The sequence below is a fragment of the Myotis myotis genome, unplaced genomic scaffold (assembly GCF_014108235.1).
Source record: "Myotis myotis isolate mMyoMyo1 unplaced genomic scaffold, mMyoMyo1.p scaffold_m19_p_8, whole genome shotgun sequence".
Taxonomy (NCBI): Eukaryota; Metazoa; Chordata; class Mammalia; order Chiroptera; family Vespertilionidae; genus Myotis; species Myotis myotis.
This window is the reverse complement of record NW_023416390.1, coordinates 34,864,025-35,007,689: the sequence shown is the minus strand read 5'-3', so window position 1 is coordinate 35,007,689 and position 143,665 is coordinate 34,864,025. Positions and strand designations below refer to the sequence as shown.

Genomic DNA, 143,665 nt, shown 5'->3' with positions numbered 1-143,665 from the left:
TTCTAGAGGCCCAGTGCATGGATTCATGCACTGGTGGGGGGTCACTCGCCCTGGCCTGCAGGGATTGGGCCAAAACTGGCTCTCCGACATCCCCTGAGGGGTCCCGGATTGTGAGAGGGTGCTTCTCGGGTATTGATGACGCACCCCGGAATTGGGCTCTCTCCTCTCTGGTTCCAGGTGCGTTACCTGAGAACCACAGGTGCCAAGTCACCCCAGCTCGGCAGCTCCTGCATTGAGCGCCTGCTCCCTGGTGGTCAGTGCACATCATAGCTACTGGTCGGCCGGTCACTTAGGCTTTTATATATATAAATTATCATAACACTTATTATAAAGTCATAACTAGCAAATATCAGCACTAGACTGAAGACCAAGAGCCTGGAGAAAAGTTTTAACATTTCTGGGCATTAATCATATCATCTTAAAAATAAAGTGATTGGATTCATTGATATTAAAGTCTCTTGTAGCTCAAAAATGGATCAGTAAGTTAAGAGTAATTAATTACACCCTAATGAAGACAGTGTCTTCACTTGTCTATGCTCAGAGAAGTGCTAAGACATGGAATGCACACAGGATCCTAGCCCACCCTAATGCTGGCCCGGGCTTTCCTGACTCACATGACTCTGCTGGGGAAAACCACACCAAGAAAACCTTTAAGTCACACAATATCAATAGCTGGTATATAGCTGTGTAATAGTAATGGCACACAGAATGGGGGGAGGTCAAAGAACTTGCTTTAGATAGCACTATTTTAGAAATCACAAATACTAGGATTATAGATTATTCAAAAGTCCTGGACTGCATTTTCAGTCTGTACTTTTTTTAAATTTTCTTTTTATTTTATTGATTTTTTACAGAGAGGAAGGGAGAGGGATAGTTAGAAACATCGATGACAGAGAAACATCGATTCAACTGCCTCCTGCATACTCCCCACTGGGGATGTGCCCGCAACCAAGGTACATGCCCTTGACCAGAATCAAACCTGGGACTCTTGAGTCCGCAGGCCGATGCTCTATCCACTGAGCCAAACCGGTCAGGGCTCAGTCTGTACTTTTAAGAGAACCTGGTCTGAAATAAAAAAGGATTCACTGAATTGAGATTTTTTTCAAGCTACTACCAAATCCTATACCTGGCACATAGAGAGGTACACAATAAATATTTGTTGAATGAATTCTTAAAGTAGTTTTTATTTATATGTTTTATAATTTTTATAATGGGATAATTACAATTTTTATTTTCAATATATAATAAGAATCTAACCCTTACTGAGTGCCTCCCATATCCAGGCACTATGCCAAGCATTTTCTATGTGTCATCTCATGTAATGCTCCAACCACCCTGTGAGGTACAACTGTTATCATTTCCATTTTCTAGATGAGGTTAATGAAGTCTTGAGTTTAGGTCACAAATCTAGTCAGTGGTGGTGCTAGAATTCAGGTAGAATTCTTCCTCTCTAGGCAATAATACCTACTCTTCTTCATTAACTCAACTTGATAATTTCTTTGGTTTATAATGTGCTGTATAGAGAAAATAGTGAAACTATTTGCCTTTATAATTTATATTTTTACATTAGGGTGAGAAGGGAGCACAATAGAAAAGGTAAGTGAATAGGAATCAAGAGACGTACATCATACCCATCACCTCCCCTTGTACTAGTGTAATATAATATATCTACTAAATACCCCAGGGGCACTCAGGATAGGCAGTGAACAAAGCATAAACAATTCTTGGCCTCACGTGTGAGTGTGGGAAGGCAGTTAATATATTAAGTAAGAAAAATACACAGTATGTGGTTAGTTATATGGAGAAAAATGCAAGGAAAAAAGTAATTGCAATAAAACTAGATTATATGTCATTTATTTAAAACTATATATGTGTATTAAATATATACATAAAATACATAAAAGAATAGTAAAGAATATTAATAGTGATTATTGTAGGTTGGAGACACTTCAGGTAATTTAAATTTTCTCATACTTAAAAAATGTTTTTTACTTATTGATTTTTTGAAAGAAAGATTGATTTGTTGTTCCACTTATTGATACATTCCTTGGTTGATTTTTTTAAAAAATCCTCACCAGGCCGAAACCGGTTTGGCTCGGTGGATAGAGCGTCGGCCTGCGGACTGAAAGGTCCCAGGTTCGATTCCGGTCAAGGGCATGTACCTGGGTTGCGGGCACATCCCCAGTAGGAGATGTGCAGGAGGCAGCTGATCGATGTTTCTCTCCCATCGATGTTTCTGACTCTCTATCTCTCTCCCTTCCTCTCTGTAAAAAATCAATAAAATATATATATATAAAAAAAAATCCTCACCAGAAGGTATTTTTTCCATTGCCTTTTTTTTTTTTTTTTTTTTTTTAGAGAGAGTGGAAGGGATGGAAGAGGAAGGGAAGAGGGAGAAGGGTGGGAGTGGGGGAGGGAGGGAGAGAGAAACATTGATGTGAGAGACAAATTGACTGGTTGCCTCCCACACACGTCCCAACAGGGGCTGGGAATTGAACCTGCAACCGAGGTATATGCCCTTGACCAGAAATCAAACCCTTGACCCATCAGTTCATGAGCTGACGCTCCAACCACTGAGCAACACTGGCCAGGGCAGATTTAAGCTTTTAGCAGTTTTCTGAAAGAGAAATGACCTCCAAATGGCTAATTTTCTCATTTTTTATATTTATAAAGAAAATCCACGAACTGAAATAAAATTTTAAAACAGCTTAGTCCCCCCCAATAACAGAAGACAGTAAATACTATTTAAAAAATAAGCCAGGTTAACTTGTATGGATATATGCATGGCCCATGGACACAGACAATGGGTTGGTGAAGGCCTGGGGAGGTACGGGTGGGCTGGAGGGGGCCAATGGGGGAAAAAGGGGGACATATATAATACTTTCAACAATAAAGATTAAATAAATAAATAAATAGAGCTAGGGTAGGATTTCTTAGTAAACTGTTAAGAACCAACCAGAAGTAAAGTTTGGATCCCATTTGTCTTGTTCTATTTGATTTTCTTGTATTCCTGAGCAGTCACCTCCTGTCAGGCTCTCTTTAGCATCAAACCAGTCTTCACTTGTTTCTTGATAATGTTTGGGATCTAAGAGATTGAACACAAGTAGCTATGAATAATGTCAGCTTGCCCTCTGAGCATGATGACAATTACTAGTTTTAAGTATAAAAATAAATTATTAGCAAAATAGGAGAACCAAGAATAAAGATTCTCTGAGAAGGGCCCTGGCTGGGTGGCTCAGGTGGTTGGAGCATTGTCCTATACGCCAAAAGGTCATGAGTTCGATTCCCAGTCAGCGCACATACCCAGGTTTCCGGTTCAATCCCTGGTTGAGGTGTATACGGGGGCCACAGATTGATGTTTCTCTCTCTCTCTCTCCCTCTAGAATCAATGGAAGCATGTCCTCAGGTGAGGATGGGGGTGGAGCTGATTCTCTGAGAAGGGATTTTCAGCAGTCCCTAAATAAAAAGTACTTTTCAGTCTGAGTGATTTGCTTCCCAGTTTTCCTTTAATTAACACCAATCTCTAGTCTTGTTTTTCAGATTTTTAAATTATTCTTTATTAAAGAGATTTGTATCATCTCTCTACACAGACTAACAATAAATGTCTTTAAAAAGATATTAAACAGAAAGCCGGGGAGGGTTGGGGGGCAGGAGGTAGGGGGGTAAGAGATCAACTAAAGGACTTGTATGCATGCATATAAGCATAACCAATGGACATAAGACACTGGGGGATAGGGGAGGCTAGGGGACTGTCTAGGGCGGGGGGATAAAATGGACACATATGTAATACCCTTTGTAATACTTTAAGCAATAAATAAAAAAAAAGATATTAAACAGTACTGCAGCTCTTTATTTCTTTAAAAATTGAATTAGTGATCTTTTTGGAATGATCATCTTTTTTCATAGAAAACAAAATAAAAAATATTACACAATTTGCAGAAATACAAATTGGACAGAAGAATTTTTAGATTGTAAGACATGAAGCAGAAGAATAAAAGTCTGTATTATTATTTGGCATTATCAGATACTAGAGGCCCGATATACAAAATCTGTGCAAGGGGCTCGGCCCCCGCCACGGCATACGCCTCTGCCTTGGCCCCTGCCACCGTGGCCTCATCCAGAAGGTTGTCTGGAAGGACGTCTGGTATAATTAGCATATTACACTTTTATTATTAAAGATAGTATTAAGTAACCTTAAAGATGCCAAGTACATGCAAAAAGAACATACCATTCATAATCAGAATGATGCCATTCAGTCAATTAAGAATATTTATTTTGATTTAATGAATGGGCACTAGGGACATTTTAAACCTTATTTTTTTCTGGCAATGACACAAGATAATACATTTTTATACTGACCTTTATCATCAAGTTTCAGTTGACTAAAGTATCCATCTATATCACCATTTTTTAACCCATCTTCCTTGGGTGAGGTACCTTGTTTAGGATGACTATTGTCAGATAATAAAGACACCTGAGGATTAAAATAATAAAAGCAATGAAAATAAGTAAGGACTAATAGTTATGGTGCTCTTACTATGTGGTGGCACTATTCACTGGCCTTAGCCCTCACAACAATAAAGGCTCTGAGAGCAAAATCATTCTCCACTCACATTTGCAGGTGAGCAAACTGAACATCATACAGTTCATGAGAATTAGGATCTGAATGACCCTAGTCTGTGTATAGTGACTATATGCTAACACTACCATTATTTAGCAAAGTGTGGCATACACACTCTTGAAGTAATTCAGATGATTTTTGAAGGTATACATACAAGTACTTACCATATTAACATTTAAATTATGTATTTAATATGGCTTATATCTATGGGAAGTAGTGTTTCTTTCCCAAATATAACAGTAAATAAGTTACTCTTTACGTAAGTTTATTTAAAAAGGAGAACTGTTTAAAGAAGAACACAAAGCAAATAATATTACAGGCAATATATGGCTATGGAAAATTGTGAAGATGGTACATAAGTAACTAAAATTTAGACACACTACACTACACTGGCTTTCAGGCATAACCTGTTAATTTAATGAGACTGGTATTAAAATATGATCACAACTTAAAATATTGTTTTATTGCCCGGTTGGTGTGGCTCAGTGGCTAAGCACCGACCCATGACCAAGATTTCACAGATTGGAGTTCAGGAGCTCAATTACAAGTCAGGGCACATGCCCTGTTTTCTGGCTCAACCCCCAGTAGGGGGCGTCCAGGAGGCAGCTGATCAATGTTTCTATCTCTCTATCCTCTATAAAATCAAAAAACATTTTTTAAAGATACTGTTTTACAGCCAAAGCTTAGATCATAAAAATTATGTCTATCTACATCTTGTAGTTTTAAAAATAATTTATTGTTCTTCCCCAAATGAGGTGTACCACTGCTACCATTTCAATGATGAAACACAACCTCTCTAGAACATTTTATATCATGAACTAAACAAGTTAAGTAAACTACGTAAGAAATGTAAGAATATCCAAGTCTGTTTTTAGATCTGTTAATTCTTTGTGTATAATAGGGTCGAGTGCAACAGTGGAATAAATTGCTAAAGTAATTTACTTTTTATCACTTATGTTAATAGAAAGAAATGTAAACCAATTAAGTACCCACTTTTGGCTTGAGAATGCATCTTATTATATAAGACTACCCATATAATATAACCTCAGGGTTAAAAACAAAGTCAGAAAGTAAAAATAAACATTAGCTATCCTACCCCACTGCCTCACTTGATAATGGAATCTAATTTATGATTCTATAGCACTTCACAACTTGTGGAGTGAAGAGCATTTCCTTGGGACCAAGAGAGGTCAAGAAAACCTACGAAAAGCATATTAAAATTATATCCATCATGTTAATAAAGGAAGAATTAAAACTTTGCCCTGTCTAAAATGAATGACATTATTTTGCTCTACCTCAAGAAACAAATTCTCTAAGATATTAGTTTTTATCACACTGGGTCAACATGATGGTGGGCATAAGTCATGGTTTGCCTGAGACAGTCCAGGTTTGTATCTCGCCATATGAACATCATTATGTTTCATCCTCAAATCTACTGGTATAAGGATACATTATATGGTCATCATCTCAACATATACTGTTGACATCTGTTTGATTGGGACATATGTTCCTTCTAATCAATTATATCCTTCAAATAGCAGTACACAAAGTAAGCCAGTTAAATGAAAAGAAGGATGTAAGAACTTCTTCTAATTATAGTTTACTTCACTTAAGCCATAAAATCACAGATTTACACTGATGAACTAAAAAACACACCAAAAAACCTCACTTGAGAGCGTGTCTTTTTCAGGCTTGAAGACACATCAACATCACATGTACTCTGATTATCTAGTTCAGAATCTGCTCCTGAAAAGCTAAACAGATAAACATTTCATTAAAGATTTGTCAATGTCTTAAATAAGGACCAAAACAGAAAACTTAAAATTAACTAAATTAAACAATTTTTAAGATCAAATTAAACCTTAACTTACACATGTGATTCTTTTTTCATTAGCTGGAAAGACATAAAAGGGAAGAAAAATCTTTTAGTTTAAAATCTTTTGTCTAAAGAATGTAAAAATTGTATTCCTAAGACATACATACATACCCTGGAAGCAAAAGTAGAGAAGGTAGACAATAGTTTTGATTCTACTGACAGAGGGGGCAGCTCTTCCAGTGGAATGCCCTTGTTTACTTTTTCCTTCAAGCTTACATATTTAACTTTTAAGTCTCCTAAAACAGACAGTAGTGCTGATCCCAGCTCCTTTTTAGTAGAATTAGTTGACAAATTCCTGTTCAAAAGTTAAGTTCACAAAACTGATTTAGGCTGAAGTCATCCATTTAACACTAATATTACATTATATACTTAGTTCTAATTCTATCAGATCTTTAAAATATTTTCTTTTAAATGTTTAATAAAACAAAATGAACCACAGAAGATAAAATAGAAGCAGTACCAGCAATCCCCATTATATAAGCCAGAGAGAATGTGATGGGATGTCATGCGAAACCCTGCAACTTACTTTGTCCATACTTGGACTTCATAAGAAACATCAAATCTATCTTTTTACTGGATTCATCATCCCAACATGCACTGTTGTCTCTTCATGAAATTCAAGTGTACTATATTTTAAAATCTAGTTATAATCTACTCCTGCTTTTGCCTTTCAAAAATGAAACTAAAGAAATTTTCTAGAATTTAAAGCTAGTGATAAATTTCTAAGGTGACACAGATTTAAATTTAACAATCACCTATTTAATCCTTCCCTATTTTCCATTACAAGTTTGTAGATATCACTACAATGGCGATGACACAGCTGATAGTGAATATTTAAAAGGTGCAACTCTGCTTTGATGGCTCTCTGCATTGTTTTCTGACAGCACTTTGATGGCAAATTCTTCTCCAACTCTTTCCAAAGTTGAGGTTCCCTTTAAAATAAAAGACTAGGTTAGGTAAGATCTCCAATATTTTTCTGTTAATGACGTGCCTCTAGAAACAGTTTTTAAGTTCTTACATTTCCCTGTCAAGTTTAAATCAATTTCTACCAGACATGGAAAGGCTATAGGAATACATTACAAACACGAAAAGCAGAAATGTCGAGTCAAAGCTAAATATATTCTTTCTAGAACTCAAGGAAATAAATAATTCTCACATTCAAAATTTCTTTTATGAAAAAGAATTCCAAAGTAAAGTACTGACTTTATCCAGAATCAATAGGTTTTTCAACCTAAATCAAGCCTTGGCCAACACTTTAAAGTTATAAGCATTCTAGATGGAAACTGTTCTTAAATGTGTTACCTTTTTAATAGAAAACAGACATAGCAGACTTTTTTAATAATTGTCATTATCATAAGCAAATATTTTGTGTTATCAAAAAGCCCCAAAGCACTACATTTTCTGAATGATAACAGTTCTTGCTACTAGTTGCCATTCTTAACTTTTCTCAATACTGCTGTGTCAGAAAACCAACTCTGTTATTTAATTTTATAGGATTGAATACCGAATTAAACTCAGAAGAATGAAGTAAAAAGTAAATGACTTCAGAGCATGAAAACTAATTTGGCTTCTCAGAGACAACCCTTTTCCCTACCCCCACCTCCTAGTTCACCATAGTGTTCTGAATTCTAAGGGTATCTAATAAGTGCAAAGTAAATTATACAATGAATTAAAATCAAGATTAAAGCATCCAAGTGAACGTAGCTATTTCCTTCTTCATATATATGTAACATTTTCCAAAGGTGCTATTTTATTTTGATCTACAGGGGATCAAATGAAAGAAAATTGAGTAACTAAATCAGTATGGATTTGGGTTGAATAAAGATGCCATGAGTTTCTAAAGGAATTATTGAGACTGAAATCTCAGTGAGAAAACTTTCACATTCTATATTATCCTAGTATTTTTTTGTATGCAGGCAAAAGGCTGAAGCAGATGATCTCTTAAGTTCCTTTAAGCTATTATTCTATACTAGAGGCCCGGTGCACAGATTTGTGCACTGGTGGGTGTCCCTCGGCCTGGCCTATGGGGATTGGGCGAAACCAGCTCTCGAACATCCCCTGAGGGGTCCCAGATTTTGAGACTGGAGAGGGCAGTTCTTGGGTGACGCACCTGGAATCGGGTTCCCTCCTCTCTGGTTCCGGGTGCATCATTCAAGAACCCCAGCTTGGCAGCTCCTGTGCTGAGCATCTGCCCCCTGGTGGTCAGTGCATGTCATAGCTACCGGTCAGCCAAACAGTCGCTTAAGCTTTTATACATATATATCTATATATATATATGTATATATAGATAGATTGATAGATGGTTGAGTACCCTATAAAAAGCAAATTACTATTTTGATTTTTCCCCCATGTGTATCTGCAAGCTTATATATCTAACTTACCTCTCAGGATGTTCCTTTAAGTCTATAATAGCAGGTGTTTTTCTTGATTCCAGGGAATCCTGCAAACATGATTTAAAATCATATTAGAACTATATGCCAAACAACACATGTTCTATCTGAGGTTCCAAACTGGTAAAATGTAAAACCCAATTACTAATGGACTTAGTGGCAACAGCAGCCACCAGAAAAGGATAGGATTGGCAGCAATCTATCCACTTGTTCCCTTATCGAGCATTTTCTCACAAAAGCCTTAGTATTCCCTGCTAAACTTCAATTTACATTAGCACACACTGCCTCTTTATAAAGTCAAATAAAATTCTATTATTAATTATATTGGTTTTACCTTATTTAAGAAATTTCCATTAGGTTTGAAACTGTCGACTGAGAGGGATTTTCCCAGCGATCCTTTTGTCACAGCCATTGATGTATCTTCATTGTCTTGACTGTATGACAAATCTGTATTACAACCCACACTTCTTTGTTTCCCCCTTTGCCATTCACCAGGGCGTTTTTTATTCATCATTGTTATCTCTGTGTTGCTGGATGTAGATACTACAGAAGGTCTTGTACTTGTCGCTCTGCTGTTTGTGAAACAAGCCCTGAAATCAGTGCTAACATCCACTGTCTGATTAACTGTGACTGTGCACTGAGCTGCCTCTGTTGCAAATTTGGGATGTGTTCCTTCTATACTATGAAAGCACATTTTATTTGTGGCACTGCCATTAGTAACTTTTAGGGAGCGATCTTCTTTCATTGCCTGATTATCTTTGGCTCCAATCCTTGGTGGAGTAACAGAAAAATCTAGGACTGAGTTAGGAATGCTCGGCAGGCTTTTATAATGTGAATGTCCACAGGCAGAAATGACTGAATCATCACAAATAGAGGTACAGGAAGTTTGACAGTCTTTAAAGGGTTGTAGTAATGTCTCTAAAGCTTTTTCCTGTGCTAATGTGCTAGGATTTTCAAGGTGTTGTAACATTTTGTTTTCAACAGTTGCATTTCCACAAAAATCTTTACTTTCAGTTACTTGAGCTTTAATTTTGCCAGTATAAATGTTGGTTTTTAATGCTTGTTGAAGGTTAAAGAAACCACTCTTAGACTGAGATTCCTGGCTTTCAGGACTATTCCTTAGTATAATTTCATCAAATACTGTGTGATACATTAAACTAGTCTCTTGATCCTTACACTTTTCATGCTTTGGTTTATGATACTCTCCTAACATAACAGAATTCTGGTATTTGGAGACATGAGGTGAATCTTCTTGTCCATAATCATCAATCGAATCTAAAGAGATGCTAGAACTTTCCAACTTAATATGATTACCTTCTAGATTGTCACCATGTTTAACTTCATAACCTGAACTTCTTAATCCAACAACTGCCAAATTAGATATGTTTAATGTTTTTGTTTGATCAAGAGATAAGTGGTTACTCAGATATTCTTGTTCTTCTGCACTATGATATTCCTGCTGTGAGTCTTCATCTGTATCATACTTCTGGACATCTTCAGCAGTTTCTTTACAATCATCATCTGAAATCTTGATTTTTTCTAAGTCAATAATCTTAAGTTTATGTTCTAAAATATCAAAAAACATCTCCTCTCTTTTTTGTATTTCAGAACCTAATTCTGAATTTGAACGAGTAAGACTTTCATTCTTTAATTTTGACTCGGAATAAAGTATAGAGTATGTTTCATTCAAGAAAACATAGTCAATACTGTCTTCAAACTCCCTTGACTGACAGCGAGTACTCTCTATGTAAGCATCTGAACTCGCAGTAAAAGATGGCTCCAGTAAATCTACTTTGTCAATATTGCTGATTTCTTTGTCATTAGCTCTTTGTTCTAATGCCAAGGAATCCCAGTCATCATCACTAAAAGTCACTTTGGCTTCATTACAACCACTGGAAGATGACAAAATTCCTTTCTTAGGATTAGAAGGCTCATCTGATTAAAAAAAAAAAGAATAAAATGTTAACAGCAGGGACATTACAGAATCTCAACAGTAAAATATAACAGATGTGATCTGGTCCAAGCTCTTCACAACGTAGGAATACTTTTACATTATCCATGACAAATATCCTCCATGATTGTCACTATGGACTAAATTGTATCTCCCTCAAAATTTGTACAATAAAATCTGAATTTCCATTGTGAAAGTAACTGGAGATGGGGTCTTTGGGAGGTAATCAGGGCTAGATGAGGCCATGAGGATGGGTTCCTGAAGACTGGATGAGTGCCAGAGAGCTTTCTCTTTCTCCCCACCATGTGTGGAGGACACTGCAAGAAGGCAGCCATTGACAAACCAGGAAGAGAGCCCTTACCAAAACCTGAGCATACTGGTAACCTGATTCAAACTTTCAGCCTCCAGAACTGTGAAAAATAAGTATCTCTGTATGGTTAAGCTACCCAGTCTATGGTATTTTGTTATGGTAGCCCCAGTTAAGATAGTGGTCAAGATTCTAGTGGTAAAACAACAACAAAGACATGGGTGGTGTATCCAAATACTTACGGCTTTCATAAGGGTCACAAATAAGGAAAGCACACATAAATATAATACAGGTATAATGAGTGCTGACAGAGCTGTGATGATGAGCAGGTAAATTTTTGAGAAGAAAAGAGAAGCCAATTTCAGAGAAAACTTTACATTTAAAAAGTGTTTTTGAAACACAATAGTTATCTTAGGCAAATTGAACAGCACCTATAAAGTGAGCTATGTGAAATAATATGGCATTTTCAGGAAAAGATTAAGCCACTTTGTCTGGAGTGAAATAGCTCTACTGGAATGATCGGAGCTGTGAACAGAAAAAAGGCCTTTTATGATGTTCTTAGGAGATCGGCTCTTATTCTAAGCTACAGAGGACTACTGAAAGCTTCTGAAAAGGGCAGTCATGTGAATGAAATTGAGTTTAGACACCTCAAGCAACAATAAGAATGAAGACTTGAAGGGGCAGACTGGAGGCAGACAGACCAAGAGTGCAGATGTGGGGCTGGAATAAATGTTCCACAACTGACAAGATTTGGTGTTTGATTAGGAATGGTAGATGAGGTAGAGAGAGATCAGTGGCTTTCAAATATATATATATTTTGCCCAAGAACACAATCAGAAACACATTTTATATCAAGATCCAGTAGACAATACATATGTGTGTGAATAAGTGAAACAAACATTTTACAAAACAGTAACTAGTCTGACTATGTCCAATGTATTTTCTGGTCTATTTTGTTTTATTTTTTAAAAGCTGGTTTCAATCAACTAAACTAATTTCATGACTCACCCATTGGCCACCACCTGCTTAAACACTGCTCTAAAACAGGTGTCTTCAAACTGCGGCCCACGGGCCACATGCGGCCCACCGAAAACATTTATCTGGCCCGCCGGGTGTTTTTGCCTCCGCTGCCTGTCCTGCTTAGCAGCCGACTCGTCCCGGGCCCGCAGTGCGCATGTGTGGAATGTCTGAGGGACAGTGAACTGGCCCCGTTTAAAAAGTTTGAGGACCTCTGCTCTAAAATAATGATAAGGTTTAAAACTTGGTATTACAGTTGAATGGGAATACTTGGAGCTAGAATAGTTGATTTAGAAGATGAAGGAAAAAAGCTAAGGTGTGGAGAAGATATTGAGTTCATTTCCAGGCGTGTGGAGTTTGAGGTCAGCAATAAAACATTCAGATTCAAATGTCTAAGACAGCAATTTTCAACCGGTGTGCTGCAAGAATTTTTAAAACATACAATACCTGAATAGTCAGGGGTACTGATCTCTTTACCCTTAGATTGGCAAATAAAAAATAACAACAGCCAACATAACAATAGCCATCCAGTGTGAATGCTCTGTCTTGAACCATAAATATATAGGTTATTTAATAGAGTTGCACCTTACTGGTCACGTTGCATAAGGTGGTGACGGATTGGTTAATTCTCAGTTCCAGAAATCCTTATATGCAAGTATAGGCACTTGATTTTTTTAAAAAGTCACTTTGGAGCAAAAAGGGTAGGTAATTACTATTATTATTTTTTTTTGTAAATCAATCAAAATTATATCTATTTTTTTTTGTCAGATCGGCAAAGGATATTAACTTATGTGAAAAAGGTTGAAAATCGCTGGTTTAATAGGCTGTTACAAATATGGGGTTGGAGCTAAGAAAAGTGGCATTAGCTTCAGTTATAAACTCATAGATTGATTGCATTTTTCTTAAGAGATTTGTATATATGTTCATTATATATTCTGGATAATTCTTTTTTTTCTTATTTATAATGGGACTTTTCCCTAGTTTATTGCTTATCTTTTACTTTTTATAATATCATACTATGGCTATTAAGGTTATTTAGTTAAATGGATCAGTCCTTTCTTCTCTGACTTCTGAGTTTTGTCTCTGTGGCCTTTCCTACCACATGATTATAAAAGTATTCTTCTACAAAGAAAACAATAGCATTCTTCTATAATTTATTGTGTGTGTATACAACACAGCCCTTCTACACTATGTAGATTTTTTTCTCTCTAGCATAATGTAGGAATCTAACTTAATTTTTTCCAAAATGGATGGTTAATTATATTAATTCCTTTGCTGAATAATTCATTACTTCCATTCTGACTTAAAATGGCATTTACAATTTTTCTACACTCCTTTTAATAGTTAAAACCATGTACAATCCTAAGCATATAAAGTTTAGTTATCTTGCTTTTTATGCTCTTGTCATTTCTTATTTTCTCTCCTACCATTACCAAAGAAAAAGAAATTTCAGATTTGTGTGCAGTCAAATCACATTCAACTTGGGTAGCACAGGTAGCCTGCCCACTTTCCACTTAAGACAACTGTGCCTATCAGCAGTTCCCAAAGGCCTGGCTGGATGGAAATGCTCTCTTCTGGTTCACCTACTGTTCCCTAAATCTTCCATTTCCCTGACAGGTCCTGTATAGGCTGCCCATATTCACTAAAAATCACTGGAGTGAGGTTGCCAACTTAAAACTTGCTGAATTTTAGTAACCACATTACTGGGAGGAAAGTTTAAAGAGTAGCAACACTGGAGTGGGAACTATCTAGCCCAATTCTATTTAGCATCTCTCTCCTCCTAGAATAAAGCCCTTACCTTTCTGGATGTTTCCTCCATTATTGTGGTACTCTTTGTTAGCAGCTGTCTTTACCACTGTAGTGGCCTGCATCTCTCAAGGATGTATATACTAGAAGAGTATAAATATTGAACTATTATTGTATTCAGAATTACATTTAAAAATATTAGAAAAACAAGAATTTGACAAAGTGACAATTACAGTAAAAAATTCTAATATAATAGGGATAATAAACTAAATACCAAAGACATATTCTTTCAAAATTTCTAAGGAACATTAAAGATAAAACAATGTACTAGGCCACCAAAAAAATGTTTCCAAAACAAATTATGGACTTATTAAAAACCAATGGCATGGTATATCCATATAATCTTTCAGCAATGAAAAGGAACAAACTACTGACCCACGAAACCTTGTAGATTAATCTCAAAAACAAAAGTCAGACAAGAGATCACATACTTTATGATTCCATATAAATGAGTGTACAGAAAAAGCAAATTTATAGAGAAAGTAGATTAGTGTCTGCCCTTTAAGGTAGGGTATAGGAAGAGGGTTAGCTGTAAATGGGCATAAGGGATCTTGAGGAATTGAAAATGTTCTAAAACATTTGATGGTTGCACCATTAAAATTACTGACTAGTACATCTGAAATAAACTATACTTCCTAAAGGTGTTTTAAAAAATTACTGACAGTAGCTCCTTGAACCCAGCTGCCACACGAGAAAGCCTAAGCTAGTCACTTGGGCTGGGCCTGGAGCTCTCAGCAGCCACCCTGGGGTTTGTCGGGCCAGTGCTGCTGAGCAAGGCCAGTGAAGCCCCGCTCAGGTGGTGGACAGAGGCCTAGGCTGGGACAGGGTGCAGTGTCTGCTGGGTGGGCAGAAACCCTTGTCCTCCACTCACGCAAAGACCTTCTTGGTCCCTCCCTCGAGGACACCTGGGCAGAGCCTGTGGGAACACTGCTGCTCCTGGCAAAATGTCTGCAGCATCACCCGACCCCGAAGCGCCAGCCCCGGCCCCTCTGTCAGTGGGCGTCTTGGTGAGGCTGTGAGGCAAAGGCCTGTCAGCCCCTCGTCCTGTCTCAGGAGCTCGCTCATGGCTGCTCTGAGGAAGCAGATCCAAGACAAGGGCAACTGGACAGAGGATGTGGGGGGGAGGGATAGTGTCATAAAGAAAGGAGCCCTCTGGGACTCTGCTCCCATATCTGTGCTCACAGTACAGAGGGGAACCAGGAGGCAGAAGGGTCTGGAAATCTACCTTCCTCCACTGTGTGCCCAGAGCCAGCTGTGTGGCAGGCACATAGGGGAGGAGAAGTCAGAGGGGTAGGTCCCCTGATTACTCCCAGCCCCACCCAGTGCCAGCTCCATGGTCACCCCTCCAGAAAGTACCCTCTTGCTGTGTCCCACCAGCTGGGGAGCTGTCTTCCTTTTGGAGAGGTTGGAGGCCCTCGGGGCAGCCACAGCCCTTCAGTTGGGGTTGGCCTTGAAGTGGCATTCCTGCCCCATGGTGGGTTCTGAGCATGATCCCCAGAGGGTCCGTGGATGCCCACCCGCTGAACTACGGGCTTGGAGGATGAACCCCATCCTTTTTCAGAGAGCTCCCAGAGAAATGCTTGCAGAGGGCTACAAATATCACATTAAGTAAACAATACGTGAACAACATAGGGTTGCATTGATAAAGGTAAAGGAAAGCTTACAAAGAAAGTAACACTTAAGCTAAATCATGACATCTAAGAAGCTAAATCACATGTAGGGATTAACAGACTAAGAAGGAACAGGAAAGAATAGAGCATCTCAAGTTAAGAGGACAAGTAAGTATGGATGGTCCCCAAGTAAAAGAGGTAAGGAGAGGAGACAGGACAACTAGACTTAGGTGTAAAAGTGAACTCATTATCATTGAGGGTGCACTGGCTGAACTAGGAACCTAGGAGGAGGAATACTTTTCTGTCTTTTATGTTATTTTGCTTTTGTGTGTGAAGCAATGGAGATTTACACATAATAAATGCTAAGTGCCTATAACATACAAATTAAAATATACAGCTATGAACCTTAGGAATTACCTGTAATGGAAGTATTCAACTTCCAATTCAATGTTTCAAAAAGCTTATTTTCCCTAATAATGAAAAAAGTTTGGCCTAATAGCCTTTTAATATTTTTACTTCCACGATACCGGCTACAGGTTAACCTTTGGGGTTTTGAACTTTCTTTTTTTTTTTTTTTTTTAATATATTTTATTGATGTTTTACAGAGAGGAAGGGAGAGGAACAGAGCCAGAAACATCAGTGAGAGAGAAACATCCATCAGCTGCCTCCTGCACACCCCCCACTGGGGATGTGCCCGCAACCAAGGCACATGCCCCCGACCAGAATCGAACCCGGGACCCCTTGGTCCGCAGGCCGATGCTCTATCCACTGAGCCAAACCGGCCAGGGCATGAACTTTCTTAAGATTTGATGAAAGTCACACAGTTACTCCCCTGAGGAAATGCACACACATGCAATTTAAAGGATTTATGGACTTCTCTACCACATTAAAAATATGAAGTTATTAAGCCCTGACTTAAGGGATTGTACTTAAGTCAGTTATGATTCTACTCTAGGAATGTTGGGTAAATATTTAAGATAAAGAGTAAGGTTAAAAGAAAGCCATATTATTAAAATAACTGACATTAGAATAGAACAGCGGTTTCCTTGCTTTTTGGACTCAGGAACTCTTTGCATTTTTAAAAATATTGAGAACGCCAAGGAATATTTATGTGAGTAATATCTAGTAATACCTATGAGATTAAAAGTTAAAACAAAAATTTTAAATGTTTATATATAATAATAAACCAATTTCTTAGCATAAATAACATTTAAGTTAAAGAAATTTTCAAAATAAACTAGTGAGAAGAGCATTTACATTTTGAAAATTTCTTCAAAAAGTGTTTCAACAAGGTGTATTCTCACGCATATTTGATTGTGCTTTCAAATCTGCATTCAATGTGTTGCAGGATTCACGCGAACAGACAGCCAAGGTTAAAAACTATTGACAAAAGTAAGAATTTTACTGTAACAAAAATACTTCCAAATCATATATCTGGTAAGGGTCTATTATCCAGTATATATAAGGATACAACTCAACAACAAAAAGACACAGACAACCCAATTTTTAAGAAGAGCACAGGAACTGAATAAACAGCTCTCCAAAGAAGATACACACACGCAAGATCACATTACTCTCCCGTGAAATGCAAATCAAAACCACAATGAGATACCCTTTACACCCACTAGGATGCTTATAAAAACATAAACAAACATGGAAAATGAAGGCTGGCCCTCTGCGGAGACACTGGAACCCTCGCACACTGCTGGGGAAGGTAGAAAATGCTGTTCCCACTCTGGAGAACAGTCTGGCGCCTCCTCTAACAGGTAAACGCGGACCGATCACGGGAGCCAGCAATTCCGCTCCGCGGTGTGCACCCGTTTTCATGCTGTTCTCCCAGGTCTGGTTTACCAGATGATTCCCTCCGCGCCGTCCATCCCGGAACCAGCCCAGGGACGGAGCTCCCTCACGCCCACCACGTCCTGTCTGTCTCAGCCCTGACTCACATGCGGACCACGGCAATGACCTCCCACCTGGCCGGAATCGTCTTCCCTAAATGCAAACCTCATCGCCTCACGCTGCTGCTTAACACTCAGCAACCAGGAGTTTGTCCTTTGGATAAAGACGAAAATCCTAGCGCCGCCTAGAAGGCCCTCCCAAGGCCTGAGCTCCGTGGTAACTTGGGCCACGTGTGTCCTCTGCCCCCGCCCGGCCCCCAACCACTGGTAATCTCTGCTCCACCTCAGATCTCACCCCAATTCCCTTTCCTGAGCAAACCTCCCTGGCCTCTGGCATTAGGTCAGGACCCTGTCAGCTGGGCCGCCTCCCACTCCGGTGCATTGGGGACACGTCTGGGTAATTAGCTGACATCCACTTCTCGCGGTGCCTCCTGTGCCCGCCCGTGGTTAGCGCACCGATACGCTCACGAGTGGAACCCCACCTTTACGGGGGGTGGGGGGAGTAGGCCCCCAAACTGCTCTAAACGACTTCTGTGCGGCGCTAGTCTGCCCCGTGCCTGTGCAGCCAGGATGGGAGACCCTCTTGGCACCGAATATAAAGGCACCCAAGGGGGGGATTCAGGGCCGCCAAGGCCACCTGGCGCAGGCGCAAGCCCTCCCCCCAACCCGGCCTGCCTCCCTGGCCGGGACCACCGAGAAGGCCTCAAAAGGCTCCTTCCCACCACCCCTCTCACTGGACCGGCCCGGACCACCCGGACCGCTGCCACCGCGCTCACTGCACCGTTCCCCTCACCCTCGCCCAACCAGGGTCCGCCTCGCCCGTTGTACCTCAGAGCCGCGCTGTCGCCTTCGCTGCTGCCACAGCCGCTCCGCGTGAGGCTTTGACCACCTCTGCAGGCACGCCGCGTGCAGCCGCGCAGCCCTATGGGTAACAGCCGCCGGAGGCCCGCCCACTCTCTGCCGTCCACGCGCTCCCATTGGCTGACGCCAATAGGGCGGCGGCGTAATTGGCCGGGCGTGCAGGCGCCAATGTAACTGCGCTTACGCACTGCGATTGCGTTAGTGCGACCGGTGGGAGCGAGCGGGGTTTGGCAAGATGGCCTCGTCCGCAGAGCGGCCCTGGAAGCCTTTCTGCCTTGCAGGCCGAGACCATGTGTGGAAGCGCAGCAGTGCAAAGCCACTGGATGAGAAAGCTGGGCGGTGTTGCGCCTACACTGGGCCCAGCGCCCTCCGAGTCTGCCCGCACACAGTGTCTGCACCACCGCCTGGCTGCGCCCTGGTTTCCGCCACGTGTCCCTTCTTTGTGTCCACCCTCCGTCCTTTAAAATATTGTTCTCAGGGCCAGGGCTAGGGCGAGACTTAGGGCTAGCGATGCACTTATTTGCCTCGGTGCAAAATTTAAGGGGTCACCAAAAAACTAACTTATCAAGATAAATAATATCTTAATGCAGTCGTTTATAAAACCAAAAGTAATGAAAAGTCCGAGATGAACAAAATGTCCAAGTCAGTATTCCTAATTTTCCCTTTTGTCCCAGGCTCCACAAGCCACTGTTATCCTGTCTTGAAAAGTGTATGGTCCCCTGGCCCCGGCATGGCTCAATGGTTGAGCATCTCCTATGAACCAGGAGGTCACAGTTTGATGACCCCAGGTCAGTGCACATGCCTGGGTTCAGGTTGTGGGCTTCATCTACATGCAGGAGGTAGCTGATCAATGATTCTCTCATCATTGATGTTTCTGTTTCTCCCTCTCTCTTACTCTCTGAAATTAATACTACGCATATACACTGAGTGGCCAGATTATTATGACCACCTGACGTTTGCAGGCAAATTAGCTATAATTTTGCGATGAAGTTGCTAGAGGGCCAGATCATTATAAACGTCTGAATAGCACAACATACCTAAGTATCGTTGCTGATCAAGTTCATCCTATCATGTTGATGGCGTATCCCAATGGAGATGGCTTCTTCCAACAAGACAATGCGCCATGCCACAGTGCTCGTATTGTGCAGGAGTGGTTTCTGTACAAGAACATGAGGGAGACTTTACCTTGCTTAGGTGGCCCCCACAATCACCAGATCTCAATCCAATTGAGCATTTGTGGGACGAAGTTAAAAGAGCCATCAGGCAGCTGGTTCCAGAACTGGATAGTGCTATTCATCAGGCGTGGTGTCATTTGAGTCCTCGCATCACCTTTCAACATCTCGTGGAGTCAATGCCAAGAAGGCAGCATTGAAGGCAAAAGGTGGCCCAATGAAGTACTGATGGGATGGTCATAATAATCTGGCCGGTCATAATAATTCTGGCCACTCAGTGTGTGTGTGTGTGTGTGTGTGTGTGTATACATGGTGTATGTTTTTTTTTTCCATTGCAAAAATTTTGTTGCATTAATTGATTTTTGCTTAGATGGCCATTTTGTTGAAAAATAACAAATATTTTAACTTTATTGAAGTAATATGTGTTTAATATAGAAAATGCAGAAAAATGTGAAGAAGGAAATAGAAATCCCCTCTTTGCTACTTGGCACAGAGCTTCGCTTTGTGTGTTTGAGGGAAGCTGAATGGAGAGAGATACAATTGGGATCTTCTCCCTCGTGGACTTTGCTGCCCTTTGCTTATTGACCTCTCTATTCAGGAGCTCCGGATGTTTTTTATCCCACAAACACCTGCTGAGATCCTGCAGTGTATCAGGCAGGCCATGGTGCGCAACGCTTAAGGCAGTTCTTATCCAAGGAAGTCCAGTCCTGCTGCATCAGGCAGAAGTCACCAGGGGCTAAGGTGTGGAACAGGCTGAGATGTGCAAGAGTGCGGCACTAATGGCCTAGAAGCCACACACTGGGAGTTCTCAGAGGATGCTGCAAGGCAATACCGTAGAGCAAAGCAGTGGGCACCCTGTGAGTTAGGCAAGGAGACCTGTCTGTCCTTGTACCTCTGTAACATCTATGACACCTGGTAGAGGCTACTTGCCGTCTCCACACTATCTTCTATCAAAATGATATAGGCAATGTGACAGTATGAAGAAAGGGAATGCTTTTTGAAAAGACTGCAGATTTTCATTTTGAATTTTAAGTGGTAATTTTGGAACTTAGCTGCCAGTGCTGCCAACCTATGGCCTCAAATACCCAGATCTGCAACTTCTAGGGCCTTCAGTAGTGGGAAAAGAGTGGACTGTCGCCCTCTGGACTGTGAAGAGTCAAGATATTGAAGAGCATTGTCGGGAGAGATGCTGGAGTTCATCTGGAGGCAGGCTTGGGAGCAGGGGACTCAGGCTAGGAGCCCATATGCGTTTGCCCAGCCTGTGGCTAGCACAGTTTTTTCTTAGAATGCATTCTGTAGAGTCCTGGTCCCAGAGGGCTCTGTGGGGGAAAAAAAAAACATTCCTTGGACAGTTTGGGAAATGGTACCAGGTCCATCTCCTTCTTAAGGAATCTGATGACATTCATATGAATGTAATCCTCAATAGGTAAACCCATTGAATGTTTAACAAGTGTCACCAAGGATTGCTTATAGAATTCTTTTTATTTAGAACCCTGACATTCCTAGGAATTAGTGGTCCATGAAAACACTTTTGGAAACACTGGACTCATAGTAATAGTAGTAGTCACAACAAGGAAGAAGCAACATAAGCTACCATTTCTTTTCTTTTTTTTTTAATTGATTTCAGAGAGGAAGGGAGATGGAGAAACAGATAGAAACATCAATGATGGAAGAGAATCATTGACCAGCTGCCTCCTGCATGCCCCACAATGGAGATTGAGCCCGAAACCTAGGCATGTGCCCTGACCAGGAATTGAACCATGGTTCATAGGTTGACACTCAACTGCTGAGCCACACCAGCTGGACATAAGCTACCAAGTTCTTCTGTGCTGTGTAGCAGACACTATTCTTAGCATTGGGCACCTGATGCTGAACAAGACTGACATGTCCACTGATCTCACAGTGGAGCAGAGTGGGATCAATAGGGGCTGTTTGAATTCGAGGCCCAATGCTTAGATGCAACCTGGAAATTGTTGTGCTCAGTCTTCTGAAGCAGTCTCTATAAAAAGCATCATGGATACCATTGTTAAAATCATTCCTACACAGATGTAAATGTGCTGAATCACTGGTGAGTGCTTAAAACTCTTCGAAATAGAAGACAAAACATTTAAGTTATGTATGTGGCTCATATTATGTTTCTATTGGACAGTGATACTCTCAATAGTCAAATGGTCAGGACTTTTTCATCCTTCAGGTTTCAGTTTAAATGTCACCTATTCCATAAAGCCTTCTCTGACCACCCAGCTCAAGCAGCAACCTCCCCACACCTATACACACCCGACCACACTCACACTCACTCTATTCCATTACTTGGTTTCATCATTTTTATGGTCTGGAATGTTATTTATTTGCTATTTACAGGTTTATTATCTCCATTCTTCATTGGAATAGGACTGTTGCATCCCCAGTGCTTGAGTAAGTCCTGGATCGATGTTCAGTGAATTATCATAAACTCCGGAGAGGTCATCTTCTAGAAAACTTGCAAAGTAATTTTTGATAAAATTATGGAAATACACAGGCATATACACATATGAGATGTTCAGGGTAAAAACAAAAATATTAAATGTACTTTTTAAAGCTGAATTTTATATTAATAAAAGGAGCAGACATCTGCTTCTACCACAGAAGAGGTTTCCAGGTATGAGACGCCTGCTTGGGCAATCACATGTTTTCTTGCCTCAGCATTTGGAGCTGTTGCTGCCACAGCAACTCCCTTTTCTGAGATGAGATGCAGCAGGACTAAGTCAGCTTTCCCCACAGACTTTGTCTTCCCACTTGCTCTCACTGCTGTGATATTAATGTATTTATACTTGCCTTCTCCCAAGTTTCACTTTGCTAAATCTCAACTGTGTTACATCTTGGTTTTCGGGCAATTTTTTCTGGGTCTGATCTTTTATTTATCAGAAGCCAGACACCTCTTTTCACCACCCCATCCCCAGATGGCCCACAGGGTCCAACGGGGGAGGGAGCAGCAATTGTCTTGTTCTTTTATGGCATCTGAATCCAATTAGGCCTGGGTTGTTAAGAGAGTGGATTAAACGCTTCTGATATGGAAATATTAAACCACAGTATCTTAACCACATTTAGCAAAATCGTGGTGGGTGAAGAACAACTGTTCTTAGTATCTACAAAATGCCATGCTGTCTGAGGCAGGTGAAGGGAATCCACGCAGGGAGCAAAGGTGGCCTTGCCCTGGGCCAACATGCGGTTGTTTAAATACAAGGAGAAAAGCTCATGCAGTGGGAAATCCCGCACACCTGACCTGGGAACGGGAACACGACTTACTCAAGCCGCAGAGAGCCGTACACGGGCGCTGTCTTGGGAAGGCAGAGCTGGTGGGACTCAGTGAGTGCCAGGGTGGAGGTGGGCCCAGAAAGCCAGCAGTGAGGGATGAACACAGACCTAAAGACCCCCTCCTTCCTCATTATCCTAAATACGGGATTGGAACCTCTTGGGATATAGGGAGTATAACCGGGATTCGCTGTTTCTGTAAGGACTGGTGTGAGGTAGAGACTGGAGGTTTGATTTCTTCGGCTTGGGAAAGAAAGGCTGTCTTCCCAGGAATGGTGAGACAAGCCTACGTGGTGATTCTGCAGCTGTGGGACTTGTGGCCAGTTCGCTTCCCTGCTTCGGTTTCCTCACCTGCTGCATGGATTCGATAGCATCTACCTCTGATCATGTTCATGGAAATCAAGTGAGTGAAAACATAGGAGTCTAGCTGGCAGGCATGGCTAAGCGCTGTAAGAGTGTTTGCTGTTATCAGTATTCTCTGTGAGCTATGTGGATGTTTTACTGGTTCAACTTGTTTATAGAAGATGTTGTGGAATGGCCCTTAAGGATAAGACAATGAAGTAGACATCCCTCTCCCCTTTAGAGCGGGTTACTTTATGTTCTGGCCCAATGTGGTCAGAGGGGGTGCTGAAAGGACAGTGCAGGAAGCAGGGCCCCCTTCCCGATTCCTTCCTCCTGTTCACTGGGCACCTGTGGTGTGCAGTGTGGTGGTGCCCGCTTCCAGCCACGTTTGCTCCCATCCCGGCCCAGGGCTCCTGCCTGCTGGCGTCAGCCTCTGGCACCCCCAGTGGGTGGTGCCTCCAATCAGATCTCAATCGCAGTTTGTCCCTTCCTTGGATCTTCTCTCTTTTTCATTCTTAGTTAATCCCCTATTAGAGGTCAATCAGTCTTTTTTAAAAAAAATATACTTTTATTGATTTCAGAGAAGGGAAAAAGAGATAGAAATATCAATGATGAGAATCATTGATTGGCTGCCTCTTGCACACTCCTTACTGGTGATCGAGCCTGCAACCCAGTCACATGCCCTTGACCAGAATCGAACCTGGGACCCTTCAGTCCCCAGGCCGACACTCTATCCACTGAGCCAAACAGGCTAGGGCAGGTTAATCATTCTTCATGTTACATCCCCTGTTCAAATTACTGGGAGGTTTCTGTTGTTGGGCAGGACCCTGACTAAATCCACTGTATTCTTGAAAGAACTTGGAATGCGTAATGCTTATTGAGTAGAATTTCAAATTTAGAAATCTTTTTTGTCATTGTTAATCCTCACCAGAGAATATTTTTTTCCATTGATTTTTTTAGAGAGAGTGGAAAGGAGGGGGAGATACACACAGAGAGAAACATCGATGTGAAAGAGAGACATTGAAGATTGGTTGCCTCGAACCTGCCCTTGACCGAAATCCAACCTGTGACCCTTCATCTGAGGGCAGATGCTCTAATCACTGAGTCAAATTGGCTAGGGCCAAACTTAGAAATCTTTTGAAGCCAATCATTGTAAGATCTGCTCTAACAAATCATAGGTAAATATAAAACAACACTGTTGTGGAGAGTTGCGGTTTTCATGTTAGCAGTGAAGAGTAGGCTTCTGGGTAAAAGCATTGGTTTTGACTATGTAGCAGCTATAGTGGGTCTGTGGGCACGGATGTGTATTGGTGATGGGATGATTTTATCTATAGAATACAGAGAAGGAGGAGATCTGAACTGTACAGTGTCCTTAGCACAAGGAGACACAACTTCTCTCCCACCTAGCTGTAAGCAGCCTGTGTCCCGGATCCACACGGTGGGTGCTGGGGATGCACCCAGGTGAGCTCTAGCACTACGTTGTGAGCGTATCCTCAACTTTATACACCCAGTTCATGTCCCCCTACCACAGAGTTCTCCAAGTGCCAACACTACATACAGCTGGATGGTATGTCTTTCTTGGTTTGCACTTGCTAATATTCTGACAAACTGTCCTACTTAACCAGCTTTGTTTGAAAACAACATATACAAAGAGTCACTAAAAATCAACAAGTAGCCAAACTTTCTCTACTTTCATCCCTGAAGATATCATAGTTATCTCCACTCTGATCTATGACTTCTTCAGTTTACTTGTTATCCTAAGAACACTGATTCTTATAGGTGCACTATTCTCTTTTTTTAATTTTTATTTAAAAAAATTTCAGTGTTGACATTCTTGCAGGAGTCCACCCCCACCCCCACTATTCTTATTCACTGTGAATATACTTTAAAAAAAAAAAAAGGGAAAGAAAAATGAATTGGTATGTTTAAAAAATAAAAAGGATGAGCTCAAACATACAGAACAATTAATATAAAATAGTTAAGTATCTTTCTCAATGGGAAAAAAAATGCCACAATCTAAAGTCTTTCAACCTTTCATTTTTTAATTTTTCTAATAGTACATTCTTTAAAAGAAGTTAACAACTTCAATTCCAAATAGAAGGATTAAATAATGCAAATGAAAAGCTATAATTTTCAGTAAGCTATTGCCGAATTCCCTGGAAAAAAGTACTCTTATGATTGAACGGATGCAAAAATCCCTTAGAAAAGCTTCATTTGTTGCCTGTAAAGAGTCTTCTTAAGGTCACTTTTACGTCTAGACCACTCCCTTGTTTCTAGTGAAAGAGTTTCGCTTGGTAATGGCTTGTGGTTCCACAGTGTTCGTGTGTGAAAAGCGTAGACTAAGAGATACTACTGAAACCGCTCCAATCGCAGATTCTGCCATGAAAGGAAGTCCCAACCGTAACATTTCCCCTTATTTTCAGCAAGACACATGAAAAGAAAACTCAAGTCCCACTTTAATCTTTACTCAGATGACCATTTTAAATGGCATGAAGAGGCTGCCGGGCTGTCGGGTACTGACCCCCACGGGCCCAGTGTGCTTATCAAACGACCTGCAGGTTGTGGGTGGCGCCCAGCTGGGTAGGGATCTGCGGGTCTGCGGACGGAGGCATCGAGGCTGCTGGGGCTCCTGCGGCTGAGTCCTCGGGTGTCCTCTCAGAAGCAGGAAAAACAGCAGCTCCCAGACAGGAACGGAGAAAAAGCTTGTGTACCAAGGCTCTCCATGTCCAGCCAGGCTCCCGTGCGGGGCTGGCGCTTACTGCTGGGATAAGAGCGCGCTCCTGTTCGCTTTCATTTTTTCCAGACGCTTCACTAAGTGGCCGTTGCTCACCTCCAGCTCTTCGGTTTTGTCCAGTGCGGAGCGGAGCTGGGAACAAGGAGGAGAGGCAGCTTTGAGGATCTGGCTTCCTCCAAACATAACAGGATTACCAAGACCGCCGTCCTACCGGAAACACAGTTTAACCTGGACCCACTGCGATCCCCACATCCATACTCACATGCACGTGTGAATGCACGTTTTTAAATTTAAATAGGCTCAGGATCCTGGCCTCATGAGCAACTTCCTCCTCTGAAACAACTAGACCCCAGACATGGAACATGCTTGGGGATCATGGTGTCACAAAAGGCAAACAGGAGCTGACCCAGGCCCGCTGGAGGAGGTGGTCTCCGCAGCCCTGGGCAGCCAGGGGCAAGGCTTCTGCAGGCAGAAACCAAAGCAGGAATGCGCAAGGCCAAGTGAGTGACGCCCGGGAGCGGGGGCCACAGAGCCTGGAACAATCTGCTTCCGATCCCAAACCCTCAAAGATGGGGGCTCGGGTCGTGGGACAGGTTAAACCCCATGCCTTGCAAGCCCTCTTTGCAGGAAATTCCACGTCAGGCCTGGAGTGTTCCTGCAAATTAAAATCCAGTGAACCTCACCAAATACCAAACACATGAAGGGACAAACCACTGGAGTCAGCAGAAGCAAAAAAAGCACAGAATCAGACTCCTAAAGACTGAACAGGTTTCAGTCGCCAGGTGTGCAAAACAGCACAGCTGTGCACGGAATCTTTAAAGAATAAGGACACAATTAGGAAAGAGAGCATGCATGACCACACAACCAGGAAGTGTCAGGAATGAACACACCAGAAAAACAAAGGGAGGTGAACTGGGAGATCCCTGCCAAAACTATACCGCAGGCAACAGAGAGACAGGTAAGGAGACGAGGCAGCCTTTAGTGGGTACATGGGAGGTTGCAATGAAAAGGTCTGATCTCTTACTGGACTCCCAGAGGGAAAGTGGAGAGAACAGGGATCGGGAATGACATAAGGAGATTATGGTTAAAAAAATTTCCAAAATTGAGAGAAAAGACTTAACAGAGCCAAGAAATGCGCACATTCCAAGCAGAATAACAACTCACACATACCACATTAGAGTGAAACTGTAGGAAATCAGACTGAGCTTCGATCTCATGATGAGACGGTGGCTGATCCCCCCACATAAGTCCTCTCTCTGCTCGCCCAACTAGAATATTGCTACCCCTTGTTTTCTTAGAAACAGCCCAGTGCCGTTACCTCTCTTTGGAGTTTCCGTTTTTCAGCCTTCAGTTCATCTTCTATTTTTTCTGCATTTTCAGCAGCTGATTTATAACGTGATACTTGACTCTCTAACCTTATTACCTAAGAGGAAGGAAAAACCAGCTGCAAAAATGGATTGGCCTGTTTTCTTCCTCCAATTGCTTTATTACATTTGAGATCAAAGGATATAATTTAATAAAATGGGAAAGTACACCATCCAAAGAATTACGACCAAGCCTTCTTGACTATTAAATAGGTTCTAGTCAAGCAAGCTATTTGTTCTTTATTTTTGAGCAACCCAGGACTGACCCTATCAGGGACTCATTTCTTCTCTGGCCCTAGTCCAACAGCGTGGCTCCCATAAGAGCTGATACCCTGCCACCATCGTTCCCTTTTACAGGACGAATCTGCAGGAAAACGGGCCGGTCCAAGCAGAACAGAGCTGGGAAGCAAAGACTCCACCAGGCCCTCTGCTCCAGTCTGATCTCTCCCAGAGTGGGGTGAGGAGGCAGGAGAGGGAGGAGGAAAGGCAAGAGCTGAGACAGGAGTGAGATAAGGAGGGTTCGGGTGGCATTGCACCCTCTGCCGGAGGCTTCCATTCTGCTGAGATCAAAGCAAGTTTCATAAAACTCATCACTTTCCATGTGCTCTCCTCACTCTGTCCCTATAAAAACTCCAGAAGGTTCCACCCACGTGTACACAGTGGAGCGGGGAAGAGTGCCTGCTGCTACCTCTCCCTTGGTTAGGACACAGCTGGCTCCAACTGCCCAGCATGCGAGACGCATGAGTGCTCACGAGGGACCAGAGAGAGCCGGCCCGGCTGGGAGAGAGGAAAGGAGCCAGGCGAGAGGGCGTCCCTGAAGGAAGCATTTTTTTTAAAAAATTAAATTATTATTTTAGAAATTATTTTTAAAGAAAAAAGAAAGAAACAACAACCCTCCGTGGCCACATTAGTTACATCCTACAGCTAACCCATCTTTTACAAAGGGTCAGTATCGGTTACACAACTCAAATCCCAACAACGCCCTTTCTTTCCCTAAGTTCTCTCTGTGTTGGAAACACATTGAGGACCTTGACTTTTGGTTCTAAAAATGTCGGCTTCTTTTTGTCCTCAGCCTTTCGGGGGCGAGGTCGCGCACACATCGGTGTAGGTGCCCGTTACTGCTGGAGCGTGCACGTACATTTTGTTCTAGCGCAGTTATCTCTTGCTCAGATTTTGCAAGTTTAAATTTGAGGTCGCTGATCTGTCTGTTGGCATCCCCTAAAGGTTGAAAAAGAAGGAAAATTTGTTAAGCTCTTGGGCTTTTAAAATGTCGAAACAATAGTTACTGGGAACCAAGCCCTTACTTCCTGATCGCCTTGTAAATGTGTTAAGTCCTGGCCCGTGGCCCCCCCAGCCCTCCTGAGCTGAGATAGGAGGGTGCTCTCTCTATGGACCCAGGCTGGGAAAGTGCCCAGGAGAGAGTGCGCCTGTGAGTAAAGAAGTGGTGGTGGTGGTGGTGGTGGGGGGGGCGCGGGGCGGGGGAGACTGGGCCTAATTGTATCTCCTTAAGCCCCTTCCTAGTTTACTGGCATAGAAAAAAAACACCTTCTAACTTTCCATGCAATCAGCAGGCCAAAAGGCAGCCGTATCCAGCACAGTAAGTGATTTCCTGCAGCACATCCTATGGTGGCCTCGCCGTGCACGATTTGGGGCACCTGTTCTGCTTCTTAGGCTCACACAGAAACATCCATGCCTTGCCCACCTGCCCGTCCTGTTCTGTCTTACTGAGAAATGTAATCAGGGCTTCTGGAGGGGGGCGGGGGGGAAACTGGGCTTCCCTCGCCATGGCATTTCTCCCCTCCCAAACAAGCACGCCAACATCCCACACGTCAGAGCGGTTGCTCCCGCACAAGGGTCGACATTTACTTTGCAGGTCCATCACGTGCACGTCTGTCCCGTTCTCTAAGACAGCGTCCTCAGGGCGCAGCGTGTCTAGCTTGCCATTCTTCTGTCTTTCTGCCAGCTGCCCTTTGAGTTTCTTAATCTGAAACACCCACCGAGAAAGGATGTTAATTCCTCTATTCCAAACAGACAGAGAAGTTGAGCCTAGAGCCTGTCAAAGGAAACAGCAGGTAAAGGAAAACACCCATAGGTAGAACTGGATGTTGCCTTGCAACTATTTCACATGGATGCCAATGAGACAGAGGTTACATAAATAAGCCCCAGAGAAATGCAGAAAAAGGTTACAATCCATGAGGAGAAAGGGAGCGTCTCCTTTAATGAAGGAACTAACACAAATGAACAAATAAACTACCTTCTGCCAGTTAGTACTCTTCTCAGAAACTAAGTACAATGAATGAAAATGCCATTATATTTACAATTTCAGGCATAGACCATTTTGTAACTTGGTGACAAGTTATTCGAAGGCTGCCGTTCCTCTTGAATTCAGGAGGAGAGCATACATAAAATCGTTTAAATGTTTGTCTGAGTATTAGCAATTCAGGGTGCTATTAACCTCTGCTTGATTCTCTAAGGCAGTGGTCGGCAAACTGCGGCTTGCAAGTCACATGCGGCTCTCTGGCCCCTTGAGTGTGGCTCTTCCACAAAATACCGACTTCTGCGCATGGGCCACGAAGTTTCAATCGCACTGTACGTGCGCGCCCGCACGTGGGATTTTGTGGAAGAGCCACACTCAAGGGGCCAAAGAGCTGCATGTGGCTCGCGAGCCGCAGTTTGCCGACCACTGCACTAAGGAGCCAGGAAGGGCCACCTGGGCCTCCTAGGCACAGAGGTGCTGAAACTGAGTCCCCACCAGGCGAGTCATGTTAGGCAGCAATCTGCGTGCTGCCTCCCCACCCAGCACGTGGCCGTGGCTCTCTGAGACCTCCTCTCCAAACCTCTCCTTTGACTTCAGACGGATACGAATTTCAAGAGCCCGAGCTGGCTTGATGGTTATTTTCAAGCGTGGTGCGTTAGGGGTCCGGACAAAGCAAGCAGGAAGGATGGGAAGGTTCCTGGCTTCAGGCGCCCCACTCGACAACTCGTAAAGCAGTAAAAGGTTGTTACCTGTTCCAGCAAGCACTCCCGTTCGTCAACAAGCTTTCTCAACCTAATGTCTGAAGAAATCAGAAAGACACAGGTTTAGGGGTCTCTGTGCACCGCACCGTCAGCTACACGGGAGAATGAGCACTCAGGTTAGTGAAACTGATGATGAGGGTATTAAACACGTACCACGCGAATGAGGCCACACACAGGACGGGGGAGGAGTTCAGCCTCGGGGGGTTGAGGTGGTCAACCTCCCAGCACATGCTTGTCTCGTCAGCGTCCGACCGCATGCAAACGGGCTAATCTTCTACTTGGGGTTAGCATGCAAGGGCTCTAGGGCCAAACCACACTGCAACACAAGATCTCACAGGCTTCATGGTTTAACATCATTAGCAAGGTACAAACACACTGGGCATCGCCACGACACATCACCGGCATTTTCATCAGCCCGCACCTCCTGAGTGTACCCCCAGAGGTATTTCTCTCATGGGCTCACCCAGGCTGGAGTTCTGACTGTGACTACGAATCATAGTTTCCTGACTACATATGTGCCAACCCACTTGTCAAACACTTTTATTCTTTTGAGGAAGAATGCAGGAATAATTAGGTTCTGTCCTTCCTCCCACCCCAGATATATCAGGATGCATATATATATAAGCACCCAGAAATCTCCCTAAACATCTCCCTGAATGCAGTGTTCAGTGCAGGGGGGAACCACAGCCTGCAAGGAGTGTGGGTGTTTGGGCCAAATCCTACACACGGAGAACCGGGTGTGACGTGATGAGAGCGATGCTCGTGTGTCCTGCGCCCACTCTGCGCCAGGCACGGCCACCAGCCTCTCTCTCTCGTGGAGCCCTGCGGGTGGCTCTGTTAATCCGTCCTAAGACCCAAGGCCCAGAACAACTAAGCAACTTTCCGAGGCCTCACTGCCCAGCCTCAGGGCCTCGCCCCTAACTGCGTCACTGCGCTGCTTTTCTAAACCTAAACTCAGACCTCAGAGCTGGGCCCGGACTCCCGGTCGGAGGGTCCTGTACCCGAGGGACCAGCGTTCTCACATTGCCTGCTTTTGATCAGCCACGTGAAATGGAAACAATTCACATAAAATGCACCTTTGTCCTCTTTTAAAAAGTCATGTAGCCACACTCTAACCCAAGTTACATGCTCCCTCCAATTGTTTCCCCAAACACCCCAGGTTGTTATTTTGGAAGGCACAGTAACAAAATAAACAACTCCAGAAAATGTGGAGCACAAGATAATTTCATGATCCTTTTGAACTCCGTTTTGATTTACCCACAGTCAAACTGCTTCTGAGGGAGGATCCATTCTTTCCTTCTATAAACCCACCCAACACTGAAAAAAATTTTATAGTTATAAACCCAGATCTCTTATTCAATACCACTTTTCATTTTATCTTATCTATTTTATATTCCTATGTACAAAATCCCAGACATCATAAGAAACTCTGAATATATCAGAAAGTGGACTTGAAGCTCATATATTATACAATTTTATTATTTTTCTATTGGGAGACTTCAAATACCTTAGATAGCAAGTAAAAAACAAACGATAAATTGTAATAATAGTCTTAGGGGAAAAAATAAGGATCCTCTAACCTTAAGTCTCATAATGAGAATAGGAAAAATAGATGTGGAATTTTTAAGAAAGAGAAATTTTAAAGCAGAATTAAGATGGAAACGAAATAGTTTTAAGATAATGGAAACAAGAAAAAAGCAAAATTATTTAATATGAAGTAAATGAGTACTTTTAAAAATAGCTTTAAAAACCAACAGTCTAAATTGTTGAGTGAATGGTGTTACATCACTGGTATACTTATTGTAATTCTTAACAAGAACATTGCAAACCTATTACTACCCTAGTAGCACTGCTCACCATTGCTCTCTAACACCCGATTTTCAAACAAATCCATTTACAGACTTTGGACTTGCAGTTTTCAGAAACAAGGCATAAAGAACTTGAAGTCACAAAGACTCAAATGTAGGGCTTTCTTTCATAGTGGGAAGTTAAAATGGGTGGCCATTAAAGGTATTTTAGTAATACTGGTAAGGATTACACTTTTAAAAAATCTGCTTTTTATACTAAATTCCAACACCTTTTCTGGTGTGCATTTGAGAAACAAAAAAGCTAATTAAGGCCTAGAGCCAGTCCCTGGGCAGCCGGACGAGCCTTGGATTCTCCGAGCCCTTCTGGTCACTTGTTCCTGTGGCCTCACATTGTCACCTCACTCGCCGGGGGTACAGCAAGGTCCACAACGAGTCGCAGCCATATCACCAAGTAGTCCCTCTTTCTGGCGCTGTGACTGAGGTCTCTCAAGAAACCACTACGTGCCACTCCCTCCTCACACGTCAGTTTCACAGGGTCTGTTTCGTCCTCCCTGGGCCAGGCCCCCAGGCCAGGACAATACCTCCTCCTTACTGTCAAAGGCAAACAGGTTGCTAAGGACGATTCTTTTTTCTCCTGTTTACAGGGCCCAGGAGGTCCGCACAGATGGGAACTGTCCACATCAGCCCCACTGGCTTCTGTTCCATTGAACAGCAGAAGCCATTCACATCTGGAAAAATGTTAAGTCTTTGATGTAAGAAGGACAGTGGACAGGGTGAAAGGGTAAGAGAGGGTTTTTCTCCTGAAAGACAAAGTTTTCCCTATGTATGATCATCACACTGAACAAGCACACATGAACACACACACACACACACACACACCCCGCTTTTTTCCTTCTGGAGTCTGGATGCGTGGAGTACATCTTACTGTGGCGTTCACGGTGGCATGCTAGGTAAGGTGCTCTCCTGGGGCAGGAGTCTACTGACAGAAAACAGAAATCCCAAACTATCTAACCCCCGAGAAAGAGCATTCCAGGTCCTGTGACAGTGGGAATGTATATGATCAGGTCATTAACTGGAAATACTAACTTTATAGAAAGCAGTCAGTGCAATCCATCTCATTCCTAAAACCTCTCACAACCTTTACTACGTCCCAACCTTCATATATTATAAAATTGCAACCTATAATTCAAATCTTTTCTTTACATGCACCCATAGTGATACTTAATTATACTTCTGAAGGAAGATTCACATTCTACATACAGTAGCTGCATTCTGCTTCGGGGACGAGAAATATCCCAGCTTTTCTATGTGAGCTATTGTGATCAATGTGCTCCTCTGCTCTGTCTTATGGTGGAACCTCTGTGGTCTAGGTTCCCCTGGGGATGTGCTTGGCAGGATGTGCTTGGATGATTTTCCGAGTCTGAATCTTTCAACACTGAAATGTTTCCAGGTTGCTGGGAATACCCCGTGCCTTGCTAAACCTCACAGACCTAAGGTAACCCTTCCTGGATCATGTAAGGGCCTCCACTGTGAGCATCAGTTAATGTGCTGGGCTACACCGTCATCTCATACTTGGAGCAGAGGAATGATGCTCACAGTGAGGACTCAGATGACCAGGAAATGGTCGGGATCTTCAGAGTCCTTCTCTTCTTTGGTGCTTCTGTCCTAATTCTCAGCTGCCACTGGGAGCTGGGCCCTATCTGCTTGTTCACTGCACAGGGCCTTTCCTATGTGAAGTGATGAACAATGTTTGCTTATGAAGCATGTGACTAAGGGAGACTGCTGGCTGGCTGGAGGGATGTGTTTACCATAGTGTCCGCAGGTGTGCTGCGGAATAACCTGGGTAAGGGAGGAAAGAACGTAAGGTGGCTTAATGATCTCACACTTAGTGAGTTAGGCCCCAGAGGCCTTGGAAAGCAAAGCTGTTTCCCAGTGTGCACTCCGGTGTGAAAGCAGCTTTGCCGAAGTTAGAGACATCAGCTGAAGCCCTCTCAACTCCTCTGCCACTCTTGGACTTGATTCTCCAGCAAGCCTCAGGCTTTTCTGTTCACAGGCACCCGTGGGCTTCTGGCAGCCCCATCACCCTCCACTCAAGACCCTTATGTAGAAAGTCAGCGTTTACCTGCCGTTCTCACCACACTCTTCAAAGCGCGCTAAGTCCTGGCCCATGGAATGGAGATCTTTCTCCTCAGAGCCACAGCTCCCAGGCGAGGCTGCGGGGGAAGATCTCCGCGGTCCTCCCCAGATGACGCAACTTCAGCCCGTCTAGATGCCGGGAGAGAAGTTCAGTCCTTACTGACAAAGGGTGCTCAGCGGGAGTCCCTCCCGGGACCCCGACAGGGAATCAGTAACTTGGAAATGGGCACAACCTCACAGGTGAATTAGGTACAATAGCAGCCAAGGTCAGACTCCAAGGAGCCAAAAGAGTGGAACCACAGGCTTGTAAAACTAGAAAAATGTCTTTATTTCAAATACATGATAACAAGTTTGCCTCAAATTTTATTGAAGCTTTGGTCTTTTTTTACATTCAATTATATCCTGTAACAGTACGATGAAGTAATATACTCTCATAAAGTGTTAACAGTATTCATAATGTTCATTCCCTTGTGATTTTAATATTTTACAATTATTTTTCAATTTAATGTTACAATTATTTTTTAAAATTCTCTTTTATATAGAAAATATATATTTTGTTCAGGAAAACCAGAACAAGAATTTTCCAATAAGACTATATGGAGACACAACAAATGCAAACATTTATACCAAAATACCAAAAGTGATTCAGCTATTGAAAATATCCTGTCGTAGTCTAATTAGCAGTTTGCTGAAGAACAGTACTGTTTTCTATTCGTCTTCTGAATAATGATTAGACAAACAGAAAGAGAAGTAACTTTAAGGTTAAAAAATAAATTTTAGAAATGATTCTCCCCACCCTAATATTGTATAGAAAATGCAATTTCAACATACGTCTCTTCCAGAAAATAATTTTTAAAATCTGTGTGTAAAGTGACTTGGATACATAATTGGCATGAAATGAAGTCAAAATCTATAAAATAAGCCCTGGCCAGTGTTGCTAGTGGTTAGAATGTCAGCCATCGCACCAAAGGGTGCAGGTTCGATTACTGGTCAAGGGCACGTACCTGGGTTGCAAGTTTGATCCCCCAACCCCAGTCGGGGTGTGTGCGGGAGGCAACCAATCAATGTGTCTTTTTCTTTTTTTAAAAATATATTTTATTGATTTCTTACAGAGAGGAAGGGAGAGGGACAGAGAGCTAGAAACATCGATGAGAGAGAAACATCGATCAGCTGCCTCCTGCACACTCCCCACTGGGGATGTGCACGCAACCAAGGTACATGCCCTTGACCGGAATCGAACCTGGGACCCTTTAGTCCGCAGGCCGACGCTCTATCCGCTGAGCCAAACCGGTCAGGGCCAATGTGTCTTTTTCACATTGATGTTTCTCTCTCCCCCCTTCCATCCCTCCCTCCCACTTAATTTCTTTAATTAAAATTTATTAATTTTTTTAAAAAAGAAAAAGAGAAAAAATCTATAAAATAAACTCAGGTATCATGAACAATGAAGTCCAAAGCATTAGCTGAGATAAAATCCTTATATGAGGTAAAGGCAAGTAAGAGCTCCCAGGACTTTAAGATGTTCATTATCCCTAAAATGATGAGCTATTGTCCTAAGGTGCAAATCTTATCACTCAGGGACCTACATGATGTTTGGCCATTTATCTCCTTTTTAAATAAAATACCATGCAGGTTATCGTGTACGTATCAAAAGCACATATGAAAGCACATATATTTGAATAAGACAAATTAATTTACTCATGATGTAGGAATCCTAGAATGCTATCTGGTCATTTCAATTAGATGCTGATATATTTGGTCAGGAATATCCACATTCATATCAGCCTAAGGCAGGCGTGAACTATGTTTATTTTGATTATAAGCAGAAATATAAACAGTGTATGTTATCATTTGATACTACTGGAATGCTCTCAGTTAAAACTTACATGATAACAAATGTGTCTGTCTTTCTAATCTGGGTGAGAACCCTAATAAAATATAAATCTACAAGTAACAGTCTATAACTTAGAGTAGTAGATAACGTGGTGGCAGATTGTCACACATGTCTACCTCCATCTAGAACATTTCATGGATCTCACCAGCGGAGGAAACGGCAAGAGTCTGTTGCTTGGACTCACAGTGCCGTCCCGGACCATCTCTGACTCCGCCCGACAAGCAAGCCTCAACCTATGACAATGCGCAGTCTTCTTTGCTTTTGTCCTTCTCGCTTCCGCCCCTTGTCTCTTCTTTGTGCTCTGAATGGGAGTCCCCTGACTCCCTTGCTGGTGCCAAGTCATCGTTTTCTAGACTAGCGCTACCTAAAACCTTTCTGACTCCCTGGCTCGGCCCCTCGGACATCACACAGCCCTCTGTACCTTCTGTTTGCGAGGCGGCGTTACTGTCCTCGGAGGGACTTCCATTTCCGAGCCGGGCGCTGCTTGGCAAGTCTTCATTCTCTGGGGGGCGGCTGGGAGCAGCACTGGCTCCTTCAGCGTCGGCTTTTACAGCTCCTTCCTCTGATCCCTCAGCACAGGCTCTGGAGCCTGAGGCCTGCATGGTATCACCTTCAAACAGTTCTCCATCAGCTCTTCCTTTCCCCGCCTCGGCCTTTCCATCGCCATCTTCGTGGTTCAGTTTTCCAGCCAAGTCCATCTGAGGGTCCTCTGGAAAGCCCAGGTTGTCACTGCTCCCGGCCACAATGCTCTGTTTTGGATTTCCAGTGACCTCATTTTGTGTTTCCACACCTGATTTTTCATCAGGAGATTTTACCTGCTTTTCTTCCTCAGCTTCACTGAGATCTGGGTCCTGAAATGTTAACTCTTTCTTAACATCCTTAGGGGTTTCTACAGGTGCCGGTGACTTTTTCTTCTTGTTTTTCTTTTTCTTGTTTTTTGTCTTCTTTTGGGATGAACCCAATCCCTCTCCCTGTGGGTCATTCTTTTCTTCACTGGGGTCTCTCTTGGCCTTTACCATACGTGCACCTGCTGCCTCCTGAGCACGGGCGGCTGGAGAAGAGGGACCGGCCGGGACTACTGTCTGGACTGGTTTCTCACTCAGGAGCCCCCTCCCCTCGTCCTCTTCCTCACTGTGCTCCCCCTCTGCTCCTGTGCTCGGAACTGGGACCTCCTTGGGTTCAGCCCCTTCCTGGTTGGTGAGCTCTTTCTCTAAACCTGGGCCCAACTCTGTGGGGATGTCTACTGCACATGTGTCATGACTCCCTGTGCCATCGCTATACCTGGGAGGACGTGAGGCCACTGTGCCCGCTTGCTCCTCCAATCCAGCTAGCCCTGCCTCCACCGCACCCTGGGAGCTGCTCACCTTTTCAACTTCAGGTATTTGCACAGGAGCAGATTCCTGATGTGGTTTTGTGCTAACCTCTCCCAAACTGGTTTGAACATCTTGCTCTTCTTGTTCCTGTTTTTCTGCAGCTTCTTCGCTGTGGTTTTTGACATCCACGGCATTCCGGCTGCCCTGCCCAGTCGCAGGACCCGGGGTTTCACCAGCTGGTTCACTTGAACTCTTAGCCTGCTCAAGGGGAGCCCCAGTCCTAGCATCTGGGGTGCTTGTGAGCTCCCTGGACTCAACCTGCTCTGCATGTTCAAGGAAGGACGTGCTCTCTAGAACTGGGCTTCGGACCTGCCCCTCATTTGTAGCTAATGTTCCTAGGGAAGGGGCACTGTCTTCAGAGGTTTTCCGGTCCTCCGCACTGCCACCAGGAGGCAAGACCTCAGTGTCCACACAATCCTCTACGGGGTCCTCTTTGTGCTGTTCCTGCTCAGTATTTTGCAAGATTTCTCTTTTCCCCACATTCTCCACAATTTCATTTTTCACCTCCACTGCAGTGGCTTTTCCTAAAAGACCATTGAGAAAATTGAAGGGACCCCATGATGTGACCACTTACAATACATGACAAGGTAAACACAAGTCTCATCCCCACCCAGCCCCACTCCTCGAGAGAGTCAGCACAGAGGCACCCGGAACGGAAGCCCGCCAGCTCTGTGCCACGAAGCAGCCACCGCACCCGCCCACAGCCACCGGCCAAGGCCTGCCACCGCCTCACGGCGAGTGGCTGCTGGTGCCCTCTTGTGTGAGCTGATTTTCAAAGGTGAAGTTAAGTTTTAACAACTAGAAAGAGCTCTGGATCAGGCAGCCGAACAATCCAAAATGATGGGTTTTAAGGCCTTCAGGCGGGTGTTCCCCATGCTCATTCCCAAATGCACGTCTGACAACTCACACGTTGTCAGCTCTCAAATTGCACTGCAGATCCCACGGCCCTAAAGGCAACCTCCAATCAGTTTTAAAAGGAACATTCAGTTTGTCTTAAACACTCAGCCTCGAGGTGAGTCTTGAGGAAGATTCTTTTCCAATAGCTCAAACAAGGTAAAAAGAAATCCACTCTCCTCCACCTAACCACTGTCTCCCGAGAAAGTGGCCTGTGCCCCAAAGACCTTCCCTCCATTCCTTAAGGAACAGCGAGTCCCAGCGGGAGGTAAACGCTTACATTAGGATGACCACTTAGCTAAATAATAAATGACTCATCAATTAAAAGATTATGCATTAACAAACATGTCACTGCTTCGGAATGAAGTTATATTTCGGATTCTTCAGACAAACAGAACCGCAGCATATAAGATACCAAATCACTGAAGGTCAAAGCCTGACAATTTCATGACCCAGCGGTCTCCACGGTGGGTGCGCTGACCCGGGGAAAAGGGGGAAAGTAGTAGGACTTCCATTTATGGTTAGTTTTGCTTCACCCTTTAAAGATTTCTATCAGTGCTGGTTTTATAATGTACATTTATATTAATGAAAGCTTATATGTATTTAAGTTAAAAATGGACGTATATATTGGGAAGTGCCCACAATTCTTTACTGTTAGTGTTTAAAGAACTTTTGGAGACCATTTATAAAACTGGTATTTCTGGTTCCTTAAGTGTCTGTTTCACAATGATTATCCAGGACTTGTAAAATGTGTATTTGAACAAGAGCAGCATGATCAAATTCCTAACTGCTCAGCTAGCTAGTACAAAGGTATGGTGGACATAACCAATTTATGTTCTTTCAGCGACCTTTACAGAATTAAAAGAGCTGTGTATTCCTTCAGTGTCATAAAGAGAGTGAGGCACCCCTGGGAAGCAAGCCCTGAGGTTTCTGCATTTCCACAAATAAAAAGGAGTAAGATGAAAGGTTCCACATGGAAACCACAGTCGCGGCCTGACCCCACTCTGGCCTCACTCTAAACCTGGGACACACAGGTGACCAGTGAGGCCCCACATGCAGTGGCAGCTTCAGGCTGCACATGATTCTGAAGCGTTATCCTCAGGCCAATTATTATTACAAATATCAATCGGTGCGCCTTTCAGATATTCCTACAATCTACTGGAATCCCAACTTACATTCTTTCAGAAGCAAAAATGTGACATACATGGAAACGTCATCGCTGACAAAGGGGCAGATATATCCAATTCTCACTGGTAAAGAACACCATACTGGCCACCAGGGCCCCTGTCCCTCCCCCTCTCCACCAGGACCCCTGTCCCCACCTCCACCAGGGACGCCTGTCCCTCTCCCTCTCCATCAGGGCCACCTGTCCCTCTCCCTCTCCATTAGGGGTGCCTGTCCCTCTCCCTCTCCACCATGGCTGTCTGTCCCTCTCAAGTGCTACACTGAGAATGACCAAGACCTCTGTCACAGCCTCCACTTGCTGTCCACAGACACCTTAACCCCTCAGAGCATCTCATAGGATGTGCCGTGTTGACTTGCAAAAATGGTTGACTAACTTGATTTACAGCCTCTGCCATTTCCACCTTTGGGCAACTCCGTAACAGAGTAAGTTAAAAAGCCACCCTTGGCACATGTCCGAGGAAAGACAAGTAGCACTATCAAAACTGTCACTTGATTTTGAGACTATTTTCCTTGCGTTCACAGTCTCATGTGGCAGCTCTGAGAAGCAAGAGAAATGTATCCCCAGCCATGGACGGGGGCACTGGTCAGAGGTGCACGCCAGACAACACGCGTGGGTGATCACATCGTGCGCAAGGAACTCCATGACGAGACAGACAGGTGGCATGCGGTGTGACTGTTAATGGGCAGTGATGACTGCTTCGACCCTGACAACGCAGTGAGGGTGAGCCAATGCTGTCTGGAGTGACAGGAGCCAGGAAAACAAGGACTTACCTAGGGTCCCGTCCCCTGTCGCCTTGAGGGCATTCAACTCTTCTTTTGTCATCTTGGTAGGACCTGGGTATCCAACACTATTTAGGGTGTCTGAAGTCTCTCCATTGGTAGCTGTTTCTGAATTTAGGATTATTCCATGTTTCTGGAACAAAAACAGGCTCGTCGTAATACTCACTGAGTGGTGTTAGCTTAAACTCTATTAATAATAATTTCAGAAGAAGCTATTTTTCCTGAAGTCGGGGAAAATTCTACAGAGTCAAGAAGAGCTGGGCAACACCCTCGTGGCTATTCTTTCTATCAACACACAGATCCAGGCTCTCCTGCAAGGGCTGGTCCTTCCGCAGGCCCCACCCATGTCCTGATGTGTGGTGACAGGGCGCTTTCAGCGGGAGCCCTTTTAAACTGGAGGTGACGCCTGCAGGCTGCCACCACAGGAAGCTTCGAGCAAGTCATGGTAAGGTGAACCTGACTTTTAAAACCCCGAATGGATTCTTTACAAAGAGATACAGAGAAAAAGAAAGAAATGTGTACATGTCTGGAAGGAGTGATGACATTTAAGTTAAGGAAGGAATTAGGAAGTGGCTAGGATGTCTGGCATATTAAAAAGAACTATAACTTGCCGTGGCCGGTGTGGCTCTGTTGGTTGGAGTATTGTCCTGAGCAAGTGCACGCGCATGCGCGCGCGCGCGCACACGCGCACACACACACACACACACACACACACACACACACACGGTGCAGGGTCCAATCCCCAGTCAGGGCACATGCCCAGGTTGCAGGTTTGTTGTGAGTTGGTGCAGGAGGCAACCGATCAATGTTTTTCTCTTGCTTTCCCCTCTCTCTCTCTTTCCCCCTCCCTCTCTTTAAAGTCAATTATTTAAAATAAATTTAACTTCCGCTCACTCCATAGTGAAACACTTTAAAGCCAATTGTGCCTCATGACTCCAGGATCTCCCTTAACTATGGATGACTCACCCCCACCCCCCGCACCCCCATCTGCTGCCCCAGCTCCCTCGTGTCCTGGGAGGGATCCCCAACCCTGCACTCACAGCCCTGGGGGAACCACCTGCCGAACCTGAGCTCAAGCCTGCGCCTTCTGGTTCACTGCTGTGGCCTTGAGCCTTGGCTATAGCAGCCACACTGACATGTCTCCGTTGACTATGCAAAAATTAGCCCATGGCCGTGCCCTGCCTCAACACTGCCCCCTCCACCGCTCACAGCCCACCCAGAGCTCTGACCCCCACTGCTGCAGGCTGGGTGTTTTTTTTCGGTGTCTGGCCAGCAGCTGAAGACCCCTGGACACGGCCCAGACAGAGCATGACTTTCCTACAATCCAGTGGGCCTCAAAGTGTAAATGGCATGAGCCTAGCCCCACTACGTTCAGCTAGAGAAGTCCCTACAGTTGAGCCTTTGATTTAACAAACAAATGCACCCTCTAACTTCAGGGAGGGCCCAGGAGAACTTAATGAGCATGGAAAGTACTGACACAGTATATAAAAAAGTTCTTGGAAACCAGAGTTGCTTTCGAGCTCAGATATGCTTGTGAACATCTGACCACGGGCAGACCCCACAGAACCTGGACTCGCTTTACACGTCTCTTCGGTGTCAGTTAACCTCAGATTTGCATTGGTTAACAGAACACACACATTCCTTCCTGAGAACCCCAGCATTCCCTGTGGCAACCGGGACTTTCTCTTTTAGCTGTTCTTGGGCTTCATACCTTTAGTTCCTCTTTCAGCACGACTACTTCTTCTCTAAGATCATCTCGTTCACTCCTGATGGAATCAAAGAACTCTTTCTGCCTCTCTAAGGCCTGAGTGTGCAGCGGAGCAGAGAGAGAAATTCACACAGGTAAGCAGGTGACATCAGAAGCAGAGTAAGGAAGAGGCTTCTACTCTGTAAAACGCTACAGTCAGGGCGTTAGATATCACACGCTCAGAGATACAAACAAAATGCCAGTAACAAACTCTCCTCCAGTTTACGACAGCCGAGCAACGCTGCTGACCATGCTCCTGAACGAAGGCACCCACGGAGGCACCGGAGGGCTGCATCTGCATCGCATTCTAGCTCAGTCCGGTTTCACAGCCGTGTCAGAGAACTATCAGAGGCCATGTGGCCTTTAGATGAGGCGTAAATACAGAAGAGGAGGAAATGCTGCAGAATCCCGTGACAACTACCGGGTGTCCCCCCAAATATATACACACTTTAACAGCTGACAACACTTAATTTTCAGGTTTAATTGATTTGAAACAATGGGTAAAGCCAGACTAAGCTTTGAACAAAGAAAATTGGTCCTAAAGTGACACTAGACTTTTTTTCAATGGGGATACATTAATGATAACTGGCAGCAGTCGACGAATTGAAGGCACACAAATACCAAACGAAATGATTCTGGATGTTTGTGATTCCACTGTTTTGCCTTATCAGCAGTGCCTGGACCAGAACGGTCATCAGTTTGAAAACAGGAGTTGACAAAAAATATTATTCATTTCTGTAGATTCTTTTAAATTTTGAAAATGTACTGTATGTTGAAAAACACTTATTTTATAATCATTCAAAGTGCGTATACATTTTTGGGGGACGCCCTGTATTTTAGCAATTGAGACTATTTCTCTACCTGGATTCTCAGCAACTGTTGGCACAAACAAACACAAGTGGTCCTGAAGCAAACACAACATGCATGCGTGCACACGTGCACGGGCACAAAACCCCGAGGAAGCGTGGACGAGCGTATCAGAGTGAAGACAGGCGTGGCGTCACACTGTCAATGCTCTGGTGACTTCGCTCGAGCGCTGGGGGACCGTCACAGACCTATGTGGTACGACGGGCCACTACATTCTGGAGCTACTGCCAGGAAGCACAGCAGGTGCTGTGAGTGGTCCTGTCCGTCCCCCTCGTCACACCTGCAGGCAGGTGGGCTGCCTGTTCTGTTCTTGGGGAGGGAGGGGGTCTGAGGACCCTCTGGGGAGATTTCAAGCACTTGCCACCTTACAGCTTCCTCAGACCCCTTGAGAAAACGCCCCAAGAAGAGCGGGGAAATGCGCATACGAGAGTGCCCGAGTGCCCCCTCATGGAGTGTCTCCCTCCGTCAGTCCCTGGCTGCTGGAGGGGCGGGCAGAGCCGGCTCATGCTGAGAAAGCGAGACTGTTCATGTGGGAAGCCAACTTCCAGCGAGTTCGTATTTGCTGCATGATTGAGTTTGCATCACGTGGGGCTGCATGCATACACATCCAAGCACACCAATGATCCTAAAAGCAACAAACTTATCAAGCATACAGCTTGTCTGAACAGATTTTCAAAGATTTGAGAGCCCTACCCCTATCTTTTTGTCTTTCCACTCTATCGTCTCCTGAAGATCAGAAATCTCCCTGATATAACTCGCCTGTTTCTGCTGCAGCTGTCGGATTTCCTGAAGAATAGCAACAGAGAGGAAGAGACAGATAAAGGGTTAAACAGGAAGGAATCCCAGTGTGGACCTGCAGAGAGTCGCCAGGAGCCAGAAAACACAGGGAGGCACTGGCAGCTTCTCGCTAATCCCGAGCTCATTCTCGAAGGCCAGCAGGGCTCTGGGTTCTACTCCCAGCGTCCCAAAGCGCAGGAAGAAATTCGTCTGGGGGAATTTCTTACTGAGAGGCACTAAAGTTCTGATCAAGCCCAAAAGGTAAATAACCCTGTATGTTTCCTATTGGCACTGCAACAAATTAGCACAAATTCAGTGGCTTCAAACCACACAAATGGCCCAGCCAGCGCGGCTCAGTGGTTAAGCACCGACCTATGAACCAGGAGGTTACGGTTCGATTCCCAGTCAGGGCACATGCCAGGGTTGCAGGTTCTATTCCCAGTAGGGGGCATGCAGGAGGCAGCCAATCAATGACGCTCTCTCATCATTGATGTATCTCTCTCTTTCTCCCTCTCTGAAAACAAAATATATTAACAGTGTATTCTAACAGCCGAAGCCGGTTTGGCTCAGTGGATGGAGCGTCGGCCTGCGGACTGAGAGGTCCCAGGTTCGATTCCGGTCAAGGGCATGTACCTGGGTTGCGGGCATATCCCCAGTGGGAGATGTGCAGGAGGCAGCTGATCGATGATTCTCTCTCATTGATGTTTCTAACTCTCTATCTCTCTCCCTTCCTCTCTGTAAAAAATCAATAAAATATATTAAAAAAAAAAAAAAAGAGTGTATTCTAACAGTGCTGCAGCTCAGAAGTCCAAAATGAGTCTTACAGGCGGAGGCCACGGGGTGGGCAGCCTGGGCTCTTTTCTGGAGGCTCCAGGAGAATCCATTTCCTCCCTTCTTTTAGCTTCTAGAGGCTCCCAATTCCGTGGCTCAGGGCCCCTCCTCACATCACCCCCTACTTCTGCCTTTGACCTTCCTGCCTCCCTTCTGTAAGGACCCTGTGACACACCAGAAAACCTGGGATAATCTCCCACCACAAGGTCCCCTCTGCCGTGGAAGGTGACATTTTCACAGGTCCCAGGATTAGGACACATTACTCTGTCTGCCCCACCTCCTCCCTCACACACACACAGGACCACCCAGGAATGGGAGGAACAGGACGCCATCAACGAGGCACGGAGAATGAGCCTAAGCCCTTGGTTTCCAGAAAACCCGTGGCTTTAGTAATAAGCCAACAAAATGCTCCTGAGTCACACAAGAAGAGCAGAATGGGGAGCAGCTACCCACCTCGAGCATCTCCTCTCTCTGCTGCAGGGCGGCTTTCACTTGGGCGAACTGAAACTGCAGCAGGCTGTGGGTGTGCTTCTCCCGCTCGAATTCCTGCGGACAAGGAGCAGGGCATCAGGTGGGGGAGCCACGGTTTCCCGTTGGTCGAGTTCACGCCCCCTCGACTTACCTCTGCCTCGGAACGCATGACCTGGGACCACGTCAGCACAGTGTCCAAGGCCTTTTGAACACCATGAACCCATTTCTCTGGACTTTCTAGAAGACACCCTGTGGTTTACTATAAAATTATTGCAGTTGATGGAACGGATAGCGTTTCCTGGCTCCTCTCTAGGAGGTAACGCCCTAGGAAGGGTCTCTGTGAAGGTGACTGCTGTTGTCCACGGAGCTGGCTGTGCTGAGGGCCCCAGTGAGGACCCAGCTTTGCAAAGGATTTATGCTAAAAGTATCCCTAACTTTGAAATATGACAGGGAATACCCTTTGGGTTAAAAAGGGGGCTAAATATGCCTACTTTGGTCAGCCTATCTTTTTAACAGAGGCTGACCAACTCTGCCCTCCAGGGACCAAACAGAAAAGGCGGGGGACAGCAGAAGAGCTTGGCCGCGCTCCCCTTCCCTTCCCCCCGCCTCGGACCCTCCCCTCTACAAGACTCACTCCAGAGACCTGGCAACATGGCTCTCCATTCTCTGTTTGATTCCCAGGAGGGCACATGCCTAGGTTGTGGGCTTGATCCCCAGTAGGGGGCGTGCAGGAGACAGCCAATTGATGTTTCTCTCCCTCTCCCATCCTCTCTCTCTAAAACCAATAAAAAAATAAAATAAACACACATACATGCATTGAAAAAGAAAAAAATTATTAAAAAGAAAACTCAGACTTTTATGGAACCTGGAAAACACCCCCCCCCCCCCGACACACAACCACACTGACACACCATATATGTACACACCATATACAAGTACATACATTTACGTATCTGTTCGACCATTCTCACTACACTGAAGCTTACTTTGCTTTTCTCCTCATACTGCCGCCTAGACTCCGCCAGCTGTTCCTCCAGCTCCAGCAGCGTGTCCTTCAGGGTATCGACCTGGTACATGTAGTTCATCTTCTCATTGTCCAGCTGGGCGTTGGAAACCATCGCCTTCTTATACTTCTCTTCCACTTCTGCTAGCGAGTCCTGCAGAAGCCAGGCCATATTGTTGAAATTATAGTAAGAAAACAAAACAAAAAAACCACAAAGTTTAGTCCGGCATTCTTAAAAACAAACAATTCAGCTCTAAATTTAGACTTTCTTAGAGCAAATGGATCAAAACAGGACACACACGGCAATTTCAAACGCACAGAAATGCCTCCCTTTCAATGTGATCAAATTCTCGGCACTCAGGAAGTTAGTTGTTAGCTGTGCCCAGGGATGAAGATGGTTTACACAGTCACAGGACCAGGGAGACGCCCGATGGAGAGGGTCTGGTCACAGGCAGTGAGTCCCAACCCCATGATGCAGCAGCTGCCTGGAGTGGGTCAGGCGGTTCAACAGGTTTCTGAAGTCATCGTTCAAGTGACGTGGCGAGAACTGGGGACCGCGCCAGCTTCTCTGAGAGAAGCAAACCCCTGCCTTGAGCTACCAGAGATCTTTGTCTGTACCCATGAACCAGGAAAGGATGAAGTGGAATTTCAGATTCTCAACCCACAGGAAAACTACACCAGGCACACAGGCCTCAGCGGGTGGGCCCTGGACAGACAGAGGCCATCCTGTGAGAGGACCGCCCAGGGAAGAGCACGCAGGGCCCTCACGTGGCTCCCGCCTCCGGAGGGCAGGCAACCGAGAGAGCACAGTGGCATTTAGCTCCCAAAACAGAGAGCAGGGGAAGGCGACTTCGGAGGCGAGAGCAGAGCGCCTGGCTATAAGCCACCTAAAGCTGAAGGAGGCTGGCGCTGCTTGGTCAGCTGTCAGGGGCCAGTGCTGGTCTCACCTGCGCTCGCAAACCAGGGCAAGGGTTTTGAGTGGGACCAGTGATTCCTGGGCTGCCTCACTGGCTCCCTTCTTGTGAGTTAAAGGCCAGGGTCTTAATTTTTCTTTTTTAAAAGAGGCGACAAATATGAAAGTGATTCGTTGTGTGATTTGTCACCTCTGCTCTGATGCCCCTGCGATACTGGGGGGTCCTTTCTGGGGAGCTCGGGGAAGTGACAGGTTTACCTTCTATTGCGAGATCGTGGTCTGCCATGGCTGCCTAACAAAGACAGGACACAGGCCCTGACTGTTCCAGGAATGACAACTAAATGTCCCGGTTGGAACAACAGAGTGATTCCACGCCCTAATACGCAAATAAACCCAACACGAGGCGCTTTCAGACACTGCTCCAATCAGTACAGCGTTACAACATGCAAATGACTCGGGCATTTCTAAGCATGGCCACAGGGACTGTGTTACTGCAGACGTCAGATATGTGGCGAGGCAGATGAAGTAAGGCGGTGTGTGTACGTAACCGCTGTGGAAAGCGAAGAAAACAAAAAACCCCTCCTCGCCTGTCTGCTTGCTCCTGGTTTCAGCCGGGGAGGAGGGCTGCGTGAGGACAAGACGTGAATCAGGAAACGTGTTAGTAGCTTTTTCTTGGTTCAAAAGCTTCACAAAGACACGCAGCGTGCACACACCATGTAGCTCTCCCCATTTGGAATCTGGGGCGTCAGTAGGGTTAGCATGCGCTTTGAACGTCTCCTTTAGGATGTTTTTAGGTTAAGCTAGGTTAATGTCATGAGCCCACACTCCATCCACTGGTACCTTCATCTGTTTCAGTCCCTGCATATATTTGCCTTCCACATCCTGAATCTGGTCCTTTAACTCACTGAGCTCCTGGGGGGATGGCAAGAAAGGCAAGTGATGTCAAGGGAGAGGTGGACAAGACCACAAAGACAGAGGCAAGAGCTTCCTGCTTCTGGGCGGCCTCCTCTAACAGTCTGAGCAGTGACTTCCTTCTTCTCCCACCCCTCCCCAATATGTTTGCATTGATTTTAGAGAGTGAGGAAGGGAGAGGAATAGAGAGACAGGAACATTGACGAGAGAGAGACATCAATTGGGGCAGAGACAAATCCGGATCGCAGCAAACAGCAAATACGGCATCAGTGGAGCACAGGAATGAACAGAGCTGCAGGTGGCCCGGGGTGGCCCAGGGCACATGTTAGGAAGAACAGTAAAATGATACTCGTATGAAGCACAGGCCTCGCCAGGCACCTTCGAGGGACCTGTTCCACCCCGCTGAGACTTAAATCTCTCCTCTGGCCTCCCTGGCAAACGGGCCCCCAGCGGTTCAGAAAGCCCCCGTGGCAGCTGGTTCTCTTTTATGCAGTTTAATTATTAGAAAGCGCTTCCATAGATGAAGCCAAATCTGAAGCTCGGAGCTCCTCCTCTGCTCTCGGAGGACACACCTGCCCTCTGGTGGGCTCCTTCCAGATGCAGGTACTTTAACAACAGCACTGCATTCCCGTTTCACATCCAGTGTTGAGGATGGTACAGAGAACAGTGTCCACATCCCAGCGGAAGAAGAAAAAGCCACTCAAACCGCGTGGTGACGTCTCCTGAAGGTGTGTGACACAGAAGGAACGGGCAGAGGCGTGCAGAGGGCAGGCAGAGTGGCCCAGCACCTCTGTGCAGCGTGGTGAGTGCTGGCACAGGTGTGCCTCAGAGCTGAGGGGGAGCAGAGGCCTGGGTGCAGATGGGCCCTGCTGGGGTGGGGCAGGCAGGGACGGCCGCCTGGGGCGACCAGGTCTGCGCTGGGTCTTGGTGTTACGAGAACACCTGTTTATGGAGGCAGAGGAGACAGGACCGAGAAAAAACATCTGGCACTTTAGGAATTAAGCCTTTTTTCCCCTTGGAGACACATTTGAATAAAGGGTCATTAGTAGAGCTTTACCTTGATCTCCCTAATGGATGCCTCGGTGTCGATGGAGATGGAGGTGTCCCCGCTCCCCCTCCGGGAGGAGGTGCCACCCAGCGAGGCCAGTGTGGCTGCAGACAGGCCGGGCAGGTTACGAGACCCCTAGAGCATGGCAAGAATCAGACACGATTTTAGACAAAACCCAAATTCCCTGCACGGGACCTTCACTGGAATTCAGTCTCCCACTTGGAACACCTTCCGTGGGCTTGCGGAAGCCAGTACAGACAGCTGCACACTGAGGGGCCCACGGTGCCGGGAACTGGCATTCACCCTACCATCCGTCACTGTTCCGAGGGTTTAACGCATAAACTGGAAGTGACCCCCGGGGACTCCTCCCCCAAGGCTGTGACGCTGGCTGGTGGCCCACACACTGTCCTGTTCACTCACTGGTGAAGACCTTTATTAAAGGTCAAGCAACATATTTTCTTGTTAGTTTTACCCATACATTTTGGGACCCACTAGGTTCATTAATGACATAACATAAAGGCTTATAGAAATTCCTCACCTTCTCAGTGAAATCTTTTTCTGGTCTCTCTTCAACCTGGAGAGGAAAATGCACAAATATTAAACATAGGCTTTAAATGGATAATCGAGATGGAGGGTAAGATGATGATAAGATAACACAATAGTTCCCTTTGTAGTTTAAAAACCACTTTGCCCATGAGACCCTCTGATATGCCTATGCCAGGCGACACAGACACTGCCCACAGCGGCTCAGAGAGCCAGGCTTCTCAACTGTTACGGTTTCCACCGGAACGTCATGACGCCGAAACCACACAGCGATCGCAGGAAGGCCCACGGTGAGGAGCTTGCTCAGGAACTCGGTTGAGCCCGTTTACTTTCCGATTCCTGCAGCTCGGTGTGCAGGTCTGTGTCCGCACAGGAGGGGACCGCACGCCCCACACCTGTCTACCCTCTGCAGCCACTGTGACTAGACAGCGAGAACACGGGGGTCCTGGGGCTGGAAGGTGCAACCACGGAGTGTTCATTTCCACTCGCACTGAGCGTGGCCTCTGAAGCAAGAGAAAGCAGCGAGCCAGCTGTAGCCGTTTCTTCTTCTCACGGGTGACTGGGTCAGTGTGAACCTTCTGGTTCAAACATCTGGAGGTGAGTGCCAGATGTGGGAGGCTGGTTGGGGGGCGTGGGAGAGGGGGGGCTGAAGGTACAGGAGACTTTGCCAGGTGAGAAGTGGGGCCCCAAGCATTTGCCTTTTCTCAATTTGCTGTTTGCATGTGGTTCCGAGGCCCGTCTTCTCCCTTCGGCAGGTAGGCGTCCCGGTGGGACGGGACGAGAGCAGCCACGCGGCTGCATGAACAGCGACCCGGCCACCCTTCGCCTCAAGAGGTCTTAGGGAAGGGGCCACGCTGACAATGGCACTACTTCTTTCTCTGCTCAGTGTCCAACAAAAGAAATGTTTCTTTTCCTTTTTCCCTTTTTTGGGATCCTTGCCATAGAGGGATCCTCTCCATAGCCCACTGGAAGGTCACAGAGGATGAGGAAACCCTGTGCTCAGCCGTCTCCAAACTCCCCGGGGAAAGCCGCCACTCATCATGCTTTCCCCGTCGTGTCTCCAATCTGCCTCCGGAAGCTCAGAGCTTCTTCCATTCGAGGCCTGGGATCCACTGCTACGAACTGGTGAGGGCAGAGCACGCCTGAGCCAGTCAGCCTCACCAGTGACTGGGGACCCTCGGACCTCTGCATGTGTGCCCCACAGCCGGCCCAGACTCTGGGCTGAGACCTCCCCACGGAGCTGCGGCCCAGGCCATGCGGAGCGGCTCGTGAACACAGGAACTGTGACAGTGACGCTGTCCGTGGGGCAGCATTCGGGCGCAGGTGCTAAACACTGGTCAGGATGTCAAGGCAGTGACGCCCTGAAAACATGGCCACTTCCCGTCCTGTGTGCGCCCTGGGCCCACGCTGGGGAGCAGGCTCTCACTAGCCTGTCCCCCACCAAGAAGGCTCACCACCTGCCACGTTCTCTCCTCCAAACCTGCACCTCAACTTGCGCTCTGAGAAGAGGATGCCTGAATGGACCAGTAAAATGACACAGCAAAGCGTGACAGCTAATCACCAACCAAGGGGGTGAATGAAACCTGACAACATGCTCGGTCTTTCTGAAAGGAGGCAATTCCAAACCAGTTCTCAGCTCAGAATGGCCAAGCTCGACAGACCCAAGTTCACCCCGGGATCTGGCTCCCAGAGCACCTGTTGTCACCTGCCCGCCCGCGCCTTGGCCTCCAGGAGGAACTCTGCTCTCCTCTCAGTCTCCTTAGTTTCGGAAGAGCAGGAGGGGAAACAAGAGCAGGGACCATGTCCCTCGGGCCGGCCTCACGCCCTGGGTGGGGCTTCAGATCCTGGGGCTCCCTGTGCCAGAGCACTCTCCTGTGCCCACAGCCGGCTGTCCTCCAGAGACCAGGGCAAAACGGTGTCTCATGGGAGCTTTCCAGAACTCTCGCCCACAGGCGCCCTTTTCACTCAACTTGGCAGTTACATCCCATTATGGAGCTCTGACGTTCCAGCCGCGTGCCACACCACTTGTACGTGTAAGAGTGCACATTTAGAACTGTTATGTTTTCAGATGTGCGTGCCACCTCGGCCTGACTAGATGTTCTGGGAATCAAGGTGGCCTCGATCGAGAGGGTTCTACATCACCACCCTGCACCCCAGTTCTGAGCTGTGATGACTACCTTCAGGGGTAGGTCTTCTCTCCACTTGGGAATAACATTACTGAAAATTTCAAAAGACTGATGAATTTCAGGGGAAAGGCGGGGGTGGGTGTGTGGGTGGGCAGTGATTAATTGGGGAACTTATACGCATACATGGACAGAGATAATAGAGTGGTGAAGGCCTGGGAGGGGCGGCGGCAGGGTGGAGGGGGTCAATGGGAAAAACAAAGGGGACATCTGTAATACTTTCAACAATAAAAACATTTCAAATAACCAAGGAGAAGCTAACTGTCAAGCACCTGGTTTGCTGGAAATCAATTCATTAAACCAGCTGGGCCCAAGGCCTTCAATCCCCCAAATAAGCTAATTTGCAGAACAAACAATAATGAGATGAAAATAAAAAGAGTAACTTAACTCTTAGTGGAAGAAGGAGGCCCCATTTAATAGACCGTCAAGCTATCTGGAGAAGCCCGCTGCTGCTTAGCTTCGTGGTTAAGTGGTAGCTTTTCTGACTGGTCATCAGCAATAGATAAAGACTGTGTAGCTAAGTGAAGCCCCAGAAATCCTACGTTCACCTACAAAGGTATCTGTCCCTATAAAAGGACTCCACATTTTATTTTTTTAGTATTTCTTGCGAGAAAGATAAGAAAGAACAGACACAGAGCACAAGTATTGGTCACATGGGGACTTTAGGCCAGCTTTGCTCTGCGTCATTTCGCCTGTACCCAAAACACAAATATTGTGTTTGTAATTCGCAAAAGATCAAATGATGAAGAAAAAAACCCCTAAAATCATAGTTTTCTCTTTAATTTTAAAACAAGTTTAAAATAGTTTTAAAAAAGCCTTTGCTCTGCAATAGGTAATGGACTCAGAATGTGAACACTGATGTTTTTAATAGAGACCACGTAGAAAAATGACGCTCTCAAGGAAAGTTATAGCCAATCTATGCCTAACTGTTGCTGCAAATCTCTATTCTACATATTAGAGTACATGTGTTCTGTCTGCTTTCTGAGTGACAAGGGGCGGGTGGTGTTTGCCCGCCTTCCTGAGACCCAAGTACCTGGAGCCCCCGGGAAATGGACAGAGCAGCATGAAGCTGTTGCAGTGCCCGGGGATCCCACTAGATGGCAGTGCGCCAAGCTGTCAGGCAGCTGCACCCACTTTAATAAAGCAGTCCCTTCCTTTTTCCCCAAACAACGTAACCCAGATGGTGTGTTTAATTTTGACACAAAGCTCAGCAGTTTATCTCTGGAAATAATATACAAGGAGTCAAAACAGAGAAACAGCGTGGTGGCTGCTGCCCAGGGGGATGAACGGAACCCGACAACATGATGTGGACGTGAGCAGTGAGACCAGGGACAGGCCCGGCCACACCAGCATGGACGTCTCATTCGTGGAAGGGCGACAGCGGCCACATATCTTGCAGCCGATTGCATTCATGACTTTCATTTCCTGAGCGATACTAAACACTGTAGGTCAGTGTGGCCACCTCATAGTAACAGGTTTAGGAATGACGTACAGGATTTCAGCCATAGTTGGGTGCGCACAAAAACAGCTGTTACAAATCTACTGGAAAGAGTCACTTCTAAAAATACTTCTGTGAAATTTTAAATTATGGCAACTCTTCCTTTGAAAAACAAATGCTGAAAGCAGTACATTAAATATTTAACTCCAGCCTTCTAACATCCTATAAATGAGTTTACTATGCAGACTCACTTAACCACAGCGTCTGGTGAGGTGTAAAATTTCAGGGTCTCCATACACCATCTGGCCTGCCTACCTCCCTAGACACAGAGTACAGTCTGTGGGCACAGAGAGACCCCAGCACAGGCACAGGGGCCAGGCACAAAGGATTTTTCCTCACGGTGTCCCCAGCCCGCCCCCCTCCCCCAACCAGCCCAGCCAGCACCCCGACCCTGAATGGGAAACGGGGTCACAGAAACAATGTCACTGCACAGTCCCTCTCAACTGGTCGCCCGGCCGTGAGTTTTGGAACTGGCGGAAGGGGCCAGTGCAGTCTGAAGTCTCCTCAACTAGACCCTCAGTTAAAAGGAGAGATTTAGAACGGTGAGGGCCCTCCACCCATTGTGCTTCGTTCCCTGATGGCACCTGCAGAAAAAGCTGCGACCCTACCCACAGCTCCCAAGGGTGGGGACCTCACTGGGCCTCAGTTGCAGGGACACCCAGCTCTGGTCACCAGACCCCGGGGACACCAGGCACATTTCACGCTCCCCTCTGCTTATGGGCATCCACTAAACCCGTGATATGGGAGTAAATTTGTCACAATTTAGAAGCTTCTGACAAAGACATCTGTATCTGATTTCAGTCTCTTCAGTCTGACTAGGTTGAGCCTGTTATTCTGTGGCGTCATCACGATGCCTGAATAAACCTGAACGTCAGATAACCACAGGTTTTACAATGCCGTGTGCTCAGGGGCCAGGGCCCTTTGCAAGTGGAGCCACAGACTTCGCTGGTCAACTGTGCTCCTTCTTTCCAAAAGGAGGATGGGCTTGCCATTAACTTCCATGCAGAATGTTTCTTCCGAGGGGCTGGAAGGTTTCACGTCGGTGAGTTGATGTGTGAAAACCTAGGGAAGAGCCGAGCTGGGAGGAGGCTCGCGCTGGGGGCCGGCAGGTGTGCTGGCCTCAGTCGGCAGGAATTTGAGTTCGAAAATAGTGCCCTTTGGTCATTCTGCAACATCCGTAAGCAGCAGCTTTGCCAGATTTTAAAAACGGAAGTTACATGATCTTGAACAGCTGAGTATCTCGCTCTTCCTGCCCGATGGGTGCTGGCGAGTGATGAGCACCTGGCCTGGAGGGGTGTCCTTACCGCCCGGCCGAGGGCGTTCAGGACGCGGCTTCTCCTGGTCCCCTCACGCCTGGTCTCCAGGATGGGTGGGAGGCTCCAGTGGCGGTGAGGGTGGGCGGGCAGGTGACACGGGCACAGAGGTGGTGCCTGCAGCCCACGCTGGGGACATCTTCTGTTCTAACACCCACCGCCTTGACCCATCTGCTGTTTTCTCACCCCCGCTGGGTAATGGTGGAGAGGGACATTTCTCCACTACCAGGAACACACCAGTGCAAGCCCAGAGGTGACTGGCACGGAGGCAGGACCCAGGGAGGGAGCACCAGGGCCGCCCACCCACCCCATTCAGCAATATGAGCCCAGTCTCCAGGGGTCCCTTTGCCTGCTTCCCCAGAAGCAGCTGACATCTGCATTTGGTAGGGACCCTCGTGACTTTAAAAGACTGCATCTAATTTAAAGAACATACAAGCCACCAGTGCTCGTGGCCACGTGTGCCACGGAGAGCTCAGCTCCAGGCCTCTTCTCGGACTGCCAGGAGCACGGCCTAACTGAGTTCAGAACCACACTCGAGCGTCTCCATGATGGAGGAGTGGAGAAAACGGACCCACGCTGCCCAGCTTTCTTTCTGTGTCCAGGGTTTACTGTGGCCCCACTCCTGCTCACTGAGCACCGCTCCCCTGGTCACGGCCAGCCTCCCCCATCCCCAGGAGTCCCCGGGCAAAACCACCCTGTAAATCCCTTATTGTTCAAAGAACGTGTAGCAGCCACATACAAAGCATCCGATGAGGTGAAAGTGCCTAATGTTCCAAAGACTCAGGAAAACGCGTAATGATGACACTCCAAGGATGGGGACTAGATGGTAGGGCCCCTTATTTTCCGAAGCAAAACACAGGTCATTCCATGCCGAGTGACCAACAGGAGTGCATCCTGTGGTTTCGCACACACTGAAGAGGTTGAGACCCCGAGGGTGGCGGGGTGGTGGGGACCGAGCACAGCTAGGGATGCCGTGGACTGTCAGGCCCACACCGCGTGGAAAAACCGCCCGGGTCGAACAAGTAACATGTCAAACAGAATGTTAAGTCAATCCTTTCAGTTTTCAAATCATAAAAAACAACACACTGATGCACATGACTACACTCCCCCCACTGTTCAAAGCTCCCTCTTCCCAGTAAGATCCACCTCCCAGCCCCGCTGTTTAAACAGCCCTCACCCGGTCCTTTAGAAACTCTGCAATGCAGTTCCGGGATCACCAAATAGTAATACTCCAAACTGGGTAGTGCCCCGCCCCGCCCCCCGCACTTGTGTTTGTACTTAGACATAACAGATTAAGGAGAGGCCTTGCTACCTTCTCCTGCGTCCAGGCTTGTGGAGGCGGACAGAGGGCAGACAGGTGAGGAGGGAGAGAGGCAGCAGACAGAGGCACACTCACCACTGGGCTGGCCCGCGCCGAGCTGGCTCTGGAGGAGGCGCGGGAGCTGGAGTTGAGGTGGCCGCTGTGCTCCGAGGGCTGTGTGCACAGCCCGGTGGGCCGCAGGCAGGCAGAGAGAAAGGGACAGGTTAGCAGAGATGCATGGAGGATAGAGGCCCCATTTAGGGCTGTTAGCTGAGAGGCAGCCCCGTGCAATGCAGACGAGAGGTGAGCATGGAGCAGGCTTCCCACTGAGCGAAACCATTCGTCATCACGTCAGAAGAACACAGAACGCTTGGTTAGTAAGGAGGAAGTGACACAAAGCCCCTGTGGACGTGGCTGGAGTCGCGCCTGGTGGGTGCAGAGGGCCGCCTCACTGCTGTGGAAAGGACGTCTGAGAACGTGAGCCGCCTCCTGGCCCCGCACGGAGCGCGGAGAGCAGACATGGCCCGGGGCTGGGCAAGGGGAATGCTGGCTTCTCTACCTTCTTCCCAAGTGGAGGCATAGGAAGAGTTCAGGTTCAGACAAAAGACAGGCATTGATCTGCCTGTCCCCTACCTAAACCCTCTCCCGGGAAAGGAAAACGCCAGCAGCTTATCCGGAGGCCACACCCTCTCAACTTCGATTTGTGGTCACGTCTGTCCTCATCCTAGATACGTTTCATGTTTCCTTGCTGCTGTTGTTTTCAAATTCTTACTTTCCTCTCGAGCACGGCAGGGTGGGATCACGGGCGTCCAGCAGGCTTGGCCCGGCCAGAGGAGCAGCCCTGCGGGGGGCGCTTCCCGACACAGACACAGGGCACCCACCGGGACACCCGCAGGCGTTACCCCACGCACATTACAGGGGCCAGAGCGCTGGGGTGCTCGCCATCGTCATCTTAAACGCCAGCTCTTCATGGGCTGTTTTCCCAGCAGATGTGATTCCCTGAGGGTGAGGACGGCATTGATCTCATTCTGAGTCCCAGGGACCAGGTAAGGCCTGGCACACAGTGTGCACTCAGAAAATACTTGTTGAATGAAAAATTTCATTTGGTCACACACACACACACTCACAGGCAAGACGGTGCCTCAGGTGCACTGACAATGGTATGTAAGAGCCATGGCCATACGGGACATGCGAGACATGTACAGCATCACTAGCCTCCTCTTGTAGCTTTACTGTGCAAAATAAAAGAAAACACCTAACTGCACCGTAAGGCAGAAGACGTCGCCTTTGGGTTTGCAGATATGAGAGAGGAGACTTCCTCCGGCAGACAAGTCCTGCCAGTTCCTGTCACCCGCATCCTGGTTCAGGGTGCAGAGAGAAGGCAGAGTGTTCTGAGCTTACTGCCAGCCCAAGCCGCCCCAACTCCTAGGCAGAAACTGTCGCTATGGTCTGCGTGCCGCCCGGAGCTGCCTTTGTTTGGGAGTTAGTGTGATGTACAAGGGGCTGAGGGAAGTTGGAAAGATCTGAGTTCCGGTCCAGGCTCCATCTGCTGGTGGCCATGAGACTTTGGAAAAGTGACTCAGCCTGTCATCTGTGACGGGAAGTGAGGACCGGGACCACACCAGGCACCGAGGGCTAAGGGAGGACGCACAGTGGGCGTTTCCCCGCCTGCCTCTCACTCTTCTGCTAGGAAGACCGCCCACGGTTCCTGATCGCTGCCCGGCGTGTCAAACAACCGAGAGCCACTTCACACGCAGCCATGCGTCCTTCCACACCACGCACAGGGCTTAGTAATGGCAAGGGAGGCGTAAAGCAGCAAGGTTTTCAAGCAAAACAGCTCTACTTTCCAGAACTAGTCATTCAATCTCATGCTAATGAAGTCACTTAGCTGTAAACACGTCTTGTGTTGGAGGCTAAAGTCTTGGGAGAATGGAGGTGAGAGGGGTCCTCCTAAGAGCAGTGATGGCGAACCTTTTGAGTTCGGTGTGTCAGCATTTTGAAAAACCCTAACTTAACTCTGGTGCCGTGCCACATATAGAAATTTTTGATATTTGCAACCAGAGGAAGTCTCCTCTCTCATATCTGCAAACAAAGATGTATATTTTTGATATTTATTTTATATATTTAAATGCCATTTAACAAAGAAAAATCGACCAAAAAAAAAAGAGTTCGCGTGTCACCTCTGACATGCGTGTCATAGGTTCACCATCACTGTCCTAGAGCAAGGCTGTCCCGGGCAGGCTGGGGGCAGCCTGGGCTCTGAGGTCGCTCTCGGGGTTCTGGAGAGGGTGGACCCCGAGCTTGCTCACAAGATGTGTGTATTTATCAGTGGCCACAGCTACTCTCTGGGCAGAGAGCTGGGGGAGCCCTGCCAAGCCCCACCTTGAAAGGGGCCCCCTGTCCACGTGGAGAGGGACCGTGAGGCTGGTGAGATGGGGTGGGAGGTGGGAGCTCTTGAACCTTCCTCCCACTCAGCCAGCTGGTTTGCTGCTGAGAACAGAGCTGACGCCCCAAGATCTCTCCCGAGAAGTTTGACCCCAGGGTTCAACTTATTCAATTGAAGAAACAAACGCGTGCTGAGCTCCTCGCGCGTGGGAGGGCACTGTTCAGCCGGGAAACAATTTCTTCTTCTTCTCTAATTTGTCTGCATGGTGGGATACCAGGGACACGCGGCCCTATTTTAGGGACGAGAAGGCCTTTCATTTCCTTCACTCCAGGAAAGCCGCTCCCGCGGGGCGAGTCCTACCGGAGGCTGGACATACAGGAGCTACTGCCTCTGAGGGCCAAGGTCAGCTACTCCAGAAAAGTCCAGCCACAGAGGCGGCATTTAAAGAGAATCTATGGCACACGTCCCACCAGACACCAGAAGTTCTACTTGGGCCACAGGAAACGTAGCTCTTGGGGAAGTCTCGTTCTCTTAAAGAATGAGTATGCTGTCTCTTCTGATAAAAGAAAGTCATTTAGTGGCACTTATCCATCACATATGACCTAAAGCTGTTTCACCCATGAGCTTTATGAACTTCGTAATGGCCTACACAAATACCTAAGAACTGGGAAAAGCAGCTCCACAACATGAAAAATGTTATGCAACATAAAATGATAAATGCCTAATTAGATGTCAACGAAAACTAATGCGATGTGAGTTAATTATTAGATATAATATTCATAAAAATCACATTCTAAAGAAAACGGTAGATGTTACTGGTTACTTTGTAAGAATCTCTGAATATTCATGATGATTGGAGAAATAGAAAAAATCATAAAATCGGATTATGTAACTAATTTATGAAGTAGCCAATCATTTTGGAAAGCAAAATTAAAAAAACACTTTCAAGTATTTCTTAGGAAACCATTCTATTGCCCGTGGGGCGCGGTGCATTTTTATGGGACTTGTGGGTATTTCTTAGGAAGCCATTTTATTGCACGTGAGGTGTGGTGCATTTTTATGGGATTTTGTGGGGGTGCCCTGGGATGCAGAACTGCTGACCATGGGGAGGGCTGGTTAGGGCTGATGCTCCGTTCCCACTGGTCTGTGGGAGGGGCTCATTAGCTTCCTCGCTTCCCTGGACTGACTGTTCATTTCTCTATTTGCTCACCTCCATCACCCACTCATTCACTCACCCAGTTTTTTCATTCAACAAGTATTTCATGTACAACTACCACACCTTTACTGAAATACCATTTCCAAGCCTTTGTAGTGGGGGGAAGGCAAAATAAAATGAGGAAATGGCATCCGTGTAATGTTCTGAGTCTTTGAATGTGTTCATCGTTCTTGATGATCCAGAGGTGGAAATAACCGGTGGCCTGTCTGAGTCTCCTCTTCTTCCTCCTAAGACCAACCCCTTCACTACTTACGTACTGTCTGCCTGTGGCAGGGAAAGAGCTGATGAAGCTCAGCCCGGGTCAGTCTCCTCCCTGTGACTGCAATGAGTGAGGACACGGAACTAATGCCCACAGGCTTCGTGATTCCCATTATCCATGCCACTTCGTCCATGGGAAATTGGGACAAGACAGTCCTTCCTCCCTGTGACCTAGGCCAGTTATCCCTGGGGCTGGAACGCTGCTGGGCGAGCCCCCCGGGTCATGCAGCAGACGGGAGGAAGCTCTGGGAGCACAGACAGCGCCTTACAGCATAGGAACCAGAGGCGCTTCCCCGCCGAGGCCCACCGAGACTGCCGTCCCCGAACACAGACGCCTGTGGAAAACAGACTGTCAGGACAGGGTGGCTTCCTCTCTCCCGGCACCCAGAAAACTCCACAACACAAGCCGAGGCAGACCGGCACATGCCGGGGGCGCATCCTCAAAGACACGGAGAGGGAAGGCATGCAGGGAGGGCTCAAAGCTACCGTCCCAGGGCGAGTGCTGGGGAGCAGGGCAGGCATGTGCAAAATCCAAGGGAGAGACGTTTAGCTGCTGCTGACACCAGTAGGTTCTTTCAACCTATGACTCTGAAAAAGACGCCTCGCTGAGTGAAAACCTGTAAGCCCAGATTTAGCTGAGCAGATCATTCAAATATCCTGACTTTCGTCACGGCATCCTTGTACCCGGCGTTTAGAAAACGACTCTAATATGAAGTGGCTTTGGAACAAAATAGGACATTAATTGCAGTTTGATTTTTATAATTATTTAAAATGTGTGAACTAGAAAACAGAATATCTGATTAACATGAAAATCCCATGTAATGAAACACCGAGGGTAACAGGAGTTTATAATACCGTGACTGGCCATGTCAGCCTTTGCCCAGCTCAAAGGGCCTCCCATTTCCTGTTTCCCCTGACACAGCTGGTTTGCTCAGCCAGTGACGTGTCTAATTCACAAGTGTGCAATCTGGTGGAGATTCAGAAAGTTATTAACCACTCAGCATAGCCACTTTGAATATTTAAGTTTCCCACTCACATAAGTACCTTGTATTTAAAACTGGAAATTTCCAAGGTAATACAGCACACAACGGATTAATACCTGTTAATGTTACACCAAAGCAATAAAAAACCGCCTTTCTTTCTGCCAATGAATTGAGTAAATGTTGCCTTGCTCCATTCCTGCCCAGCAAGGCTAGACAAACACTGCCTTCCTGGGGACGGAAGCCGGGTGACAGTTACTGTCAGCTGTAGGGAGAATAAAACCCAGATCTGGCCAAAGGTGACAGACACCATGCAGGTGTGAGCACCATGTCACCGGCAGGTCATCCCAGCAGGGCTGCTGACAGATGCAGGTGTGCAGGGTGGGGCGTACACGCGCAGTGGGGGCACGACAGGGAGGACAGAGGGGCCTGAAGGGGGGCGAGCACACGCACCCGGGAACTCCCCGCTGGCCGGGCAGCGCTGTACAGACAGGAGGGCTGGAGGATGGAAGTAAGTGGCAGGTTTTAAAAGTCTTGACAAAAAGGGCAACACATCCCAAGCCAGGTAATCAGATACTTTCGGTTAGCATGGCAGCCAAAGTGTTGTGCAATAGTTAGAAGAAGTCGATGTTTTCAGTGTATTTGATAGATACAAACGCAAGTTTACAGGAAAGAGAAATGCAAGATGATTGTTAACTTTAAAACACTATACTTCCCCAGCATCTTTGAAATATGACTATTTTCTTGTCATTTCTTTCCAGGTATTCCTGGAAGAAGGTGTGAGGGGATGAGGCAGAATGGTGACAAGGGAAACAACACCCACAAGAGCAACCAAACCCGCAGTCAAACCCCAGGTTAAGAAAGCACGGAGGAGTGTTAATCCACACACGTCCACGCAGGGAGAGGGAGCGGCAGTGCACTTATTTCTAGCAGAGGGTGTCGGGAGCAGCCTTCACGACACACAAGGAGCTGTCGGCCTGCAGCTGCTGGCCAGCCAGAGCCCTGCAGGGTGTGCTGGGACGTGAAGGCTGGTGTGGCCGCAGACTGAGCCCCAGAATAGCATCGTGACTCATTTCCAGGCACAGGCCATGGAAAGCCCGCAGCACAGGGCCACCGGGCCAGTCCTGGAATGTGCATGACCAGGGATGAGTCACCCAGCGACGCGGGGGACAGGACAATACAAGGAGAGGACAATTCAGCCTCCATGACTGGGTCCCTACTTGGAGCTCCGACAGGGCCTCCTGGTGTGAGAGCCACAGGGCCTCCCTACAGCTCACAGGCCCAGCACCCGCTGGCCTGCAGGCGGGCCCGTGCAAACAGGAAGCCAGGGGAGCGTGAGCCAAAGAAACAGGGCTGTCCCCCCTCCTCAGAGACGGAGGAGGCCGATCATGCCCCAAAGCCTTCCAAATTGCTTCCTGGACACACCAACCAGAGAAAAATATTTTTTAAGAAAACAAATGAAACCCCAAATGGGGAACAATTGCTGGAAGAGGAGGAGGGACCCAAGAGACCAATTTGGGGGCCCTGAGCTTTTGAAAAGACCCATTCGCTAGAGCCTCCTTCTTCCTAAATCCCCCTTTTCTATATAAGGTCTGAAGTTATGTGCGATAATGCTTTCAACAGTTGAGAAAAGTCTTAGCAAGTCAGTGAATGGAAACCACTGCTGGGCTCTGCTCCTGGGAGTTCATGTGGGAGAGGGTGAGTGTCCACACATTCACTCAGCCGTGGATGACACACAGGGAAGGAGGAGGAGGAAGCAGGGACGTGAGAAGGGGAGACAGACCCGGCTTCCACTCTGGGCGAACAGGACTTGGGGCGCAAGGCCACCGCGGGGAAGGCCGAGGTCAGAGCAGGACGGCCCCTGAAATCAGAGAACACAGCGAAGGGGACGAGGCTGCGGCTTTGTTTCATCTCCAAGGCACACCGCATTGTACATTCACACAAAACCACTTTTACAGCCAAATTGGTAACGGGCATGCACTGCTGGGGGCGGGAGACAGAGGGATGATCAGAAGGAAATAAAGACGGTCCCGTTAACTGACGAACTACAGTGGGGACCACACCAGGTCTTCCGAATCTGCACACAGGCAAACCAGATTTCACTATTTTTCATCGGCAGCAAGACCACGGGGGCGTTGAACGTCTTTGTAATTGGAGTTCTGATTTTTAAAGTTTGGTGGGAAAAAGCTCAAAACCAAGAATTTGTGGAGATATCAACCTTTATTTTCTGTAGCGGAACATTTCATTGGAAATGGTCTTTGGCGTGGCCTCCTGGGTATTCGCACAAAGCAGGCACCCACCACTCACAGCAGACACGGCGAAGTCAGCGCTGTAATTCTGAGACCAAGGGTCTAGACCAGTGGTTCTCAACCTTCCTAATGCCGCGACCCTTTAATACAGTTCCTCATGTTGTGGTGACCCCCAATTTCATTGTTACAAATTGAACATAATTAAAACATAGTGATTAATCACAAAAACAATATGTAATTATATATGTGTTTTCCGATGGTCTTAGGCAACAACCCCTGTGAAAGGGTCGTTCGACCCCCAAAGGGGTCGCAACCCACAGGTTGAGAACCACTGGTCTAGAGAATATTGCTGGGGGATATTACTCTATAAATTAACAATTTCCCCAAATAAAATGTTTTACCCAAACGAAAGGACCCTGGGAGAGGAAGTTCTTTGCCCCGTTTCTGTGCTCCAACCAGACAAGAACAGGGCCGCCCCTGAATGTGGAGTGGTTCCATTCAGGTAGCTGGGTGGCACCTTAAGATGCCCGCCACCCCTTCAAGGCCCGTAACTTGTGCCTGCCCCCCTACGCCTTGAATAAGAGGTACCAAAATGACCTGAGCAGGCAAGCGGAATGCTGGGCTAGACAGGAAGAAACTGAACTGCCTAATATTTGGCACAAATGGTGAGACTTGTTCCAGGGGCTGAAAGCACAGGGGCCCACGTCGCCATGCGGGAGAAAGTGCCTCCGGACACTGCACGGTCCAGTGCGGGGTTTGCTCCGACGTGAACAGCGGGAGATGTTCCTTAGAGAAGTCTCCAGTGCTACCTACTGCACTGATAGCTTCCTGCTATTAGATTTAAGTAAAATTCAAAAGCCCAGCAACGGGCGGGGAGATGCTGAGGGCGGGCGAGTGGCGGGTGGCGGGCAGCGTGATGGTGGGACACATACGATGAGCCTTATGCTTCCAAATGGCCAGCTCTCTCTGTGACTTCACCCCGGGGATGTGGTTCTTCTCTTATATGAATGTGAGTGAGTCAGACACATGCTGAGCTGTGGCGAATAATTCACTGGGCACTGGGTCTCTACCACCATCTTCTATTGGAGAGCAAGCATCTCCGCTTGGAGAGTGAGCAGGAAGTTTTCTGAGGGACAAAGTGCTCTTTGTAATAGCAACAATTCCCCGGAGTTAAGAAAATGCACATAATACCCACAAAACTCTTAAAGTGTTAAACCCCATCAATAGTTTAACACTCAATAAGGTGTTAAAACCCACCCATATTTTTCTGCTTACAGCTCACTCAAAACTCTTGGGGGAAGAAAGGTATAGAGGCCCGGAGTGAGGCTGGAGTGTTGATTACTAACAGGGGCTGGGAGGCAGCAGTGGGCGTTTGGAAAGTGAGAGAGCAAGTGATGGGGCTGCCAGCAATGTCCCGGCCCCCCACCCCCGCACCAGAGGCAAAAGCAGGAAGCAGGAGGGGACCAGGCATGACAGAGGCGAGGAGACAGACTCCTGTGGCTCTACCTGGTTACTTTCCGCTTATTCTCTCTTTCCCCCCTCTGTTTACACCTGAAGGTGAGCACACTTCTTAGTTATGACACTTCCTGGCAAAATGAGTTTCTCCCCATCACCCGCTGCACAGGGGTATCGGGCAGGTGGGCCTGTCTTCTGTTCAGGACGTGAACGCTAACATTTGTGATCCTCCTTCCTACACGAGCTCCGTGTTTGCTGTGAACACGAACCTGACTTAGGACAAGCAAGCCTCACCTCCCAGGGCCCTTAAACTATTGAGGACTATTTGCCTATCAAAACGGATGCACATCCGTGGGAAGGCACTCTGCTGTGTAGACTTGTGGATTTGGATTTGATTTTCTTGCCACCAAGTTTGCATGCACCCTAACACTAATTCTGTTTCCGGGGACTTTCGAGGAGAGACGTTCAAGCTTTCTTATTTTTTGTTTTCTTCTGATTAATTCTAACTACCAAACAGCCACATAAATACTTCCTTCCATTGTACCCAGCTGACCAGCACAATTCATCTGAATTAAACATATCATACTAATTACTGCTCAACAACCGACTTTACAATCCACCCAAATGAAAATCTGTAAAGAAGATGTTAAAATAGAAAAGAGCGGAATTCACACACACGAGGTTGCATGCTACAGAACCTGTCGTTTCTGGAGAGAGGATGTGAAAGATTTAAATGGAAACGAACCAACTTCTCCTCTCTGGACGAGGACACAGTAGAGGATCTGCCGTCACCGCTGTAGGTGGAGTTCTGGGCACCAAAGAAGACATTGTAAGTGATGCACAGTTCCTTACCTTCATCCCCAAAGCCCGCCTGTCCCGGTCAAAGGCAAACACAGAGCACACAACCACACCACATCAGCCCTCCATCAGAGGGAGGACAGAGACCTGCTGCCCTGCCGCAGAAATTCTTGGACACTAGCAGTGGTTCTCAACCTTCCTAATGCCGCGACCCTTTAATATAGTTCCTCATGTTGTGGTGACCCCCAACCATAAAATCATTTTCGTTGCTACTTCATAACTGTAATGTTGCTACTGTTATGAATCGTAATGTAAATATCTGATATGCAGGATGGTCTTAGGCGACCCCTGTGAAAGGGTCGTTAGACTGCCAAAGGGGTCGCGACCCACAGATTGAGAACCGCTGCACTAGAGGCTCTGAGCTATCGTTCACGTTCCAGTGTTGACGTCTCCGTGATGCCCTGCAGTGTAACTATTATGGTTTTTCACAATTTCCCACCTCTAGTATTATTTGTAATTCCTTACTAAATCTTATGATGGGCCATCTGTCACCTGCTATCTAAACTTACAGTATTACATACCTTCTTAGCTACCTAAAACTCCATGGATGCAAATTCTGCAATCTTCCTTCAGGCCAGCGCCCTGAGGGCTCCCGCTCAGCTGGAGAGAGCCACCCCTTCCATCTGTGAACCACTATCCACAGAAAGCAACTGGCCTACAGCTGTCATTGTGGTTTTACGGGATATACACTCTAAAAACTCCTGAAACCAACCCAGAATTTAGATGGGGAGGTGACTGTAAATGCTACAAATGCAGACATGAGGTGGGGATCAAAACCATCAAGCGGTCCCCCTATGGAGACTGAGTTCCCTGTAGAATGTTCCCAAACTCCTACCTTCAGCCTGGTCATTTACTCCTTCCCACACTGATATTCCCCACATCTAAAAGCTTCCAAACCCACCCAGCCTTTCTCTAAGCCAGGGGTCCTCAAACTTTTTAAACAGGGGGCCAGTTCACTGTCCCTCAGACCGTTGGAGGGCCGGACTATAGTTTAAAAAAAAACTATGAACAAATTCCTATGCACACTGCACATATCCTATTTTGAAGTAAAAAAACCAAAACGGGAATAAATACAATATTTGTATTTGCATGTGGCCCGCGGGCCGTAGTTTGAGGACCCCTGCTCTAAGCTCACCCTCAGTGTGTGTGTGTGTGTGTGTGTGTGTGTGTGTGGGGGGGTGGGGGGGGGGAGGTGTTCTGCCCCGGATCTGCCCAGCCACGCTGCTTGCTGCAGTAGATGTAGGTTATTGGTTCTTCAATCATCATACTTCTTGATTACTTATTAAATCAGTTTTATATCCAATTTTACTCTGCGGTGCACAGTTTTACAATCAAGTTCTTTTGTATTTCTAGAGGCATTACTTAAATCTTAATAACGCATAAAGCAGACTTTTATTCCAACAACATAAAAACCAGGGATTAAAACATTTGGCTGTATTTGTAGAACACGGAGCCTGATGTCCCCTTGTCCTGTCACAAAACGTGGCAACCACATGTGGGATGTTCTAGAGAAGAAGGTGGTATTGGCCTGAAGTTAGACTAAAGAGCTTCTACAGCAATTTCCAACTCTCAACGATAAGACTTCGTGATCAATGAAGGTGAACCAATACATTGAGGGTAAAAAGCTGCAAACTAGTCAATACAGCCCCGACGGGCAGACTGGGGCCCTCAGAGACCCTGTGGCTCTTGTCCTGAGGGCCAGCTGGGCACAGGCTAGAGGACACGATGGTGGGCCACGTGCTCTGTCCCAGAATGGACCGAAACGTAAAGAAACACGTAACAGGCTGGAGGAAGGCCACAGGAGGTCTGTGCAAAGAGCACATAAGTAGGAAGGCAGCCTGTAAGCGAGAGGATGCTTTTCTTAGCCTGGAAGGAGAAAAGTGGACAAGAGACAGAGTATATGCAATCCCTAACAGGCAGGAGGGGAAACCTGATCAGCCGTTTCAGAAAGCTAAGGTGGGGCTGGGTGACCCCTTTGAAACCTGACCACAGAACTTAAGTCTACTTATGACATAGCTTAATATAATTAAGATAAATTTAAAGGAATGCTATGTTCCACAACTAGTAAAAGAAAGTGAAGCAAACATTAATTACAGGAAGAGTTTACATAGTATAATGTACGACAGATCTGCAGCAGGTCATGAAACAATTAAAAATGTAGGCAATTTAGCCTTTTGAAATCCACAGAGACCTCCCTGATAAATGCCCAGGTGTCCCCGGCTCCTCTCCCGCACTCCTGCTTGGTCATCAACCCTTCCACCCCCTCCCCCGCCCCAGGATGACTCCCTTCTGCTTCCAACCCTGCACCGTGAGCATTCCACCGCTGGTATCCAGGAAAACACAGGCTCTGCCCGTCTTTAAAATTACAACTAGAAACGTGGAAGGGTGGAAATGTCAAATTTCAGTATATTTGAAAGCTGAACATACATAATATACACATACAGGGCCATAAAATAATGAAAGAGCTAATATTTAGTTCTAGACCTTTTAAACCCAGGGATTCTTATCAATATGAATCTCTTACGCTACCACTTAGAATGTCAGAAGACTAACATTCTGAGAATGTTTCCTAGTTGAAAAACATTAGCTTTCATTCTGTCATGTGCTGGGGGGGGGGGGGGGGGAGAGAACCAGTGTAACACAGAAACAAAAGCAGCTAGATTGAGCAATATTTTTTAAAAGCTTCGCTGCAACCTGTTTGAATTCTGTGCCATGCAAATGTACTGTACTAACCCTGCCCGATCTTCTGCTCAGGGGCTGTGATCCGTACAACTCTCCATCGTAACCATTTGTCTGTTTCAATGAAGAAAAGAAGAAAGTGACATCAGCACACAAATGAAGGCAGATTATAGACAGATACAGATCAGCAAGGAAGAACCAACCAGGTATAAGGGGAGCCGGTGAATGAGAGCCCAGGGCAGCCTCCGCCTCCCATCTGCTCCTCTGCACCCCAGGAAAGTCCACTCAGTGCCACTTGTAACTACAGGGCATCTGAGCCTTAAGGCAAAATCCCTCCTATGGAAGAAGCCCATGGGCCTGGGCGCAGTAGCTTTGGGCAGTTTCTTCTCGTTCCCAGTTTGATGGCTGTGCTGCGGAAATCCCAGCACACAAGAAACCTGCCTGCCAGGCAAGGGGGGGGGGGGGGGGTCATGTTTCGGCCCGAGCCAGTCAGTGTTCAGTTCTGGGTACGGGGTTAGTCCCTGATAATCGTGGCCCATTATGACGTTTTATTCAGAACATTCAGATACAGCTTCTATTCAATCTACAATGAAATGTAGAAGTTTGTCATGGAAAAATAGCAGGATACATCCTCTATCCTCTACATTCGTTTTTCATGCATCCAGTCTTCCTATTCCCCCCACTCCAAAAATAAAATCTGAGGACATATTTCATAATTTGTCCTCCAGGAAAATGAGATGATCAAGTTCATTATTGCCCGCCACTTCTCTTCTCTGCTCCCAGTTCAAGTTCCCCTGACCCAACGCGCTGGGCTGTCTAAGCTGCGCTCATTCATCTACGAGGACGTGTCTGCTGATTAACAGCTGTCAAGTGACAAAGACATACCAGCTCTTGTGACAGAGAAAGGAGGGCCAGGGCACAGAGCAGGCAAGAAAGGCGGGAGATACCAGGGGTCAGGGACACAAGTCCAAATTCCAAACAGAAGCTCTGTCATGTGACCTTAAGTTATTGAATCCCGGACGCCCTCTCCCTGGGTTGCGGAGTTGTGCAGAGTAACGTATACTTTCCGAGGCCACCGTGAGGATCAGATCTGATTAAAATGGGAGGGGAGGCGTTTGCCCATATTTTGCAGCCACGACATTAATGCAGAATAAGTAAACGAATTTCCGGACAGATTATAAATCCAGATTCACGAAACCTTGACTATCAAATTATGTATTTACTTCTGATACGACTAAAAAAAACCCCAACAACAGACCAACTTGAAGTTTCTAGATCAGAGTTTGTAGAAATCCCTCAGCATTCAATTTGAAAACTCTGGGGGAAATATTAAAATTTCTGAAATAAGTTTAACAGAAAAAATATTTAGAGATGGGCAGGAATTTTACTCAGTCTCATTTCTTCTCTCAACTAACAAAGAGTATGTGATCCGGAAACCCGTGTCAGAGACTTGAATATTTCAGACCTCAGGCGCATTCTCCTGCTATCTGTTTAAAAGCTAGTTTCTGGAAAAAATGTAACCATGAAGGCTAACATGGAGCCACTTTGGGTAACCTTTACTGTACTATCATGAGTGAGGAATAAAAACGGTTCACATATAAACACGGCATCTCCGCCGCTGCTGAGGAAGCACGGGCTGCTGTAGGCAAGTCTTCCTTTTGGTCTCATTCTCTAAGGCCAGCAGCACGGAGCAAGGGTGGGTGGGGGCCGGGCAGTGGTCCTCTCTCACCCATCACCCTTTTTCTTTTGGCCTTTCATGACCACTCAGGGAACTCTTACTTTGAGGGCTTTGGGGAACATTCACCCTTTTCTGGTGGAAGAGAATTCTGTCATGGGGGATATAGTCCTAGGACAGATTCCCAAATCTATGGGCTCTTAACCACACCTCTATAGTGACAGGCACTTGGACCTTCTGAGAGACACCAGCTATGCTCCTCCAGATGGTTTTGTGTGTTGTATGTTGATGAGTGGGGCTGCTTTATGTGCTGTGGTAGGGTCAAGAGAGCTGAAAATCAGAATAAGAAGTCCACAGACAGAACTTCCTTAAGTCAGACCTCTGATGTGCAACCAGCCTGTTCTACGGAATCGTTTCCCGCACTCTGGGCTGTGCAGGCCACCTGCACTGCGGTCACCTGGGCTGCCTCTGAGGACCGTGGGCCCCGGCCCAGGAAATCAGAACCCAGGGGCCCGGGAACATGCATTTGGATGAGCTCCCCGGGGTGAGTCTTACATGCAGAGACATGGGGACACACTGCTATCAGAGAGGGCACTGGGCATGCACAGGTTAGCATTTTCTAAAAGAGGAGAAGACACAAAAATTAATGCTTCACCAGAACCCATTGCTCTAACTCGTGACTTGTGATTAGTCAGGAAGTGCACAACCACCGCTCAGTGCTCGAAAAGCACCCGCGAACTTCCACCCGCGAACGTCACACTTGCCCACGCGACTCAACTGTCAGCTTTTCTGATGAACAATGTGAGATTATTATTCTATCGAGGCAAAAGATGGCTCGCCTTCAAGGAAGGGCATGAGAGATGGGGAACAAAAAAAGAAAGGCAAAATCAAAACTCCCGCGTGCACTTCCCGATGCCCGGAACTTGATTGTAAAAAGGAGTGAAAAGGAAAATGAGAGTGAGCGCCAGAGGTGTTCCTGACTGTCACCAACACATACACGCTTCCGCACCACTGGGCCGGGCCCCAAAAGGAATTCATTTTCAGTTGGAAAAAGGCTAAAAATCTAGAAACGTGTCACCAATACATTTAATAACTTAAAGAATAGAAAGGTGGCGAGAATGGTCGTGTCACAGAAAAGCTCTCGACGCCAGTGTCACTGTGGAAGGTGGCCCAGGAGACGCTGGGAAGAGCGCTTTTTCAGTCTAATGAGGTGCTTCTCACCTCCCACTGTCCACAGCAGGCCCCAGTGGCTGGACCTCGAGGCTGGGCTGGACCGAGCATCTCCTTGACAACCCACCCCCGGAGTTCTCCTGCCCTTACGTGCAGACAGCAGCCCCACTAGGAGGCTCCAGGGATCCAGGGTGCGAGGTGGGTGGATGGCATTATCAACTGAAAAATAAAAATACCTATTTTTAAACACAGATATTTGCTAAATAATTTGGAAATGCAATAGAATGAATAAAGCACAAATGCTTCTAAAAAAGTTCCCAAAGGGAAGGGTGTGCGACCCGCTCTCAGGACCGTAGTACTGAGCCACGTTCATGCCCAGCGCACTTTCTGGTGAGATGGGATTTTCTTCCGTGTGGTTCACGCTTATGGGCTTCGGAAAGCAGACAGCACAGAAACTCCTGGAGAGACGTAAGAGGATACTTCTGAATTTGAACTAAAAGCCTTCTTTTTGTTGCTGGGACTGGGGTCTTTCTGGCAAAGGAGCCCGGTTTTATGTTTAATTTGAATGGATACAGATTAGAAAACAATGGACTTTATGAGATAAAATGACCTTAAATTTAATATTTTAAAGGAACTACAGTTCTTGATCTGATTTGAGTTCCTTGAAGGCAAGACATCATCTTTTCCCTTGGGATTCAGAGCTGCTGGCACAGTGTGTGGCAAACCGCTGGTGCTCAAACAGTGTGTGCATGCCAGTCTGGGCCCAGAGCCCGACCAGGTGGGTCAGAGGGCGCCCAGGAGGCTCCAGGGAGAAGACCAAGCACTCTGGTCTGCACCCGCCTCTGGCCCGCGGCCCCAGGTAGAGTCTGGTGGGTGGCATGTGTGTCTTTTCTGACAAAGATGCACTCGGCTTTTCAAACACCCATGAGGTTAGTGAGGACACCGCCGGTTATTATCTGTCACACGACACCATTAGGATCACACGGCAAGTCACCCCAACATCTCACCCAGCCGTAGGGACCCCCAGACTCCAGGTCAGGCTGCGACTGCCAGAGTAAGGATGGACCAGGAAAATGGCAGAAAAGAGAGGTGCCAAGAACCAGTTAAAAAACCAAGACAGACGTAACAAAAACAGAAAACGGGCAATACTGGGCATCTTAACAAAATTATATTTTTATCATGCTTTCTAGGAGCTCATGTATTTGCAAAAGGAATTACGTTAGAGTGATAGCTACCACAAATCCCATAACGTTAAAGAGAACTTCCACGGCAGATGTTGCTGTAATTCCTAAAATCTGAAGCAGTTAGAGCAATTTTAACTCCTCCTCTAAAATCTGCCTCTGGCACCTGCGAAGAAATGAAACAGTTCTAACAATTTACTGTTAGAACAGCAGAATCAAAGGCATTTTTAGTGCCCTACAAGAAGTCTAGGTGTGACATTGATTTGGTTGCCATGGTGACTTAAAACAAGCCTTCTGCTCTCAGCGGTCCTTAAGTCACACATACTGGCTGCATGGAGCCCTAATGACCACCAGCAGTGAGGGGCAGTTTCAGCCCTTTGGTAAACTAAACTGGCAAATTAATTCAATGCCTTAAAAACACAGTTTCCCTACTTCACTTCCCAAAGCACGCAACTTTTTCAAATATAATTATGAATATTTTTGGAAAGTTCAAGGAAAATATGTTGTTGTGTTTATCAGCCACTATGCGACCGTGATGAAGAGATTTCACCAAGTTGAGGAAAGGAGTGTTTCCTGGAGGCGAGCAGACGCGGCCCCCGGGGTCCAGGCGGCCCCACTTCCCACCGGCGGCCGCCGCAGAAACATCACTAAGAATGACTTACACCGACAGTTACTGAACCTGAGATTCAGAGGCGGCCGGGGAGCGTGTGTGCAAATAGCACATGACTGGCAGCCTGCTCCTTCACACGCGCCTTTATCCCACCAGCCACGCCCAGCCAACTTCACCAGGATGTGGCAGTTTTGTGATGTGGACAGACATACAAAAACACTGTGACCTCCACTCTTGGAGAAAGACACAGCCCAGGTGCCTATGCTTATGCCCCTCACTGCTGGTGTAATCTTTCTACAGCAACCAGGAGACACCCGCCATTGCATAGATCTTGTCAGTTGGATATTGACTACAAGACTACAAGGGATAATGAGCAGGACGTGTGAATGCAGGGGTGAAAAGCGAAGGACTTGGACATAACTGAACCATGCAGACGCAAGCATTCAGGTTACTGACCCGCAGGCTTCCGCGACTACCCACTGACACGCGCTCATCTTCATCAGAAGCCTAGTAAGAGAAAGGATGAAATAGGCATGAAGTGACAATGCAACACAAAGCAGCCCACGCCAGCTCTCGACCGGAGGCGGCTGGCCGGACACCACAGCAGTGGGGCCGACTGGCAGCCTCCGAAAAGCTCTCGCCCTGAGCCGAGGTCCAAGCCAGCTCGGGCTTTGTGCGCCTCTGTTTATAGCAGGCTGTTTCCAGGTAATGCGGCTTTCGATTGATTTTATTAGAGTGCTGTTATTTACTTCACCGGAGTCTACAACGACGTAGCCTCGATGCACATTATTTTGTGAAGTGTTCGTGGGTATTCGCCTCTGTTTATAGCAGGCTGTTTCCAGATAATGCGGCTTTCGATTGATTTTATTAGAGTGCTGTTATTTACTTCACCGGAGTCTACAACGACGTAGCCTCGATGCACATTATTTTGTGAAGTGTTCGTGGGTATTCAATAGCAAAAGAAGCATTAAAACTGTTATGAATATAGTAATACTCAGAAATTTCTCCAACACTCTCCCCTCCCCAAAGTTAGGTCAAAATGCTAAAAGCTGAGTTCATTGTCTTTGTTTACATAATAATATCAGTATTAACTTCTTTAATAAACATCATTGAGGTAATATATATATATTATATATTTTATATATATATATATATATTTTTAGTGATATATATATCACTAAAAATACAAATTAGATTTCCATCCTAACGCCTAAGTAGTGAATGAATGCAGTACTAACCGAGGTGTTCCTTCTGGATCTGCGCGAGCAGCGCTCACTGTCTTCCTACCAAAGGAGGAGAGAGCGTGAGGTTAGAGACGGACACAGGGAGGCTCTGACAGTCCAGCTGTGCCTCCGCACAGTACTCCTGATATAAATGGCACACATTTCCTTTGCCTTTGCTTGGAGGCTTCACTTAAATTGCCGGCGAGAAATGCTTTCTTCCAAAGGGGGGTACTGAAGCACGTGAATAATTGGCATATTTCATCTTGGCTTTCAAAACAAGTGTGTGGTGGAGGGGAAGCCGAGCCTTAATTTTTTTCTAACCTCTAAAGTCTGGTCCATGTCAACCCACCCACTTTTTTTCCTTACATTCAGAGCCTTGCTCTCCTCCCCTTGGGGGTCAGAAGAGAAACCATGTCCGTGAAAGAGCCATAAGGACGCACGCTCTCTGGTGTACTGTGTGCGTTCCCAGATGCAGTTTCCACACCGGGAAGCCGGCACAGAGCTGCTCACAACGGTAACTAGCAGCCTTTCTCTTCCTCGGTGGCACAGAAACCAACGACCCCTTTCAACGGTGTCCTGAGATTGGCTACAAGGACATCTGCCTGTGCCACACAAGCCTAAAACGATGGCTCACACATTGTGAAGGTTGTAGTTCACCATTTTTTAAACAGTGGAAGTGTGTGCTCCTTGTATTTCCAGAACTGCCTTTCGTATTTTATGCAGGCACCTGCGATGTTAGGAAGAAATTTTACGTTTCCTTAGATTATTTTATGTATCAGGGATATTTAGCAGGACATTTCCACACTGGCCAGATTCTCAAGTGCTAAAGGTATGTGACAATGACCAGGAGGCTGGTGACAAGGACAGGAGGAGGGGGCACACTCAGGTGCATGGATGAATGACGGGAGAAGCCATGTCCTCTCGGGACCATGGGCAGCACCCAGTGGGCGGTGGGCCACCCACACCCTCCTGGGAGGGTCCTAAGGACAGGGTAGGGGTGAGCTAGCTCTCAACTGACATAGGAAGATGGAGAAGCTGTTCTAGGAAATGGTGAGAAGGTACAGGAATGTTTTTGCCAGAGAACAGGGGTTTCAGTGGGAATACCGGGTGAGGTGGGGGCAGGGCAAACATTGAGGGCAGGTAAAGGTTGGAATGAGGGTAACCAGCCAGCCGAACACAATAGTGAGAGAAGGAAATGGAGCATCATTGTGGCCTCTGGGTTCCAACCAGAGCCCGGGAGGCAGGATGGAAATGGGTGAGTCCTCACGCCTGGGACAGACGCCTGGCCCGAGTGTCCCTAGTGGACAGCACTCTGCCCCAGGAGGCCAAGGGGGCGTCGACCTCCACAAACACTGGCCTGGACACTCCAGGAGTCAGCTGCACAGACCAGACCAAAGGCCTGGTCAGGGCCCTCCTACCCAGGCCTCCGCTGGGAGGTAAACAACCAGGCCAGACGCAAGAGGAATGGCAGGAAACCTCTGGGGATTAAATTATGATGCAACAGGAATCTATTTATGCAATTAAACTGTGTAACAATCAAATTATAAACCATGCAAGTTTCTTAAAATCGTATCCAAGGCCTACCATCCACTGCTCGATGTCACCCCATTTCGTGTACAGCCCATAATATTTCTACGGACAGAAAGGAAAGACAATTAGGCGAGAAGGGAAATGGTAAATGCAAAGGGAGCTGTGTGACATGCATTCCCAAGCTGCTGCCCAGGCCACACGGTGCGGGGAACACGCCAAGTCAAAGCAGTGAGGCAGCGGAGCCGGGACACACCCCGCCCACCCGCTCCCACCTGCAAGCCCAGGGAGCCAGGATGATGCATTCCTGGGGCCCAGGGGGCCTAGAGACCAGGATGGACACCGAGCCACAGCACATGGAGCCCCCATACTGGTTCCGAGGGCTCTCCGTCTCAGAAATGTAGCAGAAAGGGGGCAACTGTGATTGACCCCCGATTTCTGGCGCACTTGTTCCTGCTCTCTGATACCCCTGCTGAACTTACAAACTTTGGGCGTCTTTACAGCTACGGAGGGGGAGGCCTTTGTACAGGGAACAAATAATGTTTGCAAGTTATGTTCTGATTTTCTGTAGCGAATGCCTCCATGTTTCCACCTGGCTTGTCTAAACTATGGCGGTCGGTCCAAGTTAGAAAAGCAGATTCAGACCGGCTGTCCCTGTTATTAAATACAATTCCAAAGGCAGGGGGACCCCAGGTACAGTTCAAAGAACGGGGTTTTACTCTTCTCTTTGCCCTGAATTTCCAAAGAGAAAATCAAGGAACAACCAACCACACCTCTGTAACGTAGATGTGATTTTCCTCTTTACACAGTAAAACCTTCTCACCAGAAGGGTAAACAATAGGTGTGAGGAGTAAAACGAATTGTTGGGGTTATTTTACAGGGACCGCCCCCTGATGCTGCTACAGCGGGTTCAGTCTCCGTTTCTTTCGAAGGGCGGCCAGGTTTAAGGTCCCCAACGGCCTTGCCCCTTCCGCTTAGAGGTGGTGTAAGTGGAGAACTGGAAGAGGAAAAATCGGGTGTGTGTGTGTGTGTGAGAATTTAGCAATGCCTTAAAAACTCAACCAGTACAGAACTGCAGTATCAAAAGTACATGAGCCAAAGCTTTTTCTATGAGTGATGTGCCTTAGACTATAAATCGCGACAGGAAAGACAATTACACACTTCCCAGCCATGTTTTAACATCAAATTAAGTAAAATCCAACAGCTTGAAGCTGTTGTGCATTCAATTAATATCAGCCCAACGCTCACTCTTGGATTCCAGGTAAGTATAATGTAATGCCATCGACCTCCTTTATCTTATGGCTTAATTATAAAGATAGAAAACGGGTTTTTAAAAAGGAGAAGGGCCTATATAAGTTCACAAAATATGATTTAAATCCCAAAGGTAGTCTCTAAGATGTTTTCCTATTGCTCTTTTTGCCAATACTCTATCAAGTCCTGCACACTATTGCTCTTTTCACGATAAAAACGAGAACCAGTATCCAAAGCTTTCCATCTAGTTCATGGGTGGCCTTATAAACAGCGGCTGTAACTCTCGCTGTGTCTCCGCGTCCTCCCGCGGAAGGAGGGAGACCCCAGAAACCAACAGCGAGTGCAGTTGCTAGTTGCCCTGGCGCTAGCTCGCAGGCCAGCACAGCGGACTCCAGGAAGCACCCCGAACTTCAGAGGTGAACTAGTAGGGTTAGCCGGTGAGTCATGCAGGGGAAGGGAGGGCCAGAGGAACGCAAAAGGTGCTTGGCTTTCAGAAATAGCTTTGATTCCATAGAAGAGAAGCCGTCACTCCAAGCAGCCGAACAGGCTGGAGAGCACACTCCCTGCCTCCCTGTCCTCGTCCTTGCAGTGACCTTGGACCCATCTTTATTATACAAATGTGTCTCTGCTTCTGCGAGGAGGACCGGTTTCACTCCCGCATACAAATTTCCATTCTGGCCAAGTTCTCACCGGTGGGTGAGTGAGAAGAAAACAATAGCAATCTCGGGCGAGTAGCGAATGAGTGAATCCAAGTGGCAGCCGACCGTCTCTTGTGTCGGTATGAGGACAGTCATGCCTGCTCTGTGGGGTACAGCCTGGGTTCCCGCCCTCCTTTTACCTGCCGCCTTTGCTCCGAGACTGTACGTGTGACTGGCTCTAGCTTCAGGTCACATTTTAATTCTCAGACCCCACAAAATCTAACAAAGTACACAGAGATGCTGGTGCCTACTTAACTGATTCCGTTACCCTCTTCCGGGTGGTACTGATGCAGACGGGGATGGGGCAGGACGGGAAGGCATTTCAGGGCTGTAGGTAGCGAAGGAACTCAAGGGCAGCACTTTAAATAGTGTGTCGAAAGGGCCCCCACGTCCTAACCTTTGAAGTTAAGTGTAATTATTAGCTGCTCTAAAAGAAAAACATAGTTGTTCTTTACCTAGTAAGTAAGTGTATAAAACTATAGGTGTCATATGTAACAAACGAAACCCATTTATGGGGAGACTGTGTACACGTTCTATAAACTCCCAGGGAACCTCTCACTCCTCCCTTCATTCCTGCTGAATCAGGGGTCATGCACCGGGTGTTTTTCTCTTTAATTTCCGTGTCTGGCCTGCTCAGTGCATGTAGTTCTGAACCTCAGCTGCTTCTACAAAACACTGGGAAACAGCCACACATTAGCCCTCTCAATGTTAGGACAGAGGCAGGCTGACAGGAAGCTACAGAATTGTTTTGTTAGGTCATCATTTTCTTTTCTACTCAGGATTTTTAATAGTAAGGTAATAATCTCTTAACATGTGGTAATGTGTACTGATGTTTTTAACATTTTCTAATAAAATTATATGGAAGGATAATCTTTCCCTTTAAATACCTGATTTCAAAGGATTTCCCAAATTCTGAAATGTGATTTAATTTTGTCCTAGAATTCATTTTTTTCCCCCTCAAAGAAACAGTTTTCTGATTTCTTGAGAAAAACGAAGATGAGGAAAGCATTCAGCACACACACATGCGTCCGAGGAGAGTTGCTCTTCGCAGACAGAGGTGGGGACTTACGCATCCCGCTCAAGTCGCTTCACACACAAAGCAGCGAGGGAAGCAGTGAGGGCTTCTATGTATTTTCAGCGAAAGGCGTTATTTCTGAAAAGCGGCCAGGCCCTTGGCAGGAGAAAACCAGTGCATGCAAACAGAAAACCAGGAACAGAGAGCCTACCTTCTGGACCTGATAGATCTACAGAGAAGGCAAGAAAAACAGGAAGAGAAATATAAAATCCAATTTAGAAAGTAGATACACCAGACAGAAAGGCTTTGCAAGTACCCATATATATGAGTAGAGGTACATTGGGGGAGGGGGGAGACTGTGACTAATTGGTAAAGTATGAATTAAACAACGTTTGAAGTCTCATTGAAAGAACTGGTCATTTCATAACTTATCTGACATTCGTTACAGATCTATCAGTAGAACACGGCGCGCTCACCGGAGTCTCCATGAGAATCCTGGTATTACTCTAAGGCAGAAGTCTGTAACCTGTTACCATGAATGGGACAAAGGACTTCGTCCTCAATTGAAAATTTCTCCTCACAGCAATAGAAGTGTAACAGAAAAGTACAGAAACCTGATCAGAAAGCGAATGGGTCAAACCCACAAACTGCAAAGAGCGGTGCCCTCCCGTTCTCTCTCCGGTGGATACAGACAGAACACCAGGAAACCTCCAGCAAAGCAGGGTGGCCCTAGAATATAACTGAAATGTATCTTTGAAAAGCCTATTATCATACGTTGACATAGCAGTTTACTTCAGAGGTTTCTCCTAATCTTGTAGGAATCACTAGGTAAGAGATACCTGCTTCACTCACTCACTCAGCCCACAAAACACGGACTGAGTCAGGCATTGTTCAAGGCACTGCCGAACGGCAGGACTGGAAACTTGGCATTTCTAGTCTTACAAGGGCGAGCACAGGTGTGTGCACTCACCGTTAGGACTATTTCAAACATAGTATCCCCAACTAACTGTTTATCAAGTCAGATGCACCCTGGTCATCACATCACCATTGTTTTCCTATGAGTGTAGGTTCTCACGGGAAATAAGAGGTTCACTTGGATTTCCCAAAGAGTATCTACATATCTTCTTCCTTAGCAAATCCTCACAACGCTTAAACAGCCCCCAGAGCGAAGCTAAGGAAGTCAGTCCTCCCCATCTGAACTGGTGACGAGGCCCGTTATGGAGGGCGCACACAGGCACACCCCCACGCCCCTCACTCCCGGACGTGGTCAGATCACGAAATAGCAGGAGAGCAGCTACTGCTTCCATGTTCTCTGTGAGACTGGTTAATATAATGGCCTATTTTGTGTGGATGATACTGTGCCTTCAGTTCAGCACCAAGAGAAGAACTTGTCTGGCAAGGTGTGCTTCCCCCTGTGAAGCGACGAGGACTGTGCGGCTCGCCCCCGGCCCCCTTTGCTTCGAGTGCCGGCACGCTCACCGCCAGTTTCACCCCGCGGTTAACGTGCCGACTCTGCCCTCGGTTTCTGTTTGCTTTCACTGCTGAGCATGCACCGATTCTGAGGCAGAGGGTGTACTGGGAAGACTGCAAGCTTTGCAGTTTTTTCAGATCTAGATTGAAATCTTGGCCATTTTCTTGGCTGCGGGTTAAACCATCTGCCTCTCCAAGGCCTGATTTCCTCACCTGCCAATAAGACTCGGACTCCCCCTCACAGCCTGTGAGCGACAGTCCCCAGCCCAGCGCTGCCACACGGCGCCCCCGGGCTCCAGGATGGCCCTGCCATTCCCCTCTGCCCTACCCAGTTCTCGGGGACTAGCAGTCAAATGTACACTTTCAGTGTGGTGCTCTCCTACTTCAAAGGCCCTGCATGCGTGAGAGCAAAGTTGTCGCCTGCGTAAGTCAGCACTGCTGGGCTCATGTGATGGCCATGAACCCCCGGATGAAGCCGGGCCTCCACCCCACCCTGCACCCCTGCCCGGCTCTGCGCTCACCTGCCAGGTGCCACTGGGCTTTCCTGCTCTCGGCTGCCTTCATGCAAGGTCCCCACGGGCTGTGCTGACCCGAGTCCCTGTCTCTGCTTCCCCCTGAACACACACTGGTTGTCACTGCACAACCCGACCACTCACAGCGTGGGGGCCGGTCTCCAGGCCTGCAACCTGACCCCAGTGGGAGTTCAAGTTCAGCAGAGGAGGCGTCTTCACAGTGTTCCTGCCTGTCCGTGAGGAGTGAGAGCACGGACAGACACACGATGCACACGGGACAGATAAACAGTGACGTGACCCAAGGTGTTTACTCACAGGGAGGCCACACCCCCTTCCCTCTCCTCCCACAGCTCAATCCCACGCGCGGAAACCCTGTCTCATGTCTCGGGCATCTCTGCTGGGGAGCGGAGTGCCCAGAGGACTCAAATTACCAGACTGCCTTCGTGTGAGATGGCCCATGAGCTTGAATCGACAAAAACCTCCGGCCCCTGTGAACCACTGAAGTCTTTCCAATGGGAGTGAAACCCACCGTCACGATGAGGAATTTCAATATCTCAATGCCGTCTACAGATGAAATGAGACGTGTGTGTGTGTGTGTGTGTGTGTATGACCGAGGGAGGCAACGGTGGCGTTTTTAACCGGGTTTCCCAGGTTTTAATCAGATTTTCTCTGCAAAGCCCAAGATCCTTAGCAAGTACTAAACACCCGAGGGCAGGCCAGGCTTCATGGGACCTGAGGCCTGTAAACGCTCAGGTGCCGGCCCCCGCTGGCCTCGGGGTGCCCGGCCCTGTGTGAGAGCCACCGAGGCCCCTTTCGCACTACCAAAATTAAAGGGCTGTCACTTAACAGGCAGGGTTACCTTGGGTTGTAGAATTAAAATGAAATAGAAGACAACTTCCTTTGACTCAAACAGAGAAACATGGCTGGGTGTGTAAAGGACACCATTCAAACACACCATTTCTTGGCTTAATTCCACTTCATTTTTATTCTCTAAATCAAGAACTTTGCAAAGAGCTTTGCAAGAACCTGCTTAGGTTATCAAGTGCACATTTAAATTAATTCTGTCTGTAATTAAGGAGAGGATAGATTTCATCTAAATGTATAATTTGGAAGACAGATATGTACGCACACAAGCATGTCAAACTCTCAGTGGGTGGGTCAAGGCATGCAGCCCGCTGGCCAGGAGTTTGACATGCTTGACATACATTGTAATTCATTTTCACCTTGATTTTGTACAAATGTTACACTGTATACTTGGTGAAAGTCACTTTCTCTTAAGTGTGAGAAAAGCTATAAAAACGATGACTAACACCACCACGAACACCGAAGGTCGGGCCCCTAAGACTCACTGTCCCCTCTCTCCTGAGCTGTTGGTTCAGCCCCAATAACAGAGCTCAGGGGATAGTTCAGGGAGGAGGGGAGATCCCGTGTAGAAACTCAATCACCGTGGCAAAACCTGGCACAGCAACAAAAACTTGGGGCAAATTCTTCTTAGAGCTCTTTTAAGACCTTAATATAAAAAGGACTGGGCACTATTGGAGAACTGGAAAAGCCGATCAAAACCATTAGCCACCGAGAGGGTGGGAGGTTCCTGGTGCTGGCACCTGCCTCCACAAATGGTGATGCATCCTGAGAATGGGCTTCTGCCCACCGTGTGGGCACCCTGAGCTCTGAGGCCCTCTGCCCAGACGACCACTGCCCACCCAGGGAGCGCCCTGACCCCCTGCTGCCATTCTGATTTCCAGAGCAGAGGGGAGGGGCTCCCAGGGCTTGCAAGTGTCTACTGAATGAACAGAAGTATTCCAAGGGGCATCGACACCAGGCGGCTTGAAAAAGCAACTTGTCCTTTCAAATACCCAGCTCTTTTAGTTCAGGCTAAAAGAACTATTCCATTGGGCGGCGTCCAATGACTGTGATGTATATCAGAGTCCGTCCATGTGGGCAGAGGCTGCTGGTGTCAGGGTGGCTCCTAAACTCAGGCGACACCCTCTCAGGTATGTGACGACGGCCTGCTCAACAAGACCTGCTCCTTCCTCCACGTCCCAGCCCAAACAGCTGACTTCGGATTTGAAAATGCTTCTTTGCATGAACCTCAAGAGTCACTCCAGGTCAGGCTCCCCTCCTCCCCCACCCCGAGTTCGTGGGCGGGTACTGATCAGGTTCCAGTCCTTGCCCTCAACCAAGATAACGGACAGGAAGGTGCTTCCAGAGAATCATCGGGCCTCAGGAAGTTTCAAAGTCCGAATCATTATTTCCAACTTAAAAATGATCAATGCAATTCTAGGGGGCAGGGCACTGAGAAAATGCTAAACCCACGCTTCTTCCAGTGAATTAAGAGAAAAAAATACAAACAATGAAAGCACTCAGTTAATTCAGAGTCAAGTATCATGGACACCAGAACTTGCTTCCAACTGTATTTGCATTTCCAACAAGGCGGGAACGTGGTAACCTGCTTTCAAACACGTTTAGCCCATATTCACACAGAAACACAGCACGAGCACCACTACACTACAGTCCCTGCCCAGCACGCTGCGCGGGGCACGGCCTCTCAGGGACCCGGACCTCTGCCCTTGAGTTTCTAATGACCTTCTACCTATGCCTCAAGCCACAAGGAAGGTTTTCCTCCCCATACTCACCTCTGGCCGTGCCCCTCCCCCAGGGACACACCTCCACAGGGAGTGACAGTCCCCTCAGGCAGAGTGTGACCCCGAGTCACCCAGGAGCCTCACCCTACAGGAAAGTGCGGAATCTGCAATGGTTTTAAGAGAAACTGGAAACCTAGATTTTATTTTTTCTTCCTGAAATCTCACAAGTTTTAAAACATCGGCTGGACTTTTACAATTTGCCTGCGGGAACCAAACAAGACTGTGTACGCAAACCAGCCCCGGGGAAGGCAGCTGGCCGGCTCTTTCCAACACACCACATCAAATTTTCTCAACAAGCTGAGCCTTCGGTGGGGCCTGGGGCGGATGGTCTCCAAGGGCGTGGCTCACAGGAGCACAGGGTCCCCTAGCGAGGGATGCCCTCATTCCCCCATGACCTCAAGGTCATGGAAAAGCCCTGGAAAAGCTCAGAACTCTAACTGCCAGGTAGAGAGCCCTCAGCTGTCCACATGACTTCTGGCTCCAGCTCAAGATATGAAAATAATAGCAAACACCTTTCACAGGTGTGTAAACACATCATTATCTGCTCTCCCGGGGGTGGGGGTAAGGGGGGGCAATTTCTTCCCTGGCTATTGCATCCATGGCGTTTATTCTGTGCTCTGTACTACACTCGGGATTCAGGCTTCATGAAACCTATTAAAAAGTGTAAAACAGGGAAGGGTAGGTGGTGGGAAGAGTTTGTACACATATAAGCATAACCCCTGGGCACAGACAGTAGGGTGGTGAAGGCCTGGGGTGGGCAGTGGGGAAGGGCTATAAGGGGTCAATGAGGGGGAAAGGGGACTTATCTAATACTTTCAACAATAAAGATTTAATTTTAAAAAAAGTGTAAAAAAGTGCAAAAACATTTTTAAACAAAACAGTTTAGTTAGTATAAAAACATAATCGTCTGTTCTTCTTTCATCTTTTTAATTCAGGGGATCGGGATTCTCTCAGAAGTAAGAGCTTGAAGTGCAGAGCCAGAAAGCCGGGCTGGGCGGACCTATGCAGGCAAGTGGCGCTGTCCGGATCCCGCAGGCCGGGCGGCAGGGACAGGCACGCTTGGCATCTGTGCTATGCACCCTCCCTGGCCTGACCTTGAACAGGAGTCACAGGCACAAGTGCGTGCTGATCATGAGCCGTGTCAGATGGACAGGTGCCTCCGCACTCGCACACTCTACCTAACATTAAACCGCCCGTGAAAAGAACCGCGGGAGAGGTCGGCATTACCTCCTTCTGCTGCCGCTCCAGCTCCTTCATCCTGATCTCTCGGGCCTCCGCGCGGGCCGCACGCTTCGCTGCCAGCCGGGCCTCCGCCTGAAACACACCGGAAATTGTGTTAGAACATACACCGGTGGCCCCTTCCAAGTACCTGGGTAACAAGGATGCTACTGAAAGAAAACCTTGTTCAGAGGTTAACGAATATACAGGAATGCATCGCAGACTCGTAAGAGTTAACAGGGTCAGTGGTAGTGGCAGTTACGAGTAATGACGACTGCTGCCATTTATGGAGCCCTTACCAAATGCCACGGGCTCTATTCTAAGGGCCTTAGTTACATTAGCCATGTGCTCCTCGCATAGCTCTATTAAGCAGTTACTGTTACCGAATAGCACTATTAGGTAGATACAGTTAACATCCCCAGGTTATAGATGAGGGGACTAAGGCACAGAGAAGGTGAGTAACTTGCCCAAGGTCACCCAGCCCGTAAGTGGCAGGACCGGGCAGCCTGCCTTCCTTTGAAGATACAACAGATTAATGCACGAAGCGAAACATTTGGGCAGGATGGGACCACGGGTCACTGGTTCAATCCCTCCCTTTACAGAGCAGGAAGTGGAGGCTGGGAGAGGCTGCCAGACATGTCCGAGGGCGGGGGGCTGGGACTGTGACCCAGATTTCCAGAACTCTTGTTTGGTCACCTCTCTACAACCCTGCTGCCCTCAGCTTCCCCTTCAACACCTGCAGTGCTGGGAGCCATCTTTTCCAAGACCAAGACCAGAGCTGTTAGAAGTGTTACATTAAAGAAGAGCCTATCTTTCAGCCTGTGGCTGTTTTTTCCGTACTCTGCTTGCGAGTACTTGAAACGCCTGACCCGGGCCAACCAGGGCCGGCGAACCTGGCACCTGAACGCTGCTTCGTGCTGCGCAACCTCGAGCTCACCCACTACTCAGGAGGCGAGTGGCACAACGTGTCCGGGTCCAGGTCCCCTGGCGTCAAACACATTCCACCTTCCATCCACTCAGTTTTCGGGGCTACCCTCGCAATTCTTCTACCAGACCTATAGATGCATTTTTCAGCCGTCCCACTGTTCCCCGAAGAACCTTAAAACGGGGCCATTGGGGATGGCACCAGGCTTCCGGGGTGGTGGGCGGGCCAGCGAGCAGTGAGGTGGCTGAGTGTTGAGTCACACAGGGTCTCCCCAACGGTGGGCTCCCGCATGGCAGGCTCATGTCCGGACGGCGGGTCCTGGTGTCAGGGTCATCCATCACCCCATCCCAGGCTTGTACTGAATTAAGTTCATCTTTTTTCTAAATTCTCATCTAAGAGGAAAACTGACCATAGCTGAGCTGTCAGCAGTGACTGGCTTGTTCATGTGGTTCCTTCAAATCAAGGTGTCAAAATCGCAGCTGTGTCAGCACTTGTTTCCTCACTGCCATTTTCAATTTTCTGAACAGTGTGAGGGGCAGCGCCAGAGGGGAGGGGGAGGGAAGGTTCATTAGACTGACATTGGCTGCAGTGCTTTCTCCACACCCATGGACCGGCCAGCGAGAGGAGGACGCTCACACGGAGGGCAGCCACCGCCCAGCAGCCTGTGGGCTCAGTGTCTACACTGGCCAGACCAGGTGGCCACGGCCCACCAGCTGGGCGGGGTGGGACTGGGAGGGGGGCTGGGGAAAGAGAAGGGAGGGCATGGAGGAAGAAGGGGAGTGGCATGTAAGAGGAAGGGGCTGTGAGAGGGGGCAGAGGGAGACAGGAGTGCGGTGATGTCCCAACAGACCCCAGCTACCCAGGGGAGGGCTTCTGCTCGGTTTGCCGTCCCCTCTGGTCCTCATGTCCAGCCCGACATGTCTGTCCCGTCCCTGAGGACAACCCCCGATTGAAGGACATGAGCTTGGTTGATAAAGGAGCCACACGAACAAAACCAAGTTATAGAATAAATTCCTTATAAGGACACAGCCAGCCAACCTCAAAGACAGATCAACTTGGTCCACAGATGATAATTTAGACAGGAGACACATGTGCAGTTCCACGCAATTTCAAATCCTGGCATGGCCGCCCCATGAAGCACCCACGTGACTCACACGCGGACAGCAAAGCGCTCAGGATGCAGGAGGTAAGGACCATGCTTGTGGGGCTCTGGCCGAGGACCCGAGGCACCTGGGGGTCGGCGCTGCAGCACAAAACCTGTGCGCAGGCAACTTCGCCAGCGCGAGGCTGTTATCAGCAGAATAGCCCCGACGCCGGCGGAGATGCTTCCAAGAAAAGCGCGGGAGTCCTCGCCACGCGCTTCATCCTAAGACGCTGACCCTGCCCAGCACGGGAAACAGCCCGGCGCGGAGCACAGGGGATAACGGTCACTCACGTGAGAATATATCTGATATGGGCGAGTCTCTGCACGAGCAAAAACATAAGATGGCAACGGTCCGCCATGGTGACATGCAAACCCAAATTCATCCCCTCCAGTCGCCTGAGCCCGGCCCCACCCTCCAATTGCTGTCGGTTCAGGGGCCAGTGGGCCTCAGGCCAGCGCTTCCTCGGTGCGGGGCAAATCCATCACCGTCGACTTGTGTAAAATACACACTTGCACGCTGAGGTCACAGCCATGTCAGAGGGTTTGAGAGTTTCCAAATGCTACTTTCACTTTCTGTACTTAGCTTGCAGGGGGCCACCACTCACCAGCCGTCACCAGCCCAGGTCACCAGCCCGGCCACAGGAACTCACCGCACTGCCCACGGCCCGGGAAGGACTTTCAAAGTGCGGTTTGAAAGTCTTGGGATGCAGACGAAGCAATTGGTGACCATGAACAAGAGACTAGTGCTACGGTGGGGGTGGAGGGGTGGAGGGAACTTAACCCAATGCTAGTGTCAGGCGGGATTCCTAGGGGATGGAGCCCTAAGCCAGACCCTGAGGAGCAAAGAGGAGAGAGCCGGGGCCAGGGAGTGTGGGATGAGGGCATGTGGCCTGGCGGGAAGTCCCCAGGGCTGGGGTCCAGGCCCAGCCTTCAGTTCCTGTATCTGGAACCTTATCTTGAAGGAATGTAGAACCACTGAAGGCTTTTAAGCAGGAACACAGCAGGGCCTGACTTTTGACTTAGAAAGATCTCTCTGGCTAAAAGCTGGTGCAGGAACAGGAGCGGGGAGGGCAGCAGGAAGCCCCCAGCAAGTGAGAAGAGACTGCTTTTTGCTTTTGGGAGGATGGGCGAGGCTGTGAACATGAGCGGGTGGGGCTGGCTGAACCACAGGCCAAGGATGAGGCACAGCTGTGAGGCCACTGCGGGAGGTCAGGGGCCCACGGTCCCAAAGAGACCCACGTGGTCCCAGAGGCCAGACAACCCTGGAGAAGAACCCCACCCGGCCATCACCCTGAGACACATGCACAGGATGCTCACCAAAACCTGGACACACCTCCCACCTCCAAGCCCGGGGGTTTTGGAGTTGGGGTATGGCCTCCGTGTTACCCACCCCAGTCCCCAACCTCAAGGGAGATGGCATGAATGGGGGAAAGCAGACAGATCTATGGAATTTAGGAGACAAAGTATCAACTGCTCGGGGTGCAAAAAAACAGTTTAGACACAGGACCGTGACACCCCCCCAGCCACCCGTCAGTGGGCATGTGCTGGCCGCTCCATTGACGACTTTGCCCAAGCTCGCTCTCGACCTCTGCTGGCTCTCCAGGCTCTGGTCCCCAGCAGCTCCTGACCAGGGGCCTGCTGCACGGCCCCGGGGGCCTAGGCCGCTCTCTCCCCTGCTTGCAGGCGGTGGCCACAAGCCCACAGCTCATCCCCTCAGCCTGAGGTCTGGGCCCTGGACCCTCCCTCCTCTGTCCAATACCATCCTTGTTGATACACATTCAAATATTTGAGGATGAAATGCTAGGGTTTTGCTCAGATTTGCCTTCACATAACCTGGGTGGGGACGCTGGGGTCCCCATGGCTGTACGCGGACGGTGGTTGGGGCTGGAGGTGGGACGTGGGCTCTTTAAACCAATGGCTGTCACAGTGTCCTTCCCAGGGCAGGGGCCTCACGGGGACCTATTTGAGATGCAGCACCTGAGGCCCCACCCGGGCCCTGAGTCAGAACCTGGGGGGAGGCAGCCATCTGGGCTTCCCCATGCCCCGGCTCAAGTGTGGGGACCTCTGCTTTCTGTCATCCCAATTACGTCTGGTTGTCTGACAGTTTTCAAATAAATAGCAACATTTTTGGAAGGAAGGAAGGAAGCGGGGGGTGGGGGCTGAGGAGGGGGATCTGGAAGGGAAAGGAGGTAGGGATGACAGAAGGAGGGAGGGGGTGAAGGGAGAGAGGAAGGAAGAAAATGAAGGTGCCCCAAACCGAAAGGAAGCTCACTGCTGCTGGAAGGTGGCCGGGGTTTTGCTGCTACAACGTGCAGTGCTGTGCCCCCCACCCAAGAAAACTCTGGCCCCCTCTTTGTTCTGATGGAGGCACTGACCAGCCAGGGCTCCTCTGATGAGATCCAGGCTCCCTGGCTTTCTCAGGCACGCCCACAGTGCGGCTGGGAATGGCCGGGAAGCCCAGAGTTCCATCCTCCCCCCCCCCCCGCCCCACCCCCTCCCGCACAGGGGACACGGCCAGCCCCTCCCCCAAGGACCCTCCTGGCCTGGAATCCAGTCAGCAGAGCTTTACCGCTTTACCGACCTGGGTTTTCAAGTAAGGCCCCCTTGGATGGAGGACATGGTTGGGATGAGAAGACACCATTTATCACCTAAGCTGCCTCACTATAATTCTAAAAATCTGAACCTTTGACCCCAAAGTTCCACTTTTACATTTTACTTGACCACAGACAAATATGACAGCACTCCGACACGATGGCATGAGGGACGCTAACTGTGCACAGAGAAGCCCAGATCTGAGCCTCAGCCCTCCAGTGCCCACTGAGGCCACAGATGCGATCGGCCAGGGGCCCGGCCAGGGGCGCACGGGCTGGCTGGGGAGAGAGACACTGCTCCCTGTGACCTGTCCTCTGGAGTGGCACAGGCTGGGCCCGGGTTGCAGAGCGCTGCAGAGAAATCACGGGCACAGCAGGCATCACTTTAGTGACGGGTTGGTCCCTGCGCAGTGCCAAGGGTTGATGACCTGCAGGTCTAACCCAACCGCAGCGTGGAAGTGGGTTTCCCTGGAGCAGGACACAAAGGCTTCAGGATAAACAATCAGAAGCACGCCTGTCCCACCAGCGCTTGACAGGCCTGCTCCGAGCCAGGAATTCCAGAGATAACAGCTTCCTCCAAAGAAGAGGGCTGCTCCTTTCTGGGGGTCAGGGAGCTGGGAGAGCCCGACTCCACTGGGAACTGAGGCCAAGCAGAAATAGACAGAGAAGCAACTGGCCAGGATGCAGAGAGAACCCCAGCAGAGGCGTGCCGTGCCCTCGCTGAGCTCGCACGTGGCTGCTGTCACACCATCTTCCTGCCTGTGCTGGAGGGTTTGTAAGTGGTAGGAAGTGCTGCCCAGCACCCTGCGTAGGGACATCTGTGTCCTTCCTGTGGCTCTATCCGTTTACCCAGATGCCCCCATGATGCTCCTCAGGGAGCAGAGGCATGGTGGGCCAGGAGCACTGGCCCTCGGGGAGGACAGAGGTGAGGGCAGGAGGCAGACTCGCTCCGTCCTTGCGAGCCCCACATCGCACCTCGTCGGGGGCTCCTGGCTCCGTCTCTACTTGTCCTGAGCTTCGGAGCTTCCCTGGGACTCAGAGTGTGGAATTCTACATCCCACAGCACCGCACCGGCCGTCTGAGAACCAGCGCTCATTCTGCTCTGAACTCTGCAGTTACCCAGGGCTGACGTGCTACGCGGAAGATGGAGGGGTTCATGAGCCTCAACTTTGGACTCTACAGAAACGGGCTGAGACGTGCTTTCGCCATCACTGCCACCCTGAGAAAGCCTTGGGGTCAGGAAAGGCATCACGATGACAGCTGGGGAAGCCAGCTCCCCGCCCTGCAGAGCCAGGGGACACCCACAGCGCGCGGCTGACGTGCACATGGCCGCCAGGCTCTGCGATGCTGGCGCCGACGTTCCAGAAGCCGTTTGGGAGGGAACTGTCAGCGCACATGAAGACCAGCACCTGGATCAGGAGAGAGGACTGGGCCCTGGACACGCACGCGGGACCCAGTGACAGCCGCCGCCCCGGTGTGTTGCCTCAGATGTCAAGTGGAAATGATGCCGCGCGGGGCTAAGGAGAGACGAGCGGTTTGTCCTCCGCACGGCATTCGATGAAGTCTTAGTACTGACCGTACGCATCCACTTTGGCCTCCAGGTTGGAGAATTCTTCTGATAAACAAGCAGAATTCCTGTCAGGCCACATGACATAGCTATAGTTTACCCTCTCCCAGGAAAAGCTTAAGGATGCATTTAAAGTTCACTCCTGTCTCTGTGAGAGGAATATTGTGCCCGAAGTGGTGACAAAACCTGTTCTGTTCCAGGAACAAGCAGGGGACTTCTGTCCATATGTGATTCCTCCCTGTAGTGACAAAGGAACACAGCTCCCGGCAGGGCGAGCCTGGGACCCCGGAGACCACACATGCAGGCCGCGTTAAGGGACTTACAATGCGGGGCACGTTCCCAGCCGGCGGACAGCGCTGTGCACAGAGCCTAAAGGCTGTGACAGAGCCCTTTCCTGAGCAGCCTTTGCTACAGGAAGTGGAAACAGCCGCCAGCTTTTGTTTTCTACATAACCCCCCAGCCCCTCATATGCAGTCGAGTCTAAAAGTAATCTGTTATTCAAAGCAACCAAGGGGACTGGGCGATGAGTGTTCCCCTGCACCCGTGTGAACGGGAACTCGCCAAGCCGGCAGCGCCCAAACGGCGACCGGTGCTGGCCTTGCACCATGTATCCACCGCCCGCCATGTCTCTCGGCTGCCACGGTGCATTTTACTGCAGTCTCAAACCGCACCTTCCCCAAACCCTCGCTTAGGCGGCTGCAGTAAGTTCCCCCACTGAGGGGGCCTCTCTTTATGACCATCGCCACCAGGGGAAGGCACAGTTGTCAGGGGGAGAGTGCCACCTCTGAGAGTATTTTGGAAATAGTGGTGTGTGTGTGTGGGGGGAGGAGGGGGTAGTCACAGTGATTGGAGGGGGTACTAATGGCATTTGGGGGCAAGCACCATCCTGCAGAGACAGGCTGCACAATGAGAGGCTTTCCCCCTGGCCATCAAGCAGACAAAAGAACCACCTGATCACTTTCAGATGGACAAACTGCAACTTACACATAAACTCGAAATGTGTTCTGCAGTTTTAACTTGCATTGACTATCCCAGGAATGCAATCAACAGGGAAGCAAGGGAAGATTATACTTGATTTTGTTCAGAACTTTCCTAAGAGTTAGTCATAATTTTGTGAGGTCAAATCACCGGCAGCTGTTTGGGTGTGAGGACAGCATGTCTGTATCAGTCTACGTTCTGCAGCTACGATGTATCTGAAGGCTGCATCAGCATTTAGGCATTGAAATTCACATTCCAGCGTTGCACCTTACTTTCTTTTTAATGTTACAGTGAAACATTCTATTAGCATGGTATTGTCATGCTGGTAGATGTTACCATCAAGGAGTTTCATTTCAGGTTCATAATGAAGATGTTAAAAATGTGTAATAAAAAAGAGACATGGGGTCTGACGGGGCCGTGAACCACAGCCTTAAAACTGGAATGGAACGGAGGCCGGACCTCTGGTGCTTGGCCACACTCGTTCAAACAGCCTGGCCACAGGTTCAGGGCACAGGTCTGGGGCCCAGTGCGTAAGCCACAAAATAAACACGACACACTTTATCATTTTTACTTGAAGAATTGAAGGACACAAAGTTAAAGACTAAAGTTTAACTTGTTAAAGTTTAACACTATGTTTCCATCAAAAGCAACTCAGGTAAGTTATGGAGCACACCTTAAAATTATCATGGAATTTTGTGATAAAACAGCAGCCTTCAAAGAAGCCCTTATCTCGCTAAGTTGATCGTGACTGGGCCTGGGCCCCGAGGACCTGGCACCCCACCCTCTGCTCCTCGGGGACCGGGAGGAACAGCCCAAGAAGCAATGGGTGCCACCTTTGTCCAGACTGCATCCTCTCGGCCTCGCCCGGCGTTTCCAGAGGGAGGCTGTCCAGAGGGTGTCTCAAGACCGAGCCACCAGTCTTGGCTCTACCACTGACCAATGATATGAGCTCGGACAAACTGCGTCCCTTCTGCCCATCAGCCCTCATTTCAGGGCTGGGCACCTCGAGGTGCTCCCGTCGCCTCTGAAAGATCATCTCCATACCAGGGGTCACGCACTGTCAATCTCTCCCCACGGTGCCGCTGGGAATCTCAGAATAAACTTCTTAAAAGTTTCAGAATAACAAACTTCTGAAAAGTACCCTACATACCGAAATAACAAACTTATATTAGCCAGGAACGAAATTATTCATGTTCCTTTATCGAGTGCAATGACTCGGAGCATCCAGCACAGCCCTGAGGGTGGGTAGGGACGCTGCACATCACCCTCGATGAAAATCACTTCCCCCTCTTGCTGTGAATACATGCGAGTTTTTTTCTGAGAAGAGTGAGTGTTTACATTTCCTTCAACAGTCTCAACAAGAGCTGCTGGAACTACCGACAAGAGCACGATGGCCACCCATCACCATGCATGCGGCTGACAGGTGAGAGCAGCCACCTGTGCGGCTCTCCAGGTGACAGGTTCCCTGCAGCCCAGGCATCTGGCTCCTCCCCTTCCCGCTCCCTGCTCCACGCAGGGTCTTTCCTGCAGGCCCCACCCCTTCAAGGTGTCACACAGCATATTCCCTCTCAGAATAAGGCGGACGCTCACAGTACCGCGCTTTCCTCTAGGAGGCCAGACACAACTACTGACAGCCTTCCCTGCGTCCAATGGCAGTCGCGGAACCAGCCAGGGAAGAATGAGAAGCCATCATTTCTACCCTCCAGGGGCCTACCTGGGTGGCATGGGGTTAGGGAGCAGCCACACGGGAAAAGGCTCAGCTCCGGGGTTCCCGTGAGGGCTGACACAGTGACTGATAGTGACAAAGTCAGCCCAGCACACAAACTGGAAAAAGGAGAAAAGTCTGCCGCGCTCCCGTTTCTAGTATTCTCTTCCTTATTTAGAAAACTTCAGTCCATCGAGTGTTCCTTTGTTTTGAAAAGTTTTGAAAACTCCCAGAAATAGAAATGAAGCATTTGATACAATGAAGAGGTCTCGACATGCACTCAGGAGCAAGGGCTGGGATCTGAAGGGCCGTCCGTCTCAGGAAAAAGAAGCCCTTGGGCCCCGATCCTGCGTGTGAGGCCTGGAGCTGCAGAGAAGCCAGTGGCAGCCTCCAGCCTGAGACCCTGCCTGACGCTGTACACAGTGGTGACAGCTATCAGCACCAGCTCCGTCACAGGGCCCCCTGCCTGCTAGCTGCGTGGACTTGGGAAAGTCCCCTGACCTTTCCGTTTCCTCTTTATCTGCAAGTGGAGATCACCGAGCCTCATGAGGTGGTGGCCAGGACTGGGAAGGCGCCACAGGAAACACTTGGCAAGGCAGACACTGGGGGGGGGGGGGGGGGGGTGGTGTTGGGAAATGCTAGCTACTGTGACTAGTACCACAGCTGCAGGCCCAGCAGGGTGAGCTCAGCTCAGCTCAGGGTTAGGGGCAGCAGAGACAGGAAGGCTACACACCCAGGTACCACAGGCAAGAAAAAAGATGCGAGGACAGGAATGAGGCTGCTTTCATAAGCTCTACCACACAAACATTAAAGGGAAAGATTTGGGTTAAAATTTAAAGTGAATCCTCACTACCGTCATTTAAGGTAAATTATGTCTCTTGTTACAAAGTAGTTGTTCTTCAGATTCAAGGCAAAGCTGCTTTAAAGCTAAATTACAGCCTTAAGGAGGAAACCACTGAAAGGCTGCCCTCCCTCCTGGCCCCCATGAATGAATGTCTCGGAATACACACCTGAATACACACCTGTGTGGTGGGGTTCCTGTTTGTTTTGGTTTATTTGTTTTGGAGTTGGGCTGGGGGGTGGGGACTTCAGTGGTGGTCTGCGATCATATGCCTCGCAATTCTGAATGATTAAATCTTGGATGTAGTCAAAGTAATCCTTTGTTTAACTTAGGAGAAAGAAGTTAATTTACTTAAGTTTCTCTAGATAGTTTGAATAATGAAAGTCCTAGTAAATCCATTCCTTAAAAGTAAGTTTCTTTATTCAAAAAAGTGACCTCTAGAGTTAAAACTGTGAGGCCATAAAAACTCTCTCCTGCCTACCCCACGACCAACTGACAGCAGGATATACCAGGCGTATTCCCTCACAGGTTAGTAATTCACACCTACGACCCCGGGCTGCCAGGATTAACGTTCGTAAACACGAACGGAGATTTTGGAAACTGGCATGTGAGCTAACTGGTCATACACGCTTCCTCTCTGAGTCACACAGCCCGATTTTCAGGGATAAGGCATTCCTCTCGAACATTGCCTTTTGAGGAGCAAACACATCAGACCAACGGCAACCTCACAGACCTGTAAAAACGAGATAAGGACCTCACTCTAATAGGTAAATAGTCCAATCAACTTCGAGAGAAAACAGTGTTGCAACTATAAATAACCTGATTTCCTGTGCTCAGCATAAGTGGCAGTTTAGGCTGCAGGGTTTAAAAATTTTTTTACTAAGGAGGCTTCCGCTCTGTGACATTACTTCTGGCTGCCCAGAAACTAACTCTTAAAGAAAAAGGGAAATTTAGTCTCCATCTTTGCCCTAGTGGGACACTCTTAATATGTGAGAAAAGACCTAACTTAGTATTTCTATAATTTAACTGCTTGAGGAAGTGACCCATCTAAAACAAACCGTAGGATCTCAGGACTCAAAATCTACAGCTGAGCTATGGCAGGACCAGCCCCCAGAGCACCGCCTTCGTCCCTGCATTCGTCAACACTCCCACTCAGGTAGGGACCTTGGCACAGGTGCCTAGTGGGATGGGGCTTGGCAGACTGTGCCCACGCTCTACCCAGACAAGACTCTCTCCGGACAGGACTGATGTTTGTCAGTTCATGCTAGTCAGGATGTGGAAAGCCACCAGAGGTGACACAACCCATCTCAAACACGGGAAGTTACAAAAGTGGGAGAAGTGCATGGTTTCCACACTGCCCCTCCCACGCTGGCACCGACTACCATGAAGGAGCTGGGCTCCTGCCCTCATCCTGCCGTTTCCTTTGCCAGGTAAGGTGGAGCTTGGCAATTCCGCTTCCTCCTGCCAACCCCGGCTCTCCTCTGACACTGGGGTGGCCCCCAGCCCTTCTTCCCCACTGCAGACCCCAGTTCCCAGACAACAGGGTCACTTAATGGAGAACACAACCGGCAGCAAACAAACAGTATGAAACGCCCAGAGGCCTCCAGCCGGAACACTGCCTTGCCCAGGGTGGCTACGGGGTGACTCCCTTCTAAGGCTCCCCACCTCCATTCTCAAAAAGTGTTTGCTATTATTTACTGAAAACAACCCTCCCACAGGTTCACAATTGCTTATTGGAAATCCCGGGACCAGGTATGTCTCAGGCTTCAACTAAGAAGGCCATAAGATGCAGCCACCATATACTCTGCCACAGTCCCGAGTTACAGCCTTTAACCAAGTCCGTTAACTGGGCTGCAGAGGAATGTAGGGACGTGTTCACACGCAGAGGTAAAGTCTGAAAAGTCACCCACCAGCCAGGGCAGGTCTCACTGCCAAATGAATTCTGCCACAAACTTACCCAAAAAAGCAACAACTTTTGGTTTTCAGAACTTACTGGATCGTGGAATTGGTAGGGCAGCGATTTTCAACCTTTTCCATCTCATGGCACATACGTATTAGTTACTAAAATTCTGCAGCTCACCAAAATACATATTTCCTGCCAATCTGACCAAAAAAGTGAGTATACTTTTGATTCATTCACACTGGATGGCAATTGTTGTGTGGACTGTTGTCACTTTTTATTTGATAATCTAAGGGAAAGCAGGTCAGTGCCCCTGACTAAACGGTCAGGTATTGCATGTTTCAAAATGTCTTGCGGCACATGGACTGAAAATCGCTGGAGGAGGGGATGGTGGCCCAGTGAGGATGGAGCACCTTCTCACCCAGGGCCCGGTCCAGACTCCCCTCTCACTATTTCTATGAAGCAGGCGTCTCAGCCAGACCCAATCCAGGGTTCCGTGAAGGGTTAAGGAGACTTTTGCTATTTCTACTCATTCCTCTGATGGACAGGTCCCTCCCTCCCTCACATCCTCATTCTCCACGTTTACTCTTTTCTTCTTTAAAAAGTCCCCGCCCAGAGTTCCTTCCTCTGAGCCAGAATCTCGTCCAGGATTAACATCGCCGGTCTTGGCCATCTAAGGCTTGCCTAGATGGCTCCTCGGGAACGTCGGCCTCTGGCAGCATTCCGCCCTTCCTTCTCCAAGGGCTCTTCCCTGACGGGGATTCCGGGGCCCCTCTGCAGGTTCCCAGGCCTAGAAACCGACTGGGTTAAGGGGTAGGAACCAGGGGCAAAGGTCTGGCCCAGGGCGGGAGCTCTACGTGAGGTCCCAGAAGCAGCACAGTAAAATGGACGCTACAAACCCACCTGACCATCCTCAGCAAGGAAGTTATCTCCCAAGTGTGCACTCAGCAGAGTCTGTTTCTATACCTTTCTCTGGTTTTACCTACTGGGAAACTCCTTCAAGGTAAGGGCAGTCTTCTCATTCTGAATCCCCCACAAACACCCAGCAGGTGATTAATTCCTACCTGGTGAAGGAGTGATTGTTGTGGGCTCAAGTTCTCTGTAGTATAAACGTTAAACATCATAACATGTTTCTTTTCCAAAGTGCATCCTTTCACCTTTAGATATTCATGATCTACCACAAGCCTCAGGACAGTGGGTAATGACGAACCTTCCCCACCTCACCCCGGCCCAATTTTAACCCAAATACCCCACAGCCATGGGTGTTAAGCCAGATAACTGTGAAATCCTGCAGGGTCCTGTCCAGACCCCCAGGCCCCAGGAGACCAGCCAAAGTCTATTTGGGAACTGGGCTCCTTGGGGGAGGTGGAGAAGTCCTGCTCGGGTCGAAGGTCCAGGGCAGGGTACGTGCTCAGAACCGCCCGGCCACAGACGGCGCCAGCCTCAGGGCAAGGGCCCCGCTCTGAGCACCGGCTCCTAGCGCTGTATTTTGTAAAATACCAAACGACCAGCTGGGAGGGGCCCTCTAGCGCGGGCCTCAGACCTCCGCCCAGCCACACAGCTGGCAGAACCGGTCCCAAGGTCCGCTCGTTCGTCCTGGGAGGGGCGCCGTCCAACGAAACCTGCTCTCCTCGCAGGAGGAACTGAACGCACTGAACGGAGAGCAGGGCCGCCCCCACCCGCACATCCTCGCGTGGGGACGTTCACTTCAGGGGACCCCAGCCAGGCGGAGTCAACCCCACCCCAGCGCAGCCAAAGGTGCCCGCTGCCCTGGGCCTTAGAGCGCCAACAAGGACCAAACGTTCGCAGTCCGACGCGAAAGTTTCCCAATGTTTTCCTCTTACCAGCCTCTGAGCCTCGGGGCTCAGACAGTCTATTTCCTTGTTCTGCGTGGCCGCCGGGTTGGTCATCCTGCCGCTGCAAGTCCCCTCCGCACACCGCCGGGAAAGACTCGGAACGCGGGCTCTCGGTCCGCGGGCGCAGGCTCTCAGCTCAGCTGCATCCCGAGCGCGGCGGTTCCAGCCCACGGACAGACCCGCGACGGCACCGGACTCGCCCTTCCCGGGGCGGAGGCGCCCTCCCCGCTTCCCGGCTCGGGCGCGGCCGCATGGGCGTGACGCAGGTGGCCCCGGCCCGGGTGGGGGCCCCCGGGCAGAGGAGCGGCACTCCCCGCGCGCCCCGCCCCCGACGGGCCCGCCCCCTATCGGCGCCCCACCTCCACCGCTCAAAAGGCCCGCCCCGTCCTGTGTGCGCGCCCCGCCCCGCGACCCAGCTGCGCGGTTATCAATCACCGCGGCCTCCACCGGAAGGGGGGTGGGGGTGGGGGCAGACGGGGGGTGGGGATGGGGGCGGAGGGGGGGCGGGGGCATAAAGGACCCCAGCCGGCCCCGCCCACAGGCGCGGGGAGGGCGAGTTGAGAGGCGGTGGGAAACGGAAGCTGTGGGGAGAGGGACCGCGGGGGCAGGGCTCTGCTTGGGGCCTTGGGGGGCGGGGCCTGCGGGGCGGGGCGAGCTGCCTCCGTACCCCCACTCCAGTCCCCGCAGTCCGCGCCGCCGGCTCCCGCAGACTAGTGCCCCGTGACGTCCTCCAAACTCAGGCCGAAGTGAGCTTCTCCGGACCTGGCAACCTCAGCCCGAGCCCAGCAGCACCTGCCGGCCGGGGACCCCCGTTAACGCGTCACCCCGAGAGGGGCCGGCTTCCCGGACAACAAAAGTGCGCGGCCCGCGGGGGTGAGAGCAAGCATGCCGGGCCGGTGCGCCCTCGCCCGCCTCCCTATCAGCAAGCCGGGGGCGCGGTGCCAGCGGTTCGGCGCGGATCCGGTGGCTCAGAGCCGGGGCCATGCGGTCTAGGGTCTGGCCGGGAGGGCCTGCGGGGCAGGAGCCCAGCGGGAGGGAGCCCAGCGGGGAGGGCGTGGGGAGGAGTCGTCCCGGTGCCAGGTCTGGAACCCGACCTCCCAGCACGCGCCCCGCCCGCCGCAGAACGCGCGCTGCTCCTTCTTTAAAAGTCCTGCAGACAAGGCAACGCGAGTCCTCGCCAGGCTCGGGCAGGAGCCAACGGGACATCCTCACATTTAACAGAATGTCTGCCTGTTCTGGCCAAGCCGGAGCCTGGGGCGCCTGGGATGCCCCTGCCAGCCCCTGCCCCGGGGACACGTGTGTGAAAGCCCATCTCAGAAAAACCACCTCCCCGCCTCCAAACGGGAACTTCCTACAGAGTCGCTTGGCCTAATTCTCTGAAAAGGCCGCTCCCGAATTATTGAGAGACCACAAATTCACATTTAAATGTTACAACCCCCCAATTTCCCACTCCCTGCCCCACCTGACCTTGGGTAGCGTGTTGGAGCATGACTTTCCCACTCACCTTCCCACTGCGTACAGGGCGCCCCTGCGCACGTGGCTTGGCTTCTGGGGGAGGGGCTCGGGAAGGAAGGGCTGGAGGGCCTAACCTAGGAGGGGTAGGGGAGACAGAAAAGAGGCCGAGGAAAGGCCCAGAGTGGCCGCTGGGGGAGAAATTCCGCAGGTTTCTACCTTGCTTAAGGTGAACAGCGCCAAGCTTTGATGGGTAGCATCCTTGGGCCCATAAAAATGAATTTTAAAGAGATTGAAATGCCTTTTATTACCTGATTTTCTTGCTCTAACACTTTTAAATATGTTCATGGATTACAATTCTTGGCTCTATGAAATCAAATGAATTGGAGAAAATAGTTCTAAACGGCTCTACATGAACAACTATAGGACTTAGGGAATTTATCATAAAAAGCAATTTGAATTTTAGTAGAGTAACAACTTTGCAGATGAGAATGCTAGCCAACCATTAAGGTTTGGAGACTGGTGTGAATATTCCCACCGAGACAGGCAAAGGTTAGAGCAATGTGCCACCCCAAACCCTATGAGCACCCGTCCCAGAGCAGGGCCCATGGAGCAGGCCCCAGCTACCTGCCTGTTTGTCCCTGAGGAAAACTGCTGCATGCCCCCCAACCCCAGGGGGCCACGGGGGAATGGGGCTAAGTGGCTCTGGAATGAAGCCATCTGGCCCAGTTTCTGGCTCTGACCCTTACTATGGGATGCTGAGCAAGTTACCTGGCCCCTGCATCTCCAGTCTTATCTGAAACATGCCCATGATGGTGGTGCCCGCAGTGTATGGAGGACGGGAGACACACACATGCAGACCAGCTAGGCCAGTGGTTGGCAAACTGCGGCCCCTTGAGTGTGGCTCTTCCACAAAATACCACGTGCGGGCGTGCACGTACAGTGCGATTGAAACTTCGTGGCCACACTCAAGGGACCAAAGAGCCGCATGTGGCTCGCAAGCCGCAGTTTGCCGACCACTGAGCTAGGCCAGTGAGCACGCAAGCCATCACCTCCCTTGCTGCCTCTAAGCCTGCTCTCTTCCCTCTGCTCCCAGGAAGTCCCCACCCAAGGTGCTCAGGCCTTCCTCCACAGCAGGAAGGAAGCTGGCAGTCCTGGGCTCAAATGGCATGACCAGGACAGACTGGGCGGCCCAGGAGGAAAACAAACCCAGAGCCCCCACAGAAGCTGCAGAAACTAGCTGACTAATTTCAGTTCCAGGAACAAACTACCAGCAATACAATCATAATAGTAGGTGCACAAGAGATGTCTTATTCCGTTGAGTGTAGCATATTAGGGAAAACTGCCATTCTAACCTGCTTCTAGACGAGCAATTTTCTACTTTTTTCATCTCATGGCACACATAAACTAATCACTAAAATTCTCCGGCACAATAAAAAAATACATTTTTTTTTGCCGATCTGATAAAAAAAAAAAATAGGTATAATATTGATTCATTCACACCGGACAGCTATTGTGTCGGCTGTTGTCATTTTTTTATTTGACGATCTAAGGGAAAATAGGTAAACCCTTGATTAAATAGGGAAGGGGCTAAGTGGCTCTGGAATGAGGCCATCTGGCCCAGTTTCTGGCTCTGACCCTGGGATGCGGAGCCCCCCCCCCCAGTAAAATTCTTGTGGCACACGGGTTGAAAGTCTCTGTTCTAGTCGGGAAGCTGCTACATTCTGACATGTGTTAGCCCAGCCGTTCCGTGCCGGGGCTGAGTCTCAAACCATAGGACCAATGTTGGTCTATATCAGGGGTGGGCAAACTTTTTGACTCGAGGGCCACAGTGGGTTCTTAAACTGGACCGGAGGGCCGGAACAAAAGCATGGATGGAGTGTTTGTGTGAACTAATATAAATTCAAAGTAAACATCATTACATAAAAGGGTACGGTCTTTTTTTTTTTTTAGTTTTATTCATTTCAAACAGGCCGGATCGGCCCGTGGGCCGTAGTTTGCCCACGGCTGGTCTATATTATGGGTGGAGTGCTGAACTCGGGCTCCTTGGGTTTTATTTAGACCCCGGGCCTCAAGAATAAAGTTGCCTTCTGTGTTAATTTTGCTATAAATAGTTCTCTAATGAAAAGGACCCCCTTCTTGGGCAGGCCTTTCTCTCCTTTTTATTTTTAACTGATCGCAAGGCCACTTGTGAGGATGATTAATGAGGGACTGGTGGAACCCACAAATTTGGTTTCTTGGGGGAAATCCAGTAGGAAGCCAAAGGAAGGGGCGTGGCTGTGCAAATTGACATTGTGTGGCGTGAGAAACAGGGAGGGGCACCACATTTCACCCCGTTCTCACAGCTCTGGAGGCGGCTTGGCAGAATAATATGAACACTTTACCTTGAAGAAAGCAAAACTAAAACCCCCTGAGAGTCTCAGGTGAGAGGAAACCAGACAAGCAGCCCCGGGTTTCCATCCTCAGAAGGTCAGCAGAAGAGCCAGTGTGGTGTGAGCAGCCTGGGGGGGAGAGGGTGTTCAGCAAGAAGGTGACCACCCAGCTGGACCGCCCCAGCTTGGGCCTGGGGTCTCTTCGCAAAGAGCTTCGAGGTCGCTGCCACAGGTTCAGTTTTGTCTCCTGTGGTCAGTGTGCCACTTCCAACATGTGGACCCTGCATTCTGGCCCCTTCCAAGCTGCCAAGCGGTTAGTGACCTGTTCACACAGCCGCTATTTCCACCCAGGGACACTGTGCTAAGGGGGCCCCTGAGGTTTTGGGGAAGCTCTGGCTGTCTCGAGCATCCCTAAAAGCCTCCATGCTTGTGCCTTCTCAACAAAAATTAAAGGTCCCAAATCTAAAAAAAAATGCAGTTCTCTGATGTATAAAACTTTATTTCTTTCCTGAGAAAAGAACAAAAGGTAAATAGAATGGTCTAATTTTGTTCTGGGAACATGAGACTCCCAGCTAACCAGCAAATGCCAGAACATTTAACCAATTTGGGGCCACACCCAAGCTGGGCTGACTGGTCTCCATGGTGCTGGTCGGTTGCTAGGTTCACTAGCTTCGCCTCCTGCTGCGGTTTGGTTCTGAGTGCTAGAGCTGCAGAGACAAACCCTCCCAGAGGTCCTTCCGCAGAGCACGCGGCAGACGGGGCAGGGTGGCTCCCCGCCTCCCCATGAGTCAGATAACTGACACAAACCCATTTTTCTAAATCACAGCCGGACATCTGTTTTCCATGAGTCACTAGCCATGTTGATGACAGCAGAATAAACTTATCTATATCACGAACAGTAACATTATTACTTTATTACTTCTGCAGACAGTTACATTATTACTTTATGTGGGTCCTTTGACTAATATGAAAAAACACTCTTTGCCCTAGCCAGTTTGCCTCAGTGGATAGAGCATCGAACTGTGGACTGAGGGTCCTGGGTTCCATTCCGGTATAGGGCACATGCCTGGGTTGTGGGCTCGATCCCCAGTTGGGGGCGTGTAGGAGGCAGCCGATCAATGATTCTTTCTCGTCATTGATGTTTCTATCTCTCTCTTCCCTCTCCCTTCCTCTCTGAAATCAATAAAAATATATTTAAAAAACAAACAAAAAACACTCTTTATTATAAAGATGTTCGTGAAATGATCACCCAGATCCACACTGCACCCCAGTTTACAAAGCACTTCACACATACAGGGAGGCTCACAGAAGTGGTCTAACTTGTCACAGACACATGTGGGAAGAATGAAGCCAGGCTTTTAACCCAGGCCCCTACTCATGGTCCTCAGGGCTTAGCGTCCAGGACACCACATGACACAGAACTGTCCCTCCCCCCACCCAGCCAGCCAGGGGTCCTCACTGGGAACAGTCAACAGACAGGCTTGGGAGTGTCCTCAGCCACCTCCCTGGGCTTAGCCTGCACCAAGGGCTTTGGCAAAGCAATGGCCACACCCAGGACGACCTGGGCCGTTGGCAGGAGGATTGGTTGGAGGAGCCTGACCCTTCCTGCAGTCTGCAGAGAAAGCTATACACCATGGTCAGCTGGCCCAGTTCAGGCCCACAGTGAACTTGATCCTTGGCCAGAATCCTGATTGCCTCCAGTGGACAGAGCATCCGGGAGTAAGAGAGGCTAAAAAGCCCAGTGAGCTTGCTTCTAGCATTAAACAGCTCCTGCTAACTGAGCCCGCCCCTGTGCTGGGATGTCACACACGCTTCATCCTTAGGCCTGCCATGACCCGTGCTCCCTCTCCCCTCCTCCCAGACTATGAGGGGGCTCTTCGGGTATGGGGGCACCTTCTCACCACCCCATACATGATGATGGATGATTCTCCTAATAAAGTGAGGACTGATAGGTCGTCATTAATGCTCATCAATCTCAACTATTTCATATTTTTGCAGCAACTGGGAATGGAAGCTCTCTTTTAAAAGGAGCACGCCTTGCTCTGGCCAGTGTGGCTCAGTTGGTTGAGTGTCATCCTGTGCACCAAAAGGTTGCCGGTTCGAATCTTGGTCAGGGCACATGCCCAGGTCGCGGGCTTGATCCCTAGTGGGTGGCGTGCAGGAGGCAGCCAATTGATGTTTGGCTCTCACATCAATGTTTCTCTCTCTCTCTCTCCCTCTCCCTCTCCCTTCCTCTCTCTCTAAAACTCAATAAAAAAAATAAATAAAAGTGGCATGTCTTTAGGAATGACTACTCAGCTCCCAGCAATTCACCACACTTCTTCTTCATCTAGATTTAAAAGAAACTCCCTTTGGACTTTTTAAGGAAGGTGAAGAGTGGGAGTTTTAATTGGACTGAATCCCAGCCAGTGGCAGAAAGCGGGGTGCAGGTGTCCTGGGCACTTTACCCAGAAATATGAACTGGTGTAAGATGACAGTGAACATGGTAGCATGCCTGGGAGAGAAGGAGGCTTGGATGCCTACATGGATTGAGTAAGAGGTATGTCAGGAACAAGCCAAGACAGACAGGGTGGTTAGAGAAACAGAAAACAGAGGTGTCTCCTGGCAGCCAGCACTCGCCCACATCCCCAGAGGCTGGTGTGAGCAAGGGAGCTAAACAATGCAGGTGAGGTGCAGAGAGCAGGCCGAGCAAGCATTGCGTCTGCAGCCAGAAAAACCTGGGCTATTGCGTCCTGCTGTTGAAATTCTACAAAGAAACATTTTCAACAACATGGTGGATTGCAGCCCGAGAGGAAGGCCGGCTTTGGGGAGGGTTTTGAGGTGCGTGGAGATTTGTTCATTTGTCCGTCTGTTTGTAAGATGGATGGGAAAGACCCAGTGGAGCCTGCTTGGAGGTTGAGAAGTAGGAGTCCAAGGAGAGAGGAAACAGTGAGGTGGGGGTGGGAAGGGCCCGAGAGAGACCCGTGACTACGGGGCGGCAGGAGCAGGGTAGGGGGCGTGAATGGACTCCCAGGATTCTGAGCTAAATGGAGATGAGAAAGTCAAAGTGGGCAGAAGAGGACAGATGACAAGAGGTGCTGTCTGTAGCAGGGACTGTGGCCCGGAGCTGGGGGAGGATGACCAGCAGGCAGAACCGAAATGGAAGGACCCATCACAGGGCTGCCTCAGACCCAGCCTGGGAACAGTTTTCAGAACCTGAGCAGAACCCTTCCATGGAGTTCCAGCAAGTCCAATAAGGCTGCCACAGGGTAAAATCTGACCCACATGGAGAACAATTTCTGATATATTTTACTCTGGAATTCAGTTCATCTCCTAAAGGGTCCAGGTATGAGTCCATAGCAACCTGGAGAACAAATGTACCCGTTCGCCAATCCAGCCCTCAGAACTGGGGGTCCTTAAAGCCTGGCCAGAGTGATCACAGAAACATCCCCCGTATATCGTCACCGAGGAAATGGCCACAAACGCCTTCGAGGGCATTTCTCAGGCCAACCAGTCAGTTGCTCATGAACACGGTGCACTGCGAGAGTCAGCTGATGGTTTTCTGAAACTACTGAGAACAAAACAACTAAAACGCATTCTGTATTTCTCAGCCATATGGGAACACTCTGAAAAGTCCCCCAAGTGAACTATCATCCAAAGAGAACAACCTATATGCGCTGTCAGAACCGTACATCTAAATGATTTTGATCGGAATAGATGTGACTTGGGAAAGTCGGCTTTATTCTCGAGGACTGTATTCACCAGCCAACGGGGCACCCCACTGAGAAGAGATAAATAAATGGAATAGAAAACGATGATAAAAAAACGAAAGCAACACCCACTCGTTTGGCTGGGGCCTCCGTCAGCCTGCCTGTGAGGGCAGCGCTCCGGGACAGACAGCAGGCTCCCCACAGTCAGCTCTCCGACACAGACCCTCGCCCGGCTAGCTGGAAAGTCCAGAAACCACCCATGTCCGCTGTTGTGACTGACAGCTGCCATTCACGGAAAGGAAGTGTGGGGGACACAGGGCCTTGTGGTACCATAGCAAACAGGGAAAGCCAAAGGCCCCGATGATGAACTCCGAGGTTTAGAAAACCAGGCACTCTTGCTGAGCAGCTGGACTTGAAGAGGAGCTGACTCAGAGACAGACAAAGACGTCGGGAGGGAGCCACCTTCTTCCCACGGTGTGCAAATCCGACAAGAGCATCCCTAGAGCACTCTTTCTAAGAAAAGGAATTTCCCTAAAGGAAAAAAAAACCCAACTGCCGCACACTTTAGCACAGAACTAAAAACACATGCCCACACCCCGGTGTGAGGGGTCCCCCCTGCAGTCTAGTCCCTGAAGTACATACAGGTCAGAGAAAAGCCAGCAACCATTCGAGGCCAGATTACGAGCGTTCGGTTGTTCACCTTCTTCATTAACAGCTGTATGAACACATCGGTACCTTTGCAGAAGACGTTAGAGGAGAACATAAAAGCCTCACCTTTGAAAAATGAAGATTTTAGATGACCTTCAAGGGGAGTTTGAGGACGAGCGAAGAACAGCAGACTGGAGAGACATGCTTGGCCCGAGAGTGGAAATTCTGGAATAACTGGAGATCAAATAGCCACTCCTGACCACGTCATCTCCGAGTACCAGCAGAGAGGTCCATTAAACTCACCCTTCCACTCGACCTCACGGGGCAGCTGGGACCGCCCTCGACTCATGGAGGGGGTGGCCCCAGCCCACCACAGCTTTCCAAGGGCTTCTCCTCACCAGGGGTCCGACTTGAGCTACTCAGATGGCCTTGGGGCCCGTCCTCTTATCCCCACTGCCACGGAGCATCCCTGTTAAATGTGGGACTAGACTTTATAGGGAACTCTAATATAAACACAGAGCAGGGCTCCTTAACCTCGCACTGCTCACTTCTCGGGCCAATAATTCGTTGCCGTGACGCCTGCTCTGAGCCACAGCAGCCTGTCCTCACACACTCGGTGCCAGCAGCGCTCTCCACCCTCGTCCTGACAACCCGACGTCTCTCCAGACACTGCCAAAGGTCCCCTGGGAGGCAAAAGGGTCCCCCCATAGAGGGCCCCTGGTCTGGAGGGGCTTGTACCTTTATCCAGGTGCCCACATTGTACAAGCAGGTTGACTGACCAGCCTGTACAGGTACGTCATGCAAACCCATAGCTAAACATGCACAGAGATGGTGGTCAAGGTGGAAATACTTCAACACATCATCTAATCTCAGTGGCCCGAGTTTTCACTCCGGAAGAACTCCAAGTGCATCTAAGAACTCCGAGCCCCCTAGTTACTGCGGTCAGGGTCAGGCAGAGCAGGAAGGCGGGCACCCTACCCTCAGGGATAGGAAGGGGCCACAGGGTGGGCAGGAAGCTGAGCTCAGGGGCCACACGGTCATGTCATGGCTGAGCGTGTGATCGCAGAGGTGGGCTGCAAGCAACAAGACCAGAGAACTGATAACTGGAGGCCACCTGCAGGGTTCACACAGAGAATGGGGGTGCCGGCACAAAGCCCTCACACCTCCAGAGCACAGGTTTGGGAGGAAATCTACGTGGGATCCCCGCTCTGACACGTCTTAGCTTGTAGCTCTGGGCACTCCCGGGACCTCTTCCAGCTTCCTGAGCTTCCCGGCAGGACGGCAGTGACGGTGGGAGGCCAGTCTGGCATGAAGACGTGCCCTCACTGGACCTGCCGCACGTGTGGGGGTTATTCTAAAGCACAGATTACATTTCCTGCAAAATGAGGGACTCTGGGATTACAGTTTACATACAGGTTCTGGGAAGCCGTAGGCTGTCTGGCGTCACTTAATTAGCCTGGATTAGGTTTATGGCTTTCATCAGCACTTTTTGGGGTGCTCGGGGAGCGTTGCCCTCACCTGGGCAGCTGCCTACCTTCACGCCCAGAATTTCGGCTTTGCCCCCTTGCTACTCCGAAAGCCAAGCTTGTGGCGTTTTTGTCCTCCGACAACTACGTTCTGACTGTGATTATGTGAAAACCGACGTATACAAAGACTGGAAGGAAACGTGAGAAACAAAGAGCTGCTGTGTTTACGAGACGGGAGTGTGGGAATTTTATTGCTTTTCAGAACACGCTTAGATCTCGTCAGAATGCTCTCTAAAAAACAAACAGGTGCTACTCGGGTTAAGGAGCCTGAACATTATTCCGGAAGCAGTAAAGGACCCGCCGGCCGGCCGGCAGGATCTGAACAGGGAGGTAAGCCTTTGTTTGAACAGAGAATCTGCAGGCTCCAGGAAAGGTTGAAAACCACCCTCACTATTCTTTTCCAAAACCTCCTTGGCTGGTCTCACTATTTAGTCTTCCAGAGTCACTTTAGAGTTTACTTGGTAAACTCTGAACCAACCGTCTCCCCACAACTGAGATTTTACTTGAGTTACATTATATTTGTAAGTCACATCCCTTCAACGGTGGGCCTTCTCATTCAGAAATGAGGTAGCTCTGTCTCCATTTTTTAACCTGACGTGCCCTTCAGTCTATTGTTAGTTTGCTTCATAGAGGTCCTGCTTCTCTCTTTTTTTATTTTAAGGAAAGAAAATGCCTTTAATCTTTTTACTTTTTCACTTACAGTTGATAGACAATATTATGTTACTTTCAGGGGGTCCTGCTTATTTCTTTAGTCCTAAATGCTCCTTTGAATGGAATTTTACCTTCTTGCTGTTACTTAAAAAACACAAAAAAACACACCCATCATCATGGGATATGGGGATGCTGTGGATTTTTGTTTATATCATTCGTTACAAAGTATTCCACTGACCTCTCAGTTTGAGCTGGATTTTTGGATTAGACACGCCCCTCATCTGCAAGTAGTTGCACATTTTATCTGCTTCTCAAGAGTTACAGTGCTGATTCGCTGTCCCGTCTGAGCAGCAGAACTCCCATTACTATCCCGTTATAGGGGCCTGGCCTACCATCTCCTTCCGTTGGCACCCTGCAATTAGGGAAAGAACAGGACAGGGCAGCTGTGGGCAAGTGCTTGCACTGAGATAACACAGGACAGGACAGGCTGGTAGAAGTTAAATAGCATCAAAACTGCCTGTAAAGAGAACCTGCTGTCGGTCGCCCCACACGGCACCTGAGAGGAAACCAGTGACACGTCTCAGAACAAGACGCTCTCGCCTGTGGGCTAGAATCTAATTTTGGTCAATAAAACATAAACAAGCAGAGAGACCTGGAGAAGGAATAGGGCGGAAGTCAGGGAGCGTGAATTCTTGTTCTGTTAGAATACCATTGTTTTCTGCAGGGAGCGAGGAAGGACACTGAGCTCAGGGTCTGGGGCCAGCACGGCCTCTGCCTGACCCTGGCTGTTGCCTTGGCCAGGTGCACACCCCGTCTCTGCCTCAGCCTCCTCATGTGAGTAATAGTAGCACTAAGTTCACAGAGTTTATAAGGATTAAGTGAGTGATTATTTGTAATCAGTGTTTGAATAAGAACCATGCTAACCGTAAGGGTAGCGAAGATGTTGGTCTAGAGAGGGCACATTTTTGCCCTGGTCGGTGGGCTCAGGAGGTTGGAGCATCGTCCTTTCCCGGTCAGGGCACACACCCTGGTAATGGATTCCGTCCTCAGTCGGGGTGAGTACAGGAGGCAACTAATCAATGTTTCTCTATCACATTGATGTTTCTCTTTCTCTCTTCCTTTCTAAAACCAATAAAAACATTAAAAAAAAGAATGCACATTCTTACAAAAATAGTTTGAGGAGCATTTAATCTAAAGCTAATGCATCCAGCCATCATTTACAAAGAGACATGGGAGCTAACTTTTGTCCTGACCTAGACCAACCTGCCCCTCCCTATCTGCCTTCCTGCCCCGCCCTCCAGGCTCTATTTGGCCCTCCCTTTGTGCAGCTCAGAACCCACAGCATGCCCCGTGCACCCTGGTGCGGGGAGACTAGGTAAACTTGTTAAACCCACACGACCTAAGTACTAACTGGAATCCTAAGTCACGAGGCGCTAGTAGGAGTGACCCGATTACTTTTCTAGCACAAGAGGCCCAAACTTTTTGACAATTACTTTCTTTCAGGCCCAGTCACTTCCTGGTTGAGTTATGATCTAGATGGCTGAACTTGAACTTCTCCAGCCAGATAAGGAGGTATGGCTGTGTCTCCAAAGAATGGTATTGGGCAATAGAAGCTCAAGAACTTCCTTTTTGGGGTGAAGAGACTCCCCTATGGCATAGTTTTTTGAAAAAGAAGAAATTTTCTGCCCAGGGTGGAACAACTAAGAGAGTATCAAAAAGACAAAACTATTCAAAGCTTTGAGCTCTTATATTCTACGATTATTTAAAATATTTGACCTACATTTAGAATAAAATATAGTAGAACGAACTCTGCCTGTTAGCATCTTTATCTCCGGAAGACGGCAAAGGGGTGTGGGCAGAGAGAAACAGGAGAAATCAGAGGGAAACATACTGGTAGATAGATCTTGGGGAAGGTGTTCACATTTCAACTGCTGCCCCCTGGCGGCCACAAGTAAGCATTTCCAACGGGCCTAGGGTACAGGTTTCAGGTGGGCTTCACAGCATCAGATAACCAACAAAATGCTAAAAAGGGACTCTAGTACCCGTTTAATCAGTATGTTAATTCACAGTAAAGAGTCCAATAATTAATATTACATACAGAAAACAGTTTAGTCTTTTATAAGTGGAAGCAACCCGTGTCCGTCCACAGATGACTGAATAACAACGCGGTCTGTCCATACAAAGGAACATTATTGGGCTTTAAGAAAGGAAGGAAATCCTGACACATACCACCACATGGAGAAAACTTGGAAACAGTACGGGAAGTGAAGGAAGCCAGGCCCAAAGGTCAGATACTACATGATCCCATGTGCACGAGATACTCAAACTGCCAAATTCACAGACAGAAAGTAGAACGGTGGCCAGGGGCTGGGGAGTTAGTGTGCAATGGGCACAGCGTTTCAGTTTGGGAAGATGGAAAGAACTACGGATACGAGGGCAGTGACAGTTACACAACTTAAAACTGGATAAGATGCCGAATTTAATGGTATGTGTGTGTTTGTTTTTTTTTTTTTTACCACAATTAAAAAAATAATTAACAAAAATCCAATTTACTCATTTGTTTATGCAAAACCACAAAAGGAGGAAGAGAACACCAGCGTGGAGTTTTCCCCAGAAAACAGAAGTGAGATGGTGTGAGCTCTGACGGGCTCCACATGCAACTGGCCACACGATAGATTAGAACGCCGGTGTGGAAAGAACCCTTCAGAGAATTTGACCAGTGCGAGCATGTCTCTGTTTAAAAACGATCTCCTTCCCATGAGCAACCTGCATTTGAAATCCACAGAAATGGGAAGATTTTAGCCATCAGGATCCTACATGAATTTTCAGAGAGCTTCAGAAAATAAGAACAGCCAGGGCTGGCAAGATGGCATTCCATGCTGGGAGTGGCTAAGTTAATTTTTTTTTTTTTAAAAGAAAGAAGACAGACATCAGCCAAACACTGCTTGCATTTAGTATATACGTGTAAGTCATTTTACCATGAACTTTTATTGGAAAAGCAACACACAATAGTAAAAACATATGTTCACCAAATTCATAGAGCCAGAAAGTGGAATGGTGACTGCCAGGGGCTGAGGGCAGGAGGGAATGGAGACCTGTGGTTTAATGGGGACAAAGTTTCCATTTGAGAATATAAAAGAATTCTAGAGGTGGATAGTGGTGATGGCTGCAGAACAAGTGAATGTCCTTAATGCCACTCAATGTACACCTAGAAATGGTTAAATGGCCACAATGGCCACAATGGCCACAATGGCCATATTTTACCACAATGTAAAAATAATTTATTATTAAAATTTTACATCTATCATAAGAAAATGGCCAAGTCAGCCTTGGGATATCAACTTTATGGCACCCTGTCCAGCTATAAAGACGGTGTTTATAGCAAGTATGTAATAGAACGCAAATGCTTATGACCATGTAGAGTGTATGTGAGCACACATGGACCACCCCGCCCCCAATAAGATCTATGAAAAATAACAACAGCCAGGATTCTAAGGAAATACATCAAAACAGAGCCATGGTTGTCTTTATGTCATAATAAAGTTATAGATAAAACCATTTTCCTTTCTGTTTTCCAATATTTTTTCAATGAGCAAGTACTATTTTTAAAGGGGAGGAAATAACTCAAAGTTCATTTATTTGAAAAGAAAGGAAGGATGAATGGAAAACAATGACCTTTTTGTTTTGTGTTCCTGGGGGCCTTGTAAGCAAACGGGGGCACTGCAGTTCCTTCTTAGGACAGGTGCCCCTGCAGGCTGGGAAAGCCTGTGGCCAGTCTCAGAATAACATCTTTAAGTGCTTAAAACAAAGTACATAGGGTTACAAAGGAAATGGATCATCCTGAAACACATTATCAAGATACATCTTTAAATCGTGATATCCCATATCTATCAGAGACCAGTCAGGGAAAAAGATAGTGCACCGGTTATATTAACATAAGTTATTATTTATTTATATGTTTTTATTGATTTCAGAGAGGAAGGGAGAGAGAAAGAGAGATAGAAACACCAATGATGAGAGAGAATCATTGATTGGCTGCCTCCATTGATTGAGCCTGAAACCCAGACATGTGCCATAACCGGGAATCCAACTGTGACCTCCTCGTTCATAGGTGTAGGCTCAACCATGAGCCACACCCGGCCGGACAACGGAAGTAATTTAATACAGGGACCCGCTACACGGGCTGGATGGCTGAGCAGGCAAAGGGGACTCAGGAGACACAGAGGTGACAAGTGCGGGAACACCTAGGCTAGGGCTGGGTTGTGGTACCTGGAGGGGGTGGGGGGGACAGCTCTGACAGGCTGCAGGATGGTGCTGGTTTCTGAGTGCGTGGAAAACACTAGAAACAGAACCAGCTGCAGCTGCCGGGGTGAGGAGCGTTGCTGGGGTGATGCTCCCAGAAACAGGAAGCAGACAGGGAGGGGCAGGCTCTTTCCCCTTTCTCCCCCACCGCCTCCCCTGAGCCTGCTGGCTCAGCCAGCTGAGAGGAGGTGTGCCCCGCTCCGGCCCGGCATCTCAGGGATGGGCACGACAGGAGGGCCTGGAGGGGCACCAGGTTAGAACCAGCACACGTATGTGTCTTTATTCATGCGTTAGGCAAGGGCTCTCACCTGCTGTAACACCGACACAGTGACGTCCCCGCTGTCTGCGACCACTGTGACGTGTCATGAAAACACCCGGGGTTTCTATTGGTGACAAAGTCGCACATACTCTAACCCCACTGCAGTTTCTGGCCCACATTCATAATTGGTGAAAATGCTGCTTTTTTCCCTATCCAAGTCCAGGGAGCGCAGGAAATCTAACCCAAGGCCCTGCCTTTGCACATACCTCCCATTTAACGGACACAGCAGACACTCCTGCGTGGATCATATTTGGTCTACTTCCAAATGCCACAGAAAATAGACAACACACACGCTGGCCCATACTCAGGGGGCACATGTGAGGGCCCCTGGGTGGTCTTCAGAGCTCCCTGGGCTCTATCAGACCCACCACTTGTCCATGACCTATGCATCCCAGAGCCCCACAGCTCTATTTCTAATCCTGGCTTCTCTGAGCTTCAGCCCACCTCCAGCAGGACATCTCTGCCTGCAATTCCCACAGGCATCTCCTCCTCCACAACTCCAAACAAAACTCCAGTCGCCCCCTGGAGTCTGTCTCCTGCACTTCCTCCCAAGGTTTTAACATCAGTGCCTCCCCACCCTCATCTGCGAGGCAAGCACAGTAAGAGCTGGAGGTGTTGCTGTAAGGACCGATGAGACCACGTTGCAGGGCGCACAGCACAGGGCCGTGGCTTTAGCCAATGCTGCCCGTGCCACGGCTGGCCCTCTTCTTAGACAACGTTCCTCCTCCCTTCCCCTCAACTCTCCATACAGCCGACGTCTCTTTCTATTTTTTTTGGTCAATTCTCATTTGAGAACATTTTTTCCATTGATTTTTAGAGTGGAAGAGAGGGAGGGAGGGAGAGAGGGGGAGAAAGAGAGAGAGAGAGAGAGAGAGAGAGAGAGAGAGAGAGAGAGAGAGAGAGATACATCGATTGATTGCCTCCCGCACATGCCCTGATCAGGGTTGGGGATTGAGCCTGCAACCAATGTATGACCAGAATTGAACCCGGGACCCTTCAGTCCTTGGGCTGATGCTCTATCCACTGAACTACACCAGCTAGGGCTGACGTCCTCTCTTAAAAGCGCCTCAGAGAACCCCCTTGGCACTGACTACTATTACGCCGCATGTCTCCTCAGAATGATTAGAATGATCCCTAACAGTCACCCCCAGTCCCCTTATTGCTGCCGGTGTAATCTCATTCATTCATTCATTCACTCATACATTTATCCTGATCGCCCCTAACCGCCCTCCCCTGCCGGCTTGATCGTCCCTACCCGCCTCTGCCTTAGCCCTCGACACTGTGGCTTTGTCCGGAAGGAGGACCGGACAGTGCAAAACCCAACTGGCAAATAGTCCTCAAAGTATGCGCTACTTTTCCCTTTCAGAGTTCTAACCATCCACCCCCCATTGTCGACTGTCCAAGAACTCAGGAAGCCTACTCCTCCCAGCTGGGCTTCGTTAGACGATTCGTTGTCTCGTATTCCGATCTGTCCAGACGCTCCTCACCGCTGCCAGGAGCTGACTCGGGCTGACTCAGGGCAGTGACTGTGAGGCTTCGTGTCGGATGGAGACGCCTCACACGGGTGGCAGTTAAGGCAGCCCGGTAGGCTTCTGCTCGCTGGCCACTGTTTGAGCCAGTCCCCGTTTAAGGAGATGATCGTGTTGTTGTCTGTGGAAGAGTGGAATGGGTTTGAGGGTTTACCCAGGGCGGAGTCATCATGTGGTCCCCCTAACTCCAGCTTCCAGCTCTCCTTCTGCTCAGCACTCAGCTGGCTTCCAGGTCTTATAAGATGAAGTGTGGAGAACCTATTTTAGGGGCACAGGCAATGTTTCCACAATTTGAAAAAGAATTTCAAAACATAAGAATCGGCCCTGGCCAGGTGGCTCAGTTGGTTGGCGTGTCACCCATACCCCTAAAGGGGGCGGGTTCGAGTCCCAGTCAGGTCCCATACTTAGGTTGTGGGTTCGGTCCCTGGTTGGGGCTTGTGTGGGAGGCAACGATGTTTCTCTCACATTCATGCTTCTCTGTTCCTCTCTCACTAGAATCAATGAAAACATATCCTCAGGTGAGGATAGAAAGTAAGAAAGAAAGAAAGAGCCACCAGTTTTGTGCTATCCAACTGAGAAAGGCTGAGACGAATCACAGCACCGTACCTGTGGTGGGAAGGACAACAGGAGGCGAGTGTGACTGATACTGCCGCTCAGGAGAGCCACCTGGAGGCAAGCAGCGGGTTCCCGCACACTCATACTTCACATTTACATTTTGCCTGAGAAGCGGGACTCAGGGGGGATAACACCCAGCAGCTGGGACTGCCTAACAGCTGGAAAAGCAGCCTGCACCAGGAGTGACGGTGATCGCCGTTCCTGGGACAGCCGCTCCAAGTGCAGACCAGCACGTGCTCGCCCAGGGGTGGGCCGACCCCAGAGCTAGCCCTGCACCAGGCTCTGCACCCAGTACGATGTCCGGACACGTTGTTTAATTCTTACAACGAGCCCGTGGATTAGGGCCCTTTTCCAAATAAGGTTCTTGAGTCACAAGAAGGCACAATAGCCTGCCCCAAGTCGAGTGGCTGGAACCCTGAGGCATCTCCACGGGAGGCTGGGGGCTCCTGGGTGTCATGAACCAAAGACACTCGGGGTCAGGGGTCATTGGAGCAGAACTGAGTTGTCATGGAAACTCTCAGCATTTACCATCCAAAGACTGTCAGAGGCAGTCAGAGGACATTTGGAATGACTTACATAAAATGATATTTGCTCAACATTTAAAAATTCAAACAGAAAATTTGCCCCAAGGCACGCCAGTGCTGACCACAGTCTGAGGTCCTTTGAACAATGAAGAGCGGCTGTCCCTGCTCCAAGCGTGGGGCGTCCACCCACCCAGGCTGGTCCAGCCCAGCCCAGCCCAGCCCAGCCCAGCGGAGAATGTCTAACAGCCTCCACAAACCCACAGCGACGCAGTTCCAAGCGCCCAGCCTTCCAGCTAAGCGCGTTTATGGAGAGCAGTCTCATGGCTGCAGTGCCTCCTGGAAGCGCCACGGCAGGGAGCGAGTTCCTCAGAATAAAACTCCCACTTAAATGTTGTGCTGAGCCCGGCCCGTGTGCTCTGCTCGGCGGTTGAGTGTCGACCTATGAACCAGGAGGTCATGGTTTGAGTCCCAGTCAGGGCACATGCCTGGGTTCTGGGCTTGATCCCTAGTAGGGGGCGTGCAGGAGGCAGCCGATCAATGATTCTCTCTCAGCATTGATGTTTCTATCTCTCTTTCCCTCTCCCTTCCTCTATGAAATCAATAAAAATATATTAAAAATATATATTAAAAATAACTATTGTGCTGATAATAAACGAAGCACCCAATGAAGATATTTGGCTCGTAGCTACTTCGGGGAGCCAACTCATCCTCATGTGAAGCTCGGATGCCCACCCCGGCCGGCTTTCTAATTAAAAGCCGGGGGAGTTGGGATCCCTATGTTTTGAAGGTTACACGTTATTTCATTTATATGTGTTTTGTTCAAAATCTCAGGCTCCTAAAGTTATTTTAAGATATAAAGACATCAGGAGAACAATTCACTCCAGTCAATAAGAAAATCAGCATTTTTTTCATTTTATAAAATATAAATTACTGTTGTATTTTACCTTAACATTGCTATGAAACACTGAGACTTCAGTCTTGTCAACTTCGGGAGCTGGAAGCCACGGCCTTCCTGGTTCCGCAGAAGGGCCACAGAGCGCGAGCAGTTTATTCCGCAAGCAGAGAAGCAGGCTACTTCCCAGGGAGGAAGAAGCTCATTTAAATGTGTCATGGATCATTCAAATCATAAACACTCAAGGTGAGAAACTTCACCATCAGAGTCAGCGGGGCGGGGATAAGCCCTTGCCCCCCCCCACCTTGCGCCCCCCCCCCCCCCCCGCCCCGGTCAGCTTTATGAATGAGGTTCCTGGCCATGAGGCTCTGCGATGGGCTGGAAACAAGGCGAGGAGGTGGGCATCAGTCTGCGCCAGGCTTCCCAGCGCTCGCAGCCTGGAGCCCAGCCGTCCCCCTTTCAGCGTCGACCACAGACGCACGCAGATGACTAAACGGGTCTGTCCTCATATCACTACAGCAGAGGAGACGCGGGCTGAGTACATAGACTGACAAACGTAGAGAGAATACCACCCAGCCATTGCGGACATTTGGAATGACTTATATAAAAGGATATTTGCTCAAAATTGAAAAATTCAAACAGAAAATTTCAAAGAAGGCAGCAAAACACACCTCCAGAGACCAGACTCTCACACCTTCGAGAGGAAGTCCATTTTAGAGCAGCGTTCCTTTCTGGAAAGTTCCTTTCCATGTAGAATAAAGCCCTGTCTCCTTGGAGCCTCTGCCCTCACGCAGAATATCACTTGCTTCTTCCAAAGGAGGCATCCAAGCCCCGGAGCCCACTGCCTCCTCTCCGGGCCCCTGGGCCTCGGGTGCCGGCTCCACGGGGGTGTCGTTAGGGGCAGTGTCCGCCCTGGCGTCCGGGTGCCTGGTGTCCAAGGCCGGCTCAGCCACTTACTTTCCAGCCAGTGACCTCTGAGGCTGTTGGCTCCCCACCCAACACACACACACCCATTTCAGAGTAGCATTGGGAAGATGAAAGCAAAAGGCCTGGCCTGTAACGAGTACTCGGTAAATTCCAGTCACCCTTGAACAAGGGTTTCGGCTCCCAGAACAGCCGTCTCGCCTTGAAGTGGTCTTGCTGGGACAGCGGAGCCCAGGTGTCCCACAGGAGGTGCCTGAGAGGCTGCCCCAAACGGCAAACAGGTTGGATTCCAGGTGCTTCCCGAGCTCAGGGAAGAACAATCGTACCTGCTCCTGGGAGTCAGCCGCAGCATGGAGCCCGACAGCAGCGATCAGCAAGAGCTGTGGCGGCCGGACGATGCGCACGAGCAAATGGAACCACACCCGAGAGAACCATGGTCTCTGCCGTGAGCCCAGCCCCAACCTGGGGCCCTGCCCCAGCCACGGTCCTTTCAGTCTGTGTGGTCCCTCCGCCTCCACCTCCACCTCCACGATGGCACTGAAACTGCTCCGGCTGAGCCACCGGGGCCTCCCGTCCCCAAGGCTCCAGCGACTTCTCTACTGGAGTCCCTTTGGGTCTCTCTGCTGCATGCGACACTGCCCACCTCCGTCCCCAGCCTGGGGACTCCCCGCCCTGGCAACACTTCCAGAATGAAACTCAACCCTCCCTGTTCCCCTCCCTGCCTTACCACCAGCTCCCCAGCCTCAATCAGCGGCACCAGGACATGGCGCGGTCCTCCCCAGCCTCGCCATCGGAAGCCGGGGAGTCATGCCGCTCTGTGTTCCGCAGAAGGGCCACAGTCTTCAGCTTTGCTTAAAACCGCAAATTCTAGTCGTTTTTGTTAAACAAGTTCCGGTTGCTAATGCTAACCAATGCACTCTGACCCAGAGGAAAAGAGGTTCCACTATAAATAGCCAGATAGAGAATGGGAGCATAAACTGCCCTAGTTATACGGTATTATTCGCGGATTTCGCTGCAGAACAAACACGTATTTCAGGTCAGTTTATGACATACCGTTACACATCTTCAAGTACAAGGGAAAGGAAAAAAATTCATCTTGTAGTTGGACCTGAAAAAAGGGCTTAAGAGCACATGACACGTGCCACACATTTCAACCCTGAAAAACGAATCCACACACGTGATGCTTAACGCAGCACCAGGCTGGACCCTGTCCTCCAGAACTCCATGCCCACCCAGAGCCCGTGACCTGGCCTTATCTGGAAGTGGCCTCATTGCATTTGCCATCAAGCTAAGCGGAGGTCACACCACAGTAGGGTGGGCCATCGTCCGATGACCGGTGTCCTTCTAAGAAGAGGACGTGTGGAGAGAGACACAGAGAGAACGCGCTTCCGTGAAGGCACGGAAGGTTTTGGGCGCCCACCAGGAGCGAGGAGAGGCACAGCACAGTCTTCCTCGGCGCCTCCTGAAGGAACCACCCTGCCGACACCTGGATTTTGGACTTCTGGACTCCAGAACGGTGAGAGAATAATGCATCTCTGTTGTTTTAGGCCACCTGGTATGTGGCAATTTATTACGGCGGCCTCAGAAACCAATGCAAACACGCTGTCATGTGTCACCCGAGGCACACCGTCCGCGGCCACATCTGACGCTGTGCCCAAAGGGGTCTGGGTGACTCCTATTCTGGGCTGCACAGGTGCCTGGGGCAGGTGGTGGGCTGAGCAAACAGGAGAACGCGGTCGTCTTTCTTCCCGCAGCTGTCCCTGGGCACAGTGCTCAACCCTCCACCCCCATTAATTTGCCCTTTTTGGAATTTCCTGGTTATTATTGCTTATTAATTTTTCCATATACAATTCAGAACCAAGTGGTCTAGTACCAAAAGAAATCATGTTGCTATTTTTACTGGGGCTTGCATTATATCGGCTAACGTCGGGAGGCTTGGTATTTTTATAATGAAAAGTCACCCTATCCAAGAACATGGTATGCCCTTCCTGCTGGTGAAATCTTTGGTGTCTCTATGTACTGTTTTAAAGTTTGCTTCACGGAGAAACTAAGATGGCGGCATAGATAAACACCGGGAAATTTCTGCTTCCCACAACAATCGATAAATGCATCAAAAACACAAGGTGGACACCATCCAGAACTACAGGAGGGCTGGCTGAGTGTAAATTCTACAACTAGAAGGAAAGAAAAGCACACTGCGAGCAGGAGGAGCTGCGGAGGTGGCGTGCAGAGGTACGGGGGCTCGCGCGGAGAGGGTCTGGCACCTGAGGACGCGGCTGTCTTTTTGAATCCGGAGGGAGACACAAGCTCCCGACGGCTCTGAACTCCGGTTCCGGGAAGTCTCTGGGGACCCAGGGCTCATACGGGGAAATACTGGACTGTCTGGCAGCGGGCGAGCTTGAGAGCGGCTTTCCCTCAGAGGCGCTTGCAGCCGTCGCCGGGACACTGGGACTCGCGACTCCTTAGGGCAGGGCTGAGGCTCCGCCATAGCTGCTTTCTCAGCCCTTTGATTCCTTGAGACCCCTCCCCGCCCAGGCTGCGGCAGAGGCTTTTGCATATGAATGCCCCGGCCATTTGCAACCTGTAATTACCTAACCGCAGCCGGGCCAGATAGACTCAGAGCTTCCAAGAGAAGGCCCAGGCCCCACAGCGGCTTGCATTGCTACACAGCTGAGCATCATCAGGGCAGCTGATTCTCGCTGCCAATTGCCCTGGAGGTCAATTCCTCCCAGTGATCCTACAACAACCAAGGCATAGCTACAACAAGACTGTGCACAAAGCCCACGAGGGGGTGCACCAAGAGTGTCCACCTCAGGTAACTGGGGAGGCTGAGCTACTGGGCCCTACAGGACACCTAGCACACAAAGCCACTCTATCAACACAGGGAAGCAACCAAAATGCGGAGACAAAGAAACAGGTCACAAATGGCAGAAATGGAGGAAAGCAAACGATTGGATATAGAGTTTAAGGCCACGGTTATAAGGTTTTTCAAGAATTTTATGGAAACCGCCGATAAATTTAATGAATCCCTCAATAAGTATAGGGAGACCATGGAGGACATGAAAAAGGACCAACTAGAAATTAAGCATACACTGACTGAAATAAAGAATAATTTACAGAGATCCAGCAGCAGAAAAGAGGATCCCAAGAATCAAGTCAAAGATGTGAAATACAAAGAAACAAAAAATACCCAACCGAAAAAGAAAAAAGAAAAGAGATTCCAAAAATATGAAGATAGTGTAAGGAACCTCTGGGACAACTTCAAGCGTACCAACATCAGAATTATAGGGGTACCAGAAGGAGAGAGAGGGCAAGATATTGAAAACCTTTTTGAAGAAATAATGACAGAAAACTTCCCCTACCTGGTGAAAGAAATGGACTTACAAGTCCAGGAAGCGCAGAGAACCCCAAACAAAAGGAATCCAAGGAGGACCACACCAAGACACATCATAATTAAAATGCCAAGAGCAAAAGATAAAGAGAGAATCTTAAAAGCAGCAAGAGAAAGACAGTCAGTTACCTACAAGGGAGTACCCATACGACTGTCAGCTGATTTCTCAACAGAAACCATGCAGGCCAGAAGAGAGTGGCAAGAAATATTCAAAGTGATGAATAGCAAGAACCTGCAACCAAGATTACTTTATCCAGCAAAGCTATCATTCAGAATAGAAGGTCAGATAAAGAGCTTCACGGATAAGAAAAAGCTAAAGGAGTTCATCACCACCAAACCAGCATTATATGAAATGCTGAAAGGTATTCTTTAAGAAGAGGAAGAAGAAAAAGGAACTCTTACCATTTGCCACAGCATGGATGGAACTTGAGAGCGGATAAATACCACTTGATCTCACTCATTTGTGGAATATAATGAACAACATAAGCTGATGAACAAGGACTGATCCAGAGACGGAGAGGCATTGATTGGACTGTCGGGACTTGGAGGGAAGGTAGGGCAGGGTGGGGGTAAGGGGGAAAGATCAACCAAAGGACTTATATGCAAGCATATAGGCCTAACCAATGGACATGGACAACGGGGGGGTGAGGGCATGAGCGGGGGTGGGGGGCGTGGGGGGTTGAGGGTAACGTGGGGACAAGGACACATATGTAATATCTTAATCAATAAAAATATATTAAAAAAAAAAAAAATAAAGTTTGCTTCACATAAACTGCACTCGTTATTAACCTTATTCCTTGGTATTTTATGTATTTTGCAGCTATTAAAAATGGGGCATCTCTTCCATTTTATCTTCTAACTGGTTGGGGCATGAACACAGGGCGGCCACTGGTTTCTGAGCGTACACGAGGCCACCTTGCTGAGCTCCTGCCTTGCTTGCAGTGGCTTTTCAGATCACATCATGCAGTGAAAAATGTGCTATGTGTCCAGCAAGCCGATCAGCTTCCTTCATTAGTGGGCTTGGCCCACCTGCCCACCTGCCCACACGCTCCCACTGGTTTCAAAGATGGCAGATTGGTAGTTAATTTATGAACCAATGGAATGCCATTTAGTGCTCAACAGTGTGGATTTTAGTCCTCTACGTCACCATGATTTCAGCATCTTAGAAAAATTGCAAACATCGATGTTCCTTTTAAACATAAAAATCCTCTCCATGAGAACATGACGGATGCTGAGTCCTCTCAAATAAAAAATAAACCAACATCACTGTAACCTCTTGTTATGCAACTGCAATTTCAAAAATTAGTTTTGGTGGTTATGCCCTAGAAGAGTAGTTTGTATGTAGATTTATACATAAAAAATGCTTTTTAAAGTAACTGAGATGCATGAGCCGCACCCACGGCCCTGAGCCTCTCAGACTGAGGGACCCTTGAGAGGGAGGCCACCATGTGCTGCTTTCAAATTAGTGGTTCACAGTGTAAAAGAAAAACTAGCATTAGGACATGTTCTGGCCCTCGCTGGTTTGGCTCAGTGGATGGAGCGTTGGCCTGCGGACTGAAGGGTACCAGGTTTGATTCTGGTCAAGGGCACATGCCCCGGTTGCAGGCTTGATCTCCAGTAGGGGGCGTGCAGGAGGCAGCCGATCAATGATTCTCTCTCATCTTTAATGTTTCAATCTCTCTCTCCCTCTCCCTTCCTCTCTGAAATCAATTAAAAAAAAAGTGTTCTGTATGTGCCAGACAGTTTTGACATCTAAAAAAGACACTTGTAAACACTGAAACCAACCAAATACCTCAGAAACATTAAAAAATCTTAATAAAAAATAAAATACACTAAAATAAAGAATTATGTAAATTTTAAAAAAATTATGTGGATAGGAACATAATACAGTTTGATCTAAATTATTTTCATTCTAGAGTAAGAGTTTGCTTCTAGCTTAAGTCACAGTCATTCATGGATTTCCCAAGATTGTCAGGTTTTCATTTCAAATGTGGAAAATGATCTCCTCCTTAAACAGACAGGCCTGTTGATGCTACAGAACCGCAGAATGGCAAGAACACCTCCCTGAAGCCTTTAAATTCAGCGACCAGGGGGCACTGGGCCTGATATAAAGGAACAGTCCTGCCTGGGGCTACCAGGAAATGTGGGCTCCAGTCTGCGTCAGGACCCTAAGGTGGTGTGTGTCCTTGGGTGCACCATGGGGCCTCTGAATTTCATTTTCAAGTAAAGGAAATGAGGTGGTGATAAATAATCTCTAATACCCCTAGCAGTTCTAAGTTATTTTGATCGTTTGATTTGATGCTATTAATCTAGGAGAGCACTTAGCAACCATCCCTGTTTGATCTGAGCAGACAGCTCAGTGAGGCTGCTTAATATGTATCCTTTATGCAGCCGGAACCAGGGCGGAAACCAGCTGCTCTCCATCCCACCACGGAGGCCTGCATGCCTCCCCAACAATAAGCACCCCGGTGGGCATGTCCTCATGGCACCAGGGCCTGTGGCAGGCAGACAGGAGCGAGGTGATGAATGGCTCTGAAACAGAAGGCAGGGCCCGAGCTATTTGCGGGACTGCTCTGCCGAGTTCCTATCTGCTAACCCTCTGTTGCTTCTTGGGCTGACGCCACCGGGTGGAAATAGTCCCAAGTGACAGACGGGGCTGCGGAAGCCGGGGCCCACCCTCCAAGACTCCTCAAGGGCTGCCCAGTCCACGGGCCAGCGAATGGCTGGCAGCTGAGGGAGCTGTCACGGCTGGCATCAGTTTGATGGCCCCCAACTGCAGGGAAGTCTTCATCATGGGTGCCCAGAAGTAGAGCCGAGACTCGCTGGGCCACTGAGTTGCCTCCGATGAGGTCACCATGTCTAGATTAGAACGCTCTCCAGTTCTACACTGTGAAGGACCCAGACAGACGGCAGATACGGGAGGCGCAGCCCACTCCCCGTGACCACGCTCCTCTCCTGGTGAAATGGGGACAGCGGGCAGCGGGCAGGGCCTCTGTGTAAGGGACAAGCACAGATTCCAGGGAAGCACAGTTGTGTGTGTGTGTGTGTGTGTGTGTGTGTGTGTGAACAGCTTTACTGAGGTATAATTTACACACCATAAAATGCATCTGCTTTAAGTGTACCACTCAAAGATTTTTAGTAAATTGACGGTGAAGTGCAACCATCATCACATCTAATTTTAGTGCTGCCGTCACCCCAAAGGCATCTGCTTCGGGTCATCCGCTTGGTGTGGTGGGCGCTCCAGAGTCTCCTGGCGGCACCCTCAGCCCCGCCTAAAAGCGACGCTGTAGCCAGAGCTTCCTGACTGGAGTTTTTTGTTGCCTCTGAGGTCACCATGGAGAAATAGCCAAAAGCAAGCTTCCTCTCCTTAGCCTGTACCATTTTTTATGAATTCTTGATGCTATAGAGCCAAACTCCTCTGCACGATAGCTCCCGCATTTCCTCCTTTTCTACTTCTTTCTGGTCCCCACGTTCTCATCCCCACCTCCCCTCTGGCACTCCCCCCCCCCCCCCCCCCCCGCTGCACACCTGCAGTCCAGTCGTACCTCAACGTCCCTTCTCCCCCTACCATTTTTTTTTTGCGGTAAAATATACATAACATAAAATTTAACATTTTAACATCTTTAAGCGCATAGTTCAGTGGCATTAAGTACATTCATGCTGTTGTACAACCATCATCACCATCCATCTCCAGAACTTTTTCAGCTTCCCCAATAGAAACTCTGTCCCCATTAAACACCAACTCCCATTCTTCCTCCCCCGGCCCTGCAGTCGGCATCACGTCTGCCATGCAAATTCCCTGGGGGCAGCCGGAAGGACACATCTCACCACAATATACACCCAGAGGGAGAAAGAGAGAAAATCCTGAAAAGCTGTGAGTTGTTCGGGAAATGGAGAAAATGAGGTAACAGGTAATAAACTTGCTAGATTTCAGGGGTTTCTTTTTTTCCGTGGAACCCCGACATCATTCCCTGCTTTGAGGAACCCTCTCTGGACCATGAGGCTTGGATTCCCCCCTTCCCTGCCACCTCCTGTCTGGACTGCTTGGGCGGAGGAAATGAGGGTGTGCGGGGCTTTCTCAGAAAAGGGGTTTCAACTGCTCGCTACCCAAAGGCAGGAGAGGCAAAGAAAAGTTGAGGTTCCGTCACTTTCCAAGTTCAGAAAGCAAACATCCTCAGAGGTGAACTGGAACCTCGTTAAAATGTTAAATTTTATGTTACGTATATTTTACCGCAAAAAAAAAAAAAAATGATAGGGGGAGAAGGGACGTTGACATGCGACTGGACTGCAGGGTGCCTTCTGAACTGTGGGTGTCCGTTGTATGGGCAGCAGCGGACACTCTGGACACTTGAACGAAACACCTCTGGTGTGTGGCCACATCGTTTCAGAAAAGAACAACCCCCAAATAGGGAAAAAGGAGGCCTGGGGGCCAGGAGGGGCCGGCAGCTGCCGGGAAGGCGAGGTGGGCGGCCATGGCTATTTCTGGCCTCCTGGGTCCTTAGTGCAATGGCCCCAGGGGACATTCGAGGGCCTCTGCCCACAGCTCATGGAGAAACAGCAAGTCCCTCAAACAAACTGTAACATGGGAACAGACGAGCGTGACATCAGAACCAAATACAGACGGCAAAGCGGGGCCAGCGGCCCGTGCACGCACACTCGGACTCAGCCCCAGGCTCCGTGAGGCTGCGGGCGGTGGTCAGAGGCAGCACTTGGTCTGTCAGAGCATCAAAGAAAAGAGGAAGTGCTTCCTCCAGGTCTGGAAACATCGCGAGCAAAGCTGGCTCCCACTTCAAGAACAGCCCGACTTCTCAGGAAAATCCCCACGAAGGCGTAAGGGAGGCGGATGCTACTCGGTCTCGGGAGACACAGCCGGGCCAACATCTGGGACAGTTACAGCCACAGCTGCCTGGGGATGGGAAGGAAGTCCCCCCGCTTCCCTTCAGGACGTGCTCAGGTGCAGACCCGGCCCTGGGGCTAACAGGGTGGAATCCAGCCCCTACTCCCCCACGGGCCACACTCCATCCGCCATCCGAGGGAAGGGCACCTCTTCCTGCCAGCCCTGCTCAGGTCCCTGGGTCTTCGTCCCTTTTCTACGTGGCACAAAGGCCCTCACATCCACCCCAGGAGCCCGCCCGGCATCCTCCCTGCCGTCCGTGCCGGAACGATGTGCCATTTCAGGGCAGGAGCGCTGAAAACCAGGGAGCAGGTCACCGTGGCCCCTGACCACGCTGTGACGTGATGTGAGAAGCCCTGAGAAGACACTGCTACCGGGCGGGTCCCCTGGAGGCTGCGATGAGCCCCTCCCCTGAGCCTCTCCCCTCGGACCTGCTGGGAGTCTAACGCGGCCGAGGGCAGCGTTTGCTGTTTCAGGCCCGGAGCCTGGGGCGCTCGCCATCCCATCTTGACCCCACGGGCCGAGGATGACACAAAAGCTTTCCAGGATCCGCACTGAAGAGAGAAGAATTCAAATGGAAAAAGGCAAATCCGTGGCAGCCCGGTGACCACGGGGAATAACTGGGCAGACGTACAATAAAGCTGTCACTGCAGGAAGCTTTACCAATGGAACCTTGCGAACTGTCATGTGTATAAAGCACAACTGAGTCGTCAAGGACAGACCAACAGACCGTCAGGCATGTCACCTCTCCTTTCAGCGGCCTTCCCGCTGTGGACGCGGGAGTAAGGGCACCCACCTGTCCCGTCTGCTCGGGCGGCTGTGACACAGTCCACAGGCCGGACACAAGCAATTCAACCATTTAAACAACAGAATCACCAACGGCATCGGCTCATCGAAGGAGGTGAGCAGGGAAAGCCGTGCTGCCGCCTCCGGGAATATCAGCGTAACTAATGCCACTCTTCGCCTCTGTGCTCAAAGGGGTGCTGTCTACGGCAAAGTCCAATAAAGGCGAAGAGCCCGGCTCCCACCGCCCTTCGAAGTGCTCCATTCAGTGACGTCCTTTGTGATGGACAGGACCCGACATGTGCAAATATCAGGAGCTGCTCTCATGAGACGGGGTCTGGCACCACGCATCTCTGTCCTGCACTATGTGGCCTCACACAGGGTCAGATGCAGGGTCAGAGGCCTAGGGTGTCAGTGAAGGCTGGAGAAGGCCCCGTGTCTGCCCCCGGAGGCCCAGCCCCGACCGGCCTGTGGGGATCCGGGGTCCTCCTGGTGATGGCGCCTCTAGTCTACTCCGTCCTCACCTCCACACAGACCTGAAGGGTCCCGGGGCCTGGAAGCCCGGAGGGGGCCATGGTTCCTGCGCCTCCCTCCACACCCCTTCCCCCTACCTTTCTTGACAGACATGCTAGGCTCGCACCTGCTTCCTCTTCCGATGTGAGAAGGAAGCGAAGTCACCATCAAGAGACACAGAGGCTGCCTTTTCTTAAAGAAAATGCACGGCCATTGGTGGGGGAGCACGGCCTCGCGGACCAGGAGCAGCTGCAAAAGCCGGAATTCTGTGGGTGTCTGGGATTTATTTTACACTTTTCTGTCAATAACACCACTGCTTTCTCATATCTGCCAAGCTCTTTAGGGTTGGTGGGCACGATCTCCAATGCCTTCTCCTTTGGGCCTCACGTGAATTCTATGAAGCAGGTGTACCCTCTTTAGTTCAGAAGGTCAATACTGAGCAGGACTTGTCCCTGGGCACCCTGCTCCAGCCCCCACTCCCCTAGGTAGGCAGCTGGGGCTGGGGCTGAGTGGGGGCTGGGCTGGAGCCGACCTCTGTCTCACAGTCCTCGGCAGGCAGGTGGCCACAGCACACCCGTGGTTCGTGGCCACGACGACCCCCTGGGTGGTTCCTGAGGGTGTGTGTGAGGAGCCCGGATGCCCCGATGACTGGCAGGAGTCCCCTGTTCTAAGCATCATGCTTCTACCCCTTATGGAGTCCTCACAACCACGTGTCGCCTCCACGTTATGGGAGGGAGCACTGAGGCTTAGAGAGGCCACCTGGCTTGTCCAAGGTGGCAGAGCCAGCAAGTGGGACGCGGGGCCTCCGACCCAGTCTCTGACCAGAGTCCCACCTGGCCCTCTACATGGCAGTGGCTCCATCGGACTCTAAAGAGATCGCAAGGGTGTGCAAAATATCTCGCGTCGTGGGAATCAGGAGGCAAGTTTGATTTCACTGGGTTCACAGTTTCCCACAATGCTGTTCCCCACTCTAAAAGCATCTTATCCTGCCAGGAGAAAACGTTTCAAAGCCCCTAACGCAGACCGGGCCCCAGTGGCAGCGACCAGGGTGACACTGGGGACAAGTGTGCTTTCTGGGTGGTGCTGGCCTCTTGCTGATGAGTCCTGACGGGGTCTTCAATCCGAGGACAGACAATTCTGTCTCCTGATCCTGTGACGGCCAGCGAGGGCGTCAGGATTCAGGATGAGGGACACACGATTCACACGGAATTCGGGTAAAGGGAGGTTAAGCTACTGGGGAGGAAACCCCACATTCACAGGTTGTCATGTTAATGAGAAGATGCTGGTCACCATGCTGCAGGGAAATGCCCACTGTGCTCACCACCTTCATCCCATAGGAGGCTCTCGGGGACCCGCATGGAGGTATTGGCCCCAGAAACAGGGCCGGCGCGGCCAGACGGCAGGGTCTGACGGGGAGAAGAAACAGCATCCCCGTGACAGGTGTGACAGGACAGCTGGGGACGCCCATGAAGGAAGCCCACCTCTGGCCGGGCTGGGAGACAGATGGGCAGGGAGGCGTCCAGTAGGCCAGGCGAGGCCGGAGGGGACTGAGCCCTCTCCTGAGAGGCCAGACCGTGGCAGCCGACATGTGTCATCTCCAAGTCCCCCACAGAGCTCTCCTCACTCCACAGGTGAGAGACTGAAGCTGTGAGACAGCAGAGCATCCGGTCAGGGGCAGAGCTGGGCCCGCTTGTACCGGGAGGATAGCAGTAGGTTTACAGTTGTTCGTATGGAAAAAGACCTGCAGGTCGCGATTATTACAATAGCTTTATTAACTCAAATAATGGCTCAGTGGCACAGTGACCCCACTTTGGCCCGTGCTGTGTGTCTCTTGGAGAAATGGATCCTCTGTGTGAACGCGCCGGGGGACCAGAAGGAAGCTGCCTGCCCCCGAAGACGGGGCATGAAGCCCTCCTGAGGGCTGGGCGTATCCTTTTCTGAAATAATTTAAAAATCCTAAGCACTGCATACGAAACTGGATGAGTGGAATTAGTTATCACTACACAGTGTCTGGTTAAATCACAATAGGCTTTTTGCCTGTCACTCTGTCCCTATTAAACCACATGGAACAGCAGGCCCCCGCGGCGCCCCTCCCACCACCTGGCCCAGGGCAGCCCATTAACTGCACGTGCTGGTTAGAGCAAAGGGATTAGGAACCAAAAGATACATTAAAATGGTGGCACTGCTCCCGAAAACCACAAACCCAAGTACAACAGATGTGCTAACCCAGAAGGGATCCGGAAGCTGAATTCTCAGTGAACGAGAAGGCTGCTGCCTGGGGTGCTTTCCTCCTCAGATTCACAGAGAGACGGAAGTCAGATGTCTACACTCCCTGGGGATCGCGACAGGACACAGGACATTCATGTGGCTGTAGCCGCTTCCTGTCTCATCCTGCAGCCTGGGGACAGGGGACCGGGGAAGGGATGGAGGCCTTGGTGGATGGGGCTGAGCCCGTGGACATGGCTGGTTTTCAGGCTCTGTCACCAGGAACAGGAAGAAGGGAGAGAGGCCACGCTCACAGCACAGGCGTCCTGGGCTCTGGCCAGCTATTTTAAGAAGTTCAGCTGTGAATGGCAAAAGCAACATGCAACGTGCCTGGCAGGAGATACGGGGACACTGTTAATCCCGCGAAAATGTGCCGTCGCTGGTCTTTTAGTTTGTCCAACACTCAGGCCCCCCCGATCTGGGTGGTGGGCCTCCCTGGGAGGAGGGGATCTGGGTATTAATGGGCCACCAGTCCCCCCGCCCTGCCCCCGCACCAGTGAGGCTGAGCAGGGGGCCCCCTTACCCCTCCTCCAGCAGCACACTTGGGCTTCCCAGGGAGGAGGTGAAGCTGGGAGGGAGCTGGGCCACACCCTGGCACTTACTGAGTGATGGTGGGCTTCCTGCGCTTAGGGATTTTTAAATGGACAGAAGCATCACTTCCTGGTCCCTTCCCAGCCTACTGCCCTCTCTGGCCCAGTGGGCGCCTAAGGAAATGCCACCCTCAGGGTTACCGGAAGGTGGTAGGGCCGGTGGAAGCACCTCGCTTAATGGCCAGGCAGCCTGACAATACTGTCTCCTCCCTGGTCTCCTGCCCACTCCCTGCTGTGAAGGCTACAGGGGCCAGGCAGAGCCCATGAGCAGCGTGGGGATGTGACCCCACTGGCTCGGAAGGAAGCCCCATGGCTGCTGACCCAGGTGGAGGCGGCACTCAGCAGCTGTCACAGCAGCCGCCACAGGGATGCCACCCTGGCCTGCTGTCCCTGGAGCACACCTGCGCCGTGGGGCCCCGGGCCTTTTCCAGGAGAGAAAGACGTGTGTCTCCACCCCGCTCCCGGCCCAGCTGAGCCAGGCTGCACGGGATCACCGGGAAACAGGTGTCTCCAACAGGCAGAAAGGGGCCACTGGCCCCACAGGATGCCACTCAAAGACCCCCCCTCACCCACCTGCACCTTCGTGCCAACCCATTGTCTATAGAGGCAGCAAGAAGTTACTGCTGTGCCTGCAATTCACCCCTCTGTTCCCTCTCCTCACCCCGCCCACCATCAACTTGGCACAGCAGTAGCTTCTGGAGCACAGCAGAGTGCAGTCCCATTGGCAGCTGATGCCCAGCTTCCTGAGAGGGCACAGCTTCCCTAACCCTGCCCCACCGAGCTTTCCGGGCACTCGGCCCTCCCACTCTCTTCCAGGAGGTTTTCATGGGGAGAGCCCAGGAGGGAGAACGTGGCTTGGTCAGCCCCACTTCCTGGCCTCCTGGAGGACAGCCGTGCACCCGACAGGGGCTTCGTGTAAAGGACATAGCGTGGGTCCTGAGGCCAGCGGCTCGAACACGTACAGTGATGGACACGCAGAGCAGCGTCCTCCTTGGCCATCTGCCCTGGGTGTTCGTCACTGTCTGGAGACCACTTCAGTTGTCCCTCCTGGGGGTAGAAGCCGGATGCTGTTAAACACCCTAACGAGGACAGGACAGCCCCACATTGGAGCGTTATCCGGCCCGAATGTCCAGCGCATGAGGCTGGGAAACCGGCAGAGAAGATGAGGAGGAAAACCCGGGAAATGAAGTGCAGAGTCAGGAGACTTCGCGGCCACCACTCACCACAACCCTGTGGCCGCTTCCCTCCGGTGCGGGCTCCAGGCCCGGGTGAGAGCCGGGCAGGCCGTGTGGTGCTTCTGAGAGGGCAGGCAGGCCCAGCGATACCCCCAGGAGTCAACCGCAGGCCGGCACCCAGGCCTGGCTATGACAACAGCTCAAAACACCTGGTGGCATCTCGCTGTTGAGTCTTAAATTCAAGACCAAGATGCAAAAGGTTCATGGAAGACAGAGGGTCCTTTTTCTCGGTGATGGGGAAGAAGCCGGTCCACAGGTCTGCCACGTAACGCCCACATGTGGCCCACACAAGGCACTCAGAGCTTTGACTCTGAGCTCATTTACCCAGTGCCAATGGTGGTCTGTACCCCTCCCCGCAGGCACAGACTTCCTGGCAATTTTCTCACGTCGTTCCTCCAGACCTCTCTCCTTTTTTTGCTTTTAGTATTTCCCCCCAATTCCATCAGCCAGCTCCCTTTTCTCTCCTCTCAGCCCTCATCTGATGATTGAGTTTCACCCCTGTCCTCGGGGTGCCTCCTGACCCTTCAAGCAGCGATGCCTCTCCCGCTAGACCAGTGGTTCTCAACCTTCCTAATGCCGCGACCCTTTAATACAGTTCCTCATGTTGTGGTGACCCCCAACCATAAAATTATTTCCGTTGCTACTTCATAACTGTAATTTTGCTACTGTTATGAATCGTAATGTAAATATCTGATATGCAGGATGTATTTAGGCGACCCCTGTGAAAGGGTCGTTCGACCCCCAGGTTGAGAACCGCTGCACTAGAGGGAATAGCCACAGGTACCAGGCAGCCTGGCTAAGATCCGCGCCACGCCCGCCCCCCCCCCCCCCGGATATTCCTCTTTTACAGACAAAGGAAGGAGATTCGGACGTGTTAACGCGCCTGTGGTCACACAACTTAGAAAGGCTGGTGGAGTTCTCTGCACTAGCCCATACATTTCCCATGCTGGTCAGTTCCGGCGGCCACCCAGGTCATCAGGTCACTCCCCGTCTACACCAGGTGGTGAGTGACATGCAGCCCCATGGGACTCAACAACAATTCCATGTTATAGGCTGTGCCTCTGACAACATAGTCAACCAAGAGTTAATCACTGCTCTGAAGCTGTGCTGTCTCACTGGGGGCCGCTGCCATAGGTGGCTCTTTAAATGAAAATGAATTAAAATCAAGTGAAATTTAAAATGCAGCTCCCCAGGTGCACTAGCCACTTTTCGGGTGCTCGACAGCACTTGGGCCAGTGGCTGCCCTGACACCCGGCACAGGGACAGCATTCTGTCCCCACAGGAGGTCCTGCCAGCCAGCATGGCTGCCACGGCTCTCAGTGAACCTGGGGTGACTTAACGCAGTGTCTTAGGGCGTCCAGGGAGGAGTCACACCAGCTGTTCAGTCAACATGGAAATCCCACCTCTGAGCGTCAACCCGAAACCTCCACATGCCTAAGGGATGCCACAGAGAAGGTGAGCAATAAAAATAAAAGGATGCCAGGATAAGGGTAGAAAAATGGACAGCTATGTGACGGAGGTGAAAGTATAATGAACGTTAATCTCCCGGCTCTTTACGTGCAACCGTTCATTCACTCCCCAGGCCAAGAAGTGGTGGACACACTGCAAGATAATCTGCCCTGGAAGCTCTGGCCAGTTCTGGCTCCGACATACTTGCTGACCCGAGGATTTCCCACTGCCAAGCCCCTATCACATTGTGCCTACCCAAACTCTCCAGGCATTCAGATCTGTGCTGTGGAAAGTATAGCTCAGTTCTTAGAGAATTTTCCAAACAAACAAATGTGTTATCCTTGAGGCCCGAAGCCATGAAAATCTCATTTTGTAACCCCCTTGGTTTGCTCACCTGATTTGACATTTTATTCCACTCTCAGTAAAGACTTACCCAAATGACTTGTCTCCTTGTTTGTCCCGTTTGGACATCAGATATGATGAACTGTGCCTCCCTGGTATACGGCTCAGATTAGCTTTCAACTTTCTTCTCAATGCCTACCACCTCCTTCATCAAAAACAAAACTCTATCTTTAGGCACCAAAACAGAGAAGTTTGGCTCCGTAGCACTGAGCAGCATTTCCTTCAACACTGACACTGTGGTGAAGGGCACTGGCCTGGAAGACAGGGGGCCCAGGCTGTGTGCCCATGCCCTCAGCAATGACCGAATGCCTGGTGGCAATGCTGCAGCCACCCCCCTGCACCACTGGTGTGGCCTGGTCGCAATCCTGTGCATCTCCCTCCTGGCCTTCCCCGGAATCGTCCCCGGAGGTTTTTAGTGCCTCACTCTCGAGTCTGAATGGACAGCCAGGGATCCCCACACAGCTGGGGAGGCACCAAGGTGACAGACAGAGGCCAGAGCAGGCAAAGGATGAAGAGAAACAGACATCGTGCAGACGAAAAGTTCAGGCTAAAAAGAGAATATCCTCAGGATGAGGCACCGTGGTAGTGAACCAAGAAAGAATATAAAAATGCTATAAAAAAGGGAACAAAGAAGAAGAACAACAACAAAAAACTAAAAACATTTAGAAATTAAATACAGCCTGGCCGGGGTGGCTCAGTGGTTGAGAGTCAACCTGTGAGAGTCACGGTTTGATTCCTGGTCAGGGCACATGCCCAGGTTTTTGGCTTGGCCCCCAGTAAGGGGCGTGCAGGACACAGACAATTGATGATTCTCTCTCATCATTACTGTTTCTATCTCTCTCCCTCTCCCTCCCTCTCTGAAATCAATAAAAATATATTTTAAAAAGAGAAATTAAATACAGAACAGAGGAGTTTAGTAGAAGGAGTGGCAGATAAAGTTGAGCACCTCAACTTTCCAGGCAGGAATAATATGGAATTGATAGATCTGTTTAAAAACACAGAAACTCGTATTGTGAGGAGTTCTGTTAGAACGTTTGTGAAGCATTAGACATGATAGATATGTAGATAGAAGAGCAATTGGGGAAAAATAGAAATAATCCCTGAGAAGGCAGGAAGTTGTGCGAGGGAAGACACCACCAGCATTTACGATGTGCCAGTCATCGTCCTGAGGTCTTTGCAGGAGACAGTTCCCCCACCCACATAAGCACCTGGAAGAAGAGCACTCTTAAATCCCCCATTTCACGCATGGGGGCGAGGGGGCAGGGGAGGCTGAGGCACAAAGTGCTCCCGCTCATGAAGCAAGTGGCAGAGTCAGGATTTGAACCCAGGGACTCCAACTCTAGCCCCAGACTCTACCAGTGTCCTGACTGTGACTATTCATTAACCTAAACTCACAATGTAACTATGCTATGAAGATGAGGAGAAAGGAAAGTGGGGAGAGGGCCTGGGCTGCACCCCCGAATACCAAGTCCTCACCCCGCAAACCAGGAAGTACCTGAAATTCAAAACTCCATACACAGTGCATACGCATATCATTTATAAACAGGAGGTACTCACCGGACCAGTTAGTTTCACAAGGGCGTTATGGACATGGCATTTACCGGGTGGCATGAGAAGCCACTGGAGAGCTTTAATCAGAGAAGTGACATGATGTGACATATTTTAAAAGGATGGTCTGAGAATGTGGGACAAGGGTAAAAACATTTCTTATTTTAATTAAATAAAAATTAGTTTTGAAAAGATGAGAGAATTGAAAGAAGATGAGAATATGGGACTCTCCCATGAACTGCTATGCCGGGTGGCTCCGAGGTCAGCTGGGGACAACGGTCCCAGAGATGGGAGGCACGTCGGCCTGACTGCAGGGCACCGCCTAGAATAGGGCTGTGGACGGAGCCAAAAGCTGATGCAGAAGGGGCCTGGCGGAGGAACTGGAGCCTCTTAGTTATGGGATGACCTTAGGCAAGTCACTTAGCACCTCCGAGCCCGCTGCTCTCAGTCAGACACTCAGAGATGCTCTAACCTCCAGCGATGGGACTGAATATAATTGTGGAGAGGAGCTTCTGGGGTACCTGACACTGTGGCCTCAAAAGCAGCCTCAGTTCCCGTCTCCCCACTTTCCAATCCCATCCCCTGACCAGGCTCACGGGGTACAGACTCAACTATAATCCAGGTCCCCTGATTTCCACGCTGCTGTGGAACCTCTTCATGCCATCCACACGCAAATCACAGCCCTAATCACAGGACCAGTGAGTCACCCCAGGTTCACCCAGAAAAGGGACAGGGGACAGCTGGCTCTCGGACAAAAATAGCCGAGGGTGGGCCCAAGCCAATGGCAACCAGCAGGACTGCCCACAGCTGCATTTCTGAGTCCGTCTCCGACGAGGCCATCTTGCCAGGACTCACAGAAACAGCCCAAGGTCACGGGTGCAGGGTTTGCAATTCCCCGACAGCCCCGATGGTGATAAAAGTCCCCTGGAATCTTGTCCTGTCACATTCCTATCACCCGTGGGTGATGTGGAGAGATGCGTGTGTCTGTCTGAGGAAGATGAACGATGGGAGGGGAAGGGGATTGGGAGGGAGGTTGGGGGGGTGGGACAGCGTCCCCCGAGTGCCTGCTGGGATGTGGGACAGGTCAGTGCCCCCATGAGCAGTGTCTGTGCAGACTGTTGTCTAACCCAGCTCTTCCCACTCCCTTCTGGTCACAAACTGCTGGCCACATCGCATGACATGGTCCAGTCGGTATCCAGTTGGTGTTGGTCTGTTGGCCAGCCTCAGAAAAGCAAATTCATCCGGAAAAAGGCATGAGGCTGACAGCGCAAACGAAGTGAAATGGGCTGTAGCAACCAGACTGCCTTCAGGTAAATGTGGGCCCGTGTCAGCCGCCCAAGGGCAGGGACTGCACCAGGAGATCTGGAGTGCGTCCTGCAGCTGGGCTCAGTCAGGACCCCAGAGGAGGCCATCTGTGGGAGCCCAGGAAGGTGGTGGAGGTCCCACACTGGGCCAGCTTTTGGGGTGCTCTGGAAGGAGCATGCATCCAACCCCGATTGGCCCTGGAGGAGAAAAGGAGACAGGGTCCCTCTAATAGGCTGATCTATGAGGGCTATTTGGGAAAGACACGGGGGACTTAGGGTTAGAGTGACCTGTGTTTATGGGACTCCCCAGAATGAAGCAGGGGGGTTGTCCTGAGTTGAGATCCCCAGAAGCAGAGCCTGAGGCAGGGACTTGAAAGGGGTGGTGCCGGCAGAGGGGGTGAGGGGAGCAGAAAGGCCCGGGGAGGAGGTAGCCTCAGCTGGCTTTATCCCTCACCCCATCCCATAATCCCACGGGGGCTCTGGAGCCTGAATGCACCCCAGAGCTGGCTCCACCTGGAGGGACTGCCCCAGTCAGTAGCTGCAGCTGCCCCTGGCTGGGGTGGCATGTCCCTCCCCCCCCAAAGCGACTGCTAGGGGCCACGGGAGCATCTCTAGTGAAGGGGGCGTCTGTGACCCCTGACAGCCACTCACAGGCCAGGGAGTCAACACTTGCCAACAGGGGGATCTGGGCAGCCACCAACTGCACCCCTGCGGGGACCATGTGGTCTGAGGACACTGTTGCAGTGGGGCCAGTCCTGGGGGAGGGCACTGCATTGTGGGTGCAGAAGGAACAGGGACCACGGCCTGTGGCCACAGAGGGATGCGAACACTGCGACCGTTGTCATCATTACTTTTCGTGTGCGTGTGGGGAAAGGCTCTCCGTTTGCAGGAATACTGTGAGGGCCTCTGGTGTCGTGAGGGCCGTATCATTTCACTCAGTGGCAGAGTGCTGAAGGCGAGATTTGGGAAGCTACCAGAAGTCATTAACAGGATGCTAATCGCGCCAGGAGCGGCATGCACCTGCTCTGCAAACACCTCGGCCAGCTGTGAGAAGCGGTACCCGTGCTTCCGTGGGGACGGCCTCAGAGTGCTTCCCGCACGTTCGTCCTGACAACGTTGAGCCCAAATGCCACCTCAGACAGACAGTGAGAAGCAAGCTACTCCTGCAAACACATCTACAGGGGTTGACAGTTGTACCTCCATTCCCTACAAACATGCCCTCGTTAAAACCCAATGTAACTGCAGAAATAGAAAGTATCGCTTGCAGCGAGTCGTCCCCTCTGCCCATCTGGCCTCCAGTGGGACTTGGCCCTGCCCCCCCAACTGGTGACCATCTCTGCCCAGAATTCTCCACTTAGGGTCCAGTGCACCTTTACTGGATGCCAGACCCACATCCACCCCCACTCCCGGCCAGTTTCTTCAGTGCTCCTCAGTTTTTATTCAGGCCCCACACCTCCCTAAAAGCTCCAGGTGGTCAAGTCCCACAGTCCCAGGATGGGCCTGACTGCCGCAGCAGAGCACCCTGTCCCCTCGTCACAAGGATTGGTGTGGGCTACTGAGTCAACTGTCCTGGTCACAGAGCTCCGTGAGGAGCAGCCTAGGAAATATGACAGGAACGCGTATCCTAGCTCTCAGGAGAGACGGGGTGTGGGCTCATGCGGGGCAGCCTGGGAACATAGCAGCCTGTCTGCCAGATGCAAGTCACCCTGAGGACGAGGCCACCCATAGAGGATGGCCCGGCAGAGCCAGCTGCAGAGGTTGTGTGGACAGAGACGCCCGCGTTGCCAGTGAGGCTGGTGGGGAATCCGCACTTGAACCAATGTAGACGCCAGTCTAGGTTAGGATTTCTGTTCCTTCGAGAATAACTCAAAAGCCCTAGCCGGTTTAGTTCAGTGGATAGAGTGTCGGCCCTTGGACCGAAGGGTCCCGGTTTGATCCTGGTCAAGGGCACAGTGCCTGGGTTGCAGGCTCGATCCCCGGGCCCAGTCAGGGCATGTCTCTCCCACATCGATGCTTCTGTCTCTCTATCTCTCCACCTCCCTTCCACTCTCTCTAAAAATCAACGGAAAAATATCCTCGGGTGAGGACAACAACAACAAAGTAACTCAAAATGCCACTTTCTCTGGGATGCCACCTCTGATGGCCATTCCTAGTCCCATCAGGAAGTGTAACTCTCATTTCCCATCCTCCAGAACACAATATCCATGCCCTTTTATATCAAATCTCTTCCTGCCTTCAATTCCTGCCACTGGTGTATGGTCAGGCCCCGTTCTGACCCAGTCCCTCCGGGGTGGCTCCTCTGGTCCAGCCCTGCCTCCCAGTCTCCCTGGCACGGGTGTAGGGAGCAGGGCAGGCATCCCCTCAATCACTGAGCAAATAAGAAAGTACCGGACTTAAGACCCTTCTGTTAATTTTCATAAGAACTCTATTTGAACAGTGATTCTAATGTTCACAGTTGGGAAATATACTTCAATTTGTAGAAGAAGATAAAATACTGCATCTGCCCCCTCCAGCTAGCATTTGTAACACCCATACACATGGTTGGTTTGACTGTGAGGATGTGTGGGGTGGCTCTCAATTTACCTGCTTACTCGCTTTGCTTTCTTTAATCCTGACACCAAGGGGGGTTCATTTTCCCCATTTAGAAGCGAGGATATGGAGGCTGAGGGGGGGAGGGTAGCTCTCTGCCCTGGGGTGGCACAGTCCGTGCGGAGCTGTGTACAGTTTCAAAGCCCACGTCTGATCCCACGTCTGATCCCACATCTGAATGTCACCTCCAACTGTGCCTCCCTGGCTGGGGGGCCGGACCACGGGTTCCCATTACACAGGACCTCAGGGTGTCAACCCAGGGAGTAGCAACCCAAGGCTTTTCCTTTCAATCTGTGTTTATAAAGACCAGCAGACAGGAGGTAGACTTCAGGAACTCTCATTCTTGTTTCCTCGTCCCCAAACCACTGACAGAAAGATGAGGCCATGATCATTGGTCACCACTGACCTCCCAGAGAAATGTGTTTGGTCTTTTGGTCAAATACATACAGAAATACCTGTCTTTGACGGGGGGGGGGGGGGGGGATTATATTCAAGCTACTGCACTTAGCAAACAGCTATATTTAGCCAAGTGTACTGTAAGTGCCTTGTCCCTTTTTTTTTTTTTTTAATTAATGAATGTACCAGGCACTGAGGAGCATCTACAATGCGCCTGGCTCTGTGTTGAGCTCTGGGGATTCCAAAGTAAGTCACTGCCCGCCTGGGTGTCACCTTCTACAGGGGTGACAAACAACGCCGAGCCCACATGACTACCTCAGCAGGCGTAGGGCCAACAGCTGAGGTATAGATGGAGGCAGGGAGGCTCTGCCTCACAGAGAACCAAATCTACCCTGGGCTTTAAGGGATGAATAGGAGTGTGCCTGGAAAGCCCTTTTCTTTCTCATAGAGAGAAAAACAAAAGTCTGTATTCAATCAATATTCAACAAATACTGATGGACAGCCATGTGTCCATAAAAGCAATAAACTGAAAACACCTAAGAACTGCTTCTGGAGTCCACGCAATAAACAGCTGTCGGAGGCAACCCGACACCACAGACACGCAGCCTCATCCCTGGAAGTTTTTCCATTGAGAACAATGCTCGGTGGGACTCTCCTCTGCCCCAGCACGTGGAAGAGGGTGTAGAAGAGGGTTGCACTGCACCTGTGGTGTGAGTTCCTTATTAGCTTGTGAGCCCTCCCGGCTTGCGCACGCACACATACACATACACATACACACACACACACACACACACACACACACACACTGCACAGCTCAAAAGGTACAAAAGGGTGTACCCTGAAAGTTCAAGCCTCCTTGTCCACCCCAGGCCCAGGGAATGGCTCCCCTTCCCCAGGGAGCTGCTCCCAGTCCGCTGGGCGTCCTTTCAGCTGTGACGGGCTGCCCAACCTTCTGTGGCGCCCTCGCTGGAGAAGAGGCACGTGCACAGATCTGCACACGGTGAACCTGCGGCTGGGACGTGCATCGCCCATCTCCCTAGGATAAACTCTGCCCAGGAAACTTGGATGAAAACCTGTGTGCCTGGACCCCGTTTCAGGCTCGGTCCAGAAACAAGTCACACTGACCCCAAGTCCATGCCCAAGCTGCACCGTGTGTGACAATCCACTGCAAACGGTCACCGACAGGGGCCGGGCCATTCCCCAGGGCCATGTGGCCTCTGAGGACGTCCATGGGCCTCCAGGGTCGGGCCTACAGCACCCCCAGGGTGCAGTACAACAAAGCGGGGCGCCTGTCCCCCACCCGCTGCCTGGGCCACCTTGCACCAGGGGCGGCGCCCCAGCTCCACGCGCCTAGGGGACAGCGGCCCAAGGGAGCCGGGGGCGGGGGAGGGGTCAGTGTCGCAGGCCTGTCCCCTGGGCGGCCGGAGGACAGGCGTCCCGCCCGCCGAGACCCCGGCTGAGGCCCGCGGACCGACGGACTGACAGCCGCCTGACAGCTGCGCGCGCCCCCGCCGGGCATAACGGGCCTGCTCTTACCTCGCGCGCGATCTGGTTCAGTGCCTCGTCCTCTGCAGTCAGCCGCTCCCGGTTGGGGAGCCGCTTGCGGCCCGCGCCCTGGGTGCCCATGTCCATCGGCAGCGCCGCCGCCGCTGCTGCTGCGGGCCCGTTGCTCCCGCCGCTCGCGCCCCCGGCTCCGGGCCCGCCCCGCCCCTCCCCTCCCTCCGCCGGCGTCATGGCGTCAGCGGCGCGGGGACGCGGGGACGGGGCTGGTCGCGGGGACCAAGGCAGCGGCAGGGGTTTTGGACGCGGCGGGCGGGACCAGGACTAGAGCTTGAAGCCGGCGGGAGGTTTGGGATGTTTGGGGGCGGGGATGCGGGACGCGAGAGTGACTCAGCTGGGGACTCCGGGGAGGATGGGGCGCGGGGACGGTGGTGGTGGTGGTGCGGTGGGGGGTGGGTTAGAGGCGCCAGCGTCCGGGGACCAGGGCTTGAGCACTGCAGGGTGCACCCCCCGCTGGAACCACCCGCCTCAGGGCTGTGGGTACCGGGGCGCGGGGACCTCCGCAGGGCGTGGAGGGCTGGCGGGGATTGGGTGCCAGAGAGGTTTGCGCGGAGGGGTAGGCGCAGGGACGAGGTTCAGACTGGCGCTCTGTGAGCCTTGGTCCAGCACAGCCTGGCTGGGAGCAGGGTCCAGCCCAGGGTGGTCAGCTCCTTCTCCTGCTCCCAGGCCCTGTGACCTTGGCCACCTCACCCTCCCACCCCCTCCCCAGCCTGACGGTGGGTTCAGAATCAGCGTGAGGATGGATAGGTCTCCTTCACATGCCTGTCCTCTGTGGCTCCTCACCCCACCCCTGTGTCCCCAACTTCTGGGAAGAGGCTGACACCGCAGCTGGTCTCAATAAATAGTCGTTGAGAAAGGAATGAATTTGCCTGAGCTTTTCCTCCCATACTCTACAGGTGGGTTTAAAAGTAAACAGGAGAAGCAGGTAAGGGTTACAAAGCCATCACCATCCTGTCCATCGGGGTACAGGAAGAACGTGCCAGAAATTCCCTGAGTATGTATTTTAAACTAAAAATAAGAATGTTATGTATCGAATACTAGCATTTCATATACAGCCTCAGTTTAAGGGGCCACCTGCCAGTCACAGGGCACCCCTGCGGGCAGCAGTGGCATTCTCTCCCATTAGAGCAGTGATGGCGAACCTATGACACGCGTGTCAGAGGTGACACGTGAACTCATTTTTTTGGTTGATTTTTCTTTGTTAAATGGCATTTAAATATATAAAATAAATATCAAAAATATAAGTCTTTGTTTTACTATGGTTGCAAATATCAAAAAATTTCTATGTGTGACACGGCACCAGAGTTAAGTTAGGGTTTTTCAAAATGCTGACACGCCGAGCTCAAAAGGTTCACCATCACTGCATTAGATCATTTTCAGAACATTCTGTTGTATCTGGACGAACCAGGTGAAATGGGTTTATGGATTACATAACCTAGTCTTAGCTAAAACTCAAAGAGTAGACAAATGGCTTCAAAGGATTGAAAAGATTCTCAGAGATACTCCCCCAAATCGCAGACAAAAAAATGAGACGGTTTCCTTACTCCTGGGAGGAGCTCGGCATTGACCTCACTGTGAGGTATTAGCAATGAGAACAGTTAGCAATCGTCAAAAACAACTTGAAACATGAGTTCCCATTGCCTGTCATTAATGATTAACCTCATTTTAAGTGGATATAGTGACGGATGATGATGATAATGACATAATTTATACAAAACTATATAAATATTTGGGGGCCACTTAAAAAATACTTAGTGATAGAGTTCATGGTAAAAAAAAAAAAAAAAAAAAAAAAAAAGAAGAAGAAGTCTGGCCCTAGCCAGTTTGGCTCAGTGGATAGAGTGTCGGCCTGCAGACTGAAGGGTCCCAGGTTCTATCCCGGCCAAGGGCACATGCATGGGTTGTGGGCTTGATCCCCAGTAGGGGACGTGCAGGAGGCAGCCGATCAATGATTTTCATCATTGATGTTTCTATATCTCTCTCCTTCTCTTTTCCTCTCTGAAATCAATAAAATAAAAAATATTAAAACAAAAAAGTCTGGGTTCTAGGCCAGTGGGTTTTCCATTTTCGGGGATTGTGAATGTCTTTGAGAATCTGATGAAAACTGGATTCCTCTTCCAGAAAAAAAAAAAAAAAAAAAAAAAAGCATATGAACAGGACATTTGAGTAGTTTTAAAGGGTGATAATTAGAGGTCCATCCACAGGCCCTCTGACTCCCGCCTATACTCTCCCCTGGGAGCCTTTCTAGCTACTAAAGCCAGGGTTGCCTTCCCATACACTTTGCCACCGCACTCTCCAGAGTGCGGGGCGGCTCCACAGTGCTATTGCAGCAGTTCTGGGGAGGAGAGCCCCAGCAGGTGTGAAACGTGTCGCTGGTCGTTTGTGGCTAGGGGCAGGGAAATGCTGAAGCTTGTGAAATTACTTGCTCTAAGTGTTGTTACCATAATAATTTCATCCTTACTGAGTGCTACCCCATGACAAGAATTTTGCATAAACAGGTGCCTTGGCCGGAGGATGTCACTCTCAGGGTAATTACATGCCATGGGTGTCTGTTCTCCTGTACACTGTGCCAGCTCCTTAGCCGACCCCTTTGAGCAGCTCCGAGTGGCTCTCTCAGAATAGCGTTCCTGAGATTCAGGACCAAGATCGTCTTTTCATCTCTCAGAGAATCTTGTTCAGGGTTAGGCATCTATGGGTGCTTAGAAAATGTATGTGGCCCTTGGAAGGTGCTATATGAATTAGGACGTGAAGTCCAATTCTCTTTTTACTTATGGAAGACAAATACTGCAAGGACTTATAGACTAACAATGGGGTTGATTTTTTCCTAGCGTGGGCATTATTAACCATTAATTAAATTGTTTTTAAAGACAGGTGACAGAGGACTTTAGATTCTAGCAATGGAGATGCCACTTATATCATAGTAACCTTCCTGCCAATAACAGTCATAAGCCTCAAACAATATAGAAGAAGCAACTATGTGCAGGCACCGGAGAGTAACCAAAAGCAGATACGGACTAGAGTGGGTTCAACCTTTGAATTAAGACAGCTACTTCCCCAGAGGACGTTCTCATCTTCACGGTGCACTGGGATTAGAACTCGAGACGTACTGGACTGAGGGGTTAGATGTTAGGGTCTGGGGCTGTGAGTGCAGCTGGAAATGTAGTGAGGAAATCCCAGAAAACTGGGGTACCTAGCGGGTTGAGCCTCTGCATACTAACTTGTGCAGAACCCATGGCTGAATCCTGAACTATGCATATGTGGGGCGAGACCCCAAGACACTCAGAAGAAAGCAACTGGAAGCCTGGGAGTGTCGGGGAGCGATTTCAGCAGCTGCCCAGTGTGGGGAGATAAAATTAGAAATTCGATTCCTACCAAGGGCTCGGTAAGCACCTTGAGTCTTTTATTGAAACCTCAGAAAGAATACACCTTAGAGCAGCGATTTTCAACCATTTTCATCTCATGGCACACATAAACTAATTACTAAAATTACATGGCACACCAAAAATTTTTTTTTGTTGATCTGACAAAAATATAGGTAGAATTTTGATTCATTCACACCAGACAGCTATTGTTGTGTTGGCTGTTGTCATTTATTTATTTGACAACCTAAGGGAATAGAGGTCAGTACCTCTGACCAGTTGAAAATCACTTCCTTGGAGTAAGACAACACTTGAGGACAAAGGGCTAGGACAGAAAAATCAAAACACACTCACTGTAACAAAGCCTAGAACCAGTCTCAACAAGATGAAGGTGATATGCAGGATCAAGGTAACTTAATTCCCTGCTAGA

The 143,665-nt window shown here is 49.3% G+C and overlaps 2 protein-coding genes across 51 annotated transcripts in view; both read right to left on the bottom strand.

Moving 5' to 3' along the window:
- Positions 1 to 14,033, bottom strand: part of RBM44 (RNA binding motif protein 44) — a 23,903-nt gene extending 9,870 nt beyond the window's left edge. The window contains exons 1-9 of the mRNA XM_036319610.1: positions 13,961 to 14,033; positions 9,222 to 10,822; positions 8,879 to 8,937; positions 7,253 to 7,429; positions 6,609 to 6,792; positions 6,493 to 6,515; positions 6,291 to 6,375; positions 4,360 to 4,474; positions 2,957 to 3,085 (exon numbers count right to left, since the gene is read on the bottom strand). Coding sequence (XP_036175503.1) covers positions 2,957 to 3,085; positions 4,360 to 4,474; positions 6,291 to 6,375; positions 6,493 to 6,515; positions 6,609 to 6,792; positions 7,253 to 7,429; positions 8,879 to 8,937; positions 9,222 to 10,822; positions 13,961 to 14,033 — 2,446 coding nt within the window. The remainder of the gene's footprint in view (positions 1 to 2,956; positions 3,086 to 4,359; positions 4,475 to 6,290; positions 6,376 to 6,492; positions 6,516 to 6,608; positions 6,793 to 7,252; positions 7,430 to 8,878; positions 8,938 to 9,221; positions 10,823 to 13,960) is intronic.
- Positions 14,034 to 25,159: 11,126 nt separating this feature from the next.
- Positions 25,160 to 140,012, bottom strand: LRRFIP1 (LRR binding FLII interacting protein 1). 50 transcript variants are annotated; one of them, XM_036319202.1, is made up of 26 exons: positions 139,853 to 140,012; positions 84,017 to 84,103; positions 78,374 to 78,391; positions 75,256 to 75,303; positions 73,687 to 73,731; positions 72,905 to 72,955; positions 71,665 to 71,703; positions 67,867 to 67,926; positions 65,021 to 65,083; positions 62,355 to 62,432; positions 61,025 to 61,069; positions 59,861 to 59,926; positions 55,828 to 55,905; positions 49,433 to 49,468; positions 48,904 to 49,029; positions 47,775 to 47,846; positions 46,005 to 46,175; positions 45,001 to 45,093; positions 43,633 to 43,725; positions 42,037 to 42,129; positions 40,317 to 40,458; positions 30,247 to 30,296; positions 29,107 to 29,224; positions 28,379 to 28,458; positions 27,195 to 27,299; positions 25,752 to 26,008 (listed from the first exon to the last, which is right to left on the bottom strand). In XM_036319202.1, exons 1-26 carry the CDS (start codon positions 139,946 to 139,948, stop codon positions 25,898 to 25,900), a joined length of 2,064 nt encoding a protein of 687 aa, XP_036175095.1. In that variant the 5' UTR covers positions 139,949 to 140,012; the 3' UTR covers positions 25,752 to 25,897. The 50 variants fall into 50 exon arrangements, 47 of the variants coding, with proteins under 47 accessions (XP_036175098.1, XP_036175095.1, XP_036175101.1 ...); XM_036319208.1 differs by lacking the exon at positions 139,853 to 140,012 and adding an exon at positions 97,503 to 97,829; XM_036319204.1 differs by lacking the exon at positions 27,195 to 27,299.
- Between the last annotated feature and the right edge of the window lie 3,653 nt (positions 140,013 to 143,665).

Coding starts and splice junctions, on each gene's coding strand:
- LRRFIP1 (XM_036319163.1), bottom strand. CDS start 139,948: ATGGACATGGGCACCCAGGGCGCGGGCCGCAAGCGGCTCCCCAACCGG. Junction 62,433..65,020: donor CGTCCAGAGAGGAGAAGTTG/GTTCGTTTCCAT, acceptor CTCTGATTTCAG/GGGCCGTCCTGCTCTGACCT. Junction 42,130..43,632: donor GGAAAGACAAAAAGATAGGG/GTAGGGCTCTCA, acceptor CTGCACACTCAG/GCCTTAGAGAGGCAGAAAGA.